The sequence below is a fragment of the Mesoplodon bidens genome (assembly GCF_964165515.1).
Source record: "Mesoplodon bidens genome assembly, chromosome: 5".
NCBI classification, from domain to species: Eukaryota; Metazoa; Chordata; class Mammalia; order Artiodactyla; family Ziphiidae; genus Mesoplodon; species Mesoplodon bidens.
Genome location: NC_138161.1, coordinates 9,593,184 through 9,736,210, shown reverse-complemented (window position 1 = coordinate 9,736,210; position 143,027 = coordinate 9,593,184). Strand labels below are relative to the sequence as shown.

General features: G+C 46.1%; 2 protein-coding genes across 9 annotated transcripts; both read left to right on the top strand.

Moving 5' to 3' along the window:
• The first annotated feature begins 11,437 nt into the window (after positions 1-11,437).
• LOC308617546 (carbonyl reductase [NADPH] 3) lies at positions 11,438-19,164 on the top strand. Its single transcript, XM_081234734.1, has 3 exons — positions 11,438-12,365; positions 14,203-14,310; positions 18,678-19,164. Exons 1-3 carry the CDS (start codon positions 12,077-12,079, stop codon positions 19,112-19,114), a joined length of 834 nt encoding a protein of 277 aa, XP_081090860.1. The 5' UTR covers positions 11,438-12,076; the 3' UTR covers positions 19,115-19,164.
• Positions 19,165-25,196: 6,032 nt separating this feature from the next.
• On the top strand, positions 25,197-132,838 carry DOP1B (DOP1 leucine zipper like protein B). 8 transcript variants are annotated; one of them, XM_081234477.1, is made up of 37 exons: positions 25,197-25,508; positions 31,397-31,554; positions 58,734-58,915; positions 59,304-59,474; positions 63,523-63,712; positions 65,692-65,790; positions 66,132-66,255; positions 68,301-68,410; positions 69,030-69,144; positions 71,737-71,857; positions 74,736-74,855; positions 77,572-77,674; positions 78,401-78,592; positions 80,871-81,555; positions 83,583-83,851; positions 88,530-88,682; positions 89,701-89,801; positions 90,488-90,678; positions 94,077-95,676; positions 96,167-96,278; positions 96,889-97,077; positions 100,003-100,125; positions 101,643-101,777; positions 106,464-106,519; positions 108,982-109,086; positions 109,184-109,250; positions 111,706-111,850; positions 116,292-116,374; positions 116,610-116,719; positions 116,843-116,989; positions 117,988-118,049; positions 118,554-118,682; positions 128,662-128,798; positions 129,837-129,892; positions 130,117-130,278; positions 131,689-131,818; positions 132,174-132,838. In XM_081234477.1, the coding sequence occupies exons 2-37, from the start codon at positions 31,417-31,419 to the stop codon at positions 132,423-132,425; spliced, it is 6,864 nt and encodes a 2,287-aa protein (XP_081090603.1). In that variant the 5' UTR covers positions 25,197-25,508; positions 31,397-31,416; the 3' UTR covers positions 132,426-132,838. The 8 variants fall into 8 exon arrangements, 7 of the variants coding, with proteins under 7 accessions (XP_081090603.1, XP_081090600.1, XP_081090601.1 ...); XM_081234474.1 differs by having other exon boundaries at positions 101,640-101,777; positions 116,289-116,374; XM_081234475.1 differs by having other exon boundaries at positions 83,580-83,851.
• Positions 132,839-143,027: the final 10,189 nt, after the last annotated feature.

The window sequence follows — 143,027 nt, the reverse complement described above, 5'->3', positions numbered from 1 at the left end:
GAGCTGTAGGCACTGTACACAGCAAATGTGGGAACAGGCTTTCTGTGAACACCCCTTATCCAGACAGACCCTCCAAAAATGTCATCAGTCTCCTCCCCAGGAGTGTCATCAGCTGGGAAGATTGACTCTCATCACAGGAGAAGACAATGGAAGTGGACACCACACCCAGAGAAACACTGTCACCAACTATCACACCTCCCATCTCGTCTCCTAAGGGCCCCTTCATCTTTCCTAAAAACCATTTACTCTGCCCTAAGAGGCCTATATCCATCTCCCCTTTCCTTATAAGATGGTATTGAATTCTGAATTCTTACTCATTTTTCCCTAAGTATCTCCCGTGTATACATGAGGTAGACATGTTAATAAACTTCTGTTTGTTCTTCTCCTATGGATCTTTTATTACAAGGGTATCAGCTAAGAACTCAGAAGAGTGGAAGGGAAATTATTTTTCCTCCCTGACAGACTCATGCCTGAACAAAGCTTTTCTAATACAGGTATTTTCTGGGAATTCCCTGGTGGTCTAGTGGTTAGGACTCCGTGCTTTCACTGCAGTGGGCCCGGGTTCGATCCCCGGTCAGGGAACTAAAATCCCCGCATGCTGTGCAGTTCAGCAAAAAAAAAAAAAAAAAAAAAAAAATGTTTAACAGAAGTATTTTCTCCATAAGACACATCAAAGCCTCTTGTACTTAGGGGACACTAGACAGCGCTTCAGCTCTGTGCTTGGGCCATTTCAAAGAGCAAAATCAACAACAAAAAGGCAAAAAATATGGCACTAACTAAACCACAATAAGGACACTTATTTAAAGGACGGGAGAAGAAGCAAGAAGGCAGAATGTTTTTTTTTTTTTTTTTTTTTTTTTTTTTGCGGTAGGCGGGCCTCTCACTGTTGTGGCCTCTCCCCTTGCAGAGCACAGGCTCCGGACGCGCAGGCTCAGCAGCCATGGCTCACGGGCCCAGCCGCTCCGCGGCATGTGGGATCTTCCCAGACCGGGGCACGAACCCGTGTCCCCTGCATCGGCAGGCGGACTCTCAACCACTGCGCCACCAGGGAAGCCCAGGCAGAATGTTTTTTGACCTCAGCTGGGAACCTGAATGTTGGCCGACTCATATTTCGACCACTCTGCGCATGTCTGCAGATGACTGTGACAGTACCTTGAGGATGGATTGGACAAATTCACAAACAGGAATCCACGAGTAGTAAGGACCAACTACACAGGCAATTCTTGATCAAGATGACTATTTTTTTATAAAGCAGAAACTAATTAAAAAAATAAATAAATAAACTTAAAAAAATAAAAAAAATAAAAAAAAAAAAGATGACTATTTTTTTAAGGCTTTCTTCTTTTTTTTTTTTTTTCCTTAATTGAGGTGTAGTTGATTTACAATGTTGTGTTAGCTTCAGGTGTATAGCAAAGTGATTCAGTTATACATACATATACATTTATATTTTTCAGATTCTTTTCCCTTATAGGTTACAAAATACAAAATTAGGTTACAAATATAGGTTACAAATTACAAATTTTGTATAGAAAATACAAAATTAGGTTACAGATATAGGTTACAAATTACAAAATATTGAGTATAGTTCCCTGCGCTATACAGCAAGTCCTTGTTGGTTATCTGTTTTACATATAGTAGTGCGTATGTTAATCCCAAACTCCTAATTTATCCCTCCCCCTTTCCTCTTTGGTAACCATACATTTGCTGTCTATGAAGATGACTTTTTTAAGATGATCTCTTCAAATTTTTTAGAGTTAGCATTGATGAGAAACTTTATTTGCTCAAGTAGGTAGTAATAAACAGGAGACTTTTTCCGCATTTCCAAAAATTGTCTGTTCTCACCATTAACCAGATTTCCCAACATTCGATCTCTTTAACTCATAGCTCAAGGGAACAATCTATCCTTTAAATCGAGTGGCTTTTGCTTTTATTCAGAGATTAGTGTTTTCTTATGGTATTGCAAATGGATTTTAAATTCCATCAGATTTTTCCATTTCAAATCAGCGCCCGCCAAACGAAAGAGAATGTGAGCCATAAATGCAAGCAGATGTAACTTTAAATTTTGTAGTAGCCACATTAAAATTTTTTTTAAATGGATGAAATTAGTGTTAACATTTTATTTAACACAACACAATCAAAATATCATCACTGCAACATGTAATGAGTATGAAAATTGGTGAGATAGTTTATAATTTTGTGTACTAAGTCTTTGAAATTTTAACATTTATGGCTCCTCTCAATTTAGACTAGTTCGATTTCAAGTGTTTGATAACCACGTGTCACCAACCGTGACTACCATACTAGACAGCGTAGTTTTATTTCAAACTAATGATGCAGTCTTTCCTCAAGCATGTGCAGATATCACACTACTAACTGTATAATTCTTCAGGATTCAGTTTATAAGAATGACTAGGGGTTGCTAGTATACAATTTCAAACTCATTTTCAAAAGTTGAATTTTTGCTTTAAATGCACAAACTTTAAAAATATACATACACAGGAACTTCCCTGGTGGCCCAGTGGTTAAGACTCTATGCTCCAATGCAGGGGGCATGGGTTAGATCCCTGGTCAGGGAACTAGATCCTGCATGCCTCAACTAAAAAGATCTTGCACGCCGCAATGGAAGATCCCATGTGCTGCAACGAAAACCCGGCATAGCCAAATAAATAAATTTTTTAATTAAAAAAAATAATATATACATACACACAAACACAAACACACACTGTAAACCAAAATCTCAGAAACAAAGACCTGATTGAAATAAACAGGCATTAATTTGGGGTTTGTTAGGACTGTAGCCAGGAGACACAGATTCAAGAAGTACTTGAACTGTAGGCCACCAGACTACAAAATAGAAGCTTATAAAGGCAAAAAAAGCAAGGCCCCAGTTACATAAGTCTGATTGGACTTGAAGGATTCTGATTGGAGCTGGAAAAAAAAATAAAGGTGTTTGTTAAACAAGGATTGGTTGGGGTCTGATACAGTTACAAAGTTGCAAGGGGAAACCTTGAGACCACAAGGTTGCAGCTAGCAGATGTATCCTTGGGTTTGGTACAGTTCAGAAAGTTTCAGTTCTCAGTGGTGCAGGGATGTATCTGAGTCCTGATTCTCAATGGCTGCCCAACCCCATTCTGTGTGCCTGAGCTATGATTACTGTGACTTCAATCTGTCATCAACACACACACGTATAAAATATATTTTCATATGGTCCATGCAGTATTCTTTAAGTTCAGATGTGCAAATGTTTTAAAAAAGACCATTGTTGACCTAATCTTTACCTAATGACTGACTTCACATTATTCTGGGAATAACTGTCAGTCTGGGGAGTCAGATGACTTTCAAGCTCATAGTAACCAGCCAAGACCGTCCCATGACACCTGCCTCCGATTCATACCCTTTGTAGTCTTCTCCCACATTAGACCAGAATTAGCCTGTGTGACCAACAGACATAGCAAAGTAATGGTATGTAACTTACGAAACTAAGTCATAAAAGACAATTTGGCTTCTGTCTTTCTCACTGACCCCTGGATCACTTGCTCTGGAAGAAGCCAGCAGCCACATCTTGAGGATGCCCAAGCAGCCTACAGAAAGGTCCACTTGGCTAAGAACTGAAGCCTCCAACCAAAGGCCATATGAGTCAATCATCTTGGAAGGGATCCTCCAGCTGCAGTCAAGCCTTTAAGGCTGCAGCCCCAGCTGACACCTTGACTGTAAACTCACGAGCCTTGAGCCAAAACTACCCAGCTAAGCCACCCCCAAATTCCTGATCTACAGAAACTGTGGGAAAACAAATGTTTCTTGATTTAAACCACTAAGTTTGAGTAATCTGCTATGCAGCAATAAGTTACTAATACACAGTTTTAATTTTAAAATTAAAATTGGTAATGGGAATCTATCTGTAAAATTCTATTTAGATATAAATTACTTAAGGTATTGAAGACTTTTACAGCTTCAGAAATTTGATCTTTCAAAAAATATATTTTAAGTCAGCAATTCCTTAGTACTTTAAAACAAATTTTTAAAATTAAGTTAAAAACAGTAAAATAAATTAAGTATAGATGAGCAAAATAGAATATTGAAATGTTTTAATTAGTTAAAATTCTGAAAATTTGACCATATTTATATTTATTTATAGTTTTTAAAAACTGATTTCTAAAGCCATAGAGTCTATAATGCCTTTATTGTATCAGTTTTACTGTGTTCAATTAATACCTTTAGAAATAAATATTTCTATGAACTAAAAGTTCAGTATAAAATCCCATCAAGAATCAGACTTGCTAAACGTGAAGTTCAAAAGCCAATGAGATACTACAACACAAACCTTGAAACATAATGTTAAGTGAAAGAAGTCGGTCACAGAAGAGTACGTACCTTATGATTCCATTCATATGAAATGTTCTGAATAGGCACGTCTACAGACAGAAATTAGGTTAGCGGTTGCCTAGGGCTCGGGGGGCATGGATGTAACTACAAATGGGTATGGGGTATCTAGGGGGTCATGAAACGGTTCTAAAATTGTGGTGATGGTTGCACAGTTCTGTGAACATATGAAGAACCAGTGTGCTTTAAATGGGTGCATTATCCAGTATGTGAATTATCTCTTAAGAAAGCTGGTTTTTTTTTTTTAAGGGAAGGTTCAAAGAACAAGAGTTGCTAAATAGCAGAGGATAAATATATCTTTTGACAGCAGCACAAAGATTCTTTCCCAAGGAATATAATGTCTCTGGAAAATGATTGCTAAACAATCTTCTCTTCTATAGGCCACTGATAACTGGATGTACCCACCACCAGCTGACACAGAGAGGAGCAGAAAGCAGTGAGACGGCTGTGAAAGAACATCAGTGTGACTACCTAGGTGCTTTCAAGTCTGCTTTCAAAAGGAGCCCCCTGGGCTTCCCTGGTGGCGCAGTGGTTGAGTGTCCGCCTGCCCATGCAGGGGACACGGGTTCGTGCCCCGGCCCGGGAAGATCCCACATGCCGCGGAGCGGCTGGGCCCACGAGCCATGGCCGCTGAGCCTGCGCGTCCAGAGCCTGTGCTCCACAATGGGAGAGGCCACAACAGTGAGAGGCCCGCGTACCGCAAAAAAACAAGAGTCCCCCAAGCTTGGCTCTACAGTATAGCAAGCCTCATCTTATAATAAAAGGGGGTGCAGTATCAAATGCTGAGAGCAGGAACTCAATAAAGATTAGCTATTATTTTTTAAAAAGCCAGGAAGGGAGAGAAGGAAAAGACAGTTAACAATCCAATCAAGTTCTCTTTAGAGACACCTAATGCCAGATAACAAAAAACAATGAAGGTATCATATATAATGTCTATGATGGTAGAAACAAGTATGACTATAAGAGCAAGTTATAGCAAAAGAAAGCCACATGTTATACATGTAGGCAAGGATCCTTACTTACGATAAACAAGTCGGGAATAAGTCATTGATTAGACTAATCGAAATGAAACAACAGAAAGTTTAAAGATTAGTAGTAGGTTGGATGATGTCCCCACAAAATTCATGTCCACCCACTACCTCAGAATGTGACTCTATATGGAAATAGGGTCTTTGCAGATGTAATTAGTTAAGATGAGGTCATACTGGGTTAGGGCAGGTCTTAAATCCAATGACTAGTGTCCTCAGAAGAAGGGGAGAGGACACACAGAGACACATAGGCAAGAAGGCCACGTGAGGATGCAGGCAGAGATGGGAGTTATGCTGCCATAGCCAAGGAACTCCACGGAGTGCTGGCAACAACCAGAAGCTGCAAGAGGCCACAAGGATTCTTTGCTAGAGCTTTGAGACAACACCTGACAACACCTTGATACAGGTCTTCTGGCCTCCGGAACTGTGAGAAAATAAATCCCTGTTGTTTAAAGCCATGCAGTTTTGGGTACTTTGCTTTATGACAGGCACGGGAAACTGATAAACATGCCATGAAGTGTAGCCACCAGGCCAGCAGAGGGCACTGTCTACCACCAATTATTACATAAACAAACGGGCCCAAAATAATTGCTGAGGTTTACAGAGAAAGCCATACAAACAGTGTTCAAATATAATTTAAACACTTGTACCTTTCCAATGATGATAAACAAATTAAAATGTATCACTTTAAATAATTTACAACCATTATCATCTTACCAGATAACCTGTGACCTTTGCAACAACTTGGCTGGGAGCTGCTTTTCAAGAACATCCTTGTCTGGCATCATTTCACACCCACAGGAGGTTATCTGTAGGATAAATTCCCCCAACAATTTCCCTTCCAGGAAGAGGTGTATATTTTAAATTTCAATAGATAGGGCTTAATTCCTCTCCAAGGAAATAATACTACATTACATACTCACTAGAAATGAACAAAAATGGCTGGTTTTCCCCAGCCTTGGCAATACTGTTCTAGAACCAGCAGTGACGTGGGCCCCAAGAACAGGGCTAAGGGCTCTTAGATCCACATTTCTCAGCGCTGGTGCTTCACCAGCCTGATGGTACTAAAGATCCCCGAACTCCCCAAAACCCTTCTCCAGCCTAGCATGGGCACAGTCGATTCCCTTTTCAGGCACGGAGCCCAGCCTTTCAGACACCACACTGAACTGGTTCATACCACATCTGCAGGGAGAATGTCTTGCTCCAAGTCAGCAATGTTTACAATAAACAGCACCCCTTTTTATGTCACTGTGAACACAGAGGCCAGAAACCAATTCCAGGATACCAAAGGGACAGACACTACGGTGGCCTCAAGAATAGCTCTCTCACCCATGCATATACACTTGACTAATGTTTGACAAGAATACTCACCAGAGAAAAGACATTCTCTTCAATACACGGTGCTAGGAAAATTCATGATTCACATGTTTAAAAAAAAATGAAACTAAACTCCTATCTTAACACCACTCACAAAAATTAAAATGAATTAAAGACTTAAATGTAAGACTAGAAAGCATAAAACTCCTAGAAGAAAACGTAGGGGAAAAGCTCCTTGACATGGTTCTTGACAATGATTTTGATGGATTTGAAACCTAGAGCACAGAGCAACAACAACAACGACAAAAAGTGGGGCTTGTTTCAAACTTAAAAGCTTCTGCAGCTTCTGCAAAATAAACCATCAACAAAATGAAAAGACAACCTACAAGGTGGAAAAAAAAATTGGAAACCATTAGCTTATAAGTGGTTAATATCCAAAAATACATAAAGAACTCATACGACTCAATAGCAAGAAACAAATAATCCAATTTTTAAATGGTCAAACTACCTGAATGGTCATTTTTCCAAAAAAGATATACGAATGACCAATGGGTACATGAACATGTGCTCAACGTCCCTGATTATCAGGAAAATGCAAATGAAAGACATGAGATATCACCTCTCTCCTGTTAGTATGTCTATTATCAAGAAGACAAGAGACAACAAATGCTGGAGAGGATGTGGAGAAGAGGGAACCCTTACAGACTATTGGTGGGGATGTAAATTGGTACAGCCACTATGGAAAAAAGTACAGAGGTTCCTTTAAAAATTAAAAATAGCACTGTCATGTGATTCAGCAATTCTACTCCTGGGTATTCATCCAAAGGAAATGAAAACATTATCTCAAAGAGATGCGTGCACTCCCATGTTCATAGCAGCATTCATTACAATAGCAAAGACATGGAAACAACCTAAGTGTCCATTAATAGATGAATGGATAAAGATGTGGTGTACATACAGTGGAAGATCATTCAGCCACAAAAAAAGAAGGAAATCCTGTTACTGTATTTGTGACAACATGGATGAACTCGGGGGCATTAGGCTAAGTGAAATAAATCAGAACAAGAAAGAAAAATACTGTAGGGTCTTGTACGTAGAATCTAAAAAAGAGAACAGATTGGTGGTTGCCAGAGGGGAAGGGAGGAATGGTGAAGAGAATCAAAAAGGTATAAAAAAAACACTGGAACCCATAACTTCTGAATAGGGCACAGAGCCGTTTAGATGGTGGGAATTTGGATATGGCAAAAGAGCCTACTTCTGCTCAGATCCACCAACCAGGTCATGAGTCAGATGGTGTCAAGCAGCTTTTTCCCTTTAATTCATTTCTCCTCAACCCTCAGGAAGGTATCAAAATTTCTTCTAAACCAGTATTTTCTTAAGATTTGTTCACCATTCAAACCCTTTGTGTGATGCCATACTGGGTACAAGTGAAGGGTGTTTTCACTCCATCCTGGAGGTAAGGAGAGAATCCTCCGTGTTAACTGTATTCGTTTCTGATTGCTGCTGTAACAAATTACCACAAATTTAATGGTTTAAGACAACACAAATTGATCAACTTACAATTCTGGAGGTTCGAAGCCCTAAAATCAAGACATCAACGGAGCTGTGTTCTTTCTGAAGGCTCCAGAGGATAACTCATTTCCTTGCTTTTTCCAGTTTCTGGAGGTTACCTGCATCCCTGGGTCCCTGGCCCCTTCCTCCATCTTCAAAGCCAGCAATGGGAGCATCTTCAAATCAGTCTCAGTCTCCTTCCCTCCCTCCCTCTCCCTGCTTTTATCTTGTATCTCCTTCTGCCTCTGACCTTCCTGCTTACCTCTAATAAGGAGATTTGGGGTTACATTGTGCCCAGCAAGATAATCCAGGGATATCTTCCCGTCTCAAGATCCTCAATTTAATCACATTTGCAAAGTCCCTTTTGCCATACAAAGGGACATCCACAGGTTCTGGGGATTAGGACTGGACATCTAGGAGCGGGGAGGGGACTGTAACCTGTGCCATTTTCGAAACTTTTCTCCTCCTTTCTCTCAAAAACCCCTAGCTCTTTTTTGAAGATTGTGTCACTTTTAACCAATTAACTCTCCTCATTATGGAACCCAATGTTCCCCAACCTTTGCTGCACATTGGAATCAGAGAGCTTTTAAATCTCCCAGCGCTTGGGTGACACCCCAGCACAATTAAATCACGATGTCTGGGGATGGAGCCAGGTATCAGCACTTTTTTCTTTTTTTGAAGATCCACAGGGCATTCTAATGTGAAAAGTTTGGGAATGACTGCTATGAGCAACAGACTTTCTCCAAGCCACCCTAAGCACCCCTTCATTGACCTGCTGCATAATTTGCAGGGCCCAGTGCAAAATGAAGATGCGGGACAAGTGTTTAAAAAAAAATCAAGAATTTCAGGACAGTAACAGCAGAGGGTGCAGACCCTGAGGCCAGCACATTGATCAGTATCTTCTTCCGTCCTCATCTCTGAGGAGGTCAGTAGCTATGTGCAAGATCCATCCAGTGTCTTGGCTTCTCAGTCCCTTGACCTCCTTCACACCAACAAGATTTCCCTGTGCCCTTCTTGTGGTTCATCTGTGCAACCTCTGAGATCTGGATCTCAAAGCATCCCACACTGACCCCCAGGACCCGGCTTGGCTCTAGTCTCCAAGCTTCGCCTCCAGGGGTGCCCTGCCCTCGGAGACCTCTGTTCCATCAACCCTACTGTGTTTCCCTTATTATGAATTTCCGACCCTCTCGTGTCCTTTCTTCTGTCCTTAGAGGCCATAGCCCTACACTACAATCCTTTCCTTGCAAACATCTTTCCCTGTGCTGTGTGAGCCTGGCAAAACACCAACCCTCCAACTTCCTCCACCAGTTGCATTAGGGACTGGACGATGCTGGGGGGAAACTGAAAGAGGCCGATTGTGCTGTCTTGACATTTATGACCACATGTCTCATATGGGCCCCCAACTCTGCTGGTCAATGCTGCCTAATTCCCTAATAAATTCACTTTCCCGTTCTGCAAGATGGCTATGCTTCTTTCCTCAAGTTTCCTAAAAGAATCCTTCTTGCTAATGACCTCAAATCACTCATCCTTCAAAGAGAAAATAGTGCCCTCAAGGAGAGCCACCCAACATCCTACAAGCAGACCCACACACGCTGATGTTTAGATGATTACTATTGTATAAAAACATGCTCTCATCTCTCTCTCTCCCAGCTTTAAAAACTCTTTTAAAAGAGTTCAAGTCATACAAAGTATGTTCTCTACTGCAACAGAATTAAGAAATCAATAACAGCAAGATATCTGGATAATTCCCAAATAGTTGGAAGCTAAAAAATATACTTCTAAATATCCTTGGTCAAAGAAGATGTCAAAAAGTAAATTAGAAGGTATTTTAAACTGATTGAAATTGCAAACACAACATATCAGTGTTTACGGGATGCCACTAACATAGTACAGGAAGGGAAATTAATAGCCCTTAATGTCTATATTAGAAAAGAAGATCTTAAATCAATGATCTCAGCTTCTATGGTTAAAAAACAAAACAAACAAACAAACAAAAACTCCACAACACAAACCAACTAGAAAACCCAAAATGAGAAAGAGGAAATAAAGATTAGAATGGAAACATAATATAACCAGAAAAAACAGAGAAACATATCAATGAAACCAAAAGCTTCTTTCTTAAGAAAATAAATAAATAAATAAATAGTTCTAACAAGAGAGATCAAGAAAAAGATACGAAAGACACAAAATACCAATATCAGGAATGAGAGAAGTGGCATCACTCTTGATATTAAAAGGATTGATAAGGGCATATAATGAACGACTTCATGTCAGAGTCAACAACTTAGGTGATATACACAAATTTTTTGAAAAACATGAATTAAGCTCACTCAAGAAGAAACAAAAAACCCGAATAGCCCTATATCTTTACAATAGAGTTCCAGGGCTTCCCGGTGGCGCAGTGGTTGAGAATCTGCCTGCCAATGCAGGGGACACGGGTTCGAGCCCTGGTCTGGGAAGATCCCACATGCCGCGGAGCAACTGGGCCCGTGAGCCACAACGACTGAGCCTGCGCATCTGGAGCCTGTGCTCCCCAACAAGAGAGGCCGTGACAGTGAGAGGCCCGTGCACCGCGATGAAGAGTGGCCCCCGCTTGCCACAACTAGAGAAAGCCCTCACACAGAAACGAAGACCCAACACAGCAATAAATAAATAAATTCATTTTAAAAAAAATAGAGTTCCAAATAATCTTTAGGAGAAAAAAGAAAATACAGGGTGAGCCCCAGCAGGTGCCCACCTTCCTGACCTCACCTGTTGACTTGATGGAGAAAGTGGAGTCAGGGTGACAGACACAGGCAGTTCAGCCAACCTGTGCTTGGGTAGAGCTGAGTCATAATGAGATCGTAGCTCTCCATAAATCTAAAAGTCACTAATCAAACACACTCAGATCAAATGCACTCAGATTACACTAAAGAAGGTGGGTGGGAGAGTTCTAATTGCTTGTCCACACCGTGACACACCTTTGGAGATGCATTTTCAGTTGAACTTTATGGACACAAATTTCACTTAGAGAAAAAAATGCATATATGCATCCTCCTTGGACAAACCTAAAATGCACACACTTAGCACCCGAAGGAGTTGAGTAAGATGAATAAAAACATTCCGGTAAGAGGCTTCACCCACAATGAGAGTTTCATAAACATTCTCTCCCACTTGGGGGCGCACACAGCTAGGATCCCACACAGCTAGGTACCCTGCCCACACCAGTAAATCTGTTCTTGGGACCTTTTTTCTCTCATTCCTCTCTTGAGTTTCTCTTAAGCAAGGAATGGGATCTATGTCCTGAGAAGCAGTTACCGTGTCGAAATAGTTTCACTGTAGTCAAGGAAAAAGCGAACATCCTCATTTTGCAGTGGATGACAGACGCACGCCCAAGAAAATTGCTCAGCACTTGTTTTTCTCCTTTTGGGGCTCTCCTACAATAGTTTCTTCAATCCAACTGCAAGGAATCTCTAGACCCTATCGACCCGTCACCGTCCCCTTTTGCTTTAGGGCAACAACGTCTCGACCCCGCAGACCACAGCTTGGCTCAAGAGGCGGGATCAAAAGAGGGCGCATCGCGGGGAGGGGGCGGACCCGGGAATGGGGCGTTACGAAACCTTCAGGAACAGACGGCCCCTCCTCGGAGGGGAGGGACCGAGGACCGGAGCCTAGTTCTCTGCAAGTCACAGCGCTGGATCCTAGAACACAGCTCTTCCTGGCTTCTCTGACTGTGGCCGGGCCTCCGCAGCGCGCTCCGCCCGTGGCCCACGGCCCGGTTCGCTCTTCATCCAACCGCCCCGCGCGCCCGGCACCCGGCCATGCCGTCCTACACCCGCGTGGCGCTGGTCACCGGGGCCAACAAGGGCATCGGCTTCGCCATCGCGCGCGACCTGTGCCGGCAGTTCCCGGGGGACGTGATGCTCACGGCGCGGGACGTGGAGCGGGGCCGGGCGGCCGTGCAGCAGCTGCAGGCCGAGGGCCTGAGCCCGCGCTTCCACCAGCTGGACATCGACGACCTGCAGAGCATCCGCGCCCTGCGCGCCTTCCTGCGCAAGGAGTACGGGGGGCTCAACGTGCTGGTCAACAACGCGGGCATCGCCTTCAAGAGTAGGTGTGGGGGGCGGGAGGTCCCCGGGCGCTCCGAGGGTGCGAGACAGTGAGCCGCATACGCCCCCTACCCGCCCACTTAAGTTATGGAAGGCAGAGCTCGCCCCTCGGGATGCACTCAGCTCTCGCCTCCCACGGCTGGTTCTCGCTTCCCACGGAGTCGCGGGAGCGGTTCGTTTAGCTCAAGACCCGCCCAGACGCCGGGCACAGTGCGCCCCGCCCGCCTACCGGCCTGTGCGGGCCCGAGCACGCCAGGGCTCGGACCCTCCCAGAACAGACAGCTGCTGAGGTTTGCAAGAGAATCGGTCTCCTGGGAGGGGACCACGCCCTGCTAAGCTCATCAGCTTTCGAATGCCAGAAACATTTTCTCTGCGAAGGGTCTCCAAACTCACTTTGGGCTTTCACTTTCCTTGAAAGGGCGCATTCATAGATACGAGGAGGCATCTGCTCGGGACAGGAAGTGGGTCTCGGGAGCACGATTAGTGCGCACGTGCACGCGCTAGTGGACTTGAGAGAGCTTTAATGGAGCTTTTTAATGGAGAGCTTTGATAGGCTCTGGCAAAAAGGAAGCGAGCGTGGTTCCCACCCCCAGGGAAGCTTTGTTTGTTATCAAACATATATAAGTGTGGTCTGAAGTAGCACCTTCCTTTGGGGCCGGGGGTCGGGGCGCGGGAGGGAGGAGATCAAGGAGACTACTTACTCTTATTATTCGAGTAAGAAAGTTATCGATCTGCCATGTGCTGTGGGTAGAAATAAACAGGCCAGCCTCACAACCTAGTGGGGAAGAGAAATCCAAGAGGCAGAGCGGATGAAAACGAAGCATTGTGAAGCGTTAAATCTTCATCCCCCTGGCCTTGGGCCCTCGGCAGCGCCCTGCACCTGCAACTCGGTCTGCGGGCTTTCTGGGAGCGCAGGCGGGGGCGGGGGCGGGGGGCGACTGACAGCCCCCGGAGCCGACGGCTGGGGCATTGGTGGATAAATACCCGGCTTCCTGGAGGACATACGGAGGAACACTGACTTCAGCTGGAAGCTCTTGCCCCCAGAGTGTGGGCTGTCGGCCAGCAGCGCCTGCCCCCTTGGACACTCGCTGGAATCGCAGAATCTCCAGCCCCGCCACCACACGTGCTGCATTATAATCTGCATTTTAACAGAATCCCCAGGGGCCTCCTATGCCCATCCAAGACTGCGAACTTTGATCACTGCTGCTCAGAGTGTGGCTCGCAGACCAGTAGCTGTGGCGTCACCTGGGAACTGGTTAGAAATGCAAATTTTGGAGCCTCACCCCGGACCTTCAGGATCCCAAACTCTGGGGGCGGGGCCCAGAATGCTGTGTTCTAACAGGCCCCGCAGTTGCTTCCCACACACGCTCCAAATTTGAGAACCACGGATCTCGTGGTTTAAAAATTGTTTTAAAGGTAGCTTGTTTGGGGGACTTTGGGGGACTTACCTGGTGGCGCTGTGGTTAAGAATCCACCTCCCAATGCAGGGGACACGGGTTCGAGCCCTGGTCCGGGAAGATCCCACATGCCATGGAGCAACTAAGCCCGTGCGCCACAACTATCGAGCCTGCGCTCTAGAGCCCCCCCGCCGAGCCCGTGCTCCGCAACAAAAGAAGCCGCCCCAATGAGAAGCCCGCGCACCGAACGGAAGAGTAGCCCCTGGTCTCTGCAACTAGAGAAAGCCCTCCCGCAGCAACGAAGACCCAATACAGCCAAAAATCAATAAATTTATTTTTTTAAAGTTAGCTGGTTTTGTCTTTCATTAGAGATAAGATCCACTTTGTCTTATGAATTTCAGGAGGAAATGCATGACTTTGTTTCCTTCTCTTTTTTGAAAGTTGATGATCCGACACCGTTTGACATTCAAGCTGAGATGACACTGAAGACAAACTTTTTTGCCACGAGAAATGTCTGCAGGGAATTACTGCCGATAGTGAAACCTCATGGTAAGTCCAGCTTTGTGGACTGTCAGGTTGTCTCCCCTCGGCAAGGCGACCCACCCCCTGGGGTGGTGGCCGGGGGGGCTGTCCCCCAGGAATCACCCAGGGGTGCTATTTCTCTGTAGGGGGAAAAATAGAAAAGTGCATTATTTTCTCATAGTATCTGGCCCCTCATCCGAACATTTCAGCTTTATTGAAAGATATGTATATCCCACTCCAAGTTTATGGAAGAATTAATTCCCTTTTCCTCCAGAACTTGTATGTTTGTATGCATGCAGGCATGAGTGAACTTAGGCGTGTACAGATGCATGTATGTTTAGATACCTGATTCATTTGAAGTTTATCCTTGTGTAGGAAGGAGATGGATCTAAACGTACCATTTTCATATGGCTACCCAGTTGTTCCCTCAACATTTATGAAAAGTTCATTTTCTCCCCCACCTCTAAAAAGAAAGATGTGTATGATACATGGTGATGCTCTTGGGTCCCACGTCATGAACTGAATCCTAGAAGGATAAGGTGTTTCAAGTCCCCAAAGGCCTCTTGCCTTTGAGCAACTTCAGTGAGACAGACCTTCTCAATTCCCCAAGGTGGCCGGGCCTCACCCAGTTCACCTGGAGCTTGGGGAAAGTGTCTGTTCTCTCATTACTATGAATTTTCCTCTATTCCTTTCTTCTTGCACCAACCTTTGCCAAGCTGGTTCAGAGCATCCAAAAGAAACTTTTCTTTATTAGGAAATATCTTTCCCACACTTTCAAGTATTCAATGAATAACTTTTATTACTTTTCCCACAAACATTTATTGAGCGCCTACCATAATCCAGGCATTACTCTGGTGCTGGGAATACAGTGGTGAGTATTGTGGGCATAGACAGTCCTGTCCATGGAGCACAGAGTCCAGCAGGGAAGACCACTGCTGACAAACAACCCTAGCTGTGTAAATTACAACTGGGCTGGGAGGTGGGGAGAGAAGCCTTGCTTCCCTGAGGATTTTCTTTCCCAAGAAATCAACTGTGATTCTTAGGAAGAAGAACTCTGTGATTCTTACTAGAAACATGCTTTTCTTAATTTAACATTTTGAAGAAAGATCATCTCCAGTGCAAAAATATTTAAATTTATAAAGATGCATGGTAAGGGTTCCACCTGTCTGCCCCTCCCCATTCTCCACAGGTGATTCTTGTTACTGGTTTCTTAGTGGGATGGGATCATAGAAAGCTCACAGGTAGAGTTTCAGGTACTGGCTCAAAGAAGCATTGGGTCCAGGGGCATGGAGTTGGTGAGTGTCCAGGGTCAAGGGGATGGAATTTTTAAATGCAAATCTAGGCAAAAATAAATGTATATATATATATAATATATATATATATTATATGTATATTATACATATATATTATATATATATATTTGCTTCCCTTTATACAAAAAAAAGGACATTAAGTATAACGTTTGCCACCTTGCTTACTATATCTGGGGCCCTTATTCTTTTTTACAGCTGCATAGTATTCCATTGTAGCTGTGTCTTTTACCAAGTATCATGAAATCTTCTTCCTATGGATTTTAGAATCATAGAATTTGAAAGCTGCAAAGTATTGAAAAAAACTTACATTTTAAAGTACATTTATGGTATCTGTCTACACCTTCACTTTATAGAGAAGGAAACTGAGCCCCAGAGAAGTGAATACATCCAGGTAGTAATAGAGCTGGAAACAGTATCCCAGTTTCCTAACTTCACCCCTCAATCAAACCAGGATAATTAGTTCTAGTTAGGGAAGGATTATAGCGCCAAATGATTGTGAACCAACCATTTTGAAAGGTAAGTGAAGTCTTTGGGGAGGGTGGGGCTCAGGGACCAACCCAGTGCTGGTGAGTCACTGTCTTTAACCAGTTTTCTGTTACAGTAATTCCCAAAGCGGGAATCTTTGGTTTGCAACACACTGAGAACAGTGGTGACTTTTCAATAAACGTCACCCTGGAGGGCAAAACGCTGAGCATCACTGCCCCTTGGTTTGTAGGGAGTCACTTTGTCCACATTCAAAGCTGATTTAAAATCCACTCTTTATTTAGCTTTATAATATCACTTTAAAGAAAGTTATCCCGCTTGCTTATTGGTTCAAGATTGAGTGAATAGGTTAAGCAACTGTTAAGCCACTAGGGGGAGCTACTTGCCCACTCTTGCCGGAACGCGGTAGGGGTTATTTCCGGACCGGGGAGCCACCTGGACCTCAGCAAAGAGTGGTGGTGATGGTGTGGGCTGAGCCCTTTTCAGGGCTGATTGGGCTCATTTAGCTGTTGCAACTGTCACCCCTTGGCCTCTCCCCCGGGGGTGTGCCTTCAGATCAAAGAGGACGCCTCTTCCTCTTAGGAAGTTTTTTATTTCCATCGAAGGCATAGAGTAGCTCCTGTAATTTGTTTTTTCTTTTCTTTCCTCCCTTCCCGTTTGAATTTAATTCCTTGTAGCAGCCAAGCGTTTGAGTACAAAGCTGCTTAGCAAGCAATGAAGAGCATAACTTCAGCAAAGCAGAATTCCTGGCCAAAACATTGAAGTGAATCTAATCATAAAAAAAAAAAAAAAATCATGCCAATCCAAACTGGGGGAAATACTATAAAATAATGGCTTAGAGTCTTTAAAAAGATCACTGTCAACTGCTCTAGTCTAAATAGACTAAAGAGATAGGACAACTAAATGCAATCCATTTATCCCTCCAGGGTCCATGCAATCCATTGGACCCAGGATAAAAACAAACAAAAAACCTATAAAGGAGGATTATTGAGACAATTAGGGACGTTTGAATATGGACTATAGTTTAGATAATAGTATTGTACCATGATTAACGTGATCCCATTTGCGGTTACGGAAGGGAATGCCCTTCTGTATACTACAGTGTTTTAAGGTGAAGGTTTATGGTATCTGTCTACAATTAAGAGAAAGAGAATGCAAATGTGGCAAAATGTTAACAATTGGTGAACTCAGCTGAAGGGTATATATATGGGTGTTTATTAAACCATTCTTGCAACTTCTCTGTAGGTTGCAAAGTTTTTCAAAGTTAAAAGTTGGGAAAGAAATATGTTATTACCAGAGACAGACAGAGAGAAGGAAGGGAGGAAAGAATACACTGAAGAGTCTTGGGTCCCTGCGGGCTATGTGAGATGCTTATGTACAAAGACAGAGTGCGCGCATCTCCGTATGGGGCTGGGCCCCCAAGAATCTCCCAGCATGTACACACCCCACCAACAAATGTGTACCTGTGGTGAAGGCCACTCAGAAAATGAAATAAAATCCAGTTATCCTGTCGGATGCAAAGAATATGGATTCAGGATAATATGTGAGAAAAGAACCCCCCAAATTTGGTGCTTTTTGATGTTTGATAAAGTGTGTAAATTCACACGTTCACTGGTTTGGGGATTTCTATCAATGCTTCAAATTATTTTCTAGGTTTTGGCCTTCATATTTTATTTTATGGACAGATCTGTCTCATCAGTAGCTGTGAATCATTGCTAATATGAATATTAACTCACTAATTATATTTAATTATTTGTTAACTATGGGCTAAAAAAAGCAATGAAAATCAAAACTGGGATGGAGAATCAACCCATTCCACATGTGAAAGTATCCACCATTAAGGATAGACAAGGGTCATTGGCAAGGGATTGCTTAAACCTGATTTTGGCACTCAGGGGTACAGAGGTGGCCCCAGGACCCTAGGAAATAATCTAAGGGTGAGGGTGCTGTCCCCTGGAAAACAAGTGCACAAGTACCTGGAAATGTGTGTGTGTGTGTAGGAGGGTGTGTTTTATAAAACTACCTGGTGATTCTACTACAGACCTACCTTCTGCTCACCTAATGAGTCACTGCTCTTTAGCCCCTGATAATGACAGAAATGTGTTCTTCCTTTTGGGAGAACAAGGGACAAAAAGTTCAAACCCACTGGTGCATTCCTGAGGCATTTTTGAATGCCTTTGGAGGTTTTTTTTCAATGCCTTCTAGAATTTTTTTTTTTTTAAGGGCTTCAAATGCTTGGCTTTTTATTTATTTATTTATTAGATTTTTTTTTTTTTTTTTTTTTTTTGCGGTACGCGGGCCTCTCACTGTTGTGGCCTCTCCCGTTGCGGAGCACGGGCTCCAGACGCGCAGGCTCAGCGGCCATGGCTCACGGGCCCAGCCGCTCCGCGGCATGTGGGATCTTTGCGGACCGGGGCACGAACCCGTGTCCCCTGCGTCAGCAGGCGGACTCTCAACCACTGCGCCACCAGGGAAGCCCTAGAATCATTTTTTAAATCAGCAAGTACACCTGCCCCATGACTCAATCATGTTTGTCAGTAGTCAACCAACGATTGTTTATTTGTGACATGCTTCTATATTTTTCTTATTCTGTTTCAGGCAGAGTGGTGAATGTCAGTAGTTTACAGGGTTGCAAAGCCCTTGAAAATTGCAGTGAAGATCTGCAGGAGAAGTTCCGATGTAAGACACTCACAGAGGAAGACCTGGTGGAGCTCATGAAAAAGTTCGTGGATGACACAAAAAATGAGGTGCATGAGAGGGAGGGCTGGCCCAACTCTGCGTATGGGGTGTCCAAACTGGGGGTCACGGTCTTATCGAGAATCCTGGCCCAGCGTCTGGATGAGAAGAGACAAGCGGACAGGATTCTGCTGAACGCATGCTGCCCCGGGTGGGTGAAGACGGACATGGTGGGGGCTCTCGGCTCCAGGACCGTGGAGGAGGGGGCTGAGACTCCCGTCTACTTGGCCCTCCTGCCTCCAGATGCCACCGAGCCTCACGGGCAGCTAGTCCGGGACAAAGTCGTCCAAAACTGGTGAATGTCTGCTTGGGCACTTGGGGCTTAATAAATGTTTGGGAAATGAATGAATTCTGGTGTTGTAGTCCGATTCTGTTTCTGTCCTTGCGGGGCGCCGATGAGAAAGTATCTAGTTCTGGGACTTCCCTGGTGGTGCAGTGGTTAACAATCTGCCTGCCAATGCAGGGGACACGGGTTCGAGCCCTGGTCCGGGAAGATCCCACATGCCGCGGAGCAACTAAGCCCCTGCGCCACAACTACTGAAGCCCGCACACCTAGAGCCCGTGCTCTGCAACGAGAAGCCACCGCAATGAGAAGCCCGTGCAACGCAACGAAGTGTAGCCCCTGCTCGCCGCAACTAGAGAAAGCGCGCACACAGCAACGAAGACCCAACGCAGCCAAAAATAAATAAATAAATTTATTTTAAAAAAAAAAAAGGAAAGTGTCTAGTTCTGGAATGGAGCTGAGCAATTTTGCTCTGCCCAAGCTCTAGCCTGAGAGGGAGATGCACATAGTCCAGTGGTTCTCAAATATTAGAGGGTAGCCAAATCACTTGGAGGGTGTGTTTAAACATTGCCTGGAATTGGGGCCCAAGAGTGGGCATTTCTATCAAGTTCCCAGGTGCTGCTTGTATTGGGATGGCACTTAGAGAACCACTAGCCTCCTGAGAGGTCCCAGGGCTGCAGAGCGGGTCCCATCCACGTTCCAGGTGTCCCTTGCTGTTTCCAGGTTGTCGACTCTATAAGGATGGTGATTTACCCTGTTTCCTTAGTTCTGCAACCCTGCTTTATATCTCTTTCTGTTTTCCTACATTTGACTACATTGAACTTGGTTCTTACACTTATGAAGTTGTGTGGCTTGAGGCACTCGGGAGGAATGTCCTTATTTTGTTGGGTTAAGGTTTCTTCCGTAATAGGTTTTCCGTTTGGGTTTTGCATCCTGTGTTCTTCCCAGAACGTTTGCAAGGTTGCCCTACCACTCTTCATCTAGTTCATGCCTGGGCAACTTTGTCCAGACCATCTCTTTGCTCCGACACATGCAGGTATTTTCTCCTTAACCTATTCTGCTCCCCTGTAAGGTACAGCCCAGGGTGGTTCTTCAGATGCCCCTCCCTGGGCCCCTTTTGCGGTCTCTCTGACAACAGGCAACTCCACTGCTTTCAAATGAGATTGGTTTTGCAACCAGCCTCCTGCGTCCTGGTTATACCCTGCAGAAAAAAGACCTGGCGACCAAAGGATCTTACGAAAGACAAGAAATATACTTGCAAGGAAAGTTCGCTAGGGAGTCAAGACTTCAGAAGGAATGGGTAGCCAAACAACAAAAATGCAACAGGTGCACGATGCACAAAATACAAAGGAAAGAAACCACAGATTTACCAAGTTGTGATGGGCTGTTCACAGTGGGAAACAGCAATTTTGTCACTCGATTATGACCACAAGGGTCACGTCGTATCTCCTGACAACAGCACTGCAGAAATAAGGGGTAATGGTGTTTTTCATTTGGAGATCAGTGAAGTATGGAAGTGCTGAAGGTTTCACTTATTTGGGGGACCAGGACTACACAAGTGACGCTAGTATTTCTGGTCTATAACAGGGTGCATATTATTACCCTCAACTCTCTGACTTGCGATGGCAGCCTTGCAAAGTGCCTCTTCAGCTCTCACAACCCTCACATCATTTTTCCATCCACTTAGGGTACAGGGAAGTCTGAACCCCACCCAGACTGCACCTCACTTCCTCTAGCCATCTCCATATTGCCTGATTAAATCCCGCACGCTCTTATATTCGTCTCAGACCATAGCTCCTAAGACATTTTAATGACTTCTTGCCTGGTTCTACAAACATCTTAATGGCTTTCTATAAGTTTCCTGAATACCTTTCATACTCTGGACTTCTGCAGCCAGGCTCCAGACTCCTGTCAATGACGGGCAGAAGCCCGGGGACCGTGGAGCTCTTTCAGGCTCTGCCTGGTGGCGTCACAGACAGGAAATGTATGAGTCAACAGGCCAATTCCTTTGATCTCTTCTCCCTTTTTTGTCTCTAGCCGTATCCCACCTTGACATTTTTTGGATCAGCATGTAGCCCACTGAGAAGACCCCTAATTGTAAACTGCTGATCAGAATGGAATTTCTCATTTTTATGGAAAGGTCACTGGGGGCTCTTATTCGATGGTCTGCCCAGCACCCTCTTCCCAAGAATTATCTCCTGGACCCATCCCCCACTGCTCTTTCCCCATGTTTGCGGCTGCAGCAGCTGCAAGATGACTCTGTCCTGTTAGCCTCTGTTGACTGCTCCAGCTGTAGACCCTTCCTCTGAAGAGCAGGGCCAGCTGGACTGAATCAGGGGACACTCAGAGCTGCTACTGTGAGTGGCCATGCCCCACCCCACGTGGTCTAAGGAGGAAGCCGGGCATAGCCAGAGAAGGAGGAAATTGACTCTCAGGAAAAGCAGCTACATGGGGCTTCCCTGGTGGTGCAGTGGTTGTGAGTCCGCCTGCCGATGCAGGGGACACGGGTTCGTGTCCCGGTCCGGGAAGATCCCACATGCCACGAAGCGGCTGGGCTCGTGAGCCATGGACGCTGAGCCTGCGCGTCTGGAGCCTGTGCTCCACAACGGGAGAGGCCACAGCAGTGAGAGGCCCGCATACCGCGAAAAGAAAAGAAAAGCAGCTACAGAGTGGCCCAAAGAGAGATGGCCCCCCTCCTCACAGTGGCATCCATTCCCCAGCTTCAGACCATCCTTGAGATCCTAGGTTCTAAGAGATGCTCTAGGAAACTCTTCTATCCTTTAAAGAAGTTTCCCTTTTCCTTAAGCTGGTTTGAAGTGACTTACTGTAGCTTGCAACCAAAAGGAATCTAACTAACAGAAGTGCATGAAAACGTTTCATAGTATGCTGTAAAGGCAAAAATATCATGAAGTGAGAACCCATGGCGTGCTAGTCCATATGTCACGCTTAATACTTTCCTGACATTGTTTTACATAATTCTCACAACAGTCCTTTGAGGTAGGTATTAATGTCATTTTTTCAAGTGAGGAAATAAAGGCTTGGAGAGGCTGATTAACTTACTCAAGATCACGCAGCTAAGAGCCAAGAGTCAGAATTGGATCCAGGACTGTCTGACAGAAAAATTCCTTGGTGCCTAGCACTTGGTACATCCAGCTTCACTATTACCAGTCTAAAGACCACAGGCAACTCCCTTGGTGTAAAAATTAAGGAAGATGATACATTGAATCTAAGGGATTTGTAAGCCATATGGTTATTAGATCCCCAAACCAGCCTCTGTGTGAACTTTTCCATAAAGTAGATACATGAAATACGGTTTTAAAGTGGCATATTTTATTATTTATTTATTTGGCCGTGCCACACGGCATGTGGGATCTTAGTTCCCCAACCAGGGATCGAACCTGCACCCTCTGCAGTGGAAGTGTGGAGTCCTAACTACTGGACTGCCAGGGAATTCCCTAAAGTGGCACATTTTTTTTTTTTTTTTTCTTTTTGCGGTATGCGGGCCTCTCACTGTTGTGGCCTCTCCCGTTGCGGAGCACAGGCTCCGGACGCGCAGGCCCAGCGGCCATGGCTCACGGGCCCAGCCGCTCCGCGGCATATGGGATCCTCCCAGACCGGGGCACGAACCCGTATCCCCTGCATCGGCAGGCGGACTCTCAACCACTGCGCCACCAGGGAGGCCCTAAAGTGGCACATTTTAAATGGATTATCTCATACGTGTTTTTAGGCACCAAATGGTGCCAGAGATCCCATCTACATCAGCTTCTCTGTGATATACTTTTCTAGGTTGACACCCGTGTGGGAAACCCAAATACAGCATCAGCTTTAGACCTGGTCTGTAAACTTTGCCCTCGCCTACTGAACTGTAACAGGATTGTGACAGCCCAAGAGCCCAAACAGTGATACAGTGGAGATAAGGCAGGTGATAATGACGATCCTGACAAAGGTTTACTCCTTACTGCAAGTCAACCACAAAGTGGGAACAGCATCAACTACAGAACTATGCAAGATTTCTACACAGATGGGTGGAGAAGAGACGGGCTTGGAGGGTCACCAGTATCTGCACATGGAAACTCAGAATGAGTCTCCCTGGGCCAATCTTCCTAATAGGTGGGCCAGCCTGACCCATTTCCTCTGATTTACAGTTCTTTCTTCACTCTCAAAAGGGGTGAAATTCTGATTTAAATTAAATCTGAAGTGCCCTAATTTGTTTATTATTATGCAAGGAACCTATGCTATTTACATGTCTTAAACAGATGAACACAGCTCAGTACATCAAGGGTGACAAGACAGCTTGACCCAAGTAAACAGATCCTTGTAAGAATAAACTTTTAAATCTTAGTGCTGTACATTTACATATGATCCTGATTATAAATGGAGTTCTTTTAAGGGTTTACACTACCCTTATTTGTCAAAGTTAATTTATATTAACCTCCCACACACCTGGCATTCTTCAGAGCTAGGTGACCTAACTATAAGGCAAGTGTATTATTTTATATAAATGCACTAGGACAAAGTTGTACATGGTGGTTTTGGCACAGACAAACTGATTCTCTCTCCTTAATGGTGGGTATAAGCAGTTCTTTTATCTCTGTTAGTTCAATGCCATGTGCAGTGTGGCTAGGATTTGAGAAACCTAAAAAAAAGAAAAGAAACACCTGTTTGTCAACTTTGTTTTTGTAAAAATGGCGTTTATCGCATCTTCATTAGGAAACCACTTTTCATGAAATTAATTCTTTGTCTTGCAAATGCTCAATCCTTTAGTTTTCTTCTGTTTTTACTTTAAGACCATTCCTAGAATTGACCATTAGAGGATTTACATCTGGGACACTTGGTATATGCCAATTGGGTGGAGGTGGAATAAGAATCAGAAGCCTGGCTGGTGAGAGGTCCAGCATCCCAAACTATTAAAACATTCCTGATGTTTGGGGGGAGGTGATAGATCCCCTCGGGAATCTGATACAAACTCTATACTCTTTCTCCAGAAACATACATAAACACAAAATATTCTACACAATTTCAGCGTGTTCATGGACTCCCCACTCCCATCCCCCCAAACTTTCATGGATGGCCTAGCATTTATGAGCCCCAAACTAGGTCTGAAAATTCCCAGGGGACAGTGAGGGGTTAAATTGTTAGAGGCTTCCATAGAAAGCACAACCTCAATCAACAACAGGTGGCACTGCTTTGGTTGGCTGGGAGCCTGAGCTGCTGCAATCAGGATGCTCAGGTGAAATCTGCCTGAGTCCCGTCATCAGGTGCTTCTTGCTCTGCAGCTGTCAGGCCAGGTTGGGTGCGTCTGGACTGTCCAGGTCCGAAGGCTCCTGAGGATGACAGGAGGGGGTTAGAGTTTATCTGGAAACATGAATGCTCTTTAGACTTGATGTGAGGTCTCCTTTCTGAGCCAGAGCCCACATTAAGAAGCTCATTCAGGGAATTATCCACCTCACCTTCTCAGATGCCAAGGGTCGGAAAAGTGCAGCCTGTGGGGCCGGCGCACCTTACCAGGGTCCCCAAACCTCCAGCAGCCCGAACGTGTACAGAAGGGTTCATTTCGCTTCCTCCCCGAGAGTTTGGGTGTAGTCCCGATGGCCAAGTGCCATGGAGCCCACCTTTCTCGGGTCCATCGGTTCTCCTTGTCTTTAACTCCAAACCTCTCCTTGGGCCAGCTGATTCACTGACCGACGTCCCCTTCCATTTGGGTGTGTCGGGGGAAGGCCCAGATGAGAGGCGGAGCCAAACCTATCCCCAACCTGTGCTATGCCTCCCCAGAAGCAGACCCGCGGCGAGGGCGGGAGCTAGTTGTTCTCGCTGAGAGCGACGCCCACCGCCGGGAAGCTGCGGGAGACTTGAGGTGGGAGCCTTGCGCTCTGGAGTCCGCGTTCAGGACCCGCCCCCGCGCGCTGAGGACCCGCCCCCGGGACCCACCCCGCCAGCCGAGGTACCGCCTCCTGGTCCCGCCCCGCAAGCCAAGGGCCCGTCTTCCGGGCCCTGCACCGAGCGTCGAGGACACTCCCCGGCCTCTGCCCCACTCACCGAGGGCTCTCCCTTAGCCCCGCCCCCCACGCGCCGAGGGCCCGCCTCTCCGCCCTGCCTCGTCCCGTCCGCATAGAAGCCCCTCCTTCGGCCACGCCCCTATACGCCAAGGGCCCGCCTCCCGGCCCAGCCCTTCTAGGCTCCGCCCCACGCACAGAGGGTCCGCCCTTGTCCCCGCCCCCAAGCGTCTAAGATCCGCCCCCCGGCCCGCCCAGTGTCCTGGAGCCGCGGCCGCTGTGGCTCGGGCGCTGCGCGTCCTCCGCCGTCCTGGCTCCCGGCCGCGCCGCAGCTGCCGATCGTTTAACCCTTCGCGTCCAGCTCGGCTCCTCCGCGCCTCCCGTGGGCGCGCCCGCCGAGAAAGGCCGCCGCCGCCGGTAAGTCGGACCGGCGCCTTCGGCCGCCAGGCGAAGCCGAGGTAACCGGGGCGTCTCCTCTTGGGGGTCCGCGAGCGGCGGGTGCGTCCTCCCCGGGTGCACAGGGTTCGGGCGGCGCCTTGGAGGCGGGCCCGGTGTGCAGGTGGCTCCCCCGAGCTCGGCCGGGGCCCGCCGGCGTTCACTGCTGCAGTGCGGGGGCGGCCCTAGCGAGGCCTCTAGTGGGCGTGGGCTCCGGCCCCGGCCCCCCAAGGGGCAGCCCGGGAGGCTGAGCGGGGTCCCCTCCCAGTTCCCCCGGCTCCCTGCAGCGAAGGAAGAGCGGCCGGGCCCGGCGCGGCCTCTCGTCCAGCAGGTGGAGGTCAGGTGGGTCACGGCCCGGCCGCCCCTCACCGCGGCCGGCGGATGCCGAAGCCGCGGCTTTGTTTGCTCGCGGTCCTGGTCGGGGAGCAGGGCTAGGGATCGAGACCTTTATAAGATGAAGGCTTTCCTGTTAAGGGAAGACCCCCCCAAGTCTTCCCGACTGTCCGCAGGAGAAGGGATCCCAGCCGCAGTGCGCGCTCAGCCGCCTGGCCCCTCCGTCTTGCAGGATTGCCAGCTGCTGCCTTCCTGGATGGTCTTTTACCAACTCAGTGCCGCTGCTTATGGAGTCTGTTACCCTCAGGTGTTTCCCTAACCTGGGACAGCTGTCCTACACTTGGGAGAATCTTTGCAGGATATTTTGGTAAGGCAGTGGAGGCGCTCCTCTCCCCCCAGAGCCTTCTCCCATTATGTGTCTTACATTTTTGCCACCTCAATTTAATTACCACTCTGAAAGACCCGATTCAAAATCATGTGCCCTACAGTTGATTAAACCACTTGCAGATGAGTGTTTCTGTGCTGTGATTAAGGATCATTATCTACTGATAAGTGTTCTGGCTCATGGAAGGGTGACTCTGACACTTTTCACTCACCTATGTTTTCATCTAACTCAGAAACGGTCCTTCGTGTAAACATCTTTAATACTAACTTCTTTTGGATCTAGACAGTTGATTTTTCACTCAAACTTGTTTTCCCTAAGAAATTAAGAATGGTTAAGGTGAGAGATTCCCAGCTGACATTTTCCATTTTCTGGAGGATTCGTCTGGTCTGATACACTTGTTTATACGACTACTCCTTTGGGTGTAATTGTTAGGAGGCTGTAGAACTCTATCAGTCTTACTGAGCTATTGAGTCTCTCACAGAAAAGGTATCCAGAGTAGATTGCAAAATCATTGTCAAAAGAGCTCTATAAGGGCTGCACTATTAATTTTACCTGTAGCTTAATGTAGTCGAGGCTCTGTGGCACCTGGCTGGCCTGAGCTGGAGTCCTAATTCCACCAGTTGCTTGCTATGTGACCCCAGCAATTTTCTGGAGGGCCTGATTCCCAGTATCCTCATCTGGAGGCTGATAATACCCATCTCTTAGGACTCTTGTGTGTTGCATGAGAGAAATACATGCAGAAATGATAGATTTGCCAAGCCCCCCCCCCAGAAGACTCGCTTACTATCATAGTATCAAGTGCCCCATATTTTGAAATAAAAGAGCTTGCATATTTCCAAACTTCTCACCAGTGCTGTTAGTTACGTTGAATAGTACTTTCTTCTTATAACCAACCATAACATTGAACTGCTCCAGTTACCTGCTCTTACCTGGCTGACGCCTTCCTAACCATGAGCAGTGGTACCCCTTTGCCACCTCCCCTCCTAAACACATGTTATCGCTGACCAGGCTCTCTTCCTGCTAACAAGCTCCCACACCTGTGGACTTTGAGGACGTCTCTGCTGGTGGCTGGGCTTCCTCTGCACTTCTTGCCAGCATCACTCTGTTACATCAGCCCACCCTCCGTCACTGTGCCACATTAAATTGAAATTACGTGTTTAGGTATTTCCTCTTTTATTAGGCTCTGAACTGTGAGAGTAGAACCCTGCCTTGTTCATGTTTCTTTCTCCAGTGCATAGACACCTAATACAGTGAGCAGCCTGCATGGAGTATTGCAGTGGTTCAGAGACACAGGATTTCAGACCTGTACATTTCCTGGAATTAAAAAAAAACAACAAAAACTTATGGACTGTTGGGATGTACTAAAGTCTTATCTCTTTACTTGGCAAAACAAACTACACCTCTCATTACCATCCTTGATATTTTCAAAAAGTATGAAGGCTATTATTTCAGAAAAAGGGACAGGCCTTTCCAAGAATGAGCAGGCAGTCTTACTGTGTGCCTATGCATAGCACAGTATATTTTTGCAGAGAGGCCCAGCATGTGCAAAGGCTCTGTGGTAGAATGAGTTGTCTTAGGACAAGCAGAGTGCCTTGAGGAGAGTCAGGTGGAGCCCTGTAGGCCACAGAGTGGGGTGGGGGGAGTGTGGACTTACTGTAGGCTAAATGGGAAGAGTTTAAACATGGTGGGGAAGTGCTTTATGTTTTAAGAGGACTTGGAGTGCTGTGTGAAAGTACACTGGAGAGGGGCAAGAGTGAAGGAGAACCCTTAGGAAGCTTCTGCAGGTTTGCAGGAGAAAGGTGGCTTGCACAGTGGAGAGTCCACGGGTATTTTGGAAGAAGAGCCAACAGGACTTGGGTTGAGTGTGACAGGTGAAGAGAAGGAAGAGTCCAGGACGATGCTGAAGTTCCCATAGATGGCGGGGCCACTTTCTGAGGAAAAGAAGACGAGAAGGAGCAGGTTGAGCAGATAGAATCAAGAGTAGAGGGTTTTTTAACACGAAAGCAACTTAAATGTCCATTGACAGATGAATGTATAAAGAAGATATGGTGTATATGCACGCAATGGAATATTACGCAGCCATAGAAAAGAATGAAATAATGCCATCTTTAGCAACGTGGATGGACCTAGAGATTATCATACTAAGTGAAGTAAGTCAGAAAGAGACAAATACTATATGATATCACTTCTATGTGGAACCTAAAGTATGACACAAATGAACGTATCTACGAAACAGAAACAGACTCACAGACATAGAGAACAGACTTGTGGTTGCCAAGGAGGAGGGGAGGTAGGGGAGGGATGGGGTGGGAGTTTGGGATTAGCAGATGCAAACTATTATATATAGAATGGATAAACAATAAGGTCCTACTGTATAACACAGGGAACTATATTCCATATCCTGTAATAAACTATATTAGAAAAGAAAAAACAAAGAGGGTTTTTCAAAAACAGTGTTATTGAGGTATAATTTACAGACCATAAAATTCATTCATTGAAATATACTGTTCAGTGAGTTTTAGTAAATTTACAGAGGTGTGCAGACATCACCATAATCCAATTTTAGCACATTTCCATTACCCCCCAAAAGAACCCTTGTGCCCATTTGCAGATACTCCCCTGTTCGTACTCCCCACCCTAGGCAACCACTATCTAATCTACTTGCATCTCTACAGATTAGCCTGTTCTGGGCATTTCATATAGATGGAATCATACAGTATGTGGCCTTTTATGACTGGCTTCTTCCACTAAGCTTGCATTTTCCAGGTTCATCCACCCTGTCACATGTTTCAGGACTGTTCCTTCTCATCGCTGAATAGCGTGCCATCGTGTGGCTAGACCACGTTTTGTTGATGGACACTCGAGTGTCTAGTTTGGGATGCACCTGGTTTGAGACACGCGTGCCATATCCGGGTGGAGAAGTCAAGGAAACATTTGCATGAATTTGGGCCTTGGAGGGGGAGGTCCGGGAGGTTATAAATCTGTGGGTCATGAGCATGAAGGTGGTATTTGTTAGTTAAAGGAATGGAGAGATTATTGAGGGGAGAGAGAGAGAGAGAAGGCCCCAGCTTGGTGCCTGGGAATGCCAGCATTTGGCAGTCGTGTAGAGGAGGATGGGCCTGCCGAGAAGGTACAGCAGAGATGTCGGTGGGCCAGAGGAGTGTGGGCAGACAGGAGGCTGTTTGGAGAAGGAGGAATTGGCCTGCTGCACAGTCCTCCTGAGAGGTGAATGAGGAAACAGGGTCCACTGACGTTGGCAACTGGAAAGTTGTGTTGGCCTTAAGAAGACCGCAATGGGCCCAGAGCAATCGAATGTGAAGTAGAAGATATCATGGGAGTCTTACAGCCTCACTGTGGCCAGTAAATGAAAGATTGAGGCTTAAACATCATGTTGTCCCTGCAGTTCAGTTTCTTCCGTCTGTGATATCTGGCTTTTTATTTGACGGACTACATGCAGCTTGGTGAGCCAACTAACGCCAACTCAGGGGATTTAATCATGTCACCATTGCTCCGTATTTCTCCTTTCAGACCACGTACTAGTGAGATAGTACTTAGGTTCATAAATCAAACAGGATCGTGTTTGGTTGTGAGTACCAGAAAACTTGATTGAGCGGCGGCTTAAACAAATTAGCTCTTATGTGCAGAAAACAGTAAGTCCAGGGGCAGAGTGTCCAGGGTTGGTATGGCACCTTCTTAAAGCCATCTGGGGCCTCAACTGCTCTGTCCTTCCACTTATGCAGGGAAGTCATGCCTTAAAGATGGCTCTTTCCTCGTGGTTGCAAGATGTGGCTTCAGCTCCAACATCAAACCTTTGTTTCAGGCAGAAAGAAGGGGAAAGGTGGAGGACAACAGGCCAGAAGAGTCCCCCACCAGCAGCTTCTATTTGTCCAGCACTGTCATATGGCCACCTAGCTGTAAGGGAGGCTGGGAACTATAGTGCCGCCCTGAGCAAAATGAGGGTTCTCCTAGTGTGGAAAAGGGGGCAAGGAATTTGGTGTGGGTGCCTGCCACACTTTAAATAGATCTTAATCAGATGAAGACTAAAGAAGGGAGGCAAGTGGAAACCCTAAGGCATCACTTTTGAGAAAACATTGGAGTATGGAGCTTGGCGACAAGTCAAGGGAACGATTCGACATTTCCACGCCTTGTGGAGTGCTTTTCAGAGCTGTAACTTGTTTGAATAGACTGATGGCTTGACCTTCCTTTTTTTTTTTTTGAAATGAAGGAGTAAAAACAAAACTTAAGCATGTATTTCTATACGTTATAATGTATAAATGGTGGATGTTTTCAAAAAGGCAAATCTGCAGCATCTCATGTTGTTTCCTTTTGTCACACTGGGGATGAGAAGAAAAGAAAATGGTTGCTGTTGGCATCGGGCTCGGGTCGTCGATGTCTCAGGCTTTGCAGTAGCTGCAGTGATTCATATATAACGAATGCATCTAGCCACAGAAAAAAAAAAAAAAAAGAAAGAATCCATCAAAGAATATACAAGGGCCAGAATAAAATGATGACTGCTTGGGCCCTGGTGTGACACACCTCCGTGCAGACTGCTCACCCAGGGGCATAGAGCTGTCGGGGGCCTGGCAGATAATTGGCACTTAGTAAATGAACAGACACGCAGTGGGTTTCTGACACCACTGCTGTCAGACGCTTCACCCTTAGGTCCTTTTTTTCCTCCTGGTTTTCTTGTAGAATATTTCCAATCCTCTCTCCGAGTCTAGTTGTAGAGGATTGGATTGCTAAACCAACTGTTCAGTTGAGACCATAGATCTGCTTCTCCTTAGGTTTTGTAAATGCCCTATGCTGGGGGCGATCGCCTGCGTTGAGAATTACCCGTCAGCAACAACATGCAGTTAGCCACTTTGTGACTTTGCTCCCAGAATTCCTTTTGTCCACTGAGTGGAACCCTAGCCTTTTACTTCTTTCTGCTCTGTCCATTTGTCTCCCTCAGAGTCCAGGAGGGCCGGAACCGTTTATCTTTTATCTACCATTGTGCCTGGCTCAGCAGCCTTGCTAAATATTTGAGTTGGATCGCCCAGCACGTTTGTGCGTAGGAACGTTTGTGGCCGTGTGTCCTCTGGGACTCTGGGCTGGGAAAGCTTTTCATCCTCAAAGAGCTGCCTCATTTGTTTATTCACTGATTCCCTCTTAGATACCTTCTCTGCTGTGAGAATGGATCCAGAAGAGCAGGAGCTATCGAATGATTACAGATACAGAAATTACTCTTCTGTGATCGAAAAGGCTTTAAGAAATTTTGAGTCCTCCAGCGAATGGGCGGATCTCATATCCTCACTGGGCAAGCTCAACAAGGTATGCGGGGCAGGGAGTGTTTGGATTGCAGGGAGGTGGGGACACAGCTGTCCTTTTATTATTTCAAGGACTTGTCTTTTTAATATTACACTACACGCTGATTACAGCCATTAGATAAGAAGAAACACCCATAATTCTGTCACGCAGAGTTACCCACTATTTACCTATTGGTGTACGTACCTCCCCTTTCAGCCCTTTTTGTCTGAGCATAGACGTGTAGTGTGGATATAGTCAATAGAACAGCTGAACAGTCTGTTTTCTCAACAATATTTAGGTCTGAACAAGAGAAATTGATAAATTATCCAGTGATTCAAAGATGAATTGTCCTTCGTGTACTGCTTAGGATTTTTATGGCTTTTTCTTCTCCAGTCTACTCTTTTCACCATTTTACTGCAGACTGGTAACTCCTAGAAGAATAAAGGATGAAATAATTACGGAAATCTGCCCAGAAATTGTGCATGTGTTTGGACAAGGGAAAAGGGGTTGCGTCTGAGAAAACCAAAACTGTTCGCCTGGGGGCTTGAGCTCGTGTTCTGTGTATGGGGACCATTGTATTGTTCCATCCTGCCCAGAAGGAGGGTGACACAGTGATGCCCAAACACTCAGGTAACCACTGTGACCTGTAGGAAGAAGATAGCTGGGCTCGAAGAGGCTGTGCCTGGCTCCGTTACTGTCTGGCCAGGGCTCCTGGCTGTGATACCTGACTTTGGAGCCCGAGTGCCATATGGGAGCTGGGAGATGCCCAGCCTAGTCTGGGAGGTCCCCATTCCCCAGGTAACACACACCAGGCGACTCTGACAAACCTCGCTAAAGAGAAAGAATTTGTCCGTTTACCTCTTCAAGGGACCAGGGTAGGGGGAGTGAGAATGTGAGCAGCCTGACCACGGGGGCAGCGCCTGGGCAGCCGTCCAGCACCAACTGCCTGCAAGCAGCTATCAGCACCCACAGATGGCAGAGAGGAGATAGGCAGTTATTACAGGCAGTGGCCGGGAAACTGTACGGTCTCTGCAAAGTGTATTTACAACATGTGAACATCGCGGCTGGTGCTGGCTGGGGTGGAGACGTGTAATAAAACAGCAAATAAGAGCTTGAGAGTGCTTTGGCTGTAGAGCTCTGACTCAGGACTTTTTCTAGCTGAAGATAACATTCACTGTCTTAAACGAGGGTGGGTTGCCTTTTCAGGGGAAAGCGAGAAGCCCTGGAATGGGACTTGGACAGATTCGGGTTCTTCTAGATGTTTCTCTGTTTCAGTACTTGACTCTCCTGGAATCTGAAAACAACGTACTTGGGCTTCCCTGGTGGCGCAGTGGTTGAGAGTGCGCCTGCCGATGCAGGGGACACGGGTTCGTGCCCCAGTCCGGGAAGATCCCACATGCCGCGGAGCGGCTGGGCCCGTGAGCCATGGCCGCTGAGCCTGCGCGTCCGGAGCCTTTGCTCCGCAATGGGTGAAGCCACAGCAGTGAGAGGCCTGCGTACCTCAAAAAAAAAAAAAAAAAAGTTAAAACAACGTACTTTTGGGGAGAGGGGGGTGTGTTCATTATTTTTTTGTTGAGTTAAAATTCATGTAACATAAAATTTACTGTTCAGCCATTTTAAAGTGTACGGTTAAATGGCTTTTAGTACAATCATGATGTTGTGCAGCCATCACCACTATCTAGTTCTAGGACATGTTCACCACCCCAAAGGAAACCCTCTCCGTTACTCCGCTTCCCCTGTCCCTGTCCACCACTAATCTACTTCCTGTGTCTATGAGTATTTCATACAAAAGGACTGGCACAATAATGTGATATTTTGTGTTGGGCTTCTTTCACTTAGCATGTTTCCAAGGTTCATGCACGTTGTAGTGTGCATCAGTACTTCATTGCTTTTTATGGCTGAATAATGTTCCATCGTATGAAGAGACCACATTTTCTTTATCCATTCATCTGTTGGGTTTCTACCTGTTGGCTCTTGTGAATAGTACTGTATGGATATTCATATACAAGTTTTTGTTTGAACACTATTTTCATTTCTTTCGGGTCTATACCTAGGAGTAGAATTAGTCAGTCATGTGGTCATTCTATATTCAACTTATTGAGGAACCACCAAACTGTTTTCCTCAGTGACTGCCCCATTTTACATGCCCACCAGCAATGTATGAAGGCTCCAATTTCTTCTCAATCTCAGTAACACTTATTTTCAGGTTTTTTGTTTTTTTGTGTGTGGTACGCAGGCCTCTCACTGTTGTGGCCTCTCCCGTTGCGGAGCACAGGCTCCGGACGCACAGGCTCAGTGGCCATGGCTCATGGGCCCAGCCGCTCCGCGGCATGTGGGATCTTCCCGGACCGGGGCATGAACTCGTATCCCCTGCATCGGCAGGCGGACTCTCAACCACTGTGCCACCAGGGAAGCCCTCAGGGATTTTTTTGATGATAGCTATCCTAGTGGGTATGAAGTGGTATTTTGTGGTTTTGACTTGCATTTCCCTAATGACTAAAATTTTGAGTATCATTTCATTTGCTTATTGGCCATTTGTATAACTTCCTTGGAGAAATTCCTATTCAAGTAGTATGTCCATTTTTTAACTATGCTATTTGTCTTTTTGTTGTGATTTGTAAGAGTTCCTTATATCAGTACATTCTGGGTACTGGTCCTTTACTGGATATATGATTTGCAGATATTTTTTTTCCCATTCTTTAGGCAGTCTTTTCACTTTTTTGATAGTGTCTTTTGATGCACAAAATTTTTTAATTTTTGATGAAGTCCAATTTTTCCATTTTTTCTTCTGTTGCTTGTACTTTTGGTGAATATCTAAGAAACCATTGCCAAATCTAAGATCATGGAGATTTACCCCTGTGTTTTCTTCTAAGAGTTTTATAGTTTTAATTCTTACATTTAGGTCTTTGATTCATTTTAATTTGTGTTTTTGTGTTTTGCCTCTGTTTTTTTGTTTTTCATAGATGAATATCAACTATGTAGTAAGGATAAAATTAACTCATAGTACACATGCAATTCAAACATGTAAAATTAAACAATCTACCGTTGGGAAATGCAAACAACATGTGCCAAAACTTCTAAAAAATACATGATAAACACAATAACCATATTATTGTATATAACCAGAGATATTAGATACCTCTGGGATGGAAGGGGGGTGGGTTTGGGGCATGTGCATGCATTCTGATGTTCTGGAAACATTTTTTTTCTTTAAATTTAATTTTTTATTTTATATTAGAGTATAGTTGATTTACAATGTTGCATTAGTTTCAGGTGTATAGCAAAGTGATTCAGTTATACATATACATATATCCATTCTTTTTTAGATTCTTTTCCCATATAGGTTATTTCAGATTATTGAGTAGAGTTCCCTGTGCTATACAGTAGATCCTTGTTGATTATCTATTTTATATATAGTAGTGTGTATATGTTAATCCCAAACTCCTGATTTATCCCTCCCCCCATCTTTCCCCTTTGGTAACCATCAGTTTGTTTTTGAAGTCTGAGTCTGTTTCTGTTGTGTAATTAAGTTCATTTGTATCATTTTTTTTAAGATTCCACATATAAGTGATATCATATGATATTTGTCTTTGTCTGACTTACTTCATTAGTATGATAATCTCTAGGTCCATCCGTGTTGCTGCAAATGGTATTACTTCATTCTTTTTTACAGCTGATATTCCATTGTATATACGTACCACATTTTCTTTATCCATTCCTTTGTTATTGGACATTTAGGTTGCTTCCATTGTCTTGGCTCTTGTAGATAGTGCTTCAGTGAACATTTCGGTGCATGTATCTTTTCTTTTCTTTTTTTTTCTGGCCATGCTGTATGTCATGCAGGATCTTAGTTCCCTGACCAGGGATCAAACCCGTGCCCCCTGCATTGGTGAGAACAGTCTTAACCACTAGACCTCCAGGGAAGTCCCCCACCCCCGTCTTTTGCATGTGTCTTTTCGAATTATGGTTTTCTCTGGATATATGCCCAAGAGTGGGATTGCTGGGTCATATGGTATTTCTATTTTTAGTTTTTTAAGGAACCTCCATACTGTTCTCCATAGTGGCTGTATCAATTTACATTCCCACCAACAGCACAAGAGGGTTTCCTTTGCTCCACACCCTGTCCAGCATTTATTGTTTGTAGACTTTTTGATGATGGCCATTCTGACTGAGTTAATTTTTGTACATGGTGTGAGGTGGGGATCCAACTTCATTCTTTTGTGTGTGGAAGTCCAGTTGTTTTGCATGTGCAAAGCCATCTGTTGGAGAGACTGTTCTTTTGAAGGGTCTTGGAATCCCAATTAACTCTAGAGAGATGGATTTAATTCTGGACTTTCATTTTTTTTCCATTGATTTATATGTTTATCCTTATGCCAATACCACACCTTTTGATTATTGTAGCTTTGTAGTACATTTTGAAGTGGGGAAGCAAGAGTCCTTCAACTTTGTTGTTCTTTTTCAGAATTGTTCTGGATTCCTTGAAATTCCATATGAATTTTAGGATCAGCTTGTCAATTTCTGCAAAAAAGCCACGTGGGATTTTGATAGGGATTGCATTGATTCTGTAGATCACTTTGGGGAGTATTGCTGTATTAACAGTATTGTCTTCTAATCCATGAATACAGAATGTCTTTCCATTTATTTAGGAACACGTATATTTTGAGGTAGGTAAAATTATAAACTTGGAAAGTGCAGTTCTTTTGCATTGAGGTATTCTGTGAAACAGGCTTTGTTTCAGTGTACCTGAAAAACTTTCAGAAATGTTTAATCATTTTAACCCAACCCAGGTTATTAAGTACAGTTGAATCTTTCTTTAAGGAGCTTTGAAAGCATTAGCCATTCATTCTTTCAGTGGCCATCTGAGTGCCTAAAATGTGCCAGTAGGTGCCAGGGTGCAGCAGAGGGCAAAATTGACAAGACTGTGCCCTCACTCTGGTGGGGATGGGGGAAGCTGGATGATAAAATAGACGCGTTGTTAGGTGGTGATGAGTGCTGTGGGAACCGTGAAGAAGGGAGGGGAGGGTGAGGGTTGCTGAGACGATGCCGTTTGACCAGGCACAGAGGCTCCGGTGTGTCTGAGGCCAGGGAGGTTGCCACAGAGCAGGTGAGGGATGGGGAGAGTGTAGGAAACGAGGCTGCAGAGGAAAGGGGTGGGGAGGACGTCTGATCTTGTCGGTCCTTTAAAGCTGGAGTCTGACAGTGGCCCCTGAGCTGGGGGCGGCTGCCCGGCAGAGTGCCACAACTTGGCTTCCCTTTTAGGTGCTAGAACCATTTCCAGCTGCTCTACTGGGTGGGGCCGGGCAGAAGCTGGGAGACCATTTAGGAGCTGTTGTAACGTAGATGGGCCAGCAGGGACGTGTTTGGATTCTGAATGTACTGTGAAGGTGTTGCTAACAGGCTTTGTTCGCGGAGCCGATGTGGGATATAAGGGGAAAAGAGGAGTCCAGTACGACTTGCAGGTTTCTGCAAGGTTTTTGGCTTGAGAAGCTGAAAGGATGTGATAGGGAGGCTGGGCAGGGAGACCAGGGGCTCCTGTTGGAAGGTGTTAGTTGTGTTTGTTTTTTTTCTTGCTGTACGCGGGCCTCTCACCGCTGTGGCCTCTCCCGTTGCGGAGCACAGGCTCCGGACGCGCAGACTCAGCGGCCATGGCTCACGGGCCCAGCCGCTCCGCGGCATGTGGGATCTTCCCGGACCGGGGCACGAACCCGTGTCCCCTGCATCGGCAGGCGGACTCTCAACCACTGCGCCACCAGGGAAGCCCGAAGGTGTTAGTTTGAGCGTCTGGAAGATGTTCCAGTGTGACGTCCGTGGGCTGTGAGATACGAGTTGTATTGGATAAGAGTTTGAAAAAGACAACTTTTTGTTGTCAGCCAGTTCCGTGTAACCCCGCTCCTGTGTCCTCTTTGCTCCAGCTTCCTGTCCTCTGCTGCAGTGATTAGGTAATGCGGGTGAGCAGCCCCCTTGATGAAGTTGCAAGATGTCGGTGGGATGAGGGTGACACCGTCGTCTGTCGCTCCCCCAGCCTTGCCGAGGACAGCTGCCATCCATAGAGAGCGCACTGTGTGCTGAGGGCCTGGTGTGCATCCGTGTATAGACTTACAGCACGTCTTGAGGTTGGACCCAGACTAAGCAACTTGTGCAAGATCATAGGCGGCAAATAGCAGAGGGAGGACCCAGACCCTGTCTGCCGGCCTCCAACACTGTGCTCTGGAGCAGGGCCCCCAGCTATCTTCATGTCAGTATCTGTGGCTCACGTAAGGGGTCAGGGATGCCCCTCTTTGCTTTCTTCATTAGCCAAACGAGGCAGATCCGATTATTAGCCCCATTTTACTGGTGTAGTTAACTAACTTGCCCCATGTCGTATGGCTGCTCAGTGGTTGTTAGGGGTTGAACTGTGTCCTCCAAAATAGACCTGTCCTAACCCCCAGTATCTCAGAGTGTGGCCTTATTTGGAGATCTGATCTTTACAGAGCCAGTCAAGTTAAGACGAGGTCATTATCCAGTATGATTGTATCCTTATAAAAGGGGGAAGTTTGGACACAGACACAGACATGCAGAGAGGGGAGACGCCATGAGAGAATGAAGGCAGAGATCCGGGTGATGCAATTAAAAGCCAAGGAATGCCAAGATTGTCAGCAAACTGCCAGAGACTAGAAGAGCAGCCTGGAGCAGATTGTCCCTCACAGCCTCGGAAGGAACTGGCCCTGCCGACACCTTGACCTCAGACTCCTGGCCTCCATTTCTGTTGTTGTAGGCCTCCCTGCGGGTGGTGCTTTGTTACAGAAACCCTAGCAAACTGATACAGTGGTAGAACCACTGTATACTGAACACTTAGGTGCTTGGGACCCAGCACTGAATACACGGTTCCTGCTCTCATGGAACATCAGGCTTTGCTGGTAGCAGACAGATAGCAAATAAATACGTGCCGTTGGGTGCTGAATGCTAAGAAGAGAAGTTAAGGAGGAGAGCTGGTAGCGAGGAAGGAGGATGGGATGCTCGCTCAGACAGAGGCGGCTCTCCGATAATGTGACATTTGAGATTTGAGCAGAGGCCTGGATGCATCGAGCTAGCTGGTGGGGAGGCCATCTGGAACACGGGCCTGAGTCCAAGGTCCAGCAGGGGGCGGGCATAGCTGGAGAGGAGAGGTGATAGGGGATGGGGGAGGAGAGGTAGCCAGGGCAGGTCACCGGGCTTCGCCCTGCGATGGAGGGACGCCACTGAGCTTCCAGGAAGGCTTTGAGCAAGGTGACCCATCGCTGCCTTTCTCAGTAGAGGAATCCCTCTGGCTAATGCATGGGGAATGAGCCTGATCACGGGAGCCTGTGGGTGGGAGTGGGCAGCCTCAGCACCCAGATCAGAGTTACCGGACGTGGAGGGTTTGGGAAGGTGCTGGAGAGAGCGAGCCTTGATCAGCTTAGCGATCACTTACTTCTGGGAGACTCGCGACTTCTGCATTCAAGGGTACCTGATAGGAGTTGATGTGAATAAAAAATTTTCTTAAGGCTTTTGTGATGCTTAGACTTCTTGGACTCTTGTGTGGACACAGAAATTCAGTGAGTGAATTAGTCACGAATTAGTAAAAAATGCCAGCAGAAACAGTAATTTTTGCTTCATTGTTTATCTGAGACTTCAAGCTGTCACCTTTCACTGATCATTTTTAGATAAATTTTAATCAAGTGCATTTGAGCCCTATGAACCCAACCACTGTACCAAGCCCGGGGTAGAACTTTGATTATAGAAATGAAGGATAGTTTATTTAAACTCTGTACATTTAAAAAACCTTAGCACTAAAGCTTCTTTTTAAAAAAAAATCATAATGGTTCTGAATGAACCACGTTTTCTGGGGGGTTTTTTGCTGCTTTTATTCAATATCCCACTATTTCACAAAATGGCCAGATAGCAGGTGACATGAGTAGCAAGGGAAATAGGTCTTAGGTATTGTTTGTTTGTTTGTTTTTTGCGGTACGTGGGCCTCTCACTGTTGTGGCCTCTCCTGCTGTGGAGCACAGGCTCCGGATGCGCAGGCTCAGCAGCCATGGCTCACGGGCCCAGCCGCTCCGTGGCATGTGGGATCTTCCCAGACCGGGGCACGAACCCGTGTCCCCTGCATCGGCAGGCGGACTCTCAACCACTGCGCCACCAGGGAAGCCCTAGGTATTGTTAAGTGTTTCGTCTTCTAAAGTCTTAACGCTTAACGACAAGCACCTGCTTTTTAAAGCAGAGCCTCCTTGTTGTGGCATGATGGGAAGAAGGTGGCCGGAGCTTGGAGACCAGGTGAACTGTTCTGGCTCTTTACAGATCAGCTCCAAGACTCGTCTACCTAAAAACTTGATGAGTCTCACCTGGATCCTGATGTTTACCTGAGCCCTGCTAACTGCTTCTCTGTTAAATAGCATTAGTTCCGTTAAAGCCTCTTTAGTTTGGGGTCTTTGTTAGTTTGCTAGGGCTGCCATAACAAAATACTACAGACTGGGTGGCTGCAAGACCAGAAATGGATTTCCTCAAAGGTCTGGGGGCCGGAAGTCCAAGATCAAGGTGTCGGCAGGTTTGGTTTCCTCTGAGGCCTCTCTCCTTGGCTTGCCGACGGCTGCTTGTCACCGTGTCCTCTTCTCCTTGTGTGTCTGTGTCCTAATCTCTTCTTAGAAGGCCACCACTCAGTCGTATTGGACACCACCTATATGACCTCATTTTACCTTGGTCGCCTCTTTAAGGACCCTGCCTCCAAATACATCCACATTCTGAGGTACCAGGGGTCAGGGTTTCAACCTACGAATTTTGGGGACACAGTTCAGCCCATAACAGGGTATGATAACGAACTGCAATTTGTCCCTCACATATCAACTGTTTAAAAAAGTTCATTTCTGGTGGAACCCTGGTTGCTTTTCGTCACGTGCCTCATGGAGCGTTATTTATTTAATCTTTTTTTACTGCCCTGGAGCACTGTGGAAACTTCAGCTCTTGTGTGTGTAGTCATACAGGATGTGCCCGGAACTTCCGAGTCCCTCAGGGCAGCCTTCGGGACTGCCTCAGTCCACTGGGGCTGCTGTAACCATACCACAGCCTGGGGGGCTTATCAACAACAGACATTTATTTCTCACTGTTCTGGAGGCTGAAGTCAAGGTCAAGGTGTAGGCAGATTCAGTGTCTGGTAAGGGCCCTCTTCCTCGTTCACAGTTGGCTGTCATCGGTTGTGTCCTCATGTGGTGGAAGCGGCGGGGATCCCACTCTCGAGGGGTCCACCCTCATGACCTAATCACCTCCCAAAGGCCCCACCTCCTAAGACCATCACACTGGGGGACACAGACATTTAGACCATGACCCTGATGACTTGTGCCCCACCTGACTGCACCTCAGCAGCTCTGTACCAGCTTCTTTGTGGGGCTCTTTGTGGGGTGGTGTCTTTTAGGGGAGTTCAGCCCTCCAGGTTGGGCTTCCCCGTCTGTCTCCCTGTGAGGACCCTTGCAGCCCTCCTCCCACTGAGACGCAGTCAAAATTGCTACCCCGTGATCCCTGCTGGCTCAGACTCTGCTTAGCAAGTGAGCTGGAGTCAGGCCATGAGCCCCTCTCAGCCCACGTGATGCCTGCTTCCATCTTGTCGACTGACTTTTGGGGCCCCATCTGGTGGAGAAATGGTGTCTCAGTTTAGGGCATTTATTTTAGTCATTTTCCAGCAACCTATGCTGCTGTCTGGGGTGGTGACCTTGAGGGTAGAAGGTGTCAGATAAATGGGGTGTCAGGGTCATATTGGAAAGACATGGGCCTAAATGCCTTCTGAGAAGAGACCAAACTTAAAGGATGTTGTTGGCACTATCGACTTCTTTCACTTGTCAATAAAGTAGATCCTGTACCTCTGCAGGAGAGCGGTGAGCACGAGGCCCATGTGTTTGTGGCAGTGTTCTGGTTTCCTTGGCACTGGGACTGGAGAGCTGCAGCTAATGGAACTCCCACCCCTAATGCGTGAAAGCTGCCCCGTCCTGTGCCACTGTTCTATCTTCCTTCTGTTGGTGGGTGATGCCCTAGGTGGCATCATTGCTTCTTACCCTACCCCGGGTTCTCCAGAAGGAGCTGAGAACTGGCAAGCGCTTTGCTGTTCAGTGTTGAGAGAACGGCCTCACCGTGAGCCACTCAAACACCATAAGGCCGACAGGGTCCTTCTGGAAAAGAGCATTTCTTTTTGCTGAAGGGAGTCTGATAGGCTTCCAGTAATTGATAGCTACGATAGTCTATTTATTTTGCATCTGAGCCAAGGATTTTTTTTTTTTTTTTTTTGCTGGTCTTCCTTTCAGATCTGCTGGAGGGATGGAAATAGTCCAGATTTGGACAGGTGAATTAGTCTTCCAGTAATCTTATGACAAAAGCTCATCTAAAAAAAAAAAGCTCATCTAGCAGAAGTGAGTTTATGGATAAGGAAAAGGGCTGTGGTTTCCTTGCATGTTATAAATACTATCAAAAAAGCTAAGGGCTTCCCTGGTGGCGCAGTGGTGGATAGTCCGCCTGCCAATGCAGGGGACACGGGTTCGTGCCCCGGTCCGGGAAGATCCCACATGCCGCGGAGCGGCTGGGCCCGTGAGCCATGGCCGCTGAGCCTGCGCGTCCGGAGCCTGTGCCCTGTGATGGGAGAGGCCACAACAGTGAGAGGCCCGCGTACCACAAAAAAAAAAAAAAAGCTAAGAAACCAGAAATATCATGTCAGGGCTGAACTGTGTTGTTCCCCGCAATCCCCGCCTCAGCCACCAAATGCATACGTCAGAGCACCCCCTAGTGTGACCGTATCTGGAGATAGGGTTTTCAGGAGGTAAGGTTAAATGAAGTCATAAGCGTGAGGCCCTAATCCAGTAGGACTGTGGGCTTAGAAGAGCGAGCTCTCCCCTCCACAGCAGGACACAGCGAGAAGGCACCATCTACAAACCAGGAGGAGAACTGAGTCAGTCGGTACCTTGATCTGGGACTTCCAGTCTCCAGGATGGTGAGAAATACATTTCTGTTGTTTAAACCACCCAACCTGTGGTATTTTGTTACGGCAAACTAATACAGAAGGAAATAAGTTTAAGCTGGGCTATTTTTCAAAAAGGACGACTGATTGAACATGAACACCAATATACAAGCTTGCATCTGAGCAGGCATTCCCATTTATTTATCTTTTTAAATGGTCTTCTCTGTTTTCCCTTTTTTTTTTTTTTTTACAATTTTGTTGTACAATAAACTACACGTATATAGAGTGTATAATGGATGAGTTCTGATGTGTGGATATCCCTATGAAACCATCACCATATAAGATAATGAGCATGTATCCGTCACCCCCAGAGGCTTCTTCCTGGCCTTTTGTGGTCCCTCCTCCCTCCCTCCCCTCTCTCCCCCATCCCCAGGCAACTGCTGATCTGCTTTCTATCACCATCGACTAGTTTGCATTTTCTAAAATTTTATATAAACAGACTCATACTCATATACCCTTTTTTTTTTTTCCTGGTCTGCCTTCTTTCGCTCAGCCAAGCTATTCTGAGAGTCATCCAAGTCCTATGTATTGATAGTTTTTGCCTTTTTACTACTGAGTAGGGTTTTATGGATATACACCATTTATTTATCCATTTGCCTGTTAATGGACACGAATTGCTTCCAGTAGGTATATATTTAACTTTAAAAAACTGCCAAATTGGGCTTCCCTGGTGGCGCAGTGGTTGAGGGTCCGCCTGCCGATGCAGGGGACATGGGTTCGTGCCCCGGTCCGGGAAGATCCCACATGCCGCGGAGTGGCTGGGCCCGTGAGCCATGGCCGCTGAGCCTGTGCGTCTGGAGCCTGTGCTCCGCAGCGGGAGAGGCCACAACAGTGAGAGGACTGCGTACTGAAAAAAAAAAAACCTGCCAAATTGTTTTCCAAAGTGTCATTTTACACCAGCAGTTACGAGAACTCCAGTTCTTCCATATTCTTGCCAACACTTGGTATGGGCGGTCTTTTTTTTTAAATTGAAGTATAGTTGATTTCCAATATTTTATTAGTTTCAGGTGTACAGCATAGTGATTCAGTATTTTTACAGATTATACTCCATTAAAAGTTATTACAGGATAATGGCTTTAATTCCCTGAACTGTACAATATATCCTTGTTGCTTATCTATTTTATACATAATAGTTTGTATCTCTTAATCCCATACCCCTAATTTGCCCCTCACCCCTTTCCTCTTCCCTTTGGTAACCACTAGTTTGTTTTCTATATCTGTGAGTCTGTTTCTGTTTTAGGTATACATTCATTTGTATTTTGTTTAGATTCCACATATAAGTGATATCACAACACTTGTCTTTCTCTCTGTCTGACTTATCTCACTAAGAATAATATTTTCTAGGTCCATCCACATTGCTGCAAATGGCAGAATTTCATTCCTTTTTATGGTTGAGTAATATTCCATTGTGTGTATATATGTGTATATATCATTGTGTGCATGTGTGTGTATATATATATACACACACACACCACATCTTCTGTATCCATTCGTCTGTTGATGGGCATTTAGGTTGCTTCCATGTCTTGGCTATTGTAGACAGTGCTGCTGTGAACATTGGGGTGCATGTATCTTTTCAAATTAGTGTTTTCATTTTATCTAGCTATATACTCAGGAGTAGAATTGCTGGATCATATTGTAACTCTCTTTTTAGTTTTAGTTTAGGGACCTCCACACTGTTTTCCATAGTGGCTGCACCAACTTACATTCCCACCAACAATGTATGAGGGTTCCCTTTTCTCCACATCCTCGCTAGCATTTATTTGTAAACTTTTTGATGATAGCCACTCTAACAGGTATGAGGTGATACCCCATTGTGGTTTTGATTTGAATTTCTCTAATAATTAGCCATGTTGAGCATCTTTTCGTATGCCTGTTAGCCATCTGTATGTTTTCTTTGGAAAAATGTCTGTTGAGGTCTTCTGCCTGTTTTTTTGATTGGGTTGTTTGTGGGTTTGTTTTTTGTTTTTTGGTTTTTTTTGATATTGAGTTGTCTGAGCTCTTTGTATATTTTGGATATTAACCTCTTGTCAGTGATATCATTTCCAAATATTTTCTCCCATTCTGTAGGTTGTCTTTTTGTTTTGTTGATGGTTTCCTTTGCTGTACAAAAGCTTTTAAGTTTAATTACATCCCACTTGTTTATTTTTGCTTTTATTTCTTTTGCCTTAAGAGGCAGATCCAGAAAAATATTGGTATGATTTATGGCAGAGTGTTCTGCCTATGTTCTCTTCTAAGAGTTTTACAGTTTCAGGTCTTTACATTTAATCCATTTTGGTCTTTAATCCATTTTGAGTTTATTTTTTTATATAGTGTGAGGTACTATTCTAATCTCATTGTTTTACATGTGGCTGTCCAGTTTTCCCAGCAGCACTTATTGAAGATACTGTCTTTTCTCCATTGTATAGTCTTGCCTTCTTTGTCATAGATTAATTGACCATAGGTGTGTGGGTCTATTTCTTGGCCCTTTATTCTGTTCCATTGATCTGTGTGTCTGTTTTTGTGCCAGTACTATGCTGCTTTGATTACTGTACCTTTGTAGTATAGTCTGAAGTCTGGGAGGGTGATTCCTCTAGCTTTGTTCTTTTTTTCTCAGGATTGCTCTGGCAATTCAGGGTCTTTGTGGTTCCATATGAATTTTAGGATTATTTGTTCTAGTTCTGTGAAAAATGTCCTGGGTAACTTGATAGGGATCACATTCAATCTGTAGATTGCTTTGGGTAGTATGGCCATTTTCACAATATTAATTCTTCCAATCCAAGAGCACGTGGGTTCGATCCCTGGTCAGAGAACTAGATCCCATATGCATGCCACAACTAGGAGATCCTGCGTGCCGCAACTAAAGATTCTGTATGCTGCAACGAAGATCTGGCCCAGCTGAAATAAATGAATATTTAAAAAAAGAAAAAGAAAAAAGAAAGTTCATGATCATTGTAAATTTTTTTTTTTTTAATTATTTTTTGGCTGCATTGGGTCTTCGTTGCCGCGCATGGGCTTTCTAGTTGTGGTGAGCGGGGGCTACTCTTCGTTGCTGTGCACAGGCTTCACATTGCGGTGGCTTCTTTTTTTTGCAGAGCATGGGTTCTAGGCATGCAGGCTTCAGTAGTTGTGGCACGTGGGCTCAGTAGTTGTGGCTCGCGGGCCACAGAGTGCAGGCTCAGTAGTTGTGGCACACAGGACTTCATTGCTCCATGGCATGTGGGATCTTCCCGGACCAGGGCTCGAACCTGTGTCCCCTGCATTGGCAGGTGGATTCTTAACCACTGCACCATCAGGGAAGCCCTGTAAATTTGTTCTAATCCTATGGAAATACAGCACAAAGAGAGCTCTGAGAATCTGCACTGTTTCTTTGTATGTAATAGCAAAAAAAATTGGAAATGACCACCCCCAGTAGGGGAGTGGCAGTAGGATAAGATGACACAATAGCGTCCAACTGTAATTACTAACACGAAAGGTGCTCACAGTAAAGTAAGGGGGCAAAGAAAGACAAGTCAAACCGTTCATGTATAGTGGTGTTGTGTGTGTGTGTGTTTGTGTGTGTGCGTGTGTGTGTATGTGTTTATGTAAAAGAAGAAAGGAGTGAAGGGGGATTGTATAGGAGTGGACAAGACCTAGAAGCCCTTTGTTGTTGGCCTAGTTTACTTCCAGTTTTTCATAACTCTAAAGGAGGCTCTCATGAGCATCTTTCTGCCTGTGGCGGTTTTTGTAAGGTGTGTCTCCTGTGGTGGAGCTGCTATGTCAGTGAACGCAGAGTTAAATCCCTGGACACAGAGCTTTATTTTGCTCCACTAATCAAATTGTCTGCACGGTGTCAGAGCCACGCCTTTCTGCTGCTGTGTTTACGTCTTTATCTGGCAGGAACATGCTCTCCACCCCAGCCTAACCACTCTTCTATTCCATTTTCTACCATTCCCAGGCGGTCTTCTTCCAGATGAACTTCAGAATCATTTGCAAAGTTTTTAAAAACTCTTATGGGCGTTGGTTGGTATTAGGTAACAGTTATTGTACATTTCAGGGAAAAGCGACATCTTCACACAGTTGGGCTCTCCTCCCACAGGGAAATGTGGTGGTCTCTTCATTGATTAAAAAGCATTCACTGGGCTTCCCTGGTGGCGCAGTGGTTGAGAGTCCGCCTGCCGATGCAGCGGACACGGGTTCGTGCCCCAGTCCAGGAGGATCCCACATGCCGCGGAGCGGCTGGGCCCATGAGCCATGGTCGCTGAGCCTCGCGTCTGGAGCCTGTGCTCCACAACGGGAGAGGCCAAAACAGTGAGAGGCCCGCGTACCGCAAAAAAAAAAAAAAAAGCATTCACTTAGGTTCCTAAGCATTGAATTGTTCTTGTGTAAGTCCTTCTTATGTCTTAAATATATTAGAATTTATACATGTATTTCTGCTGTTATCAGTGGGGTTATTTTCTACTATATGTTTTAACTGGTTGTTGCCACATAGGGAACTATCAATTTATAGAATTTGGAAACCAGCCAACCTAGTGAATTTATTTCTAAGTTTTTTCAGCTAATTGTGTTGAGTTCTTTGGGTAGACAGGTGTACATATCATCAACCAGCCCTGAGTTTGTGTTTTTTCCCAGTGTTTTGTTAGCATTTTCTGGAAGAAGGTTAAATAATAATGATACTATCAGTGTATCAGTAACAGTAACGTTAGCTGCTGTAACAAAGAAGTCCAAAAATTCAGTGCCACCATAAGACTGAAGTTTCTCGCTCGTGAATCAGTTCTGCATGCTGGTCCGGATTGGGCAGCTTTCTTCCATATGGTCATTCCAGAGACTCAAGCCAGGGACTCTGCCATCTTTAACACGTGCCTTCCAGAGTTGCTCTGTTCACTGCCACTCTGTCCTACAGTGCTTAGACCTTAATGGCACATGTTACTTCCACTCATATCTTCAAGGGAGAAAAATATCGGCTGGTCCAGCAGCCCTGGCCCAGCTGTACCCTTTAGCACAGGAGGGGACTTGATTTAGGTGGGCGGTCCCCATCCCTGCTCCTGCCTGGCATGCACTAATCTTAATGGGAGTGCCTCAGCCCTGCAGATCCATCGTACTGCTTGTCTCATCAGGGATAAGCTTGTTCCTTATTTACTAACCTTAATAACTTCTTATCTTTATATGACAAGAAATATATGTCGTTTCACGACCTCATCCGTTTGTAAGGTATTAATTGTGTTTTTCCCAAGCAGCACAGTTCTGCCTTCCATTTTACTCATGTGCTTTTGGTGATTGTTACCTGGCTTAAGCCAGATTCTCCCAATGCCTGAGATGTGTCTTGGAAGTAAATTTGTTGGAAGGTGTGCTGATTCAGATGTTGTGGGGTGAAGGAAGGAACACTGAGCTTGGGGGCGGAGCATCAGGGTTCATGGTCAGACTCACCACTTCTCAGCTTGGGGCAGATGTGCTGGTTGCCACCCACTCACCTCCTCTTCCTTCTTGTCAAAAGAACCCAGGTATGTTTAGGGGTCGGGTGGTAGCCCCCATCTTCCCGCCCCAGTGGTGAATATTATTGTTTGAGGACTTAATCACATGACCTTCTCTGACCATGAGATGTGGCCGGCCGGCTTCTGGAAAGGAGTTCCTCTAATACAGAGAGACAAAAAGGGAACAAACTTTTTTTTTTTTTTTTTTACTCCTCTCTGTAGTCATGTGAGAATTTAATGCCAGATATGTGACAGATATCAGAGGTTATGGCAGGAAAAGACTGAAGATAAGTCAGTTCACTGCTGGGAGCATATAAGCATGAAAAGGTTTGGGTTCTTTTAGGACGTCGTTGAGCCCTTGCATTAAGCAAATGCAGAAGTAGGCTCCTCTAGACCGGGGTTTCTCAGCCTTGGCACTGTTGACTGTCTCCGATGGGGCTGGGGTGCTGTCCTGTGCGTTGTAGGGTGTTTATCAGCATCCTGGTCTCTGTCCCCCAGATGCCAGGAGCACCCCGTCTCCCCTTCTGTGACAGCCAGAAATGTCTCCAGACATGGCCAAGTGTCCCTTGGGGGGAAAATTACCCCATTTTGAGAACCACTGGTTTGGACTTTTGGCTGTGAGGTGGTAGATTTCTTCACTGAGACTTGTATAGTCAGATACCCTATTCTTTTTTTTTTTTTGTGGTACGTGGGCCTCTCACTGTTGCAGCCTCTCCCATTGCAGAGCACAGGCTCCAGACACGCAGGCTCAGCGGCCATGGCTCACAGGCCCAGCCACTCCACGGCATGTGGAATCTTCCCAGACCGGGGCACGAACCCGTGTCCCCTGCATCGGCAGGCGGACTCTCAACCACTGTGCCACCAGGGAAGCCCAGATATCCTATTCTTTACATCCAAAAGCTTCCTAACTGATCTGCAACCTTGGACCATCCTTAACCCATGGGGAGCCTGTTTCCTCTGCGAGCTGATGCAGGCACACTTGTTTCTTGACAATAGAGGGGTGTGTGTGCCCTTAAAAATGCACAGTGTCCTGTGCTGACCTGTGCCCTTGCTGTTGGCATTCCTCTGGTTCTCGCTGGAATCAGGCTTTTCGGGAGTAGCTGCCGATGACTTCCTGTCTCCCCATCTGCACAGGTTTCCTCCTAAGTACAGAACTTCCTCATGTTTCTGCGGATATCGTGTTCTTCCAGCACTTGCTTTATGCCAGCCACATGTCTGCCTGTCAGTTCTGCGTGTCCCGGGCAGTTTTACAACTGCTGGAGTTTGGAGAGGAGAGGCAGCGTTGGGCTTGAGGTGATCTGGAGAGAGTAAGCCAGGCTCTCAGGCCTCGGTCACCGTTCCTGGGCGTGTTGGTGGTGGTCCCCCCACCCAGAGCTGGTTCTTTCACTGTGGCCTGCTTCTGTGCACAGAGCTCATCTCAGGGACGGGGCAGCCGAGGGAAAGCACCGAGGAACGGGACCGCGGGTGGGATTCAGGTCAGATCTGAACGGGCGGCGCCTCATGGGAGAGGTGTGATCTCCGCCTCCCAACTTGAGACTGAATTACATTCCTTGCCGCTGTGCCCGCACGTGCTCTACCGCCAGTCCTGGTGCCTTCCAGTGTCCGAGGACCCTGTGGGCTGGCGGAACCCAAGCACCCGGGGAGGACGCATCCCAGGCTCTGAGCAGCCATTCTGAAGCCCTTCTGCTCCGGCAGTGAGGATCGGGAGATGCCACTGGGACTTTTAGTCCCAACATTTAGTCTCATTTGTGCATGCCGGTTCTGTTCTCCCAGGTGTGAATCTGAAAGAATATCGAGTTCTACCAGTAAAACTTTTGGGACTGAAGCCTGTTTGGAATTTTAATGAGACTCTCTACCCAAAATGTTCTTTCTTCCCTTCTGGCTCTTAACAAGTTGGTTATTAGGCTTTTGGTTTGTTTGTTAAATATGTTATTTGTATGTGGATTAAAATAAGTTCAAAAAGCAGAAGAATAACGTATTTCCAGACATTTTGTCATCTAGTATCTGAATGGTATGCTTACTTTTATTCATGTATCTATTGTATAGACTGTGGTTATAAATCCTTAATTATTTCAGTATTCACTGCATCGTGTGTGTCTCAGGGTTGAGACTGTACCCTGAAGGGCATGTTTGCCCCACGTGTTCATTTTCCTTTCCTGTGGTTTCCCTCCCTCGCCCTCCCAAGCTGCTGCGGCGGCTCGGTCACTGCCATTTCAGGGAAGGCCCGATGTTCTCCGGCGTGGCCTACTTTAATATGGAAGTCCTGGCCAGTTGGTTATTGCTCAGTGTCTGTTCTGTTTTTATTCTGTCTGAAGGGTGGAATTGCTGTTGCGGTCCTCTGGCAAGTATTAAATGAGTGTTCAAGCTTGTGCCAACTGGCCAGTCTTATTCACTGTTCAGCTTTGTTTTTGTGGCATGAAATGAACATCCTTATAAAGATGACTGACTTCCAGAAGGAAGGCATGCCAGTACTTTACCATTTGCTTGATGAGAGCCATGCTGTTAAATTGGCTTCCTTACGTCCTTTATAGACAAGCATCAGGCATTCTGAGGTCAGTGCTATCACTGGGAGAGCAGGTCTGGGCTATCTCTTCTGGGAACTTTTATCTATCTATCTATCTATCTATAATTTTTATTGGATTATAGTTGATTTACAATGTTGTGTTCATTTCTGCTGTACAGCAAAGTGAATCCGTTATACATATACATATATCCACTCTTTTTTATATTCTGTTCCCATATAGGTCATTACGGAGTGTTGAGTAGAGTCCCCTGTGCTATAAGTAGGTCTTTATTAGTTGTCTATTTTATATATAGTAGTGTGTATATGTTCTCTTCTGGGGACTTTTAAAGGAAACATTTAAAAGTTCATTTTAAAGGCTAGAGCATTTTAAAATATAATTTAACTCCCCTCACCCATATTGTTAAATTACCCTAAAGTTTTTTAAATTGTGATAAAATACATATAACATAAAGTTTATCATCTTAACCATTTTTAAGTGTATTAAGTTACTTTTTGAGTCCTCGGGCTACCCTTTTGGAATTTTTAATCATGTTTTTTTACATAGAACCGTTCTAAATCATGCCGAGAGTCCTGGAGAATATCAGACTATCAGACTGTATAATGTCAGAGTAAAACAAAGTGAAACGTAGACATTGCCTTGGGTGGAGTGAAGTGAGACACTTCCTGGTCTCTATTAGTAGAGCTCAGATGTGGTTCAAACTTTTTTTTTTCAAACTTACATTTTGCATGTTTTTTTTCACTTTTTTTTTTTTTTGGCGGTACGCGGGCCTCTCACTGTTGTGGCCTCTCCCGTTGCGGACCACAGGCTCCGGATGCGCAGGCTCAGCGGCCATGGCTCACGGGCCCAGCCGCTCCGCGGCATGTGCAATCCTCCCGGACCGGGGCACGAACCCGTGTCCCCTGCATCGGCAGGTGGACTCTCAACCACTGCTCCACCAGGGAAGCCCCTACATTTTGTATTTTATTACTTTGTTCTAAGGTCAGTCTGCTAAGCCTATGAATACAATGAGGTTAAAAATATTGTAATTATATCTTAAAGAATACTTTTAAAATAGTATAGTGCCTGGGTGAAATAAATAAGGAAGTTTAATTTCCTGTCTAATCATATTTTTCCTTTCTGGTTAGCACGTAAAAAAGTAATTTTGAAAGCATGGCTATGTTTTCCTTGCCAATTCATCTGTTTCCCTGAGATATTTATTCTACAGTTGTAGAAGAACCTTTCTCTCTCTCTTTTTTTTTAAGTATACGTCCTTTTCATTTAGAGTTAAAACAAACAAACAAACAAAAACATATATATATAGGCATATATAGCTATATATATATATATATATATATATATAATATTAAGCTTACTGGCCGGTCACTTTGGGTTTCTGTTTTCCTGAAAAACACAACCCAAACAATGAAGCTTCCCAGAAATATTCCCTGAGCTTTTCTCGCTGGAGAAGGCTCTTGCCAAAGCGAATGCCCAGATGGAGGCTGGAGAGAGGAAGGCAAAGTCAGGGTCGCCTTCCCTGACCTGAACCGGGTCCAGTCATGGCAGCTCTTGAACAGCTGGGAGGGGCATGAGGAGGGAATCAGGCATTTTCAACCCCTAAAGGGTGCGACTCAGTTCAAGGGGGCTATTTTGCCAATTAAGGGTTAAAAACTCTCACTCAGGACAGGCTGGACCAAGTCCCTGTGTCCCTTCAGGATTGTTAAAAGGAGGCCCTTTGTTCTCTGGTCGGGAAACAGTTTTCAGTTTAGTCCAAGGTGTGGACGTCGCTCGGGAATTCATGTTCCTTGCAGCTCAAGGCCAGTCCGGCAAAAGCAGTTGGGGGAACACAGCATTCATTTTTTTTCTTCTTTTTTGGTGGTAAAATATACACAACATATATTCAACTGTTTTAGCTATTTTTGAGTGTACGGTTCAGTGGCATGCAGCGTGTTACATTGTTGTGCAGCCATCACCGCCATTCATCTCCAGAACTTTTGCATCTTCCCGAGCTGTAAACTCACTCCCCATTTCCCCCTCCCCCAGCCCCTGGTCACACTGCTTTCTGTCTCTATGGTTTGACTACTCTAGGGACCTCATGTAAGTGGAATCATACAGTATCTGTCTTTTTGTGTCTGGCTTATTTCACTTAGCACAGTGCCTTCAGGGTTCATCCAGGTTGTGGCACGTGTCAGAATTTCCTTCCTTTTTAAGGCTGGATAATATTCCTTTGTGCATATAGACCACATTTTGTTTATCCATTCATCCATGATGGGCACTCGGGTGGTTTCCACTATTTGCCTATTGTAAATAATGCTGCAGTGAACATGGGTGTGCAAATATCTGTTTGAGCCCCTGCTTTCAGTTCTTTTGGGTGTGTGCCCAGAAGTGGGATTGCTGGATCAAATGGGAATTTGGTAAACAAAGCAAATGTTTAACATTTAGGGGCGTGCTGCAGTTGCACCATTTGACATTCCCACCAGCAGTGTACAGTGCTCAGTTTTGAAACGTCCCAGGACAGGGCTGCTCTGAGTAGAATGTCTTCTTTTTCAAAAGCAGTGGCAGCTGAGGGCATCAGGCTTGATCCCACCTCCCAGAGAGGACCCAGCAGAACCCCTCCAGGTTCCTACTGAGAAGTGTCTTTGGGAGCCTGAAGTGGGCTGGCAGCGCTGGCCAGGCACTTCACTCGTGCCCAGGCCTGATGGCTTGGGCGCTGGCGTTGACAGCCCACAGGTTAGAAGAGCTTCTGAATCAAGGGTGTCTGCCCTAAGAAAGCCACCGGGCTGAACCAGCACGCGGAGCTTTGACTATGTAGCAGCCAGATGGGGAATGAATCATTATATCTAACGATCTCATTCTCTTTTAAGTTTGCCCTGAAAACATGGAGCTGTTTCCCCCATGGCTGTGCGTTAGTCCTCAGTGAGACAGAGGAAAAGTCTCACGTAGGTAGAATTTGAGATGCTACTTAGTACTACTCAGGTAGAAGGTGTCTTTGAGTGGGACCCACACCCACTTCCTGTGTAAATTAAGTCACACTGGGGCAGGCGGCACCCTGTCTAGGGGAAGCCTTTGTTTCCAAGGGTGCTTCCAATCTACTACATGGAAAACCTTTTCACCCGGCAATTCTGATCTCCAATCTTACCACATTTTTTTTTTAAGATTTGTTTTTTGATGCGGACCATTTGTAAAGTATTGAATTTGTTACAGCATTCCTTCTGTTCTGTGTTTTGGTGGTGTGGTTTTTTTTCTTTGTTTTTTTTGGCCACGAGGCATGTGGGATCTTAGCTCCCCAACCAGGGATCGACACCCCCTGCACTTGAAGGCGAAGGTTTTTTTTTGTTTTTTTGGGTTTTTTTGCGGTACTCAGGCCTCTCACTGCTGTGGCCTCTCCTGTTGCGGAGCACAGGCTCCGGACGCGCAGGCTCAGCGGCCATGGATCACGGGCCTAGCCGCTCCGCGGCACATGGGATCCTCCTGGACCAGGGCACAAACCCACGTCCCCTGCATCGGCAGGCAGACTCTCAACCACTGCGCCACCAGGGAAGCCTTGGAAGGCGAAGTTTTAACCACTGGACCACCAGGGAAGTCCCTCCGGTCTTACCACTTGCAAAACGTTTCTTTAGAGTTTTCTCATTAAATATCCTTTAAGAAATAATATTTTCTTTCCTTTTTAATCTTAAATATTAATGACTATTTACCTTTTCCTTTGTTGCCTTAAAAAGAAATTTCAGATTCCCCCACTCCACCTCTTATTATATGCAGATTTTCTCCTTGTCTTCAGTGTCTCTTGGAATTCTCATCTTTTGGGTCCACAGTTGATTTCGTCTCCAAATATACAACAGTTTGAGTTTTTCTTTTCGAATACAATGTATTCCTCAAACTTTCTTGTTAACACATCTAACTAGTGTCCTTGTTTGCTTCTGTGACAGTAAAGGATATTATTTGTAAATGATTGGATTTCTGTCAGTTCCTTTAAAATGCAATGCATTTTGTCTCCATCTTTAAATCTGGTACTTAACAGTCAGCTTGTCATTATAATAAGAGGAGATGCTTGTTGATTGCTTGCTTTTTTGTCAGGCCCTGAGCTAATTTCCTTAAGTGTGGTATCTCATGATGCTTGAAACTTTGTTAAGCACCATTATCCCTGTGAAACCGCAGCCCAGAAAGGTTAAGGGATTTACCCAACAGATGATGGAACTGGAATTCCAGGCTCTGACCCCCAAGCTCACAAGCTTAAACCAGGCGTTATAATAGCCTCAGTCTTATTTGTTTGTTTAACCTTCGTGTTGAAGCACATATTAAGTGCCAGGCTCTGTGGGAAGTGTGTTAACAAAATCACTATGACCCAGGCAGTATTTTAGCCCCATTATTCATGATGAGAATGGTACAGAGGGGAATCAGTGTCATAGCTGCTCCAAGGAGCAGCCTTGCAGATCCTGTCCGGCCAAATCCTGACTGTAGGTTGGATGAAACCAGTTCATGATCTCTGGGTATCTCTGCTCTACCCCTGAACCTGTGTGCTTTGATCTAACTTACCAATCTGATGGGTGAAAAGTATGGCATTTCATAGTAGTTTCTTTGTTTTGTTTTGTTTTGTTTTGTTTTTGGTACGCGGGCTTCTCACTGCTGTGGCCTCTCCCGTTGCGGAGCACAGGCTCCAGACGCGCAGGCTCAGCGGCCATGGCTCACGGGCCCAGCCGCTCCGCGGCATGTGGGATCCTCCCGGACCGGGGCACGAACCCACGTCCCCTGCATCGGCAGGCGGACTCTCAACCACTGCGCCACCAGGGAAGCCCCTTTGTTTTGTTTTAAATTTTTAATTTTATTTATTTTTGGCTGCATTGGGTCTTCGTTGCTGTGCGCGGGCTTTCTCTAGTTGTGGCGAGCGGGGGCTACTCTTCATTGCGGCGCGCGGGCTTCTCACTGCGGTGGCTTCTCTTGTTGCAGAGCACGGGCTCTAGCTGCATGGGCTTCAGTAGTTGTGGCACACAGGCTCTGTAGTTATGGCACATGGGCTTAGTTGCTCTGCAGCATGTGGAATCTTCCTAGACCAGGGCTCGAACCCGTGTCCCCTGCATTGGCAGGCAGATCCTTAACCACTGTGCCACCAGAGAAGTCCCTCGTAGTAGTTTTAATTTGCATCTTTTAAATCAGGAAGGACGAGCATCTTCTCATTTTTCTAAGTATTATCTGGTTATATCCTTTGTTCTTCTCTGCATTTTCAAATCAGACAGCTTCCTTCATCTTCAGTGTACCTTTCCCTCAAGAGGCACTGACTCCCCAACTCAGATATGCTGTGTTGCTTGGATTAACATGGGCAGCGGGCTTCCCTGGTGGCGCAGTGGTTGAGAGTCCGCCTGCCGATGCAGGGGACACGGGTTCGTGCCCCGGTCCGGGAAGATCCCACATGCCGTGGAGCGGCTGGGCCCGTGAGCCATGGTCACTGAGCCTGCGCGTCCGGAGCCTGTGTTCCGCAGCGGGAGAGGCCACAACAGTGAGAAGCCCGCGTACCGCAAAAAAAAAAAAAAAAAAAAAAAAAAAACATGGGCAACATACAATGAACAATCCATTCCACATGTCCTGGTCATGCCCTCAGTTTTTGGTTGTGTTTCTTTTTCTAATTAAATTAAATGGGGTAACAAATTTAAATGAGAAAGAAATAGCAACCGCCTTGTTCATTTGAAATGAATGGTTGTGGTTCCTTGTAATTCCATTTATATGGGAAGAAGTGTATTCGTCAGAATAGGAAAGGTTATGCCATGGTAACAAACAGTCCCCAAGCTCAGTGATTTTTATAGTATTGTTGAGTCCTGCCTCAGTGGGTCAGCGGGTGGTTTCTGCTCTCATAGTTTCTCAGGGACCCAAGCTGGGAGGGGCTCCAGTTCAACCTGTGTCTCCGTGATCTTAGAGGCCAGGAAAGAAAACCCACTGGGCTTTGAGTTGGCTTCTAAAGCCTGTACCAGAAGTGACACATCATTCCACTCCTCTCACTGGCCAGAGTAAGTCATGGTGACACGCCTACATTCAAAAGGGCAGAGAAATGGGATCCTGCTGCTGTACAGCCCGAGTGAGCCAAACACTTTTGGATCCCAGATGACCACCTTAGGAGCTACAGCCCATCTTTTGCACCTCAGTTAGCAAAAGTCCTTAGACTATGCTGAGCAAAAGTGAGATTGTGACTTCAAAAGCAAGAGCTCTGCCTGACAAACATAACAGGTGAGCACAGAGCTTAGTTCTCCTCCTCCGAGATCATGGAGAAAGCCCACAGCTGCAGTATCGGTAAGCCAGTGAGTCACAGACATGGTTCCCTAAAAGCTGTGTCTTCAGGACTGGCCAGCTGATACTTTTTGAAACTGGGTGATGGGTACTTTGCTGTTCTCCCTGCTTTTCTATATGTTTGAAAATGTCCATAATAAAACGCACTGTTTCCTGTGCATTTCCCACAGTCGTTTCCTCTCTTCCTCGACACCTCAGTTCTTACCCACTGTTACAGCATGTGTTTCCAGGTCACCTCCTCAATTTTTCTTTTTGACACGAGCACATTAAAAAATTATTTTGTTGGCTTGCCCTTTGTTTTAAGCTCTCAGACTCTTACAAATAATAGTTTAAGGTATTTCTTGACGACCTCTAGGTATAGCTAGTTTTTTAGTTGTAGTTTTATTGAATTTGAGAGTTCCATTAGACCACATACTTCTGATGGAAAATATTATTTTGCTTCTTTTCCCTTTATCTCCTACATAACCTCATTATGTAGGATCCCATTTCTCTGCCCGTTTGAACATAGGCGTGACACTGTGACTTACTCTGGCCAGTGAGATGAATGGAATAATGTGTCACTTCCGGCACAGGCTTTAGAAGCCAACTCAAAGCCCAGTGGGTTTTCTTTCCCGGCCTCTGAGATCACAGAGACCCCTCCATGAGCTGAAACCCCTCCTAGCCTGGGTCCCTGAGAAGTTACAGAGAGCAGCGTATGTTTTAGAAGTGGGATCATTTTCTTCACTTCTAGGAAGAAAGCTGTCATGGCCCTAAGACCACATGGTCCGGGGGCAGCGGTTCTGACACACGTCCTGTGACCGTCTTGCGGGATGCCTGCCTTGTAGGAGGCAGGTGCAGAAGGCTGAGAACAGCAGAGGAAGGAGATCTTGGGTGCGGGCCCCAGGAGCTCACCAGCGAGCTCAGCCCAGAAGCACGTGGCCATTAGCACAGCACGCGAGTCGGTGACATGCGTACTTGGAACCGGGCGGAGCACAAATAAACGTGTTCCCCGCCTAGAGTTGGGGACCATTCTGCCTCGTTGAGCTGGGTGCACAGCTGAGTCTCCCATGGGGAAAATATTCAGGCAGAGCCCGCACGAGGCAGGCAGGAGCCACAGGTGGACCTGTGCTCTTAGGAAGCTTGAAGCTGAAGCATTAATACATGGAGCAGGTGAATGGGGCAGGACTTGCACCGTAGAGGCCTTTGAGCAGCTTTTTAAGAAGTGTGGACTTTACCCTGTCGGCTTTCAGTAAATATTTGTGAGTTGTATGGATTGTTTCACTGTAATGACGGCCACTCGGTATAGAAGATTGAGTCATGAGGACCCACCCAGTGCTCTGCGTGTGGTCACTCGATGCCACGAAGGACGGCGTTGACCTACTCCCGACAGGGGGTTGCCCTGTTAGCAAGAAATCCGCCGACCGTGTTTCTCAGATGCGGCCAATGCCCAGGGATGCTTTAGCGCAGCCCAGGCCTGTGTCCTGCTGGAGGAGGCCCAGCTCAGGGGGACTGTCATTCCATGCCAACAGGGATCTGACTTCCTTCTGGGGAACTGAATGGTGAGGACGCAGGAGTCATGGCCTGTACGTGTGTCCCAGACACTCAGGGCCACCTGGCTGTGCAGCCAGGCTGGGATAATGATGGGGAAATCCAGGGCTTCCGTGGCATACAAACGAGGGTTTTCTTGGGGACGGGAGGTCTGTGTTCTGCTTAGTCTCACGTGTAGACTAGAGGCTTCCGCAGACAGAAGCACACGGCTCCATCAGAAACTGGCCTGACAGGAACAGAGTCCCTTTGAAGGGATGCAGCGTTTCCCTTCAGTGCTGGGGGCTTCCCGGCCCCGTGGCCCTGATGCTGGCTCGTGGCCCCCCCTCCCCAAGCCCTCCCGCGCGGTCCCTCTGTCCTGTCATGTCCCACCTCTTACAGCCACACCGGGGCCTGCTGGTGTCTTCCTGGCCTCGGCACATGTCCTCTCCACAGTCAGTGTCACTGCTTTCTTCCTTATGTGCTTTTCCTCTTGTTTTCCAGGCTCTCCAGAGTAACCTGAAGTATTCCTTGCTGCCGAGACGGCTCATTATCAGCAAGAGATTAGCTCAGTGCCTGCATCCTGCTTTGCCCAGCGGCGTGCACTTAAAAGCCCTAGAAACCTATGAAATTATCTTTAAAATTGTGGGGACCAAATGGCTGGCCAAGGATTTGTTCCTATACAGGTATGATAGCATCCCCACCGTTTTACTTTTTTATTACCCAAGTAGTCCATGTTTCAGTTCACAAGATGAGAAAATGAGAAACAAAAAAATACAGAGGGGTGTGTCAGGTCACCATAACGCCATCACAGAGGGAACCAGGGCTCACCTTCTGGAGAATGTCCTCCCTGACTTTTCTCTAAGTCGGAGTGTAACGTGCAAACTGCCTGTCACCTGCTCTGGGCCAACAGTTGATTGTGACTGTCTCCTGACAAGCGAGCATCTCTATCACCAGTGTAGATGGCTGGCTGGCTGGCTGGCTGCTTTTGAAAACCCCCTTGGGCTGGCCAGTCGCTTGGAGCTTCTGAGCAGGTGTCTCATTTTCCCTCCTCTCCCTTTTTCTGTCCCGAAGCTATGGGTTGTTCCCTCTTCTGGCACATGCAGCCATGTCGGTGAGGCCCGTGCTGCTTGGCCTGTACGAGAAGTACTTTCTTCCGCTGCAGAAGCTGCTCCTGCCAAGCCTCCAGGCCTTCATCATCGGCCTGCTGCCCGGCCTGGAGGACGGCTCGGAGATCTACGACAGGTGGGTCTTATCCAGAGCTGACGGCTGTGCCCATCCAGGTGGGCCGCCCATGTGGTTTGCATTTTATTTCACTGCTGTATAAGAAACAGGGACAGTGGGACTTCCCTGGTGGCGCACTGGTTAAGAATCTGCCTGCCAATGCAGGGGACACGGGTTCGAACCCTGGTCTGGGAATATCCCACATGCCGTGGAGGAGCTAAGCCCATGTGCCACAACTACTGAGCCTGCGCTCTAGAGGCCATGAGCCACAACTACTGAAGCCCGCGCACCTAGAGCCGTGTTCCACAACAAGAGAAGCCACTGCAATGAGAAGCCCGTGCACCACAATGAAGAGTAGCCCCCGCTCGCCACAACTAGAGAAAAGCCTGTACGCAGCAACGAAGACCCAACGCAGCCAAAAATAAATAAATAAATAAATAATTTTTAAAAAGAAACGGGGACAGAAGTGCAGAGACCCGTGAAGCAGGGCGGGTTGATGTTGACATTTCTGTGGTGGTCTCTGCCTGACGAAATACCGTGTGTGCCTGGGAATTACCTCACTTCCGGGTGAGGGTCAGAAGGTAAGAAAGTTTCCTGGAGTCGCAGTCAGTGGGCAGCAGAGATGGGATTCTACTCCCCATATGTCACATTCTGAAGTCCTCCCTCCTGTTATACGAGGCTGCTTCCAAATGAAAAAGCAAGGCCACGTTTCATTCATGGATAAGCTCAAAAAGGGGTGAGGCTAAGCAGAATAGCTTTTTTTTTTTTTTTTGCGGTACGCAGCCCTCTCACTGTTGTGGCCTCTCCCGTTGTGGAGCACAGGCTCCGGACGCGCAGGCTCAGCGGCCATGGCTCACGGGCCCAGCTGCTCCGCGGCATGTGGGATCTTCCCGGACCGGGCCACGAACCCGTGTCCCCTGCATCGGCAGGCGGACTCTCAACCACTGCACCACCAGGGAAGCCCAGCAGAATAGCTTTTGACAAGTTTCAGAAGCACCTTGGAGAAATTTATCAAACTTATATGCATAAAAGTTCGTGCGGTGGTGTGTGTTTGTTTTGGTCATTACTTAGGAACAGGAGAGAGGAGAGAGGCTGTATCCATTCAGATTGCGTATACAGAGTGTCCTGTTTTTCTGGAGAATCATAATGTAAGAACTCACTTCCAGTGTATTAACTACTCTGGGTGATGCTGCAGTGATTAACTTCTGTTCATAGGACCCATTTTCAGAGCCCACGTGCAGCCTGACTGGGAGGTTTAGAAACCTGTGTGCTTGCAAAAGTTTCCATTTGATTACACAAGAAACTGCTCGAATTTTCTCCATGCCAGAGGCCCCAGCCGTGCCACCTTGGCCTATTTTGTGTCGGCAGTGACTGGAGGGTGCAGGCAGTGGAATCTCACAGTCAGTCCAAAGTCCACTCAAGTGCTCCCCTCAAGGAAACCAGATAATCAGAATGGCTTGTGGGACAGTCGCTGGTGACCAAGGGTGCATTAAAGTCACAAGCATCTGTGCTGGGATTGGATGTGCATTTGACCGTTTGGAGCTTTCACACAGAGCGGGTGGTGGCCATTCACTTCCCAGTGGGGAATCCACCTCGGCGGTGCACTGAGTCACTAGCATCCACTTCCCTAGGAGGCAGGGTCTGTCTCGTTGCTGTTTTAAACCTCGCACCATACCCTGAGAGTCTGGGTAGGTGTGTGCATAAGGGAACAGTCAGGGTCATGTGGGATCCACAAGAGGACCTTTACCAGACTGTTTCTTGACTCCTAGTTGCAGGCTCTTTCTAGAGTTCTGATCCATTCACGTTTTCCTAACAGATGTGTGTATGTAAATGCTTTTTCCCCACCATCTGAAGATGAATACATCAGCTCCCAAAGTGTATTGGTTTTTTTAATCTGTAAGAGTGAATCACACCAGGAGCATGTCAGGAGTTGGGGGTGTTGTCATGTGTTCTCCTAGTTGATAAACAGATGTTCATTTGAACAGTCGCTAAAGTTGCTTAACACGGGTGTCTTCTCCCAACATTGTGATTTCTTGATGTTGAACCAAGAGCTGAGCGAAGCTGCCTGAACCACTGAGTAGAGGCAGGTGTGACAGAAAGCCAAGCCCAGCGACTGCAGCCCTCAGAGGTAGGAGGGACTGGCCTTCCGAGGTGGAGGCTGGTCTAGGGTTGTGTGGTCTCAGAGCACAGCAGTCAGGTGACCGCACTTATCCGTGTCAGTTGGAGAGAGTTCAGCAACGATTCTTCCCCAGCGTGCATAGGAATTGAGTCAGACACCCCCGACCCCAGCAAATACTCTGCAGAGACAGGAAGGGGTGTCTGGGGGGGCGGGGCGGCGTGATGTCCAAGGCGGTAGAAAAGGCTAAGGAGTGAGTGAGTCAGTTTGGGGCTGGTGAGGACGGGTGACTCAGGGGTCTTGTGGAGGCGGGGACAGTTCCTGGTCTGTTCTTGTCAGTGAACCATAAGGGAATGGAAATTTTGGCCAGTGTTAGGACTCGTTACTCACCCTGGCTTTCTAATAACCCTTTGATGTCTGCAGATCACTCCTGGCCAGAATTCCTTTTTTAAAGTGCCTGAGAAGTAGCCACATAGTTTGCTGTGTTTTGCTGTACGGAGAAAACAGGATTAGTGGTGTTGGGGGCGGGAGAATACTCCACTCCTGTTCTGAGAAGATGGAGGAGAGGCGGAGGTTTTCAGTGGTTGGAAAGCAGGCAAAACCCAGCTCCCCAGAGATGTCCCTTTAAATCAGTGGCTCTCAGCCCGGGGTGCTTTCTGTCCCCCAGGAGACACTTGGCAATATCTGGGGACACTTCTGGTTGTTACACCTGGGGCGGGGAGGGTGCTACTGGCATCTAGTAGGCATTTTTTGTATGAAATGTTTTAATATACATGGAAGTGATTATTAAAAAGTAAGCTGAAGACAGTTTGGCTTATAGTAAAGGGAAAGAGTGGCATTCCTCTGACAGTTGTTTCAAATGCCAGCTGTGTGTCAGATGCTTGTCTGGGCATTGGGGGGCGTCAGCCAGCAGAGCAGACTTAGTGGTGACGGTGGCTATGTGGCCTCAGCATCAGCTGTTCTCCTGTGCTGAGTTTTTGCCCAAAGACTCTTAGGTATTTTCACAACATTTGCATCCCTTTTCCTTACCATAGCTGAGAGCTGAAATGCACAGAGGTTTCACTTCTGTGCAAGTGAAATCCCTTTGTGGGAGTTTGCCTCCGCTGTTGTATTGATAGATGCTATCACCCGGCCTGCAAGCTTTGTGTTCGCAGTCGGCGGGAAGGTGCCCCGTCAGCTGCAGGTGCACCCCGAGCGGAGAAGGGCCAGGCCTCGGTCAGTGTCAGTGGAAAAACAAGCCCGCACCCACTGATGCTGCTGCTTCTCTTAGAGGACGGCCGAGAAATCGCTGACGTCGTGTCATGGGAGACCTGGATAAAGATAAAGAGGCGAATAAATGCTGGTCGTCCGCAGGAGGGCTTCCTGGAGTGGGAGCCAGTGTATGGAGGTGCTGTGGGCAGAGTGATGGGAACTCGGCTCCAGACCTTCTGGAATGTACCGTGCGGCAGGAGGCCCAGGGGAATGTTGTCCCCAGTGTTTCTAAAATCCGGTGTCACTGGGCACATTTTTGGCTGTGCTCAGGTCGGGGGTGTCTTTATCATTATTTAGGTCTTCAATCAGTCACATTAGCCTTTGTTTTTTTTTTTTAATGACTCCTCCTACTTTTATACAGAGTGGCTGATCTGCTCATCCACTTTGGGCAGTGGAACCTGTAAGCACCATGTAAGCACCACGGCATCCACAGCACGGCCGGAGACGGAGACCGATCTCTGCCACAGGGTGACACAAACGGTCAGATGCTGCCTCTTGGCCAAGAAGCCGCACCCCTCGGTGACATGTTTGTTTCAGCAAATTCCGTTTCAGTGACAGCCAGCAGGTGGACAGACACAGAGGGGCGAGAGATGGCAGCATCTCAAAATGAGGAGGAAGTTGGTGCTTCCCGGCCAGGGAGAGAGAGCAGCGCCCGTGAGAGCCCGCGGGATGCGCCCTCATTCTGTGATCTCCCGCCCACAGGACGGACGCGCTGCTCCTGAGGCTGTCCCTGGTGGTCGGCAGGGAGGTCTTCTACGCCGCCCTCTGGGGGAGCGTCCTGGCGAGCCCGTCCATCCGCCTGCCCGCCTCGCTCTTTGTGGTGGGCCACATCAGCCGGGGCTCGCCCGGCAGGGAGCAGAAGTACATGCTGGGGACCGACTACCAGCTCACGGTGGGTGCCGTGCTCCCGGCGGCGTGGCGGGCTGGCTCCCCGGCGCAGGTGTCACCAGGGCCACGGGGTGGGGCGAGGGGCGGGGCGAGGGGCGGGGCGGGGCTGAGCAGCGGGAAGCAGAGGCGCTCTGAGGTTGGGCAGGCGAGGAGGCAGCGTCCCTGCGTAAGCCGCGATGGCGGCGTTGGCTTCGAGCACCTGCGTCCCGTTTGTGTATTCATGCGAGGAGGGCCCTCCGGGAGGCCCCGCAGCTTCCACGTTACGGCTGGCCGTCGACGGCTCTCCGCGGAGCCTGGCTGGGGTCCGCTGTTGAGCCACAGACAACCTCGTTTTCTTCCCCTGCCCCTGTCACACCGCCCACTGCCCGCACAGTAGGCTCGCTCCAGCTCCGGCCGTCATCCCCGCCGCCCTCCTCTCCTCTGGCTGCTCTCACACCTAGGCTGTCCGTGCCCAGGCCCCTCTTCCCTGCCAGCGACCTGCCTTCTCATGACCTTGAAGGATGGGAACTTCCCAGATCTTTGTCTCTTTTCCCCAAACTTCCCATTTGTTGAATGGCCTGCAGTCTGTCGCCACCTAGTGGTGGACCCAAGGCTTTGAAGTTAAAATGTTCAAAAACTGAATCCGTCATTGACAAAGTTGCACCGATAACTTACCCCTCTGAGTCCGTTCCTCTTTGCAAAGTGGGAATAATAGAGCTTCCTCACGGGGCTCTCTGAGGAAAAGGGTGATGAAAAGGACCTCTGCTTAGGGCAGAGGAGACCCTCAGTAGTCACGTTCCCTTCTTCCCTGCCCTGTCAGTACCACTTTGTTTCTTTCTCCGTATTCACTGCCCTGCCGCGGCTTCTTAGGTCTCGTTCCTGGACCATCATGTAATTTTCTAACCGGTTTCTCCCCATCCAGTCCTTTTTCGGTTGCTAAGAGATTCACTTTGCTAAAACATAGCTTTGCTCAGATCTGTACTGTGCTTGCAAAATACCTGTTTCCTGCAGGTAAAATCCATCCTCAAGAGTATTCTAACAGTCTGTTCGCAGCTCACCAGATGCCTCACTCTCCACTTCAGGCCCATTACACTCCCAGAGCTGGCTGCCTGGCCTGGCCTGGCCTGGCACGTCTGTGATGCTGTCTTTGCTCCAGCCAGCCCCTCGTCCTGCACTCACTGCCTGTCCCTCCTCTCCCCCATCTCAGCGTATCTCCTGCCTGTATTACAAAAAACTCAGCTCACCCCCAAAGCTTCACTGTTCTCCCCAGTTGAAAGATCTCTCCCTTTCTTCTTCCCAGTTCTAATAGATTTTTTTTTTTTTTTTGCGGTACGTGGGCCTCTCACAGTTGTGGCCTCTCCTGTTGCGGAGCACAGGCTCCGGACGCGCAGGCTCAGAGGCCATGGCTCACGGGCCCAGCCGCTCCGCGGCATGTGGGATCCTCCCAGACCGGGGCACGAACCCGTGTCCCCTGCATCGGCAAGTAGACTCTCAACCACTGCGCCACCAGGGAAGCCCATCTCATAGCTTTTTGTTACCACTTGTCATATGGCTCTTGTCTATTATGCAGCTGTATTACATCTATCTATGCTCAGAAAAGACACCCAAAATGTCTACTTAATTGGTTTGGAATCCATTTGACTGACTGTCTTTGGAGTTTTAGTGTAGCTGAAAGTTCCTATTGGAACCTAAATGTATTCGTTTCTGGGATTATAGAATTTGAGGTCTTAGAATCTGACGATCTGGTCCAAACCCCTCCATCTCTGAGATGGAACAGTGAGGGCTGCAGCTGAAGGTGTTCCCGATGTCACACAGCCCCCCTGGCGTCTGGAGCTACAACCAAGTTTCCCGTATTTAGATCTTATTATTCTGTTCACGATATAACACGGTGGTTTCAAGATTCCCAGGAAGAGTTATTTTCATTTTTATGACTAGAAAGAGTAGCCTCCAAATGATGTCCAGTGTCTTGGGCATGAAACGATCGTGGCTTTTCGTCTTTTGTAGGTAAAGTCCTTATGTGCATCCCTGCTGGACTCAAACGTGCTGGTGCAAAGAAATAATCTGGAGATTGTCCTGTTCTTCTTCCCATTTTATACCTGTCTGGTAAGCCGTTTGTGTTTTTGAGGGGAGTCGCTGGTCTTTCCTGAGGCCGTGGGGCAGACGGGAGAGGTCCGAGCCGTCTCTCCTGGAGGGGAGGGCGCCACTCAGTGACCGCTCGCTTTCAGCCATTCAGGGTCCTCGGTCATTTCTGTGAGGGTGGTGTTTCCATAGCGAAAATTGAATAGCCTCTTTCCCTGGTCAGCGTGTGAAAAACCCACCCCTTTTGAGAACCGCCTCTTTAAGATAAAGCTTTTGTAGACTGGTAAGGAGGGGTCACATGTCGGAAAGCCAGCGATTTACTATGTCATCTCCTTGCAGTATAGTTCTCTCTTTCCTCCTCATAGGATTGCAACGAGAGAGCCATCCCCCTGCTCAGATCCGACATGGTGCGCATCCTCTCGGCCGCCACCCAGACCCTCCTGAGAAGAGATATGTCTCTGAACAGAAGGCTTTACGCGTGGTTACTAGGTACTGAGTAATTCGCGGGAGTTGAAAAGTCAGAGCTAAGGTGAAACCTTTGAGTGCTGATGTTTGGAATAAAGTCGCAATCTTGTTGATACATTTCTGAATCACAAAGTGTGGAAAGATAACACGGTGACTGAATTGGCACTGGTCAGCTGAGTTCCGCTGCCTACCCCACAGCTTTGGTTATTTTGCAGCTGTTACATAAAAAAAAACGGAAGTAATGGGATTTTTAAAATGTTAACCGAATTCCGTTTTAAGAACCTTGAAAGACCACACAATGATGGTTGCTAAGCCTTATTCAGGAAGGAGTTGCATGGGATAAGGCTGTGTGTGAGAAACCCAGAAACATGGAATATATGTAAAAGAAAGTTTTGTCTGGATGGGAACGTTTGTGGCATTGACACGTTTGGGCAGATACTTGGATGACTTTGGAAGAGCATGAGAACCCTGGTTCATGTTTCTGTGAGCATGTGTTCTTGTGAACAGACTGCAGACCTGTAGGAAAAGAGCCGTTGACTGTTGGTTGGATGGAAGGCTTCAGGGGGACAAGTCCAGGAAATCACAGGGCCTAAAATTCCCAAGTCCGTGTACCTAAGAGAAGGTGGTTTACAGAGCGATTGTGAAAAAACTCCGTAGTTTTTTTTTTTAGAAAGACTTTATTATTTTATTTATTTTTATTTATTTTATTTTTTTTTTGCGGTATGCGGGCCTCTCACTGTTGTGGCCTCTCCCGTTGCGGAGCACAGGCTCCGAGAAAGACTTTATTTTTTTAGTCCAGTTTTAGGGTCACAGCAAAACTAAGAGGAAGGTCTAGAGAGTTCCCATCTCCCCCATCCTCCCCGCCAAGCACGGCCTACCCTGTCACCGGCATCACCCACTGGAGTGGCACGTTTATTACAGTCGAGGAACCTACACTGATACCTTATCGTCACCCACAGTCGGCTGTTTACACAAGGGTTCACACTTGGTGCTGTGCATTCTGCGGGTTTAGACAAAGGTATGATGACATGCATCTACCGTTATAGTGTCACACAGTATTTTCCTGCCCTAAAAATCATCTGCTTCTCAGCTTTTTTTTTTTCAACCCTCATAGATCTTCTCATACCAATGTCAGAAAGTCCTCTTAACCTTTTCTTCCCCTAGTTGTAAAACTTCCAGAAGTCATAGCACAGAAGCTTATGAAGGATTTCCAGAACGATATTTACATGCTCTTTGAGCATTTTTGTTAAAAGGATGATTTTGTTAAATGCACGGCTGCCTTCCAGTGGGTCTCGGCACACTGTATGTAGACAGGACCCTGGACTCAAGTTCAGTACCGGCTCTGACTTGCTTAGCCGCGACCCCAGGAGTCCAGACTCTCTGCTTAGAAAGATGCTGTTCCTTGCCCTGAGGACCTTAGAGACGTAACCAAGGCTCAAAACGAGGACATATAGTTGAGAATACCTTGATTTTTACATAATGCCATACAAATAAATACTGGTTTTTAATAATAATACTCATTCCATTAGATCCTTGTAATCATACTTGTCAAAGACAATCAGGATGAATTCTTGGGGTAAACTAAATTGATGCCCGTTGAGATGGGGTTCTGCCTGTCTGATCCCTGGCCCACCACTGTCAGAAGAAAATAGGTCTCAGTTTTGCTGGATCTGATTTTGGTTTTCTGTTGGAGGAATTCTATTTTTAAAAATGTCAAAGCAAAAACAAACAAACAAAAAACCAATAGGGGCTTCCCTGGTGGCGCAGTGGTTGAGAGTCCGCCTGCCGATGCAGGGGACACGGGTTCGTGCCCCGGTCCGGGAAGATCCCACATGCCATGGAGCGGCTGGGCCCGTGAGCCACGGCCGCTGAGCCTGCGTGTCCGGAGCCTATGCTCCGCAACGGGAGAGGCCACAGCAGTGAGAGGCCCGCGTACTGCAAAAACAAACAAACAGAAAACAAACAAAAGCAAAAACAAAAAAAATGTCAAAGCATGAGACCTTTGCACAATAAGATGTACTTTAAATGTATAGTTTTCTTTACAGCTCATGGTGCTTGTTCTTTTATAGGTTCAGATATTAAAGGAAATACCATTGTGCCAGAATCGGAAATCTCAAATTCTTATGAAGACCAGTCGTCGTATTTTTTTGAGAAATATTCCAAGGATCTTTTAGTTGAGGTAAAGGAGCATTTCTGGAAAGTAGATCCCAATTAGGGCATTCTTGACCATGGTTCTTCAGTGGAGTTCCTTGTGGGACCTCAGAAGTAGACAGGGGGCCTGTTCCTTAGTACACGGTTGGGAAAATCTCGTGTATGGTTGTCCCTTAGAATCTGCAGGAGATTGATTCCAGCACCCCCCTACCCCACCCCACCCCCATGGATACCAAAATCAACAGATGCTCAAGTCCCTCATATTTATAACTTGGCCTAGTATTTGCATATAACCTATACTCATCCTCATACCTTAACCCGTCTCTAGATTACTTATGATACCATCTCTAGATTACTTACGATGTAAATGCTTTGTAAATAGTTGTAGAATACAGTGTAAATGCTATAGAAGTAGTTGCCAGTGCACGACAAATTCAAGTTTTGCTTTTGGGAACTCTCTGGAATTTCTTTTCCAGAATATTTTCAATCTGCAGAACCCACGATATGGACCAGGGCCTACTGTAGTCGCCTCGTGCTGCATGACTGCTTTTAGGTCTATCCCAGAGCATTTAACAACTAGAACAACCAATAAAGTCTTACTGTACTTTATATAATACCCTAATATGTGGCTTTAAAAAAAAAAATAGGGTCTGGCCGAGATACTGCACCAGAAGTTCCCTGACGCTGACGTAGAGGATCGCCACCACATGTACCTGAAGCCTTTCCGCATCCTTATCAGTCTGCTTGACAAGCCAGAAATAGGTAACATTAGATGAGCTTTACCATCATACACCATTAAAACTCCGGTGAGATACAATCAACGTGTTATTTAGAATACACGTTAATCTTGGAAGTTCAGAATCTTGAAGTAGTTTAGTCATGCTGTGTGCTTCAGTTTTCACCATCCGGGCACCACTTAAAAGTTTTGCACAATTACTTTGTGCAAATACCTTTGAGCTGTTGTGCTCGTGTGCGTGCGTGCCTACAGGGCATGTACAGTACTGACCTTGTGAGAACGTTTCTTCAATCAAATCATTTCTTCAACTGAGCCGTGATTGTATTCTCAAGCAAATAGGGGACGCTTCTCCATCTTCCTGCCTTGTGACCCTGGGCAAGCCCCTTCTGCTGTTTGGGCCTCACTGTTTTCCTCTGACAAATGAAGGGGTTTGAACTAGACTCTGGTTCCAAAAGCGTTGCCCCTTATATACGGTGGTCCTCTGGGCACCCATTGAGGAACGTGACCTACCTTCTCTCCCTTCCTTTAAAAAAAAGAAACTGGGGCTCCCCTGGTGGCGCAGTGGTTGAGAGTCCGCCTGCCGATGCAGGGGACACGGGTTCGTGCCCTGGTCTGGGAAGATCCCACATGCTGCGGAGCGGCTGGGCCCGTGAGCCGTGGCCGCTGGGCCTGCGCGTCCGGAGCCTGTGCTCCACAACGGGAGAGGCCACAGCAGTGAGAGGCCCGTGTACCGGAAAAAAGAAACTGCCCCAGTATCCATTCACTGCAAGATCTCAACATCTCATCCCTTGAACACGATAACAGGGAAGGAAACCCCCTTCTCCGTGGGATTCATCCCTGATGGCATCATCTGAGTGCTCAGGACTTGCCCACTGTCCGGGCGCCATTTGCAGAGAACGAGAGCTGAGGGTGTTCGTTAAGTTCCTCCTCCCTCTGGCCTCAGGATGGGGACCCTTTGTTTATGCATTCAGAGATGGGCGTGGGGCATCTGTGCAACAGGGAAGGTGCTAGGCTCTAGGTGTACAAAGGGAAACAAGGGCTTCTGGTCAAGGGAGACGGAAGGGAGACTGAGGTCCTGGTGTGTTTTCACTGTTGTTAATAATGTGACATTTTTTTGAGCAGTTATTTTGTGCATCATTAATACCCATCTCCTTGCATACTTCTGTACCGCCAACAACCCTGGGGTAGATTTTCTTACTATACACATTCTACAGAGGGAGAGACTAAGGTTGAGCAAGGCTAAGTCATTTGCCAGGGGCCACCCAGGAACTGGGACTCAAACTCTGAAGTCTGTTTGACTCCAGAGCCTGAGCCCTCTTTGTCAGGACTCTGATGCTTCCCTGATGGCACTCGGATGGCCCATCCCCGAGATGTTACTCACGTAACACCAATGAACTTGGGTACCAGGACAGGTGCAGCTTTGGCTGTTCTTGACCAAAGTCAAAGCACAAAGCTTTTGTGCCTCCAAGCTCCGCCCTTGGAGATGGGTGTTTCATGTCAAGGCCTTGACGTGAGCCAAGTAAAGCATTGAGCTAGCTTGGGCTCCAGGTCATATTTTCTGGAGGGGGGGTGAATGGCCGGCTTTTGCCCCATCCCAGCAAATTCGTCCTATCTGATAATTTAGTTTTCCCAGGAAAGACACACTTGAAGGGCAAAGGAGTGGATTGATCATGTAGACTAGAAGGCATAGGAGGGTCATAGGTCAGTCTTATGTGTGCTTTGGCTACCAAGCTTTAGCCACTTCCTCACTTCTTCCCCTTGAATCTTGACCACAAGCTTTCCTTCACTAGTAAAAAGCATTTGGCAGTGTTACCTTATAGATAAAATACACCTGGGACTTATCGTGAAAAAGAGACCTTTTGTCGTTGGAAGCGTAAGAGGTTAGATTATGTGCTGATTCCTTGTTTGACGGAGCTTTTGTTTTCTCTGAATCATCCTGTGTTCATTCCTCTGAACACATGAGTGGGAAGTCACGCCCTCCCATCAGGCCTGCTGGTTGATGTTTGTGGAGCAGAAGTGTCCAGCCGCCTTCCAACTGCCTGTCTGGCAGGGTCCAGTTCTTTTGTGCCATCTGAGGCTTTTCTGGGTTGGTGTTATTTCTTTGGTGTCGTTCTAGCTCATCAGTGAAAGAATTCAGAGTAGGAAGTTGCCCTACTCTGTTGGTGCTTCTGTGCAGTGACGACCTCTGGCCAGGCAGTTTCTGCACACCTAAAACATTTAGCCCACTCCCCACCTCCTTCGAGAATCCTCCTGGGGGCATCTGGGCCTCAGTCCTCTTGTCCCCTTGTAATCAGGACGGCCTCCCTGATTGCATACCTGGTTCTGTGGCTATTGTGAGGATTAAATAAGTTAATAGTTTTAGAATGCTTAGAACAGTGGCCAGCACACAGTAAGCTCTACAAAAATGTTGGCTGTTTTCACAGCTGTTATTCCTCCAGCTAACAGTGTCATTGTCACAACTAAAGTTTCCATACATTTAAGGCTATATAAATTATCTATGTGTTAGATAGAGTTACTCTCAATACGCTTTATGCATTTGTCACTGGTTTACAATGGATTTTTTAAAAAACATTTTGATTATTAATTTATTTATCTGGACATTTTCTTTTCAATTGCAGGGCCTCAAGTCGTTGAGCATTTGTTTCTCGAAGTCATCCGGGCCTTTTATTCTTACTGCAGAGATGCTCTCGGCTCTGATCTTAAACTGAGCTACACTCAGAGTGGAAATTCACTGATAAGGTACTGGTGGGGCTTCCAACTTCACTCTTCCTCCCTCCCGAATGCCATGATTTTTTTTCTCTGTTTACCATAAATTGTGAAGTGCTCAAGAAAGTTGGGATGCAGAGGGTCAGGCCACGCCTTAAAATAACCTGTGCTCTTAATCCATATGAATCGACTCTTCCCTATTGAATATTGTGATGATTAAAAGGAGTTTGATCTTGTCTCTGCCCCACACTGGGAAGTACCAACCGTATTTACTGATCAAGTGTGAAAAGTTGCTCAACAAAGGCAACTGGGCCTGGTGTACAAGTGGTGAGTGACGGGGGAGGGCCGGCGGGAGGTCAGGTCAGGAAGTGGGGCGAGTGGGTGTGAGTCTTCAGGAGACCCGTCAGAAGGGCGGGTAGCAGGGAGCAAGGCGAGGGCACCCCAGGGGCATGAAGGTGCTCTAGGGCCCTGGAGGCGGGGTGAGTGGGGTTTGGGAGACAGCGGACGTGGCGATAACTTAAAGCGTGTCGTTAGCCATCAGCTCTGTGTTTTGTTCCGTCTTTGTACTTTCTAAGGTAGTACAACCTTTTCCTTTTTACTTTACTCTTAATATAATTTCCTTCTCCCTGACTCGGCATTGGGTGTATTAAAATTTTAAATCGATTAGAAGATTTTTCTGATTTATTAATTGTACGTATACCAAGAGTCTTTAGTGTTTGCTTTTTTCTCGCAGAATGAGACTAGTTTATTGTTTTCCTGATAGGAAAGTAATACATGTTCATGGTAGAGTATACCAATATTTGAAGGCATCAAGGGAAAAGATATTATCCATAATCCCACTGTCCTTCAGAGAAAAACATAAAACATTTGTATTTCTTTTCAGATTTTCAGTGCATAAGTACACAGGTGCCTATCGTTTATTTTTAAGGTGGAGTTACAGTACCGGTTTAGTTGCCTGTTTGTTTTTTTTGATGCAAGTTGTGAATGGCTCTACACTCTTCTCCTGTGGAGGACAGTGGTTGCCTTTAAGTCCTCGGTAAGGAGTTACACTTATTGAAGAAATCCTGACTGATTGACCAGTCTCTTATTGATTGACTTTCGGGCGGTTTCCACTTTTTCAATATTTTAAAATTGATCTCGGAGAAGCAGCAGCAGTGAGTGGTGGCTTGAAGCAAGATCTCAGTTCCCTGCCCAGGAATTGAACCTGGGCAGCCTGGATGAAAACCAGGAATCCTAGCCGCTAGACCAGCAAGGGCAAGAGACTAGACTCCAGTTTTCCCTGGCTCTTGCCAGGTGCAAAAAGCAGGTGCAAAGTTTACTATTAGAGGCACAGCACGACAGGTGGGAGAGCACACAGAGAACCCGATTATTTAAGTTTCTTTTTCCACACCTGACCTGCCCTAGGACCCTCCCCGATATGTGTGTGCAGCTTTTTTCCAGGACGGATTCCAGCCCAGAGGCCCATGGCGGGGGCCTTGGCATCACCTATTGTGGGGTGGCGCCCCCTCCTTTCTGACCCCCAAGGAGCCTCTCTGCGCACACGCCATGTCTCCCTTGCCCCAAGGATGGGAAATATGTGACCTCTCCATCTTTTACTCGGACAGGGTTTAGCCCCTCTCTGTTCCTGCCATGACTGTTATCTTAAAGTGTCCTCAGGAGACAAAGCCTGGCTATTTACTCTGTTTCTGTTGTTATTTCTCTTTCAAAGTGCAAACAGGAGGCTGGATGTAAATGCCTAACCTGGAGCCCATCTATCTCCTGTCTCAGGAAATACAAACAGGAGGCTAGTTGTAAGTGTCCATCCTGAAGCCCACCTTTTTCCTGCCCCAAGAAATGTAAACAGGAGGCCAGTTGTAAATGCCTAGCCCGGAGCCCATCTATCTCCTGCCTCAAAATGGCATTGTCACGATATCCTTATGCCTACATCTTTTTTTTTTTTTTTTTCCTGGCCGAGCTGTGCAGCATGAGGGGTCTTTGTTCCCCGACCAGGGATTGAACCCATGCCCCCTGCATTGGAAGTGCAGTGTCTTAACACTGGACCACCAAGGAAGTCCCCCTTTGCCTACATTTTTGTGTACCTCTACAAGGATTTCTGTAGGATAAATCCCTAGAATAAATTTCCTGAGTCATAGAAGATGTGCATTTAAATGTTAGCCAAATTTCCCTCCCAAATGGCTGTACTATGTTATTCCACCAATAGCGTATGTAATTACCTATGGTTGGACTAAAACTGGTTTTCCATATAACATTCTTTTTTACAATAGCTCTTTTTTCTTTAATTTATTTTTATTTATGTATTTATTTATTTGTTTTTGGCTGTGTTGGGTCTTTGTTGGTGCGTGCGGGCTTTCTCTAGTTGCCACGAGCAAGGGCTACTCTTGCGTTGCAGTGCGTGGGCTTCTCATTGCGGTGGCTTCTCTTGTTGCGGAGCACGGGCTCTAGGTGCACGGGCTTCAGTAGTTGTGACTTGTGGGCTCTAGAGCGCAGGCTTAGTAGTTGTGGCGCACGGGCTCAGTAGTTGTGGCTTGCAGGCTCTAGAGCGCAGGCTCAGTAGTTGTGGCGCACGGGCTTAGTTGCTCTTCGACATGTGGGATCTTCCCGGACCAGGGCTCGAACCCGTGTCCCCTGCATTGGCAGGCGGATTCTTAACCACTGTGCCACCAGGGAAGTCCTACAATAGCTCTTAAGCTTACTTCTGAGGGAATGGATCAGTATAAATACTGTTTAGGATGGCACGATGCATTCTATTCCCTATATAAGAACAGTAATACTTTTTATCTCTGACCGAGTTTGTCAGTCTCTCTAGAAATAAGTTGTAAATGGTACAATGAATTCGTTTTTCAAACATGGCATTCCCGTAATACAGGGTTTTTTTATAGATATATTTATAAATATCCCTCTTCCTTTACAGTACAATAAAAGAAAACAGAAATGCCTCTGAGATTGTTAAAACAGTGAATTTGCTCATCACATCCCTGAGCACAGACTTCCTATGGGATTACATGACAAGGTGCTTTGAGGACTGTTTTAGGTAAGCCTCCAGTTCAGGGCTTGTGAACATGTGGGAAGGAATTGAGGGTGTCATGGTCTCGTAGCTGCTTATTGTGGTCAGATTATACTTAACTCGCTAACGCTGGGTCGTCTCTGCTGAGTACACGGTTGAATTCACTTAAAATCCTAACAGAACTAAAAACAGTGCCATTGAGAAGGTTCACATGATACTGAAGCTTCCTTATTAAAATCGAACTTCAGAAACTCGTCTGTGCATTTTCTGGTTAGGTCGATCTAATCGCCTTCCTTTGCATGGTGCCCTTGGAGCCCTAATCTATTCAAGAAGCTTAGTTTTGTGGTCCTGGGACTGGAAAGTGTTTTTTTTGTTGTTGTTTTTTTTTTTTGAGGTACGCGGGCCTCTCACTGTCGTGGCCTCTCCCGTTGCGGAGCACAGGCTCCGGACACGCAGGCTCAGTAGCCATGGCTCACGGGCCCAGCAGCACCGCGGCATGTGGGATCTTCCCGGACCGAGGCACGAACCCGTGTCCCCTGCATCGGCAGGCAGACTCTCAACCACTGCGCCACCAGGGAAGCCCAGAAAGAGTGTTTTTGAAATCATCAGTCATCTTAATTTCTTATTGAAATTAGTGTGAAACTGTTCAGATGAAAGCATTCATGTTCTAAGCTACTATAATCAGCTTTCCCGTCACTTTCAATCTGGTGAATTGCGCCACCTCCAAATGGCTGGCAGTGGCGTGCTCAGGACAGCACACTTTCCTGTGGAGTCCTTTCCCGTGTGATTTTCGCTGTGAAGGAGGACTGATGTAATCTCTCAAACCCCATTTTGTCCCGTGAGTCATGCTGTGAAACTTCGTTCTTGTCACGTCCTTTGGAATGCTCTGTGTTCTCACAATGTCTTCAGTACCTGCAACTGTAATCAAAGCATAACTTATTAACGTTTGCCGCGGGCCATCCCCTGGACACCCGCAGGAGAAGCAGGCCCATCCATCATATAAGAAAGCCGGAGCTCAGAGATGTGAAGTACCTTGTGTGACATTGCACAGCAGAACATCAGCAGCTGAGATTAGAACCAGGCGTGCCCGACGTCCCAGCTGCTCCTGCCATGCCCTTTGCCTCGTCTGGTGCCAGGCCCCAGCAGGCATTCAAACCTGTGATGAGTAAATTAATTGTAATCGGATCCACGGCAGACAGCAAGGCCGTGTTATACTGAGGCTAGGGTGTATTTTGGTCAGCTTAGTTCCATTTCAGATTTACGAGGAGTGCTTTCTTTAAAAAAATAAATAAATGAATAACTATGAAACAGTCCAATGTAAGAAAGGATGGGACATGACGTCAGACACACATGCACCCATTGCTGAAATTATAGACCACACTTGATCGTTGTTTTTCTTTTTTTTTTTTTTTTTTTGCGGTACACGGGCCTCACTGTTGTGGCCTCTCCCGTTGTGGAGCACAGGCTCCGGACGCACAGGCTCAGCGGCCATGGCTCACGGGCCCAGCCACTCCGTGGCATGTGGGATCTTCCCGGACCGGGGCACGAACCCACGTCCCCTACATCAGCAGGCAGACTCTCAACCACTGCGCCACCAGGGAAGCCCCACATCTTTTTTTTTTTAAAGGAATAAAATGTTGCTACCCAGATAGAGCTAACTCCCCACCTTCCCAGCCCTTTTTCCTCCTTTCATCCCAGCTTTCATCACTGTTCTGAAATTCATGTCTGTCCTGTGATATCTGTGTTTTTATAACGTGTATCCAGAAACGATATAGTCTGTTTTGTCTGTTCAAATTTTATATAAATACTACCAAGTTGTTTATAACCTTTTGCAGTGTGTTGTTTTGGGGGGTGGGGTGTGGTCCACAGCCCTTTGATTTATATACACCTAGTTCATTCATCTTAGGTATAGTAGTCCTGTGTGTGAATAAACCAGTTTCAGTCTTTTCATTGTTGCAAATAGTACTCCGGTGACCGTGTTGGTCCTGTCTCTTTACACACAGACGCATGGGTCTCTTTAGAGCAGGCACCCAGCAGCAGAATCTCCCAGATGTAATGGATACAGTTCTTCAGTCCCTTACCAAGATAAATGTCAAGATAACTAAGCTATAATTTACAATGAAGAAAATTAACTCAGGTTGAATTGTACTGTGATTGCTAGATGAATCCAAAATTACTGTTTTGGGAACTAGTATATTGACTTTTTAACTTACGTATCCAGTTGCCTACTTATTGAAAAGGAAGAGTTGAGCTTGAGAATAAGATAAGCCCAGTGGAGTTACTCTTCTCTGTGGGAGCTGAGACATTCTAAGCAGCTCGTGGGGAGATGAGCTCCTGGTGACATGGAGGGAGCTGTCTCTGGTTGCTCTGACAACTGTCCTGCGTTCTGTCACCAGGCTCTTCCCCCGGGAACATGCCTTTGGTTTGGGGCTGGGGGCCTGGAATTGTTGCTGTTGATAGCTCCAGATCTGCTGGGTAGGGAATCCCACGTGGGCATGGACCACGCTCACCTGATCTGAGGAAGTTCAAGTCAGAGTGAACCTGTTTTGGAGACAAGCAGATTCAAGACTTATTGACACTTGTCTATATGTTAGATAGTTTTTGGCACCAAAGCTTCATTATTAGAACTGCAGAAGCTGTCTTTCATTATGGTTGGAATAGAATAAGCAACTTTATTGGAAATCATAGGAAACGCTTGAAATTATTATAAGAGAGTTGTTTTTCTTTCCTGTGACTCACACAGACCCGCAAAGCAGAGTCTCGCTGCCGGGAGACGCGTCGGCCCCCCACCGACAGTCTCGGAGTTCTGCTCCCTCCTCGTGTTCCTCCTCGACGTGATCCCCCTGGTACGTCCTTTGCTCTAAGGAGATGGCCCAGTGCTGGCTGTTATTTACATCCTGATTCGTGTTGTTGGCCTTTTTATGAACCTAAACTTACTGAAGAAGTAGTTTTACCTAAATACATAGCACTGTGTTCATGTGTGTTTCAGCATGGAAGATGTAGTTGGATGTTGTCTCTTTTAGGTCCTTTTAATATAAGGGGTTATAACTGTTGAGCCAGTTGTAAGTGGGCTGAGCTGAAGTTATGAAAACCAGATGATGAGCTGAGTGTCACCCATCCTAAATAACAACAGTTATTTAGGAGTGAGAGTTAATGTATGTCCTTTTTTAAATTTTTTATTTATTTATTTGGCCGCGTTGCGCGGCACGCGGGATCTTCGCTCCCCGACCAGGGATGGAACCTGTGCCCCCTGCAGTGGAAGCACAGAGTCTTAACCACTGGCTTGCCAGGGAAGTCCCAGAGAGTAAATGCATTTCTTAGTTAAAGTCACACCCTTGGCTCATTTTCTCAAAGGAAATTGATTTCTTTAATATAGAAATAAATGTGGCGATTATTTTCTGCTAGAAAGAGGAAAGCCACCTGAAAGAGGAAGAACGTCCATTGATTTATTTAGATCAGAAAGATATTATTTTGTTTTCTGATTTGGGAATTAATGTGAAACAAACTTATGCTGTAAAAAAAATTTGAATTTTCTACTGGTTACACATTAAACCCGTGTCTCTGTTTCACAGGAACTTTACTCCGAGGTGCAAACCCAGTACCTCCCTCAGGTGCTTGGCTGCCTGGTGCAGCTTCTGGCCAAGGAAATGGAGGCGCTAAGCCTAACTGAACTCACGCACGCACTGAAGACATGTTTCAAAGTGCTCAGCAAGGTCCAGATGCCGCCTTCCTACCTGGACACGGAGCCTGCAAGTGGAAGCTTGGTACGTGCTGGGAGGAGCCGAAGTGGTTCTCTGGGCTGAAGGAACCTTGTACCTTCCCGTGTAGGGCTAAAGACTAGAAGATATATCGTTAATATCTAAAACACGCTTCTAAAGTCCTCACACACTTCATAAAAACTTTTAGTGTAGGAGCAACCCCCGGTCATTTCACCCTCTGCCCTGCTACTTCCTGCTGAAGCCCATCACTAAGCTAATGGTTAGACATAGCTCACCGTCCAGACCTTTCTGTGTGTATGTTTGTATACGTGTAATTTTTTTTTTTTAATATAAGTGAGAGAGTAGTCCCTGGGGCTGCCGTAATAAAGTGCCACACTGGGTGACAAAATAACAGAAAGTTATTGTCTCACAGTTCTGGAGGCCAGATGTCTGAGATTAAGGTGTGAGCAGGGTGGTTCCTTGTGAGGCTGTGAGGGAGACTCCATTCCATGCATCTTGCCTGTCTTCTGGTGTTTCACTGGCGATCTTTGGTGTTCCTGGGCTTATGGACGCACCTCCCCAATCGCAGCCTTCCTCTTCACACGGCATCTTCCCTGTGCGCATATGTGTGTGTCCAAATTTCACCTTTTTATAAGGACACCAGTCATATTGGATTAGGCCCCACCCTGATGACCTCACTTACTTGATCATCTGCAAGGACCCTATTTCCAAATAAGGTCCCGTTCACAGATGCTGGAGGTTAGGAGTTCAACATCTTTTTAGGGAACGCAGTTCAACCCATAACATACATTATTCTCTGATTCACTTTGGCTTGCATCCAAACACTATTTGGAGGACATCTTTGCATATCTGTGTACACAGAGGTATCTTACTCTTTTCTCATTTCTGCATGAGAGTCTGTGGTATGGCTTTACAATTGCTTCACCTCTTCCCCTATCGAGGTTATTTTGGTTATTTCTAGTTTTTCACTGTTACAGTGCTGCAGTCAGCATCTGCGTACAACCTGTTCTCAGGGCTGCAAGTGTTTCTCAGGGATCAGTTTATAGAAATGGGTTGCAGTCAAACCCATTTCTTACCTTAGAAAGATGTTACCAAATTGTCCCCCAAAAAGACTGTAAGAGTTATGGTTCCACAAGCAGTCTGAGGCCCATGGTCTTTTTTTTTTTTTTTTTTTTTTTTGTGGTACGCGGGCCACTCACTGCTGCGGCCTCTCCTGTTGCGGAGCACAGGCTCCGGACATGCAGGCCCAGCGGCCATGGCTCATGGGCCCAGCCGCTCCGCGGCATGTGGGATCTTCCCGGACCGGGGCACAAACCCGCGTCCCCTGCATCGGCAGGCGGACTCTCAACCACTGCGCCACCAGGGAAGCCCCCTGGCCCATGGTCTTTGAATTATTTTTATTTTCTACTTTGTTTAGGGATTTGAAAATTCTGCCCTTGAAATCCATTCAGTGCAATGGCAGACAGGTGTGCAAACGGACTAAAAGAGCGAAGCATTCCTGAAAGACAGCTCTGTGTTTTGGTTAGTGCTGGGGGCAGATGCCTGCCCGATGGGGCTTGCATCTCAGTTTGCAAACTAATTACAGACTGTTGCTTCATTCTCTAAGTTAGTCTTTTTTTTTTTTTCTTTTCTCCTAGCTCTTACAGCTGTTGGAAAAAAATATCCTCAAAAGGATGTAAGATATAACGTTGAAGCATGTGTAGTGAACAAATATAAGTAACACCATGTTTCTAAAATTGCATGATACCATCTCAGTCTTCCCCAAAGAGCACAGTGGGTCAAATGCTGAAAAGTTTTCAGTTTAATGCTATATGAGCTGAGTAACAGTATGAGAGGTTGATTCATTAAAGGTTGAAGTGTCATCCTTTTGGAAAAGCCACAGAATATATATACGCATATATATGTGTGTGTGTAAAACATGTACAGGGGTAAACACTTTGTTCTAGCTGTCTCCCCTTATTTCGTTCCTTTGTGCCTTTATTTTACACTCAGCCCAGTTTCCTCATTCATATTTTTACATCTGCCAGAAGCTGTTTTTAAATAACCCTGTTGGACCCTGAAGGGCCTAAATAAATAAAGTGGCCTCAAAGCCAGCCCACCCAAAGAGCACAGGGCTTGGTCAGCCGCCTCGCTGGGCTAGCCGCCTTTCTCCTGCCCACTGCGTGCCCTCTCCATTGCATTAGACACGTGTACACAGGGAACCTCTCCGGGTAGAGAACTGTGATTTTGAAAAGCAGGGAGGATGCCTTCGTAGCCTGATTCAGTTGATGTTTGAATCCCTTGGTCTTTCGAGATACACGGTACAAACTTCCATGTTTTGCAGAGTCCAGTCAAAGGTGAAAACAGTGAAGTAATCTTAGGCACAAACGCAGTGCTTCCTGGTGATGAAGACGCTCCATTTCCTCCGCTTAAATCTGAAGACAGTGGCATCGGCCTCAGTGCTTCGTCGCCAGAGCTCTCTGAGCACCTGAGGGCTCCCAGGGTTTCTCTGGACAAAGACGACGTCTGGAAGAAGGGCGGGAGCATGCAGAGGACGTTTCTTTGCCTCCAGGAGCTAATTGCCAACTTTGCCCACAGGAACATTTTTGGAGTACCGCTGACGGCATCCGGAGAAGAAACCAAGTCGGCAGAGCCCGCAGGCCCGAGGGAGGAGGGTGGGATGCGGGGCACGGCGGGCAGCGACTCGGGGAGGAAGAGCTCGTGGGAGGCGAAGCCCCTCGGCGGGCCCCAGTTCAGGCAGATGCTCTCGGACCTGTTCACAGTGCAAGGGTCTCCATTCAAGACAAAGAGCTTGGAGACGCCCTTGCCCCTGCCCAGCAGCCCTGGCCGCAAGGGGGAGGAGGAGTGGGCCGTGGACCAGGTGGTCATCGACCCGGGGAGCTCGAGGGAGGGCTGCAGGGAGGCCTTCGCCGCGGCCTGCCACCTGCTGCTGGACTGCGCCACCTTCCCCGTGTACCTGTCCCAGGAGGAGACCGAGCGGCTCTGCGACGCACTCTTCCGGCTGCCGGGTGAGAGGGCGGACCGGCTAGAGTCCCGTGGAGGAGCCGTGGGACTCGGGCAGTGGAGGTTTAGAGACGAGCTAAAATCACAGTGGCCGAGAAGGAACCGTGTGCCACATTTGTTTCCTTCCTGGTTTTGTAGTTAGCCTGTACGGTTTGGTTTTGTCTCACCAGCTGGGAAATGGATGAGGCTGGGTCTGTATTTTAAACTAGGGGTGTCTAGCAAAGCCCGTCAAAAGTTCTGGGACTTCCCCGGCAGTCCAGTGGTTAAGACTCTGTGCTCCCACTGCAGGGGGCATGGGTTCCATCCCTGGTCGGGGAACCAAGATCCCACATGTCACGGGGCGTCGCCACAAAAGAAAGAAAAAAAAGTCTGACACTTTAAAGGTGCTTATGGTAGTCAGTAAATAGACTCTTTCGTGAGACCTGCTCTTAAAGCTTTACATATTAGTTTGCTAGGGCTGCCATAACAAAGTGTCACAAACTAAGTGGCTTAAACAATAGAAATGGATTATCTCATGGGTCTGGAGGCCAGAAGTCTGAGGTCCACGTGTTGGCAAGGCCATGCTCCCTCTGAAGGTGCTGGGAAAGGATGTGTTCAAGCCTCCTTTAGCCTCTGGTAGTTCCTGGGCTTGTGGCAGCCCAACTCTGATCTTTCCATGGTGTTCTTCCTGTGTATATGTCTGTGTTCAAATTTCCCTTCTATAAGGCACCTGTTCTATTGGATTTGGGGCCCACTCTGCTCATTTTAGTTTATTCAGTATTTATTTATTTGGCCATGCCACACAGCTTGCGGGATCTTGGCTCTTCCCCAGCCAGGGATCGAACCTGGGCCCACAGCAGTGAAAGCTCCAAGTCCTAACCACTGGACCACGAGGGAACTCCCCCTGACCTCATTTTAATTAGTTACATCTGCATGACCTTTTTCCCAAGAGGGTCACATTCTAGGGGGTTAGGACTTCAACATAAGAATTTTTTTGAGGACACAGTTCAGCCCGTAACAGGCAGCGTCTTAGCTTGGGCTGCCATAACGAACTGCCGTAGGCTGGGTGGCTTAACCAAAAGCAATTTATTTTCTCACGGCTCTGGGTCCAGAAGTTTGAGATCAGGGTGCCAGCATAGTCAGTTTCTGGTGAGAGCTCTCCACTTGGTTAGAGACTGCCACCTTCTCACCGTATGTTCACGTCCTGGGTGGGGGGCAGCGGTAGGGGGCTCTCTCTGTTGTCTCTTCTTAGAAGGGCACCAGTCGTATCCTGAAGGCCGCACACCCAGGACCTCATTTAGACCTAATCACCTCCCTAAGCCCCACCTCCAGATACCATCCCATTGGGAGTGAGGGCTTCAACGTGTTCATGTTGGGCAGACACAGCTGAGTCCATTGCAGGCAGTGAGCACTTGAAAGGAAAAGGGGATGGAGGAAAAAGTGGAAAAGAAGAAAGAGGGATTAAGTAGGTGGGAGCAGAGGGTGAAGATTTCTCCGCTTGTCATTACCTTAAACGTCCCATGCAATTTGTCTCTTGGCTCGTGAGCTGCAAATGACAGTATACTTGGAAACATGCATTTAGAATTGATAGCTTCAGTATATTTTCGGCCTCTTAAAGCTAATGGCATGTGCCCTACCACCAAGAGGGCTTTGAAAACACATTTTGAACTCTGCCCCCCCAAAAAATGTGATTTTGACTCTGTGTAAATTTCCAAAAAAAAAAAAAAAAAGTTTTTTAACTCAAATTTTACTATATTTACAAATTTTTTTAATGATATGAAAACAAACATTTTGAATCATTTCAAAGCCCTGAGACCGACCTTTGCAGAATTTGAAGAATCTGACAAGCGCATGAAACCAGACTTGGTCTCATTTGTCCTCTGGCCCTGAATGGGGACAGCGTATCCTGTCACCACCAGAAGGTTATTACACTGCTGTCCAGGTGACTTCCTGGATCTAAACGTCTTAGAGACTGGCTCCCGGGTTGGTGAGCGAGTTTCATGAGGTTTTGTCTGTCTCTCTCTGTTCTCTCTGGTTGGCTTTCTTCCAGAAGCTGGCGATTCCAGTTTTCCACCTTGGCTGAAATCCATGATGACCATTTGCTGCTGTGTGACGGACGGCTACCTCCGGGACGTGGCCATCTCCACCCTGCTCGAAGTGATAAACCACTCCCTGTCCCTAGCACTTGTCATTGAAGACAAAGTGAAACGCTATAAAAGCTCCGGACACAACCCATTTTTCAGCAAGCTGCACATGGTGACAGTTCCTCCCATTGCTCCAGGACTATTGAAAGTCATCGCAGAGAAAACAGACTTCTATCAGGTATTTCCCATCCAGAGGAGGGTAGCTGGGACCCTGGGACCCTTTTCCCAGGCTCTTTATTTGAAGTTGTCCCAGAAGTTGTAGCGGTGGTGACAAAGAATATGGTGCCTTGGGTGGCAGCCGGTGAGGGTGGCTGCAGACCTTGCCTGCCTTGTCCATCTCTCTAGCCCAGGCTCCTGGCACAGTTTCTGTCCCCGCAGCAAGGGTTCAGTAATATTTGCGTTCAGTTTTAGGCTGACCAGACTCCATGTGGCAGGATTCCTAAGTTATCTAAATATACAGAAAAAGAGACTCCGTCCTAATTTGTGAGGTTAGAGGCTTTGAGGTTATTTAGCCTCAAGGAAAACTTAGTTCGTGTCAAGTGTAAGGATGATTGTTGCTGAAGGTGGCGAGCAGGTGTTGTCCATCTTTTGGGGGACAGTAAGAAAATAAGGTAGTGTAGGGCTCATTTGATTGCAAGAAGCTGAAAGGTACTCCAGCTAGCTCATGAAAAGAAAAGTAAGGTTTATTATAAAGGTAGGGGAGCCCATGGGAGTCCAAGGGCGGGAGTGGAATGCAGCTGGGTCTCACGGGGTCTCACCTGGGAAGCTGTCAGGTCCCGAGGCTGCTTGCTCTGCACTTCTCCTTGCCAACCAGGACCTAACTTGGTTGCCACTTGACCTTCAGTCTGCCTCGGGACCCTCAGGCTTGATTCTCATAGCTAATGACAGTTGCATCACTTTCTTACAAATTCTGAACTAACTGGTCAAGGCTATTAAATAGGCAGTCCGTGGGGCACCCTTGGGTCAGGTGCCTTCTGCCGTCCAGTCGACCACAGCAGTGATGCAGGCCAGGGGGAAGTGGTCGTGTGGTATAGACAGGGACCAGCCCACTCACTGGGGCCTGTAGATGGAACACATTTCCCCTGCAGGTGGTCAGGACAGCAGATGCCCTGCAAATTCGGGGATGCTAAGGAAGAGACATTTTAGATGTTGTATGTGGGAAGGAGGTACTGGAATTAAACTGTCCTTTTAGGTCTTGACAGCCCGTCCTCTGAAAGGCTTTCGAAATGGGCTGGCTTTTCACCTATTGGAGATGAGCTCTATCAAGCAAGTCATGTAATTGAGGCCACCTCTCAGCTTTGTTTCCTTTTTTAAAAAAAACAAAAAAAACCCAGCATCACTTAGGTATAATTCATTCATTTAAAGCACACAATTCAATGGTTTTTATTATATTCCTTGTTTTCTATATGTCGTATCTTTTTTCCACCTATTTCCCTTTTACTACTTTCTTTTTCATTAAGTGAATATTTTCCAGTGTAAAATTTTAATTTCCTTGATGACTTTTTCAGTATATTTTAGGAGTTATTTTTTTTAGTGGTTACTCTAAGGTTTACCATATACATCTTATCAGAATTGACTTCACATTCATACTAAATTCCAGTGAGATATAGAAACATCCCTCTTGAATAGCTCTATTCCTCTTCCAAACGTATGGGTCACGTTTTCTTGTATCTTTGCATGTCTTATAATCTTTATTGAAGACTGGACATTTTAGGTAATATATTGTTGTAAATTTGTACTCTGGTACCTCCCTCCCACCCCACCCGTGACCTGTTGTTTTTTTGGTTTGTTTAGTGACTTGACTGTTGTAGTGATGTCTGTTTCCCCTGCAGTGTGAGGCCTTTGGCTGCTGCTCTTAGGAATGTGCAGCCAGTCTGAGATGATAGTGATCTTCGCAAGATTCTCCTTGACTGTCTGCTTTCTATTCTCATTGACTGTCTGGTCTCTATTAAGCTCTGTTGGTATCACACCCAGATGTTAATCTCCACTAGTCACTGGCTGATTGCTCTATTGTTTTCAACATGCCTTGGGGCATAAATTACTCCACAGTCTGAGCCAATGAAATTTACACTCCTCTCTCAGGTAGTTGTTTTTTTTTTTTTGCGGTGTGCATGGGCCTCTCACTGTTGTGGCCTCTCCCATTGCGGAGCACAGGCTCCGGACGCACAGGCCCAGCGGCCATGGCTCACGGGCCCAGCCGCTCCGTGGCATGTGGGATCCTCCCGGACCAGGGCACGAGCCCGTGTCCCCTGCATCGGCAGGCGGACTCCCAACCACTGCGCCACCAGGGAAGCCCTCTCTGTTGTTTTTGAAAGCACTCCTAGACTTGAACCTATACCTGTGCTCTGTTCCAAATAAACTCATTTCCCTTATAGAGAGCTATGCAACTCTCGGTTTTATGGCTTGCCTCTCCCGCTGGGCAAATTCTCTGAATACTATTGCACAGGAAGAGCTGCGACTGGGACAGTTGTCTGTTTTTCTTGGTGCGATATCCCTGCAGGGTGCTGGGCAAGGGTGCTAGCCTCGGGTCTTCTGAGTGTGCCTCTTTTCCTCTCCTAGCATGTAACTTTTCCCTTACAAGCAAACTGGAGCAAGAATGATCTGGACCGCAGTATTCTTAGCCTGCTGTGCCTGGATAGAGCCTCCATGGCAGAGGAGTAAAATGCCGGTGGCCTGTTCCTCCCAGGGAGATGCAGAAGCCTTTGACTGGGAGCTGGAAGCAGGGGGCGCCCATCTTCTTGGCCACACCCTGCGAAGCCAAGCTTGATTGAGAGGAGGATAGGGGTCATGGTTCAAGTGCCATAGACAATTGCTATTTGTACTGGAATGTTCGTAGACTTTCTTGAGTGTTTCTTCATCTCTTGAGCGCCCGTAGGATAATTTCCAGCAGCTCTAAATGGCTGGCTGTTTAATTTTTTTTTTATAATTTTCACTGGTTCTGGTGGTTTTGCTGGTAGAGGGTCCACAGTCTGTGCAGTCGAGCCCCATTTACGATGTTGGGTCCTGGCAGATCCTGGATTTAACTGCTCTTCAGCTTCTGCTCCTCATTCTCCCTGCCTCCTTCTTACCAAACTTGAGTCACAGTAAAGATCTTGAATCTGTAGAACTTGGAACCCGGAACAGTGCCAACTGTAAGCACAGTGACTGGGCAGATCTTCCCTGGTCCTGCGTACATCACACAGCTTGACATAATTACCTCGCAGGCACAGAGAAGAAAAGAAAGAATTGAGTCCATGAGTCCTTGGAAAGCTATTAATAGAGTAAAAATGGTGGCACGCAATACTTTGCTCTTGTTTGGTGTGAAGTATACTTTTATGAGTTCTTTCCAAAGCCTGGATTTTTATTTTGACTCAGATTTAGTTACATACCTGAGTATCTACTACTTGCCAAGCACGGGAGCGTACGTTACATATCATCAGGTTCTCAAGAGCTGGGTGTGGCTGGTACCTGCCCACATTGAGATGCTGGAATTAGAAGTGGTAAAGCAACCTGCACACATAGCCAGGATGTGCCCCTCGTTCTTGGATTCCAGGTGTTGGGCTGGTTCCACATCCTCTAGCCTTTTTCTCATTCCCATGGAATGGCTCACCTACCAGCTTTCCTTCTGCACACAGTGCAAATGAGGATAAGGTCAGATATCCCAGGAATACCCTGCCCTTTCTAGGTTGTAAGGCAGATTGCCAACCACGAATAAAATGTCCAGAACATAGGGATTGAGAAGGCTCAGGCAGGTGAAGGAGCACAGGTGTGTTTTTGTGATCCACATCAAGTCTCAGAAACCCTCCAAAAAAAACTTTAAACCTTCCAGGTGGAGCATCTTACGCATAAATTTGCCATAGGGACTGCAAATAAGGGGACTGCTTTACTTAGTCGAAAGTTTTGTCTCAGAAGTTTATATGTAACTTGTTAATTGGAAATCATGGTCCCTTAGATAAAAAAAAATAAATAATGCTTAGTGGCTCAAACCAGTCAGTGGTTAATTTGATCTGTGCAGAGAAGACAGTTTCGTTAAAGAGAAATCAATGAGCCAAAAGAAGTTCTTTGATCTAAGATGTACATTATAAAAAGTTATAATCTGTGAGACATCATCTTTTTCCACGACCTGGAAGAATGCCTTCAGAAATTCCCCTCCCGGAAGTGGGCACCAGCCCTCCTTTTGAGTGTCACCGTGGTTGGGTCAGGCACCCGCCGTGCTCCCTGGGGCTTGGGGAGGGGCTGCAGCCACTTGCAGACCTCATATGTTTAAGGCGCTGAGCTCAGGGCTGGGGAGATAAAGGAGTCTATGTGGGTTACAGTTTGTGCCCTGAAGGTGAGCCAGGGCATCCGCCACAGCGTTGTGCACAGAAATGGGAACAAACAAGTTTGGGGCATGAAAGCTGAACGCCAGTTTGAGCCAACCCTAGGTGGTAAGGTCCTACGGTATCTATCTCAGGACACCGACCACCGCAAATCCACCAAACTTCCTAGAGGGTGCGTCTCTGGAACCCCAGTGCTGGCATGTAGGGAGCCTTGGTGTATGCTTGTTGAAAGGATGCCTCAGCTGATAGGTTCTTGCTTCCAGATGATTCCCCTCTGAAAGTGAAGTTCTGGGCAAGAGCTGCAGTGTTCTGAGCTAGTCTCAGACGTCCAAGTTTAACCTATAACGTTGCCCTTGCCCGGATGACTCCTGAGGGATCTGTAATGTGGTTTAGGTTTGCTTCGCTTTGTGCTGCTTGGTGGTGGTGGTTCTTTGTGCATTGAGGATTCTCCCATAGCAAATGTAGGCAGAAGCCAGTACCTGGGGGCCGGGACGGGGCTGCCACCAGGAGGAAATGGGCGGGAGCTGCCTGTGTTCACACGGTCTCCCCTCCGTCCAGAGGGTGGCTCGTGTGCTTTGGAATCAGCTGAACAAGGAGACCCGGGAGCATCACATCACGTGTGTAGAGTTGTTCTACCGCCTGCACTGCCTGGCCCCGACAGCCAACGTGTGTGAGGACATCATCTGTCATGCCCTCCTGGACCCTGACAAGGTGAGGCTTTGCAGCCGACAACCTCCCTCTGACATCGGTCTGGACACCATGAGCCCAGGCAGACTTACCTATAGCCGGCCGGAGCCTTTCTGGGGCTCAGTGGACATCCTGATTAACGGGCAGGCCTATGGCACTAGTAACATTTTTTTTTTTTTTTGGCTGTGTTGGGTCTTCGCTGCTGTGCGCAGTCATTCTCTAGTTGCGGCGAGCAGGGGCCACTCCTCGCCCTGGTACACGGGCCTCTCACCACGGTGGCTTCTCTTGTTGCGGAGCATGGGCTCTAGGCACGTGGGCTCAGTAGTTGTGGCTCGCGGGCTCTAGAGCGCAGGCTCAGTATCTGTGGTGCACGTGCTTAGTTGCTCCGCGGCATGTGGGATCTTCCCGGACCAGGGCTCGAACACCTGTCCCCTGCACTGGCAGGCAGATTCTTAACCACTGTGCCACCAGGGAAGTCCGCATTAGTAACATTTTAATACATTAATAATTTCAGAACGGGAAGGCCTCCAGAAGCACGAGCCATCCCCTGTGTCATATTAAGGCTCACCAGGGAAATCTGCCCAGGCTTCCATGATGCCTGCAGGGCTTCTAGAGCTCTCAGTGAAGTAGGCAGTCAGAGAGGATGTGTCACCTTGGAAGCCCTGGCTCTGCTTTGCTGTCATGTCCTGTTCTCTAAGCCATTCAGCCTGGCACTGCCAGAGGCCATGAGAAGGCTGTGCTCTGTGTTTTCCTTCGGCCACAGGCCTAGGTGTGACCCCAGACTCGGGCTGACGCTGAGTCTGGAATACGCACTCTCCGGAAAGCACACCTGTGTTAGTGGGAGCAAGGAAGGCAAGCACCCGGGTCCTCCCTCCTCCGGGCCCCATCGGACACCAGGCACTGATGAGACTCCAGCATCTCTGCCTGGGTTGCTGCCTTTCTGCCGAGCTCTTGTTTGTTATTTAAATGGGGTTTGCTGCCCCTGAGAACAGTGTTCTGCTAAGAAATCAGATTCCTCACTCCCCTTTCTTTCCTATTCAAGGGAACGAGACTGGAAGCTCTGTTTCGATTTTCCGTCATCTGGCACCTGACGAGAGAGATCCAAGGCAGTCGAGTGACATCTCACAATCGCTCCTTTGACAGGTGAGGGGGGGACTTTTTTATAAGTTACCCTTAAAGCAAAGGGACACTTTGCAGAGGTGCCGGGTCAGTGTGTCGGGCTGGGGAGAGGGAGATGCGTGCGATGGAAAACCTGACCCCATGTTCTTGATGCAGAGTGAATGATTCCTGTGATCCCCTAAGTGAATTCCGGCCAGACGGGTGTGAATACCTGGGAGGAGTTTGCTTAGTTTGGCCTTGGAGGGAGGAGAAAGCCTCACGTGCCTCAGACTCACCTGAGGAGCTGGTAGAACCTGCCCCCCGAGAGGGGACTTGGCAGGGAGATGAAGATGGGCTAGACCTTGACTGGGGTGGCAGCCACACTGGGTGTGTGCGCCTGCGATGCCCTCCACCACATGCTGAAGACGTGAACTGTATTGTAGGTGCATTCTGTTCTACACTGGTTTTTGAAAATCCCCCACCTTATTTCCGGAGCTCTAGATGCGGGGGTCAGACACACAGCCTTAGAGAGATGCCAGCTGATTCTGATACCTCCTCCCCCCTCCATTTGGGGTGAGGCCTGGGCATCGGGATTTTAAAAGCTCCCCTCCCAGAGACTCTAGCTGCGAGCAGGGTTAACGGTCCTCATCTGCCTGGGTCAGGAAGCCCAGGCCGGGTGAAGCTCCCCGAGGGCGTCCCGGCCGCCCTGACGGTTCACATCCCCCCCACAGGTCCCTGTTCGTCGTGCTCGACAGCCTGGCCTGCACAGACGGCGCCATCGGGGCCACCGCCCAGGGCTGGCTGGTGCGGGCGCTCTCCCTCGGAGACGTGGCCCGCATCTTGGAGCCCGTGCTGTTACTCCTGCTCGAGCCCAGGACCCAGAGGGCCTCCATTCACTGCCTCAAGCAGGAGAGCTCAACGGGTGAGCACGCCGTGTGGGGGGCCAGGCCAGCTCTCTGTCCCTGGGGCAGGAAGGGGTGACCTGGACCCCAGCTGCCTGGTGCAGCAGTCAAGGCACTTAGACCTCCCTGGTGGTTTTGCCAGATTCAGAAGGTATGAAGGTACTTTGTGGGGACTTTTAAAATTTAAGAATCAGATGAACCAGCACTTAGAAATGCTAGGTAGTGGGTTTGTTGTTTTCACTGAAAAATATGACTTTTTTATATGAAAAAGGAAAATGTTAGTAACCCATGTTCCAATAAATATAGCTGATTCTTGGTTCTTTTGCTAGAGAAAGCAATTCAAGTGCATCTAAGGTAGGAGGAGAGAAAAACAGACCATCCATCCACAGGTCTCCAAGGCCAACACTTCACTTATGAAAGGAGTCTGAGGTCTGGCGTGAAGTGCAGTTTGGGTTGGCTAGGCTACCACTTCTCAGGCCTGGCACGGGAGAGTTGAGGTTGCCTCCAGGTATGAATGGTCAAGAATGTTGAAATTTGCATGTAACCTACTCAGTTGTACTTTATAAAAATTATTTCTGCTCCAGAACTGTCAAGAACAAGGTAAGTGGTTTCTTTTCTATCTTCTCTACAAGGCTCTTTTCAGCTGTTAACATATAATCAGAAATGCAGAAGAAATAGACCTTTGGGTTCTGAGAACTTTCAGAGGCACCTTTAACATAAATTTATTTATTTATTTTATTTTTTGTGGTACGCGGGCCTCTCACTGTTGTGGCCTCTCCCGTTGCGGAGCACAGGCTCTGGACGCGCAAGCTTAGCGGCCATGGCTCACGGGCCCAGCTGCTCTGCGGCATGTGGGATCCTCCCGGACCAGGGCACGAACCCGTGTCCCCTGCATCGGCAGGCGGACTCTCAATCACTGCGCCACCAGGGAAGCCCTCTTTAACATAAATTTAAAAGAATATGGGTAGGAAGAAGAAAAGAAAGGCTAAAATAAAACCGATGAGTTCATTAAATTTCAGTGATTAGTTAGTACCTAGAGCAGTTTATGATCTAACATTGCTTCCCACAATAGGTGTATTTTATGACTTCCTGCAGTTTTCTAAGTGATGGTTTTACAAGCTTTGATTAGTTTGTTTAGATCACCGGGTTGTAAGTATTCAGTGTTTGTCACAGTCTTATCTTACAGAGAAAAGCAGCCTAACACCTAAATAAGCAAAGATTCCTAAGGTGGTTTCCTTTCCTTACAAGGTTCCTTGCCTAAAACTATAACTTCTGGTTTTCCTTTAGGTGCCTTCTCAAAGAAGAGGCATTTTATTACTCCACAATTACAAGAAAGTAAAACGCAGAGAAGTATAAACTAAGCACCTTCTTAAAAGTTTGCTCTTCATTAAGGGAAGCTAGATTTTAAGCATTCCTTTGCTTTAACAAGAAAGTTTTAACTCCACGGCTCATTGGGTTTTAAAAGTCTCGTGGCACTTCCTGCTTTCCCCCTCTAATTAACGTTTAATGCTACCTTCCTAGTAAGAGAAAATGCGTTTTCTCTGCCACGTTCTCTCCCTGGAAACAACTAGAAGGGTTCTGCTTACCCTCCGTGCTACCTCTGTGAGCCTGTAGAAATCTACTTTGTAAATACTGTTGTGCACACCAGGCAGCTCCTCTATTTCTAAAATATTATTCTTCCTTCTTCCCTAACCTGGCTTAGTGTTCATGGAATAGGTTTGCTGAAAGCTGCCTATTACAAATGTTTGGCGGTACCAAAGACGTCTGGCTTTTCACTCCTTTTTTTTTTTTTTAAAGAGACCTGAGCTCTTTAAAGTGTTGCGTATTTTCTGATCTCAGAGGGACTAGTGTGCTTATTTTAAGAACTGGATTCTTAAATCAGGAAGTAAAAGCGCAAGTGAAAGTCCCTTGCGATGCCGGCTGATAGAGCGCCTTACTGTTAGTGGTTCAGTAGCTATCATTCCAGACTTTTTCGTAGCTGCATATTATAGACACTCTCCCCTAATTGGGCTTATTCTGTACAGCTAGATTCTTCAGCTTGGTCTTTTTTCTTCAATACTTAATATACTCTACACATTGCTCCATATCGTACGTGTAGAAGTATCTTTAAAAAACCCAAACAGTAGCCCTCGGCATGCCTGTGCCATGAGTTTGTTTGGTTTTTTTTACATCCTTATTGGAGTATAATTGCTTTACAATGGTGTGTTAGTTTCTGCTTTATAACAAAGTGAATCAGTTATACATATACATATGTTCCCATATCTCCTCCCTCTTGCATCTCCCTCCCTCCCACCCCCCCATCCCACCCCTCTAGGTGGTCACAAAGCACCTAGCTGATCTCCCTGTGCTACGCGGCTACTTCCCACTAGCTATCTATTTTACGTTTGGTAGTGTACATATGTCCATGCCACTCTCACTTTGTCACAGCTTACCCTTCCCCCTCCCCATATCCTCAAGTCCATTCTCTAGTAGGTCTGTGTCTTTATTCCTGTCTTACCCCTAGGTTCTTCATGACATTTTTTTTTTCTTAGATTGAGTTTTTTCAGTCCTCTTACTGTGGATGCTTTGTTTGCTTTCCAGTTTGTTTTTATTCAAGACGTTTCTGTGATACCCTTTTAGCTTTGAAGACCTTCTGCTGACATATCTGTAGGATACCTTTTTGAAAGGAAACTCCCGGGAGAAAATGATAGGCTTTTTTTTTTTAAATCACCCTTCCCCTAAACTCGGGATATTTATATTTCCTATGACAATGTAACTAAATTATCCAATTTCTTGAACATTTTAAAAGACTGTTCACTTTGCTTGTCTGCCTTCCATCTGTAATGTAATCTAGACTCTAGTGTTGTTGTTTCATGGGGGAATTATATTTTGTGGTTTTTACACTCCATTTTTTTTGTTGAGGTATAGCTGATTTACAATACTAGGTAAGTTTCACGTGCACAACATAGTTTTTAAAGGTTATAGTACATTTATAGTTATTATAACATATTGGTTATATGCCCTATGCTGCACAGTATATCCTGGTAGCTTATTTATTGTATACACAGGAGTTTGTACCTCTTAATCCCCTACCCGTGTCTCCCTCGGCCACCCTGACCCCACTGGTAACCACTAGTTTGTTCTCCATGTCTGTGAGTCTGTTTCTGTTTTGTTACATTCATTCACTTGTTTTAATTTTTAGACTCCACATATAAGCGGTAACATACAGTATTTGTGATTTTCTGTCTGATGTTTCACTAAGCATAATACCCTCCAGGTCCATCCACGTTGTTGCAAAGAATTTATCTTGTCCCTCCTCCCACAGGAGAATTTTACTAATATTGATCTTTCTGCCTGGCTTTAAGACAAAGATCACTCTAGAACCGACTTGTCATAACCGACCCTCCTGTTCTGAAGTCGTCTGTTCTGTAATTTTCAGAAGACTGGCATCGTTGGTTTAACAGGAAGCGAACCTCATTCAAAGAGGCGTGGGGCGCACCCGAGCTTCAGGAGGGTGGTGGTGAAGAGAGCGCGCCCCTGAGCCACTTCACCACCGTGGACCGCGAGGCCATCTGGGCTGAGGTGGAGAAGGAGCCCGAGGTGTACCCGCCCGGCCGCGAGCCCAGCGAGGAAGACCTTGCCTGCTGTGCGGACCCGCCGGACGGGTCGGCCTGCGACACCGCGGACGACAGCGAGCGCACCGAGTCCGCGGACACGAGCCCCACGGACAGCGAGCACACGTCGTCCTTCTCCTCCCCTTCCCACGAGCCCCAGGAGCTGCGTGGCGGCGAGCTCTGCCGCACGCCCCTCCCCGCAGCAGCCCAGGGCCCCCCGAAGCCGGCGGCCAGCCTCAAGTCCGCTGTCAAGTGGAGCCTGGCGCGCGTGGACTCGGACAAGACCCAGGCGTCGGAGTCGCTGTCCAGCGATGAGGAGGCGGACGCGGAGCTCCAGGCCCTGAGCGCGGCCCGGCTGCTGAAGCAGCAGCGGGAGAGGCAGGAGGCGATCGAGGCCCTGTTTAAGCACATCCTGCTCTACCCGCAGCCCTATGACTCACGGCGCGTGCTGTACGCCTTCTCCGTGCTAGAAGCCGTGCTCAAAACCAACCCCAAGGAGTTCATCGAGGCCGTGTCCCGGACCAGCATGGACACGAGCTCCACCGCGCACCTCAACCTCGTCTCCAACCTCCTGGCTCGCCACCAGGAGGCGCTCGTCGGCCACAGTTTCTACGGAAAGCTCCAGACCCAGTCTCCCAACGTGTGCCCTCACTCGCTGCTGCTCGAGCTGCTCACCTACCTGTGCCTGAGCTTCCTGCGCAGCTACTACCCTTGTTACCTGAGGGTCTCCCACCGAGACGTCCTCGGCAACCGGGACGTGCAGGTCAAGAGCGTCGAGGTTTTGATCAGAATGATGACGCAGCTGGTCTCGGTGGCCAAGTCAGCCGAAGGGAAGAACGTGGAGTTCATCCACAGCCTGCTGCAGAGGTGCAGAGTCCAGGAGTTCGTACTGCTCTCGCTGTCCGCGTCCATGTACACAAGCCAGAAGCGCTACGGACTGGCCGTGGCGGAGCGGGGCCGAGCCCAGCGGGAGGACAGCCTGTTCGAGGAGCATCTCATCAACCTGGGCCAGGACCAGATCTGGAGTGAGCACCCCCTGCAGATTGAGCTGCTGAAGCTGCTGCAGGTGCTCATCGTCCTGGAGCACCACCTGGGGCCGGGGCACGAGGAGGCGGAACACCAGGCGGACCTGTCCCGGGAGTGGCGGCAGACCCTGAACTTCCAGCAGGCCATCAACGCCCTGCAGTACGTGCAGCCCCACCTGCTCACCTCGCAGGGGCTGCTGGTGTCCGCCGTGGTGAGGGGCCTGCAGCCGGCCTACGGCTACGGCATGCACCCGGCCTGGGTCAGCCTGGTCACGCACTCCTTGCCATACTTCGGAAGGTCCCTGGGCTGGACGGTGACCCCCTTCCTCGTCCAGATTTGCAAAAACTTGGACGAGCTGGTCAAGCAGTATGAAAGCGAATCGGTGAAGCTTTCTATCAGGTACGGTGAACCCTTTGATGTGTTACTGTTTCTTTCATGACAGCTTTTGTCACAGACGGCTGATTTCCCCTAGAAGCCAATTGGAGGATAATTTCAACCTAATCAAAAGCCTAGTCAGCATTGTCAAAAGGGGTAAGCAGGAACTAAATGTTCGGCTCCTTTATTTTCAATTCCACATGACTACCCAGGCTAGATGAGTGTTACAGGACAAGTCAGTCTCTCTTCATTAGTTTTGCAAAACAGAAAGAAAAATGTGGATCTTCACAGACATTCTAAAACACCTGGAAAACATTTTTCCAAAACGACTGTATAAATGTAAAAACAGCACAAATGATGCCTGTCCTTTTTGTAACAGTATTTCATTATGAGAGCCCCAGTTTTTTAAGATCGTGATATCTCTGTGGTTTCCGTGTTTATGTGTACGATTAAAAACCTTTATGGCCTCATTCTTAAAGATTCTCAAAACCAGTTTCTCGTTTCTTCACCAAAGCATAACCTCCAAGAGGGAAAACATTTCTCCGGATTATCCACTCACTCTTTTGGAAGGTCTAACAACCATTAGTCATTTTTGTCTTTTGGAACAACCCAACCAAAACAAAAAGGTAAATCATTTTTTCCTGAGTTCGAGACAGTTTTCATATATTGTTTTGTTTTCATTGGGGTTACGTCTATTTCAAATAAGAAATGTATGTATGTAATACAAACATATGCAAATGTTAATGCAAATGAACACACATGCAAATAATGAAGTGTATGCAAATATACGTGCAAACGTATGTATGTAAGTAATACAAATGTGGTTTTGTTCTTGCTGGCGCTCTCTGTGGGCGACTTCAGCCCTCCACCAGTATGGGATAGAAAGTAATCTTTTTTCCGGGTACTTTTTACTTGGCCTCATGGAGTTTAAAGATGTTTCAGCTGTTGGTTGCTCTACCCTATCTGGGATTCGATTGTAGAACGCAGCTAGCGCTTTGGTTGAGTGATTGGAAGAGTTTGTAATGAGGAGCCTCAGATGCGCAGACCTCGCTCTTTGAAAGAAAATCATGGGTTTAAATGCTCAGGGAGACGTTTTACTTCCAGACCACACGTGGGACTTGCTCTGGAGAGTGCTACAGCCCAGACTTTATCCCACCAGCACCACTGTCCTCGCGGAAAGGGAGATGGTGCCACCGCAGACGCAGCCGAGTCTCACATGTTCGTTTTCGTTTTTAGACTGCTGCTGTGAGTGACCCTACCAATTTGAAAAATGCCAAGAATGCCATTCTGGAAGAGCTTCCTCGGATTGTTAACACCATGGCCCTTCTCTGGAATGTTCTCAGAAAGGAGGAGACTCAAAAGAGACCCATGGATCTCCTTGGAGCCACGAAGGGATCTTCTTCCGTTTACTTTAAAACCACCAAAGTGAGAGAGCTTCCTTTGTGTGTTTACGATTGCCTTTGTCTTGTACTGTCCCACCAAAAAGTAAAAATGTACAGGGTTATATATATAAATAATCGAACGTAATGTGCTCAGAGAAACCTACATTAGAAGTAAGTTGGAAGTAGAAATCTCCAGTTTGTTTATTAGAGTAAGCTTCCTATTCATGGAAAGAAAAGCTTTGTGAGTAGTTTTCAGTTTATGTTTTCCCCTTGGCCCTTTTTTTTTTTAAGCCAAACATAAAGTCTCTAGGGGTTCCAGGTAGGGTACCTAAAGTCCTCAACCTGTTTCTCTTAAGCATCTCTACTAAGACAGCTTAGCTCTTACGTTCTGCTTTCAGTGGTGCCTTGAACAAGTGTTGAGGTGTCTTTGAGTTTTTTATTAAAGCAGAAGCTCACAACCCAGAGCATTTCTAGTTCTGTTACCGAACCAAACTTGGGTCCACTTGCCTGCACGCAGTAAAGGCAATCTACTGACACCAGGTCATGTTAAAGGCAAGTGGGGGGTTTATTTTAAGGCACCAGACAAGAAGTGTGGGCAGCTGATGCTCAAAAAAACCTGAACTCCCCCGACGGGTTTCAGGGAAGAGTTTTTAAGGGTAAGGTGAGGGAGGGGAGTTGCAGGGTGGGTGAACAGCTCATTACAGTTCTCTGGTTGATGATGAGATAACAGGGCCGTGTCACAGGAGTTAACATCATGAATCCTCAGGCTGCAGCGGGTCTGGGGTCTACCTGTTCATGGGCATCATTCAGTTAGCTTCTTCCATTTGGTGGGGGCTTTAGTATCTGTAAAACAACTCAGGAACATGCCTCAGACACTTACCTATGTACTTCAGGGAGGAACTAAAGGTTCTGTGACTGCCATAGGGCTGATTTACTGTTTAAATTGTTACCAGTTCTCCTCGCCCCACTGCTACTTTTGTCATCATGTGTTCACATCCTTGCAGTCATTAATTCTTGAGCCAGGCTTTTGTGACTCGGGAGGCCTGGGAGACTAAAGCTTTTCTACAAACAAGAGGCAGGCAGAGGACATGGTGGAGAGGGGTCTGTCCCAGGAAAGCCCCCATAGGATCCTGCTCGGTTACAGTTCACTCTCTCTTGGTAGCATCCCGACTCAGTCTCTGGCTGCTGTGTCTGGTGGCTCAGAATTATCGGGCTGTGTCTCACTTAGCTGAGCACCCCTGGTGCCAGGTGCGGCCTCAGAGCTTACACTGGCATCTGGCAGCCCGGGCTGAGCAGAACAGATCAGGACACAGGGAGCCAGATCACCTGGATTCAGCTCCCTGCTCAGGTGCTTTGTGGGACCTTGGGCAAGTTCATTAACCTGTCTATGCTGTAGTTTCCTCAGTTGGAAACACGAAGCCAGGCATCATCCAAGCACGCTTCGTTTATTGGCACATTTAGTCCTCACCTACAAGGTGGGTACTATTATTATTCCCAGATTACAGATGAGGACATTGGGGTGTAGAGAAGAGTGAGTGCTTTGCCCTCAATTGTGCATCTGATAAGCAGTGATGCTGGGATTAGGGTGAGTAGGCAATGGAGCCCGCCCCTGACTTCTGTTTTCTGATCTTTCTGTAGTGAGTCAGGCAGTTGCACAGGTGGCCTCCAAAATGTTCTGTCGGTTCCAGAGATACCCTCCAAGGGAAATCTGTGTTTCAAGCTGCCACAGGAACCTGCTTAATTTAAGCCTAAAAATTAAGCTCTAGAAAGGTTCAGAAAATCCTCAGGCACGCAGCCTGAGCCTCGGTTTCCTCCTCTGTGAAATGAGTCTGTTATTATGAGTCTGTTATTATGAGTCTGTTATTATCAGCCTATCTATGGGCTGATGGAAGGATTCATTTTAGCGACGGCTAACATTTACTGAGCACTTAGCTTAAGCCCTCCCTGAGGGACCCAAGGCCTTGAGCTGGGGCCCCCGTGGTTTCTCTGGAGCAGAAACCGTGGCGGGAGGGAGAGGATGTCTCCATCCCATGGGCAGTTGTATCTAAGGAGATGCTAAACTAAGGCAGTGGGGACAGAGGAAGCCAAGGTAAATTCATTCATTCCACAAACATGTGCATGTCTGCTGCTGTGTACCAGGCCCTGCTTATCCACTAGTGGATAAGATAGGGCAAGTAAGTCCTTGTCTGCCTGGCAGATACAGACGTTAACCATCAATTTAAAAATAATGATGAGAAGTGCTACAGAGAAGCCGGGGCACTCTAACAGGCTGTGACCCCTGGTCAGAGGGTCGAGGAGGCCTTCCTGAGGCAGAGAGGCTGAGCTGAGACCCAGGAAGAGAGGACTTGCCTGGGTAGGGAGGTGTTAGAGGCTGTGAGACCCACAGGATCTATAGAGGAAGGAACATGGAGGTTTCAGGAATGGAGAAAAACCCAGGCGCAGCCAAAGGGAGGGGGATGAGTGACGTCCGGGGCCGTGCTGTGAGTTTATTTTTAGTTGGTTACATAACAAAGTTAGTTAAATGGTACATATTTCTGGAAATTGAAAAACATCCTTCTTCCTGATGCATATAAGCCCTTCCAGGGCTGGTTGAGACAAGTGAGGCTAGGGGCTCTCAGGATGGGAACAGTGCCGACTCCACTGCGGGGTACCACCCCTGCTTTCTCACTGTGTCTGCAAAGCCTTGGGTGGCTTCCTTCGAGCCCTGCCCTGCTCACAGCTGCTCGAAGGTGGGATTCATCACCTCCCAAGGGTCTCTTCCTGCTCGGCTCCGCTAGCCGTCTGTCCGTCCGCCTGGGCTGCCTGCCGTGCCTCTCGTCCAGTTCCTCCTCCCACGGCCTGGTGCCTGGGATGCTGAGACAAAGGCCCGCCCCGGCTCCCAGGGTTTACAGGCGCTGGTGGTGAAGCACACAGTCCACCGTAGCCCTGATTCTACTCTGCTCTAACTCTTCGTTTTTCTATTTTTTAGACCATACGACAAAAAATTTTAGACTTCTTAAACCCCTTGACAGCCCCTCTTGGAGTTCAGCTGATAGCAGCTGTTGCAGCAGTGTGGGGCAGGAAGAAAGTGAAACGCCACAGTAAGACAAAGGTAAAGCCAGAAATGAAAGCAGTAGCTAACTTACTCTGACAAAATACCAGAGAGTCATGTGTGATAAAAAGTGACGCCAGAGGCCAACACGGGAGATTGGGGCAGTGGTTCCACTGTTTTATTTATTTTTTATTCTTTTATTTTTTATAATCTTTTCTTTTCTTTCTTTCTTTATTTTTGGCTGCTTTGGGTCTTCGTTGCTGTGCGCAGGCTTTCTCTAGTTGCGGCGAGCAGGGGCTACTCTTCGTTGCCCTGCGTGGGCTTCTCACTGCAGTGGCTTCTCATGTTGCAGAGCACAGGCTCTAGGCGCGCAGGCTTCAGTAGTTGTGGCTCGCGGGCTCTAGAACTCAGGCTCAGTAGTTGTGGCGCACGGGCTCAGTTGCTCCGCGGCATGTGGGATCTTCCCAGACCAGGGCTCGAACCCGTGTCCCCTGCATCGGCAGGCGGATTCTCAACCACTGCGCCACCAGGGAAGCCCGTGATAGCTTTCTTTTTTTTAACTAATCTTTTTAAAGACTTTATCTTTTGAGGGCAGTTTTAGGTTCACAACAAAATGAGAGGAAGGTACAAGGAGTTCCCATATTCCCCTGTCCCTGCACGTGCATGCCCTGCTCCCCACAGCAGCCCCCGCCAGGGGGTTACCCTTGTCACAGTTGCTGAACCTACACTGACACGTCCATAATTTACATTCGCCTTTTTAAATTTATTAAAGTAATGCTTGTTCATGATGGTCAAGAAAATTTAAATCATCGCATTCCTGTGCCCAGACTTCAGTTTGCATTTTGTCCATTCTTTCTCCACTGACTGGTCCATCACGAGGCCCTCCAGGAGCTTGGTTCATGTGCTTCTGCAAAACCAGCACGTACTTCCCTGGTCCCCTCTGTCGACCATGCTACCTGGTACCTCCCTCAGAGGGTCTGCCCCACCCCCCGGACACTGTCTCAGGGCCCAGCGTAGGCCCCTGTTCCCTGAGGAGGTGTGAGAGGCTGGTGGCCCAGGCTACCCACCTTAGCACTTGTTGGGGCTTCCGGGCGAGAAACCTGATACTTGCAAGTGCATGTCACCACCCTACACAGACTTCTGTCATCAAAACATGCCTCCCTCACCGGGCCTTGCCTGCCACAGCCAGCTCGCAGGAACCTGATTTACCTGTTTTTCTTACTGTCCTCATACTTCGGGGGCTGTCTCGATATCAACCTGTTTCCTTCCAATTAAATGTATCTGTTTGTACAATGCTTTCTCAGCTTGAACATACCAGAGTGACTGCCCATCATCAGCTACGCGTTTTATTCCTTATTTGTATCAGATACTGATTAGGTTACTGTGATTAAATGCTAACCTCACTCTTCATTCCCGCCAATAGAGTCCATTCCCCAGTTTTCATTTAAATATTTCTTTAAAAGATTAAAAACAAATGTCTTTTCCCAGGAGCAGGTATTATAGAGTGCTTTCTGTGCGTCATTCGTATTTTTGTTTTCTCTCTGTGAGCCTTAAAGGAATGATTTTTTTCTCAGCAGATCGTCCCGGCGGCCAGCGCGTCCCAGCTGACGCTCGTGGACCTGATCTGTGCGCTGAGCACCCTGCAGACGGACACGGTGCTGCACCTGGTGAAGGAAGTGGTGAAGAGGCCGCCGCAGGTCCTGGGGGATGAGGTCAGGAGCCTGGGGACCCTCAGAGGAACGCAGTACTCTCTCTAACTCCACGTCTTATAAACTGTGTTTGGGAGGGAAACAGAGGTTACTGCAGCAACTAGGAATTCGGGGGCTGTAAAACGAAGTGTTCTTACCGGGCTCTGCAGAGATCCATGAAATGTGCTTCACGGGCTCCTGTTTTGGGGTGCAAGCCACTTGAGGTGAAGGACGGACTTCCATCCTTACATCCCACTGCAGGGTGCGCTGCCTGGTAGTGGTTCAAATCGAATAACTCTGTTAGAAAGAAGAAATGGCACGTGCCTCAAGGAACTTGCAGCCGAAAAGGCGTCAGAGTTAAACAAAGCCAGACACTAGTTAAAGGTGGAAGAGACTGATTTTATTCAGTAACTCCTGCAGCAGGGGAAAGAGTTGTGCTCAGTTCCAGTGTGTGCAGAGGTGACTGGGCAGTTTAAGCAGAGAAAGGAGAGCAGGAAGGGTGAACAAGCAGGGGCTTCAGCAAAGTCAGGGGAGGGGAGAGTTACAAGCAAGCAGGAAGGGGGTTGGCGGATGTAATTAGGCCCTCGGGGTTTGCAGACTGTGAAGTGCAGGGTAGGTTCCTGTGCTCCCTTGGAGACTGGGAAACAGGGGCCCTGTCTTCCTTGATGATGGTATTTCAGAGGGATGGCTGCCAGGTCCTTGAGAAAGACATTCCTGGGTTGTAGGAGATACATATACATCTCAAAGGGCCAGAGCAAGGATTTATAACTGTAAGCTTTTCTTAATAAATGCTCAAAGAAAGGGAGGTCAGGAGCCTATCAGGAGTTGGCTAAACACACAGCAGATTCCTTCAGAAGCCTTGAGCTTTCTTTCTTAGGCAGGCATTTTAAGGGGGTTGAGGTCATCCCCCTAGGGACATGGCCTTGAGCTGCTGGGAAACTGTTGGGACATCCCGGTTGGCACAGTGGTTAAGAATCTGCCTGCCAATACAGGGGCCACGGGTTCGAGCCCTGGTCCGGGAAGATCCCACAGGCCGTGGAGCAACTAAGCCCGTGCGCCACAACTACTGAGCCTGCGCTCTAGAGCCCGCGAGCCACAACTACTGAGCCCCCGTGCCACAACTACTGAAGCCCATGCTCTGCAACAAGAGGAGCCACCACAATGAGAAGCCTGTGCACCACAACGAAGAGTAGCCCCTGCTTGCTGCAACTAGAAAAAGCCCGCGTGCAACGAAGACCCAATGCAGCCAAAAATAAATAATAAATAAATAAATTTTTTTTTAAAAGGCTAGGAAATTATAAATACAGACGCTACAGTCTGACATAAGCATCTCAGGATTTGGACTTTCCTCAGAAACATAATTCTCAGTTTTTTCTTGCATTTTCAGTAAAATGTTTTCAGGAGGGAAGGAGAGAACGGGGAGAGGGAGGGAGAGAAATAGAAAGGGACTGTTGAGTAATGGGAGATATTTTAGAAGCTCTGGAATCTAATGATTAACCCTTTGGTTGATCAACTTTGGTCATTGATTACCTCATTCATTGATTGTTAAAAAAAATTGGAGTGAGGATATTGAGGAATTCCCCAAAACGGCTTGTGACCAAGGGCCAGATTCTTGTACCATTTCTTTTACTGTTGGAAAGCAAAAATATTATAGGAGGAAGAAAAACTATATGATTTAAAATTCAAAAAAAAGAAGAAGAAAAAGAAGAGGGCTCAGAGGAGCCTGACTGGACTAGGTCAAGGAGAGCATGTTTGTCAATGGGCGAGTTAAAAATCTGCATAATTTTTACAAAGGTACAAAGTACACGTCAGAGGACTTAACTCATCCTGGACATGCTGAGAAAGAAGAGGTTTCATCTGGCTGCAGGGAAAGCAGTGGCCTTTGAAGGGTGACGTGATTGAACCACAAAGCTCTTATAGTTTTTCTCCCCAGTTTCTAGGGGGGCACCTTTTCCTTTACGCACAATGATTTTGCAACAGAACAGACTGTGTGCCATAAGAGTTTTCTGCCTAATGAGGTGGATGGACCTAGAGTCTGTCATACAGAGTGAAGTAAGTCAGAAAGAGAAAGACAAAGACTGTATGCTGACACATATATATGGAATTTAAGAAAAAAAAATGTCATGAAGAACCTAGGGGTAAGACAGGAATAAAGACACAGACCTACTAGAGAATGGACTTGAGGATATGGAGAGGGGGAAGGGTAAGCTGTGACAAAGCGAAAGAGAGGCATGGACATATATACACTACCAAACGTAAGGTAGATAACTAGTGGGAAGCAGCCGCATAGTACAGGGAGATCAGCTAGGTGCTTTGTGACCGCCTGGAGTGGTGGGATAGGGAGGGTGGGAGGGAGACGCAAGAGGGAAGGGATATGGAAACATATGTATATGTATAACTGATTCATTATGTTATAAAGCAGAAACTAACACACCATTGTTAAGCAATTATACTCCAATAAAGATGTAAAAAAAAAAAAAAAAAGAAATCCAAAAAAAAAAAAAAAAAAGTTTTCTGCCTGAGAGATTTTTGGTTTTACCAAAGCAGACCTTTTCGTTGAAAGTGTTGGAGCTGTTTTGTTCTTAATTAATTTGATAGAAAGCAGGGATTTGTTCCAACCTTGAAATAATTGCCTTCTCTTAGGTAATTTAACATTATACAGTTAGGAACAATTCAAGAATAATTCCCTAAGTGAAAATTAAGGGAGGGGACCAAGTGATTTTGCTAAAAAATAGCTTTAATCAAACAGATATTTGTATGCCAGGGTTCATAACAGCATGAATCACAATAGCCAAAAGGTAGAAACAACCCAAGTGTCCATCAGTGGATGAATGGGTAAACAAAATGAGGTCTGTACATGCAATGGACTGACTATCATTCAGCCTTAAAAAGGAATGAAATTCTGACAGATGCTGTACCGTGGATGAACGTTGACAGCATTCTGCTAAGGGGAATAAGCCCGTCCAGAAGGACAGTATTATATGATTCCGCTTATCTGGGGTACCCAGAGTAGTCAAGTCCCTAGAGACAGAAAGAAGAATGATGGTCACTAGGGACTGCGGGGGAGGAGGGAATGGGAGTTAATGGGGACAGAGTTTCAGTTTGGGAAGATGAAGAAGTTCTGTACATGAATGGTGGTCATAGTTGCCCAACAATGTGAATACACTGGATGCCCTGTACACTTAAAAATGTTTAAAATGGTAGATTTTGTCAAGTATATTTTACCAAAATAAAAAATTTTTACAGCATATAAAAGAGATCTTCTTTTTAGATATTAAGGTCATAGCACTAGGGGTGGTGAACAAAAGCTAAACCTTGGAATCAGAGATGTGTTCAGCCATTTTCACCCCAGAGTGGAAAGCTGACCAAGGATACCTTCAGCAGTTTTGCTTCTGCCTGCCTTGGAGGAGAACTCTCCACTTGAAGCTCTTCCTCTGAAAGGCACGTGGCACAGGGTCACCCTCTGCAGAAACGTCCACACTGGGAAGGCCACTTGGGGCTTCTAACCGGTCAGTTACACTCGGGGCTCTGGTGCTCTTCCTTCATTCCACGTGTTTATTGAAAATCAAGTCTGCATCCGTAGCGGGGAGTCCTAAATAGCTGACACTGTTCCTGCCTACGGTCAGCCTGTATTCTCGTTGGGGAAAGAAGATAAGGCAGCCTACAGATTTACACTGTGAGGCCAGATCATGGAACTGGCCAAGTGATTAAGCAGTCAGATGTAAAAGGGACATGGGCAACTTCATGGCATCTGTCGGACGTCTGCCCCCAGTCTCCCAAATGCCTGGTGGTCTTATTGCCTTTTACTCTTGAATGTAAATGGTAAAGTAATGGACCCTGAAGAGAGGGAGCAGGGTGGTGGAGGCAGGCAGGGGCAGCATCAGATCCTGGGTGGATTGGCATTTATATCTCCGAGCAGGTCTAGCTGGCAGGAGATTGACCTTCCGCGCTGCCGATCAGTCCCCACGGATGGGGTTACAGCTGCAGCCGTGGGGGAGCTGGCCCTGCAACAGCTTTACACACAGAGCAGGCGCTTTTAGGTTTTGTTCCTTCATGTTACTGCAATTTCTGCAAACACCTGCAACTCCTGGGCTTAAAAAAAAAAAAAAAAAAACCTAGATGTCTGGCTGAGTGGTTTTTGGCTTTTTGAATGACAAAATTACATTTTGTGGTTAGTTTAGTTAATTGGCTCAACTTCTATAACTTCTACAAATAGCCTTTTACAAGCAAGAAGGGAAAAAATGTGTGTTTGGAAAACCTATTTCTAAGTAGTTCCAGCCATTTGGGATTCAGGGAAGTTGTCTGGGCTGTTGGAGGGAATTCCTGGAGCTAAGAATTCAAATTTGGCATTGTCTCTCAACTGTAGCTCCCGAGGGCCAACTTTGGCCACCAACTTTGTGTTTGGGGAGGTTCAGTTATAATGCCAAATCTTCCCTAAATACTTGTTAAAAGCCTGGAATGGGAAGTAGGTAAACATAAAGGGAATGACTCTGGGAGTCTGATGAGAGGGGCACTAATGATTTGGGACCTCATAGGATACATTTGTTTTTGTTTCACTTGGGGGATACTTTCTATTATTATATTTGAAAGACTCTAGCTGCAAACATTTGCTTTGTTAGGATATAGAATCTGTTTCATTTCTGTATTTGAATTCTTTTTTAGCCGTATTTCCTACCAACTTGGAGTAATTAGCTTTGCTTTAATTTTCAGAAATCGCCCCTCGTGGATGTCCCTGTGTTGCAGTTTTGTTATGCTTTCATCCAAAGGTAATGCAGCCCCTCAAAGACGTTTCTCAATAATAGATGCTATTGCAATGATTATAAATAATTCCTCTGATTGTATTTCCGTTTTTTCTTTTAATTGAAGTATCATTGATTTACAATGTTGTGTTAGTTTCAGGTATACAGCAAAATGACTCCAGTATATATATATATATATTCTTTTCAGAAACTTTTCCACTATAGGTTATTATGAGATATTGAATATAGTTCCCAGTGCTATTGTTTATTTTTTAAGATTTATTTATTTTTTAATTAATTAATTAATTTTGGCTGCGTTGGGTCTTCGTTGCTGCACGCAGGCTTTCTCTAGTTGCGGCGAGCGGGGACTACTCTTCGTTGCGGCTCGCGGGCTTCTCATTATAGTGGCTTCTCTTGTTGCGGAGCATGGGCTCAAGGCACGCGGGCTTCAGTAGTTGTGGCTCACAGGCTCAGTAGTTGTGGCTTGCAGGTCTAGAGCGCAGGCTCAGTAGTTGTGGCACACAGGGTTAGTTGCTCCGCAGCATGTGGGATCTTCCCGGACCAGGGTTCGAACCCATGTCCCGTGCATTGGCAGGCGGATTCTTAACCACTCTGCCACCAGGGAAGTCCCTTATTATTTATTTTATTTATTTTTGGCTGTGTCGGGTCTTAGTTGAGGCACATGGCATCTTTCGTTGCGGCGTGCAGGCTTTCTCTGGTTGTGACGTGCAGGTTTTCTCTCTCTAGTTGTGGTTCACAGGCTCCAGGGCGCGTGGGCTCTGTAGTTGTGGCGCGAGGGTTCCAGAGCACGTGGGCTCTGTAGTTTGCGGCACACAGGCTCTCTAGTTGAGACGTGCAAGCTCAGTAGTTGTGGCATTCGGGCTTAGTGGCCCTGCGGCATGTGGGATCTTAGTTCCCTAACCAGGGATCGAACCCACGTTCCCTGCGTTGTAAGGCGGATTCTTTACCACTGGACCACCAGGGAAGTGCCTGTTTATCTATTTAATATATAGGAGTGTGTACATTTTAATCCCAAACTCCTCGTTTATCCCTCCCTGCCCCCCCCATTGTGTTTCTTGATTACTGGAGAGGCTTAGTTCAGAAGGTATCTGAATGGAGCCCTTATTTCCTCTCGAGGCATGGGAATACCCTGATGATTTTACTTTTTCTTCCTGCAGAGATCTCATCTGACATTTTAAAGTCTGGGTGCTATAGCTTAAATCCTTACGTCAGCAAAGCTTTATGTGAGGCCTGGTAAACTTTAGAAGAACCAGTTTGCATTAAATTGATACCAAAAAAGGAGGGGGGATTTTAAGGACCTCTTTTAGAAAAAGGAGAAGGGATTATTTTTGGTGCCATCCTCAATGCTTTGCCATGTTTTCTGCTGGACGGCTTCTGCGTGGGTTTACTATGTTGAATATCCGCATGCGGGGGTCTCAGCTATAGGGGTTCCCCAGGTGTTTCTCCACGGGTAGAAAGGACGCTTTGCTGGGCCTCGTGCAGATCTTACGGCAGGTCCCGGGTGCGGCTCCCGGACCCCTCCATCGTGTGGGGTGTTCTCGGCTGCAGTAATGAGGGTGAAGGGAGTGTAGCCCCGTCTCAAGGAAGCCTCAGTATTCTCACGTATCTCAGGGGGTTCACAATGAGTCTGACCACCAGCTGCAAGCGCCCTGGCTAACAAGTTCACGTTCCGTGGTTATTCCGGCTGACTGTATCCTGAGGTGGCCGGAAGGGTCATAGTCCCAGGAGTCCCTGCATGTGGGGTTGAGGTCAGACCAGCTGTTCATCCTTCACCACAAGCATCCCTGCACTTCTTTCCTCCAGGAGGTAAAGATGAGCTGGTCCTGTCCCCTCTCGTGGTAACTAATGCCTGTTGTATCACTAGCAAGCGCCTGTCGCAGGGGCCTAAGTGATATCTGAGCCTTCCCAGCAGCTGCAGGAGCTGCGGCCTCCTTTTACAGAGGAGGCCCTGCCCAGGTCAGTCAGGAGGCAGTAAGTCAGGGACGAGGACTTGAACCTGGGGCCCTCTGGCTGCGGCCAAGCTCTGCCTTTTGTGCTGTGCAGCCTCGCTCCGTAGCCATAATCCAAGTCCTTGTTTTTCTGAGGCCTGACCTTGCCCTCTGTGACCTTCTGATGGTTGACTCTGTTTCCAGAGACGTTGGAGAGGCCGAATGGTAGAGCCAGACAGGCCCAGAGATCAGACAGTCCTCTAGTTCAAGGCTTTCACGTTATAGACGAGGAAACCAGGGGCCTCTGACCTGTCAGCAGGGTTGCAGGTCTCCAAACTCCAAGTTCTTGGCAGAATACCAAAATGTAGCTTGTGTGGATTGTAATGTAAAAAAGAGCAAACAGGTCAGGCGGATGTGCCCTCTTCCTGTGCTTTCCAACCACCCGGATCTAAAATGTGCTTATAAATAACATTTTGTTTTGACCTGTTTAGGGTTGGATATTTTTTTTCTTTCTTTCTTTCTTTCTTTTTTTTTAAATAGGCTCCCAGCAACAGCCTTGCAAGCAAACTTCCCTTCGCTGTTGGGTGTGTTAAAGGAGTCCGTGCAGTTGAATCTCGCTCCCCCTGGTTATTTTCTGCTTCTCAGGTACCGTGTCCCAGCACTCACGTCACCGTATTTTTCTTCGGGAACATGTTTTTATTTCTGCAGCATTCTTGGTCTGAAGCTGATTGTCTCTCAACAGCATGCTGAACGACTTTGTAACAAGAACTCCCAACCTGGAGAGCAAGAAGGATCAAAAGGATCTGCAGGTCTGTATGTGCAAGTCTGGCCGGCTGTCACTGTCCCAGGAGTATCACCCCCCTTTAGAGGGTCTCCCTGGAGATAGTAACCATTGGGCAGAACCAGATCTTAGATTTGCATTTGTTCCCACGTCTGATTCCCTCCGTTACTGTCTTTAGAGGACTCTGGACAATCTCCTGATGAAGGTTCTCATGTTAGACTTGACCAGGCGACCGTGCAGTTTACAAGGCACCGTCTCGCTTCTCACTGTACACAGATGTATGCGGACTTACTCTGCAGCATGACTGGAACAATAAGTCTACCTTTATGCACAGATTCCTTTCCTTAGAACCTTCCCCCGTCTTTTTAAAGCAACATAGACTCACAGGAAGTTTCAGAAACACTGAAACACAAAAGTAAGACTCACCCATAGGAGAAGGAAAATCTTCTCCTTTGAGTAGAATGCCAACTATCAACAGTACATAGAAGTAATGAAGGAGTTAGAAAAATCACTATTTTGCAACCATTATAATCCTTGAGTGAGGAGCTTTTTTTTTTTTTTTTTTTTTGCGGTACGTGGGCCTCTCACTGCTGCGGCCTCTCCCATTGCGGAGCACAGGCTCCGGACGCACAGGCTCAGCGGCCATGGCTCACGGGCCCAGCCACTCCGCGGCATGTGGGATCCTCCCGGACCAGGGCACGAACCCGTGTCCCCTGTATCGGCAGGCGGACTCTCAACCACTGCGCCACCAGGGAAGCCCCCAGTGAGGAGCTTTTTGAGTCAAAGCCTTTAAACTGCGTTGTGTAGTTTATGGCTTTGGTGACATCACTGCTAATCGTTGTGATCCCTGGTGTCTATGAAATATCTGTCCAGTTCCTGATTCTGAAGCACTAGAGTTCTACGTAAAGCGCAGTGACTCCTTTGGCTCAACCGGTAGAGAAGAAAGCATCATCCAAGGGCAAGTGCTGCAGCCCAGCCCTTGGGTAGCACCTCCTGCACTCACCCGGAAACCCTCCCCCTTCCATGGGCTGTTGCCTGCCGCGGCCCCTCCGTCTCCAGTCCATCGGCGGGACTGTGGCCACAGGCGCTACCGCAGCTGGTTCTGCTCCTGTTGGTGAGGGGGCCGGTGGGCCTCTGCTTCCGCCCCACGATATCCCAGCCTCCCTGACCCTGACTCCTTCCTGCTGTTTCCAGGCACCCCAACTTCTTTCCCATCCATTCACTGCACTTGAAATGGGAGCTCTTCTAAGTCCTCAACCCCTTTTCTTGATCTGCTTTTAAGAATTTATTGTATTGAAGTCGAGTTGATTTACAGTGTTGTGTCCATTTCTGCTGTACAGCAGAGTGACTCAGTTATACACATATATATCCTTTTTCATATTCTTTTCCATTATGCTTTATCACAGGATATTGAATATAGTTCCCTTGTTGTTTATCCATCCTGTATACATAATACTTTGCATCTGCTCATCCCCACCTCCCACTCCATCCTCCCCCCACACCCCACCCACCTTGGCAACCACAAGTCTGTTCTCTACGTCTGTGAGTCTGTTTCTATTTCATAGATAGGTTCATTTGTGTCATATTTTAGATTCCACATATAAGTGATAGCAAATGGTGTTTGTCTTTCTCTGACTTACTTCACTCAGTATGGTCATCACCAGGTCCATCCATCTATTCTTGACCTTCCTCGCCGCCATCATCCACCCCACACCTCTGCCCAGGTGCACTGCGGACAGTTCCCGCGGGTACACCCCCCTTGCCACCGGCAGGCAGATGTGCTTTTGCTTCCTGCCCGCACACAGCTGCTGGACTCATAGTGGAAGTCAGGACTGTTCAGTTCTCAGACATCAGGGATGTACAGCCCCTCTTAGCTGGCAACACTCGATGATACCCGCTCAGTGTTTCTACCTCTGTCCCAGCTACTTGACCAGATTCGTTCCTCATGGAACTCCTGATACGGATGACTCCTCACTTCACCCTTGAGTCAATTTAATTTATGCAGTTTTGTTTCTTGTATTATTCAAAGATGCATTTCTAGCAAGAATCCATGGTCCTAAAGAAACCGGAAATCTAATCTGCCAAACGCGTTGTGCCACTGTGACTTCCTATGTCTCTGTTTTACCCAAGTTGGCCAGAGAGTAGCCTGAGCCACAAGTGACTGTTGAGCCCTTGAAATGTGGCTTGTCTGAACTGAATGTGCTGTAACTGTAAACACACAGCAGATTTCAAAGACTTAACAAAGAATGCGTAACCTCGCCAATAATTTTATATTGATTATATGTTGATACTCTGTTGGATATATTGTGTTAAACATTATGAACTTGTTTCTTCTTTTAATGTAGCTCCTAGAAAACTTGGTATTACCTGCATGGTTCACAGCTGCGGCTTGCATTATATTTATATCGGATGGTGCTATTTTAAGCACTTAAGATTCTTTTCCTTAACTAACTTCCTTTCCTCTTTCTCCTGACTACTCTCAGGAAGTCACTCAAAAAATTCTAGAAGCTGTTGGGAACATTGCTGGCTCTTCCTTGGAGCAAACCAGCTGGCTGAGCAGAAACCTGGAAGTGAAGGCTCGGCCTCAGATCTCTCTAGAAGAATCTGATGATGAGGAAGATTTGCACGGTAGGTGTAGAAGCGTCAAAAAGTAATGCCCAATGCCAGCTAGTGGGTCTAGTTTTGCCTTAAAAGTAAACTGGCTTTACTTCTTACAACATACGTTGTATGTTGCACGAATCCGTGTCCCCTGCATCGGCAGGCGGACTCTCAACCACTGCGCCGCCAGGGAAACCCTGGTCTCAGTTTTATTAACACGAGCAAAAAAATTACATCTAAGTTCTCAGTCGGAACTACATAGAGCAGTGCCCGCCACAAGGTAAATGTTCAAAAACTGCTAGTTCTGTCATATTTTATGACCTCTGTCATTATTGTTAGCAGTAGTTATACCAGCAGAAACAAAGCTGAATTTGTGGTTTTGAATATACAAAGGAAGGTGTGTCAGGAAGTCTGGGCTCTTTTCTCTTGCAGGTAAACGAAACCCACTTCAGGCGTGTAGAAACACAGCAGCACAAAACTTTCTGGCTCATGTACAGGAAAAGCCCAGGCGTCAACATCTGGTTTTAGTCAGAGTGGGAGCTAGGTGTTCAGATGAAGTTCATCAAGTCTCACGCAAAGATTCCGGTTGGCTCTTCTGGGCCTGTGGCTGACCCAGAGGAGGAGAGGAAAGGCTGGTGCCCTGGAGCTCCGAGAAATGGGCTCCCACCCAAGAGGGGCTTCTCTTGCCAGGAGAAGGAAGGATGGTGTTAGACAGACAGGCCATGGTACCCCCCCTCCATTACTTCTGCCATATTTGTTTGACAGCTAGTTTTGTGGTTTACATAAGAAAATAATTATACTTTACTCTGTAATGAAGATCCTATAACTAGTATGCTATCATTTACTAATGTAAACCAACAGTTATGCTTTCTCAGGCTGCGGTTATGATTATAGTTGTGGTTCTAGGGAAAGAGAGCTCGTGCATCTCCTTGGCTCATCTGCCCTCAGTTATTTCCGATGTAGGTACTGATATAGGGATTAAACTGCTTCTCCACCACCAGTGCAGCTGAGCTGTGCTGAGTCAAGTGTCATTGGGCCTGAGTTGTGCAGTAATTAAATTTAACCTTAAGACAATACTGTAGTAAAATGATTACCTGATTTTTATTTAAAGAAAGAAAGCATAGAATTCCAAAGCTGGAGGTGATTTGGGGGCTTCTCAATAAGACTTAATTAGCAAATTATAGAGTACCAAAAGACTCTTTGGATCATACACTATATTTTGTTTCGGTCTTGAGGACAAACTAAGTATGCATACTGGCCGTCTAAATCGTGAAACAGAATGAGGCTTCCAATGATGTGTTTCTCCACTTAGAGTTCTTATGTGTGCAGTGCACGTGCAGGCTCTTTCCTGTATGTTTGCGTCTGGCATGTGCCATGCACTATGTTCTAGATGCTGGTGCTGCAGCAGGAAACAGAATGAGCAGGGGTGACACGGAAGGTGATGGTCCAAAGTAAATTAACAAAGGTATCTTTCAACTCTTCTGGAAATCCAAAGTTACTCCAAAATGAAAGTTTTTTTTTAATGGGAGTGGGGCTGGGGGCCACTTAGATGTTACAGAACATGTCCCCAAAGAAGTGTCCACTGTGCTGAGAAATACAAGATAAGGGGGCAGCCATGCAAAGATCTGGGAAGGCGCTGCCCAGAGGGGATGGCGGGTTCTTGAGGTGGGAGTGGGCCAGGCCCAAGAAACCTGAAGATCAGCTTGGCTGGAGCCTAATGCGTGGTCATGCACAAGGTCAGGGCGAGAGCAGGGGCGGAAGGTTGTCGGGCTTGATGCAGAGCACACTTAAGAGCTTGGCCATCAGCCTGCTTGCTGTGGGAAACCATGAAAGTGTTTGGAGCAGTGACAGGATCTTATCAAGTTTACAGAAAACATCAGTTTGGCTTCCGGGAGCGATATGGGCTGCAGCAACCGAGAACAGAAACTGAAAGTTCAGTTAAAAGCATTTCATGGTGCTTTGGGCAAGAGAAGATGTTGGCTTAGAGGCATAGGCTCTAAAGAAAGGTGGACTGGTGTGAGGGCAGCGTCAACAGAACTTGCTGATGGATTGGAAGTGGTAGTTTAAAGAAAAAAAAAGGCAAACAAGGATGACTTTGGGGTTTTTGTTGTTTGGTTTTTTTTTTTTTTTTTTTTTTGGCCACGTTGGGTCTTCATTGCTGCACGTGGGCTTTCTCTGGTTGTGGGCGAGCGGGGGCTACTCTTCATTGCGGTGCACAGGCTTCTCATTGCGGTGGCTTCTCCTGTTGTGGAGCACGGGCTCTGGGCACACGGGCTTCAGTAGTTGTGGCTCGCAGGCTCAGTAGTTGTGGTTCGCGGGCTCTAGAGCACAGGCTCAGTAGTTGTGGCACACGGGCTTAGTTGCTCCGTGGCATGTGGGATCTTCCCGGACCAGGGCTTGAACCCTGCGTTGGCAGGTGGATTCTTAACCACTGCACCACTGGGCAAGTCCCATGACTTTGGTTTTTGGTTTAAACAATTGATTGAGGTGGAAAAGTCTGAAGCAAGAACATTTTGGAGAGGGAGATGGAGCTTGGGTTTGCCTGTGTTACATTTGAGATGTCTGGGAAGGAATCAGAAAAGGTCAGCAGCGTAGGAAGAAAAAACAAGAGAACATGGAGTCATGGAAACTGAAAAGAGTGTGTTTGCAGAAGGAGGGTGTAGGAATGCAGCAGAAGGCTGCTGAGAAGTAGCGTGAAGTAAGGACAGAGACTCCCTGGGTTTGATGGGGGTGGGACGGCGTGACTGGATGGAGAAGAGGACAGGGGTGAGGAAGAGGAGACAGTGGGTGCTGATAACTCTTTGAAGCTTAGTCGTCAATAGGGCAGTAATGAAGTAGTACTAAGGACCAAAGAATATCTTTTATTCGGTTTGTTTTTCAATTGGAGTTAACCAAAGCATATTTGTATGGTGATGGAATAGTACAGCAGAGGGGAAGAAATTATTACCAAAGAGCGAAAGGATAGTTAGAAAGCAAAGTCTTCGACAGCCATAGGGCCAGGATTAATATCGTAAATGGAATTAGCATTCTTTGACAGGAGCCAGGAACATGTCTATCAAAACAGGAGACAAGGCAGAGAACACGGATATAAATGTGCCAGGTTAATAACGCATAGCGGCCAAACTGAGGGCGTTTCTCTTTGTTTGCATTAATTTTCTCAATGAAATATGAGATGAGGTTACCAGCTGAGGAGGGACAGGTATCGATGATTATGGAGGAAGGAGGTGAAAGAATTATGTTGGAGCCTGGGAAAGCCAGCACAGCGCTGAGGGACATGGGGGAGGGTTATCTAGTAGCATCAGGTCATTTTTGAGTTGCACAGTCATGAAGTAAAGTGAGATCTGTTTCAGAGTAGTCTGGTTTTCTCCAGAGTATTTAGCTGCATAGAACTGCATAGGCAATCATTGGGTTTAGCCAGCTTTGCATTTTTCTAGGTGAGTGCTTCAGAGGGAGAGAGAAGCAAAAAAGTTAAGGATGTTTGCAAGGTGGACGATAGACCACGGGTGTGGGTGGGGAGATAGAGAAGTGAAGACCTGGGGGGATTGACGGGTAGTTAAGGAGGTGAACTCAGCGGGTTGGAGGCTTGTGCAAGGATTCAGGAAATTGTCAGAGCAGCATTCCAGGAGTAAGTGAGCAGGAAAGGTAAGAAGTGGTCACGGTAGGGTGCTGGAAATGGAGACTTTGAAATTCATGAGGTCAAGGGTATGATGGTGACAGTGGCTGGCTGAGCTGGAACAAAATAAAAGCTTGCTGGAAAAGAAAAGACTAAGGGGCTCAGAGGCCAGGATGTGAGAGGGATCATCCAAGGGGATGTTGAAGCTCCAAAAATGGTGATGAGAATAGAAGCGGGTAGGAAGACAGTGAGTTGGTGCTGATTTATTTGATCAAAATACCCAGATTCGGGCTTCCCTGGTGGCGCAGTGGTTGAGAGTCTGCCTGCCGATGCGGGGGATGCGGGTTCGTGCCGCGGAGTGGCTGGGCCCGTGAGCCATGGCCGCTGAGCCTGTGCTTCCAGAGCCTGTGCTCCGCGGCGGGAGAGGCCACAACAGTGAGAGGCCCGTGTACCGCAAAAAAAAAAAAAAAAACCAGATTCTTAGTTGCTGAAGTTGAACATGTTAGCAGAGAAGAATACGTGACATGTACGTACGTACAGAGTCCGTGTGAAAGGCAGGAGCTCATGACTCAGGTTCATCTGATGCTTTGGGGGCATAAATGGTGACCTGTTGTCCTGATGAAAACACACATGTACGTACGTACAGAGTCAGTGTGAAAGGCAGGAGCTCATGACTCAGGTTCATCTGATGCTTTGGGGGCATAAATGGTGACCTGTTGTCCTGATGAAAACACACATGTACGTACGTACAGAGTCAGTGTGAAAGGCAGGAGCTCATGACTCAGGTTCATCTGATGCTTTGGGGGCATAAATGGTGACCTGTTGTCCTGATGAAAACACACACGCCTCTTTCAGCAGATGCTGCCGCTGCCGCTTCAGCAATGGTGTCCGCGTCTGCTCCTTCGGTGTACAGCGTGCAAGCCCTCTCCCTCCTGGCAGAGGTACATATGCATCTGGCTTGTCATCCCCCCCACAGAAGTGAGGCTTTGCGAGGGCGTTCATTCTCAGGGGCCAGGGCACACGGGCTGCACCATCCCGGGTGAGTTCATAAGCCAGTCTTGGCCTCAGGCTGCCCCGTGGAGTTTTCTTGTTAGGCTGTATATACCCCGAGGACTAAATTTTGTATTGCCGCCTGCTTTAGGAGATTTCCGTTTTCTGGCGGTCCTCTTCTTCTAGGTTCTGGCATCCCTCCTGGACATGGTTTATCGAAGTGATGAGAAGGAGAAAGCGGTGCCGTTGATCTCACGTTTGCTTTACTATGTTTTTCCTTACTTACGCAATCACAGGTAACACCACCTTCTCCATTGTACCCCACCCACGTGTGGAAAGATAGCTTATGGGAAATGTGTCCAGCGGGGTTCTTGCACTGTCTCTGACCTTGGCCCTTTCCCCTTCCCACCCCTTTTCAGTGCCTACAATGCCCCCAGCTTCCGGGCTGGCGCCCAGCTGCTGAGCTCTCTGAGCGGTTATGCCTACACGAAACGAGCCTGGAAAAAAGAAGTCCTGGAATTATTCTTGGACCCGGCCTTCTTCCAGATGGACACTTCTTGTGTGCAGTAAGAAATGCTGTCCTGATAAAAAAAATATGCCCTGGATCTTCAAGTGGAAAAGTGTTTGGATTTCTGTAATTAATTCTCATTCCTGAAATAGCAGCAGAGCTATCATCAACCCAAATCATAGGACACCACTCACAGCTTAACTGTGTATTTCTGGGAACAAAGGTGCCTTTTTTTAACCAGGAGAAGAATTTCAAGTAAGAGAGCATATTTTTCCTAAAGAGCATTGCATGGGGTTCCAGTGGTACTTGGTCTAGTACTACTTTATCTTGTAATCACAAAATGCTTGACCAGCATTAAGATGACAGGGCTCCATGGTGACACTGCGGTGTCCTTATCCCACTTCTCGGCTTACACTCCCCGAGTCCTCACTGAGACCTTGAGGCTGGCCAGGCTCTGCGCGGGCAGTGGAGATCCGTGGAATCACAGGCACAGGATGAAGTAGCTGTGCCTTTTTCTTGGAGGTCAACAGAACCCCTCATAACTCTGCACCTGGCTTGACTGAGCAGGTCTTCATTAACGGCAGGGGTAGGTGGTGGAGACTGGTCAGCTTTTTTATATGGGCTGAGGGTTTGCTCAGCCACCACCAGCGGCCATGGCTGTAATCCTGTTGCACTGCAGGGAGCCCATTGAGAACTAGTGGTATTTGTCTTCACAACCCCAGTTCCTTCCATTAACACAAGTGTATGGACGTCATCTGTGTGAACACATTTAAGGGCAACCCTTGCAAAAGCCAAGGTACCTTGACAATTTGTGTTTTCTTTTATGGTGAGCTGGGAATTATTCATTATTCCCTATGTTATTCATTCCCTATGTTAAGGTTATAAATGAAATCTTTTGCTTAACATTTCCTTATATAAAAACTATTCATCCCTTTCACTAACTTTACAGAAAGCAGTTTTTAATAGATCTTAAAGGGACATGTTCTTTTCTTGATGCTTTTAATCAGACTGTCGCCCTTTGCATGTTTAATTAATTTTGCTTTTTTTACTATCCAGTTGGAAGTCCATTATTGACCATCTTCTGACTCATGAGAAAACAATGTTTAAAGATTTAATGAGTAAGTTCTTCTGTTATGTGCACATAAGTCACACTTGAAAGGACCAATTCCTTTTGGTCACAGTCAGCTTTTACCACGTATTTCAGAGCCCAGCTCAAACCTTTTTTAGTGCCATTTCAGCCACAGAGTGTAATGTGATGTGCAGGATATGTCAAGACTACGTGAATGAGCCTTCCTATTTCCAGTCTATTGACACGAATGCCTTTAACTACCTTTTTTGCAGTTTTATCGCGGAGAAAATACTTTTGAAAGTAATGATAAGTTGACCACAATTGGTTAGGAGTACTTCCCTGTACCTCATATCCTCTTCAAATACCCCATCATTCAGTGTCATGAAAGAAATAAGAACTTTTATAAATGTAGATACCTGAGTAACAACTACATGCCCTTAATCAAGATCATGATCTTTCACCAGGGAAGATAGGAATAGTAGGAATTTCTCATCAATTACCTCTCACTGTAGTGTTCTTGCTAAATGGAACATATTTGCTCTATTTATTCCAGGCATGCAGAGCAGTTCTTTAAAACTGTTCTCAAGTTTTGAGCAGAAAGCCATGCTGCTAAAGCGCCAGGCTTTTGCTGTCTTAAGTGGAGAACTTGATCAGTACCACCTTTACCTTCCTCTGATCCAAGGTAAGAAGGCCTGCCCTCCCCCCAGCCCCCCCCCCAAAAAGAGACAGACCCAGAGTGGCCAACATGGCTGGAAACCAGAGGGGCCCAGGGCAGGTGTTGGCAGAATGGTCAGACGTTAAATGAGTACTCAGCAGAGGTGATTGTAGAAGAACTTTGGAAATATATCAGTAAATCTGAAACTTTGTTTTAAAAATCAGTTATTGGGCTTCCCTGGTGGCGCAGTGGTTGAGAGTCCGCCTGCCGATGCAGGGGACACGGGTTCGTGCCCCGGTCCGGGAAGATCCCACATGCCGTAGAGCGGCTGGGCCGGTGAGCCATGGCCGCTGAGCCTGCGCGTCCGGAGCCTGTGCTCCGCAATGGGAGAGGCCACAACAGTGAGAGGCCCGCGTACCACAAAAAAAAAAAAAAAAAAAAAAAATCAGTTATTATGGGACTTCCCTGCTGGTGCAGTGGTTAAGAATCCACCTGCCAATGCAGGGGCCACAGGTTTGAGCCCTGGTCCAGGAAGATCCCACATGCCGCGGAGCAACTAAGCCCGTGCGCCACAACTATTGAGCCTGAGTTCTGGAGCCTGTGAGCCACAACTACTGAGCCCACGTGCCACAGCTACTGAAGCCTGCGTGCCTAGAGCCCGTGCTCCACAACAAGAGAAGCCACCACAGTGAGGAGGCCGCACACCGCAATGAAGAGTAGCCCCCGCTCGCCACAACTAGAGAAAGCCTGTGCACAGCAACGAAGACCCAACTCAGCCAAAAATAACATAAATAAATAAATTTATTTTTTTTAAAAAGGCAAGAGAAAAATTTATTATAATGCTATTAGTTTTTAAATTTTTTTTTTAATTTTATTTTTTTATTTTTGGCTGTGTTGGGTCTTTGTTGCTGTGCACGCGCTTTTCTCTAGTTGCGGCGAGTGGAGGCTACTCTTCACTGTGGTGCACGGGCTTCTCATTGCGGTGGCTTCTCTTGTTGCAGAGCACGGGCCGTAGACATGGGGGCTTCAGTGGTTGTGGCTCGCGGGCTCTAGAGTGCAGGCTCAGTAGCTGTGGCGCATGGGCTTAGTTGCTCTGTGGCATGTGGGATCCTCCCAGACCAGGGCTCGAACCCATGTCCCCTGCATTGGCAGGTGGATTCTTAACCACTGCGCCACCAGGGAAGTCCTATAATGCTATTAGTTTTTATTCGGTTGTTTTTTAAAGTCTGGCAGTGCTTCTTCAGCACTGTCTCCAGCTGGATCCCTCCTGCAGTGCAGATACTAAGTGAGGCCAGTGTCAGAGCAAGATTTTGGAGAAGTACCTGATTTTTCCTTAGCGGTTTTTTCTCTTCCTCATACTCGTGGTATTCTTTGTCTGCTTCAAAAATGAATGATTGTGGGTATTATACATGGTTTTAAAGGTTTTTCCCCCTCATAAAATGTTGAGTTGGCAAAGTGAGCATTCTGTTTTAATTCATCCTCCTCCGAGATACAAAAGAACTCTCAAACAGGAATGTGTTTTCCTTAAGACACGTAGCCTAAATGGAATATAATAAAATAAACAAAAAAGCTTTCAAGAATTGTATCAAATATCATGAAGACTAGTATAACAAACAGTTTTACAGATATTAGAATTACGGTGTAAATCCTTTTGGGGGGCTCAGACTTATTAAAGTATAATTTACATACAGTTCTGGCTATACAGTTCTATGAATTTTGATAAACACATGTAGTCACGTAACCACCACTGCAATCAAGATTCAGAACATTTCCATCACCCCAGAAAGTTCACTCGTGCCCCTCAGAAGGCATCTCCTCCCCTTACCCCCTGGCCCTATCAACCACTAAATCTTCTTTCTGTTCACATAGTTTCATCTCTTCTGGAATGTCCTATAAATGTAAATGTGATTAGACAGTATACAGCCTTTGAGTCTGGCTTCTTTTGTATTTGAGAGTCATTCATTCTGTTGGATTTATCAATAGCTTATTTCTTTTTATTGCTATTTATCTATAGTATTCCATCCTGTGATTTGTTTACCAGTTCACCAGTTGAACATTCAGGTTGTTTCCACATAGAATTATGATATAAATCTCTTACTCTACCCTCTTAAAAAATGCTCTTATAAATATGTGTCGGCTCACAAAGCATGTGCTTTTCCTAAATATTTGTATTAATTCTCAGCCCATGTCCCTACATGATTAACCACTTGAAAGGTCTTAATTATTTTAGGTCAAAACATTAACAGCTTTCACGGGTATTAATTATGACAGTATTTTATATTTGCAATAATGAAAATACCATTATACTTCTACTGACATAATTTCAGCCTGTAAAGCACGTAAGGAGATGTTCATGACCTAACATCTTGAATACTTAAAATGTATAAAAGTGAATATTCAGATATTAACAAATCCTTACTTGAATTACTAACAGGAGGCTGCTTAGATCAGAGGGTGACCAGGAATGCCGTTAAAGGTGATGGCAGCCCTCCAGAGACTTTGCTCAGTGCAGAGTCAAAGCTGAACTTTGTTGCATCCTTACAGGATTTAAAGGGGAGAAAGAACAAAGGGAACCACATTTCCTCTAGTTCACAGGCGGCGTCTGTGAGGGTGCTTTATGCACCTGGCCATCAGACAGTGGTCCAAAAGGGCAGCGTGAAGTTCGCTTTCTCAGCAGGAGAGCGTGGTAGGCAGTGCATTGGACAATCCTTGCCATGCCTTCTCACTTTGGGAGAAACACCTGCGCCTTCTCTCCCCCATGTCCCATCACACACTCTCCTAAAACGTGGGGTGAGGCCCAGAGAGCCAAAGAGACACTATTAGATGCGTAGAACAGGAAGAGAACAGACAATGGCCTTTTTCAATCAGTGGTATGGAGAATCTGACTATGGCAGGGTGTAAACATCCAATTCTGAGAAATCATGGCTCGGAGAGGGAGAGAGAAGTAGAGGCAACATAATATTATATACATGCAACATATATGAAAGTCAGAATAATGCTGACTTTAAATAGGAGATAGTTTGGGGGCCCTTGGGGAAAGAGGAATTTCTCCAAATAAATACCCTCCACTTTGGATAGCTCAAGTGCTGTTTTTTTTTTTTTTTTTTTTTTAAATACTACATGTTTGAAAAAGTAGAGTGAACTTCCCTGGCGGTCCAGTGGTTAGGGCTTCGCACTTACACTGCAGGTGGCACGGGTTCGATCCTTGGCCGGGGAGCTAAGATCCCTCATGCCACACAAGGCCGCCAAAAAATAAAAAATAAAATAAAATAAAAATACCTGTTTGAGTCCTTGTTTTAAAAAAATAAGATGAAGAAGTAAACATGTTTACCCCCTTCCTTTTTTTTTTTTTTTTGCAGTACACGGGCCTCTCACTGTTGTGGGCCCTCCTGTTGCGGAGCACAGGCTCCGGACGCGCAGGCTCAGCGGCCATGACTCACGGGCCCAGCTGCTCCGCGGCATGTGGGATCTTCCCGGGCCGGGGCAAGAACCCGTGTCCCCTGCATCGGCAGGCAGACTCTCAACCACTGTGCCACCAGGGAAGCCCACCCCCTTCCATTTTTTACTAACTGACAGTTTGCCAAGCACTTGCCTCTGTATTGTCATTGTCCCCAGGACTGTTGATAGACCCAGCTTCCCTAAGGTCCTGGGGTGATGGGATTCAGAACGTTCTCTGACAGTCTTGGGACATTGACTGGCCCCATGGAGCAGTGACGCCCCAGTCAAGGGAGCGGAGGCATCCAGAAGCCCCTAAGTTGCACACCAAGGTGAATAGTTGAGACCAAATCAAAAGAGGCAGGAATGGGGAAGGCCTGGCATTTCTCCTCTGGGGTCTTCACCCCCAACTGATCACCATCAAGTAGCACTGGAAGAGGTCGATCGATGCACTCAGTGCAGAGCTGAGCAGCTTCTTACATCTTGGCTCTCGTAGTGACATAAATTTTACATTGATCTCCAAAGAAGTAAATAGGCTCAAAGCAATTATTTTTTAAACAGGAGGGACGATAAAATGCTGCTTGTCTAGGATGAAAGGAGGACAGGCTACAAAGGCCCCTGATGAGGGCATCAGAAAGGTCTAGAGGGAACAGTCTGTTCCCTCTAAGCTGATGAGTGTGGCTCATTCCAGGTCCATTGAAGTCCTTCCCATCTTTTAAGTTTTCTTCATTGTCCTTTATTAGCTCCATTTTTACATCAGGATACCTGTGCTCAGAGAGATTAACACCTGCGTAAAGTTGCGTTGCCACTAACTGGCAAAACCTGGACTGAAATCTGAGCCCTCTGGCTGCCAGCAGCAGGCTGTGTTCTTTAGTAGGTACCCTTTGAGGCAGGTGAGTTTCACAGATGGGAAATGGGCTCAGCAAGATTATGTGGCCAGCCTAAGCGAGGTTCTGCAACCTTGACAGTGGTGCAGGGATTCTGGCTCTGGGCTTTCTCTGGCTCTGCTCACCAGGACTCCATAAGCTTGTAAGGTTTATCACTCAGCTAAGAAAGGAATATTAGAGCTTCTAAAATAGATCATCTTGGCTGAAGAATAATCTCACGAATTTAGCTTTTATTTGGAGCATCAATATGAAATATGCCCCGTGTGTACAAACCACTTTTTTTTTTTAATACTTTTTATCTCGAAGTAGATTAAGACTCAAAAGAACTTACACAAATAGTACCTGGTGTTCCTGTGTACTGTTCGTCCAGCTTACCCCATGATAACATCTCACATAAGCATAGTCCCTCATCAAAACCAGGATATCGATGTGGGAATATTACCATAACTCAACTTGAGACTTTTTCAGATTTCACCAGTTTCTACAGTGCATTCTTTGTGTGTGTGTCTGTGTGTCTAGTTCTATGAACGTGTCCCACATACAAATTCTTGTAGCCAACACCACAACTAGGATTTAGAACTCTTCCCTTGCTACAGAGCGACACCCTCAAGTCACTCACTGCTTTGTATAGTCACACCCTCCACCCAGCCCTAACCCCTGGAAACTGCTGATCTGATCTCCATCACTTTAATGTTATTTAAATGGAATCATACATCATACGTATTATGTAAATGTCACCTTTTGAGATTAGCTTTTTTCATTTAGTACAGTGCTTTTGAGATCCATCCAAAGGCAAGTGGGGTATGTTCATGGGTGTATAAAGAGTTTGATCTTTTTTAATGAGTAATAATACTCCATTTTGTGGATGTACCTCAGTTCATTTATCCATTTACCTGATGGACATATGGGTTGTTCTAGTTTTTGGTTATTAGAAATAAAGCCTAGGGGCTTCCCTGGTAGCACAGTGGTTAAGAATCTGCCCGCCAATGCAGGGGACATGGGTTCGAGCCCTGGTCCAGGAAGATCCCACATGCCATGGAGCAACTAAGCCTGTGCACCACAACTACTGAGCCCACGCACCTAGAGCCTGTGCTTCACAACAACAGAAACCACCACAATGAGAGGCCCACTCACCACAATAAAGAGTAGCCCCCGCTCGCCGCAACTAGAGAAAAGCCCATGCACAGCAACAAAGACCCAGTGCAGCCAAAAATAAGATAAATGAAATAAATTAATTAAAAAAAAAAAGAAAGAAAGCCTCTGGTGATCCAGTGGTTAAGACTCTGTGCTTTCACTGCAGAGGGCCCAGGTTCAATCCCTGGTCAGGGAACTAAGATCCTGCAAGCTGGGATAAATGCACAAGGGTTTGATTACTGGGTTCTATGGTAAATGTGTGTTTAACTTTATAAGAAACTGCCAAACTGTTTTCCAGAGTGGATGTACCATTTTGCATTCCCACTTAAACAGTAATTCAAATGTCATTATCCTTTTTTTAACACTTTTATTTTTTAATATTTATTTATTTATTTGGTTGCACTGGGTCTTAGTTGTGGCAGGTGGTCTCCTTAATTGCGGCTCGCCGGCTCCTTAGTTGTGGCACATGGGCTCCTTAGTTGTGGCTTGTGAGCTCTTAGTTGCAGCATGTATGTGGTATCTAGTTCCCTGTCCCGGGATCAAACCCGGGCCCCCTGCGTTGGGAACATGGAGTCTTAACCACTGAGCCACCAGGGATGTCCCTCATTATCCTTTTGATGTCTTTAGAGATACCCCTTCTTTCATTCCTGATATTGGTAATTTGCTTTCTCTCTTTTTTGGTCAGTCTTTCTAGAGGTTTATCACTTTTCTTGTTCTTTTCGAATAACCACAATTTAATTTGATTGATTTTTTCTACATTATTTTTGTTTGTTTTGTTTCCAGTTTCATTTATTTCTGCGTTTTATTATGCCCTTTTTTGTCCTTGCTTTGGTTTTATTTTGTTCTTTTTCTGGTCTCATGAGGTAGAGGCTTGGATTATAGATTTGAGTGCTTTCTTCTTTTATAATGTAAGCATTTAGTGCTATAAATTTCCCTCTCAGCAATACTTTAACTGTATCCCACAAAATCGGATATATTGTAATTTTCATTCATTTCTTTATATTTTTTATTTCCTTTGATACTTCTTCACCCCATATCTAATTTAGAAGTTTGTTAATTTCCAAGTGTTTCTGGTTATTTTTCTGTTATTAATTTCCAGTTTGATTCCATCATGGTCAGAGAACATTCTTTGTAGGATTTAAATTTGTTGAAGTTCAGTTATATCATGGGTCGTAAAGCAGTCTTGGTGAATGTTCCACGAGCACGTAATGAGATGTATTCTGCTGGTGTTGAGTGGAGTCTTCTACAAGTGTTTATTAGATCCTGTTGGCTGAAGGTATTGCTCAGTTCTTCTATATCCTTACTGACTTTTCCTAGGAGTTCTATCAGTCATGGGATAGGAATGTTGAAGTTCAGCTACAGTTGTCAGTACTTAATCTTCTTTGAGTTCTGGCAGTTCTTTCTTCAAGTATTCTACACTTCTGTTGTTTGGTGCACAGACATTTAGGAATGTTATATCTTCTTGTTGAACTGACCTTACCGCTGTGTAATGTCCCTCTTTGACCCTGGTAGTTTCCTTTGCTCTGAAGTCTATTCTGTCCTATATTAATAGCGCCACTCCAGCTTTCTTAAAATGTTTGCATATTGTATCTTTTTCCATCCTTTTACCTTTAACCTACTTATATTGTTATATATTTTAAAGTAGTTTTATCTTTTTTTATATTTATTTATTTCATTTATTTTTGGTTGTGTTGGGTCTTCGTTGCTGCGCGGGCTTTCTCTAGTTGCGGCAAGCGGGGGCTACTCTTCGTTGCGGTGCACGGGCTTCTCACTGTGGTGGCTTCTCTTCTTGCAGAGCACGGGCTCTAAGTGTGCGGGCTTCAGTAGTTGTGGCACACAGGCTCAGTAGTTGTGGCTTGCAGGCTCTAGAGCGCAGGCTCAGTAGTTGTGGCACATGGGCTTAGTTGCTCCGTGGCATGTGGGATCTTCCTGGACCAGGGCTCGAACCCATGTCCCCTGCATTGGCAGGCGGATTCTTAACCACTGCGCCACCAGGGAAGCCATATTGTTATAGTTGAAGTGAGTTTTGTGTAAGATAGCATACAACTGGGTCATTCCTTTTATCCGTTCAACCAATCTCTTTTAATTGATGTGTCATGTCAGGATATATTATGCCATTTTATTTATTTTCTGTTTGTTCCTTGTTTTTCATTCCTTTTGTTTCCCTTTTCCAATTTTCCTGAGGTTACTTGAACATTTTTTTGGCGTTCCATTTTGATTTATTTAAAGTGTTTGGGGGTATATCTCTTTATATAGCTTTTTGCAGTGGTTGCTCTAGGGATTACAGTGAACATAGAATATACATACTTACTGTGGTCTACTAGTATCAGTATTTTACCACCATTTGCTTTTCTCTTCTCCCATGTGATATAGTTGTCTGAAATACTACATTTACATACTAGAACCATAAGAGATAGAGATACACTTTTTGCTTTCACTGTCCAACATAAATACTCAAGAGGAAAGGATATTATTTATACTCATTTATTTACCCTTTCTATTGCTCTTTAGTCATTCCTGATGTTCCATGTTTCCTACCGTTACCATTTCCTTTCTGACAGAAGAACATCATTTAGCCATTCTTTTAGTGCAAATCTGTTGGCACTGTTCTCCTTCATTGAGCCTTTTTTTTTTTCACCTTCATTCATCTTGGTTTGGTTTGGTGGTTGTTGTTTTTTTTTTCTTTCACCTTTATTCTGGAAGGATGTTTTCATTGGAAATAGAAAAATTCTGAGTTGAAGTTCTTTTCTTTCAGCACTTGAAAAATGGCAGCTTCTTTCTGACTCTATGGTTTCTAATGAGAAATCTGCTATTATTTGAATTATTCTCCCTTTTAGGTAATGTATCATTTCCCTCTGATTGCTATCAAGGTTTTTTTCTTTGTTTTTAGTTTTCAGAAGTTTGATTATGTGACTGAACATGATTTCTTTGTTTTTATCCCTTTTAGAGTTCACTCAACTTGTTTTATTTGTAGATATATGTCTTTCACCACATTTGGAAAGTTTTCAGTCATTATTTTTAAAATATTTTTCCAACCTATACTCTTTTTTCTCTTTTTCTGTGATTCCAGTGCATAAATGTTAGGTCTTTTGTTGTCCCACTGGTCTATGAGACTGTTCTTTTTTTTTTTCTGATATTTTCTCTCTCCTTTGTTCAGCTCACATAATTTCTATTGATTCTGTCTTGAATTCCCCTCTTCCTCTGTCATCTCCATTCTGCTGTTGAGCTCAGCAGTAAGTTTTTCTATCTTGGTGATTCTGTTTTTTAGTTCTAAAATTTCTATTTGACTTTTCTTTGTATCTTGTATTTTTTTGCTGACACTTTCTATTGCTTATTTGTTTCAAGTGTCCATAATTGGTTATTAGAGTATTTTTAGATAGCGGCTTTAAAATCCTTTTCCAGTAATTCCAACCTCTGTATTATCTCTGCATTGGTGTCTTTTGGGTATCTTTTCTCATTCAAGTTGAGATTTTTGGCATTCCAGGTTACATTCTTTTCGATTGCCTAAGCTGGGATAAAATAAAACATTTAAAAACCACATGGAACCCAGTTCCGGGTCATTCCTTAAGTCCCAAGGTTCCTACCCAGTCCTGCTACCTTTCCTTCACCTGTTTTCTGATAGTTGGTTTATGTATTTTTGTTCAAGGTGTTTGTTTGTTTGTTTGTTTGCAGTTAGATAAATAGGATGTATTATACTTACTCCATCTTGTCCAGAACCAAAAGCACAAACCACTCTTTAAAAATGCCAACTTGTTTGTCAAGTGCGTGATCTATGCACGATCCTTCATTTGGTCAGAGTACTTTTAAAGGCAAGAAGTAAAAACCCACTTAAGCTACCTCAAGTAAAGAGAAGTTTACTACTAATTTACTACAGCGAATCTTAAGCGGCATGACCATAGTTCAGCTATTTCCTATGGCAATTTGTCATCTTCCTAAGAAACCTTAAATTATTGGAAAAAATCACATTCTGCAAACAGTTATTTCAGTGGAGAAGTGGGGAAGACTATTAGGGACTAGAGAGTTTACCTTTTTTTCTTTTTCCTGCAGGAATTAAAGTTTTTGTCATGGTCTTCAAATCTAAACTTTACTGAATAATTCTATTTTATTCACGCACTTCACTTGCCACTCCTCACCCCCAAAATATAGTGTCATCTGCCAACCAATCTATATGATCTCATAGGTCCATCACTCGCCAAAGACTCTTCAGTTTCTGTCTCATGTTTCATATTCTTAGAAGAATAATTACATGTTCATTGATCACACACTGGATTTCTGGCTTGAGCCAGAAGTTGATGCCTTTCTACTTAGCTGCAGCAGGGGAATAAGAGGAACTTGATTCACTTCTTTAGCAAAAGCCACAAACTGCTGTGCCTCACAAAGAACAGTGCTGGGGCCAAACACGGGGCACAAAACCATTCTTCCAACACCCATCTCATGTATGAGGTTCTTGTCAAATGTCAAAGCAATTGCAATTTTATTATTCCTCTTTGTCTAGTGAGAAACTCCAAACTGCCTATTTGTGTGACATCTCTAAAATCTTCTTTCCTTAGAACGCCTGACAGACAATCTCAGAGTTGGACAGACATCCATAGTTGCTGCTCAGATGTTTCTTTTTTTCAGAGTTTTGCTGCTAAGAATATCTCCTCAACATTTGACTTCATTGTGGCCAATAATGGTCTCTGAATTGGTAAGTGCAAATATTTTACTCTTGAAAGCAAAATTGGAGCTTTTAAAAATGCTTTTTCAGGAATAATATTTCATATATATCTAACTTTATCTGCAAAATTTTCAGTCAAGTTGGTAGTGCATAGTCAGCTCTTGCCTAAATAGAGATATTTTATCCTATAATCATAGTTGCTCTCTCAACGTCAGTAATTCCAATTAATCTGTACAGTTTGATATTATTTGCTTTTTTTTTTTTTTTTTTTTGGCCGTGCCATATGGCTTTCGGGATCTTAGTTCCCCAACCAGGACATGGCAGTGAAAGTGCTGAGTTCTAACCACTGGACCACCAGGGAACTCCCTATTTGCTATTTTTTAAACTGTTTTTTTTTCCCCCAATTTTATTGAGATGTGTGACATATAGCAGTGTGTAAGTTTAAGGTGTACAACTTGATTTGACTGAAGTATATCATGAAATGATTATCACAGTAAGTTTAGTTAACATCCATGACCAGGGATTGAACCCATGCCCCCTGCATTGGAGGCACGAAGTCTTAACCACTGGACCACCAGGGAAGTTCCTTGTTTTATTTTTTTAGGTTCCACTTATAAGGGAGATCATACAGTATTTGCCTTTCTCTTCTTATTTCACTTAGTATAATGCCCCCAAGGTCCTTCCATGTTGCTGGAAATGGTAGGATTTCCCCTTTTTCATGGCTGAATAATATTCCATTGTGTATATATAAAACAATTTCCTTATCTATTTATCTGTTGATGGACATTTAGGTTGTTTCCATGTCTTGGCTACTGCAAATAATGCTGCCCATTTTTTAATTGGATTATTTGCTTATTTTTGTTACTGAGTTGTATGAGTTCTTTATATATTTTGGATATTATCCTATCAGATATTTGAGTTGCAGATTTTTTTTCCATTTCATAGGTTGTCTTTTCATTTTTTTGATTGTTTCTTTTGCTTTATTTGCTATTTTTTATGGACATATAAATTTTAAACATTAAGCTAGGTTTACTCTCAAATAGTAACTTGAATTCACATTTTTTTTAGATTCAGACATTCATACAGCTTGAAGAAGATCTGAAAGAGGACGATGAATCATTGAGGTAAGTAGTACAGCAGTCTGCACACATATATGAAGGTTAATGGACATCACCTTAAGACACAGGGCTATCTAACACTAAATACTGTTTTCCTGAAGTAGTTGTGAAGGGACCAGCTATTCTGACCATTTCTTAAAAGGAAAACCTTCTTACAGACATTGCATAGGCAAAAGGACCACAGCAGATGTGAATGAATTTATAACAAGAGTTTCTTTGCAAATTTACAGAAACAGCAACAAAATCAACAGAATAAAAGTTTCAGTCTCTGATGGAAATGAGCCCTCGATGGGGGAGATCCCCCAGAGTGAACTTATCCTATATTTATCAGCTTGCAAATTCTTGGACACAGCACTTTCTTTTCCACCTGACAAGATGCCGCTATTTCAGATGTAAGTCAGAGAAGACCACGTGTCTTCTTTGAAGCAGATGACTTTCTTTCCTCGTGAGCACTTTCACTTGCTGTTTCCTGTACAGTATATAAGACAACGCAGCATGGGTTACTAGTGGCGGAGAAACCTGCTCAGCATACCAAGTTTCACATTACTTGCAACATCTGTGGTTTGGGGAATTTGGTTCACAGTAGTGTTTATGTACGGGTTTCTCTTTCTCTCTCTCTCTGTCTCTGTGTGTGTGTGTGTGTGTGTGTGTGTGTGTGTGTTGAGGTGGGTTTTGCTATTGGGTTCTTATAAAACAGAGTCACCCCCTGGTGATCCTCACTGGGTTTGTATAATTTTTTTGTCTCTTTGTTTTTAATTAAATAAATGGAACATGCCATCTCCAATTGGCTCTGCCCTTTGTTGGCTCACATTTCCTGTAGGCTTAACACAGCTGCTCATACGTTTAATTTCATGCCTGGCCCCAGATGCCACTTCTCTCTGTCCTATTCCCCTAAAGAGTGAAATCATGTAGAAATGTTTGTGGTTAGAAACACTAAGTGAAAGAAGCCAATCTGAAATGGCTACATACTGTCTGATTCCAACTATATGATGATCTGTAAAAGGCAAGACTGTGGAGACAGTAAACAGCTGAGTGTGTGCCAGGGGGGAGGGGAGAGCAAAGCAGAGCACAGAGGATTTTTAGGGCAGTGAAACTATTTCGTATGAGTTCATCGATTGTAACAAATGTACCCTCTGGTGGGCGTGTCGGTAGTCAGGGAGGCTGTGCACGGCAGAGCAGGGCCCAGGGCAAGTGGGAAACCTCTGTACTTTCTGCTCAATTTTGGGTGAACCTAAAACTGCTCTAAAAAAGAAAGTTTTTTTTTTTTTAAGTGAGTTCCAATGTACATGAGTATGCACAGCAGCATTAATCATAATAGGCAAAAGGTAGAGAAATGTCCCTCAGTTGACAGGTGGATAAATAACATGTGGTGTGTCCATACAATGAAATATTCTACAATACAAAGAAATGTACCGACACATGCTACAGCATGGATGAACCTTGACAATATTAAGTGAAAGAAGCCAGGCACAAACAACCATGTACGATGTGATTCCATTTATATGAAATGTCCAGTATAAAAAAAATCTCTACAGACAGAAAATAGATGAGTGGTTGCCTAGATCAAAGGGGTGTAGTGGATTGAGGGGTGAGAGCTAACGGGAACAGGGATTCTATTTGGGGTTATGGAAATATCCTAAGATTGATTATGGTGATGGATGTACAATTCTGTGACTATACCAAAAGCTATTGATTTGTACACGTTAAAGCAGTGAATGTGATTTACATCTCAGTAAAACTGTTTATGACTCTTCAAGTGGGCTCCAAGGCAGCATGCCTGACCTCAGATTTTTTTCCTCCAGTTACAGGTGGGCATTTGTTCCAGAAGTGGACACAGAGGGCCCTGCCTTCCCATCGGATCTAGAGGAGAATCACCAAGAATGCAAACCCCACACTGTCAGGATTCTCGAACTTCTAAAATTAAAATATGGGGTAAATGTTTTCCTTTTTAACAGTTATATTTGGGACGGAGGGGAGAAAGACTAGGCAGTGAGTGAAGTACTTCATATGCTATTTGATTTTAATGACTTTGAACAGTTTTCGGAATGCCCCCTAACCGAGTGTTCAGACTTGGAAAGATGGTTATAAATTTCCTCTTTGTTTTAGCATTTGTATGTCACTTTCTCATCCCAGTTGCTAAGAGGTAAAGCCTCCTGGGTGACACAGTCCTGTAGAAGTAGTCTTGCCCACAGAGTTCCTCTGTAAGTCAGAGGAAGAGCCTGCAGGAGAGGTGACAGTGACCCCAGCGGGTTGGGCTCAGGGTGAAATCGTTGTGGGTTTTTTGCAGGAAATCAGCAGCTCCGATGAGCTCACCACGAAGAGCGAGTTCCCTCTTTTGCGCCAGCATTCTCTTTCCGGCATTAGGCAATTGATGCCATTCTTCAAGACTCTAAATTGCGCCTTTAAAACCCAGAATAAACTGCCTGCTGACACCCGAGGCCCTCTACTTGTGGAGTTTCCCGTCGCAGATAGCTCAAGGGTCTCGAAGCAACTGGAAGAATGTGTTGAATATGATTTTTTGGAACATCTGGAATGTTAAACTTGTAAGCCAGTACTTGTTTAATCCATTTACTGAGACTTTGAGAAAAACCAGGATATATTCAAAACAAAAAAGGAGCCAGGATAGTGCTTTTAAACAAGTCTGTCTCAATTTTGAAAGTAAATTTCAGATCATTTTTCTGGTGGCACCAAAATACACCCCCCCGAGTGCCATGTAATATTTTTAGGTCTGATTTTATGTTTCTTCCTCAATTTATGTAAAGAAATAAAATTAATATATCATCTAATGGTGGCACAAAATTTGTAATATAAAGTAAAGGATGAAGAGATTGAAGAGTTGTTCTCTTTGTTGCAGATATATGGGTCAGTGTCAATACACCTCTCTGAAAATCTTGTTGACTATTATTTTAACCTTTCTTACATATGTCCCTTTAAACATTTATTTTGGTACCACATCTTAAAATGAAAATATATTATTTTCTGAAAATACGAATTGCCCGTTACCATTGACTATTCAGCAGAGGTGTCAGCTTGAAGATATCTCATTGTATTTAACTCATGCCCATGAAAGTCACATGTTCCCACTATTCTGCTGGGTAAGAAATACGTAGTTTTCAAACGTCTGACAGCTGTAACCTTAGTTACGGTACCACAGTGTGCCTGGCCAGCACTCTCCATTTAACGTAAAGCAATCAACGTGGTCATGGAGCCTCTAATGGCTGAAACTATTGTCAGGGAAACTCACTCTTTGGACTCTTCCTTACTACCCTGTCCTTTCTGGGGTCTCTTTACCTCTCTGCAGACATTGCTGTTGATGAAAATTATCCCTTCCTCGGCACAGACTCCTCCAGGCTGGCAACGTGTCATCCCACTCTTTTCGAGCCTCTTTGTCTCATGCCAACTTCCTTATTTAGAACCCCTCTTGGTGCCCATCCTCTGCGGTGAGCACCCTCGCTCTGCGCCAGTGCGCGGGGCTTGCCTGCCAGACCTGCCTAACTCATGTCCCCTTTTCAGCCACCGGGGCGTTCCATGACCTCATTTTCCGGGCCAGACGATGCAAACTGTCCTACCTAACGCGTGCTCTCTGATCCATCCTTTCTATAGACAAGGGTGTTGGGGAACTTGACCAACATTATTGGTTAAGTTTCTCCTAACATTCTACTACGTATCAGTTTGTGAACGCTGCAGAAGCAATTTGTGTCACTAGCCCCAAGGTAGGATGTGGGGAGCACAGAACCACTTGGTTCCCTAAATAAGGGCTAAAAGTAAGAATCAAAAAGCACCACCATATATGGGTATTCATACAAATACGTGTTAAAAATTACATGGAGAGGGCTTCCCTGGTGGCGCAGTGGTTGAGAGTCCGCCTGCCGATGCAGGAGACATGGGTTCGTGCCCCGGTCCGGGAGGATCCCACATGCCGTGGAGAGGCTGGGCCCGTGAGCCATGGCCGCTGAGCCTGCGCGTCCGGAGCCTTTGCTCCGCAACGGGAGAGGCCACATCAGTGAGAGGCCCGCATACCGCAAACAAACAAACAAACAAAAAATTACATGGAGGGACTTCCCTGGCGGTCCAGCGGTTAAGACTCCTTGCTTCCACTGAAGGGATCACGGGTTTCATCCCTGGCTGGGGAACTAAGATCCCGCATGCCATGTGGCACAGCCAAAAAATAATAATAAAAAAAATAAATAATTACATGGAAACTGTGTTGTTTTTCTGTGTGTTGGGGGGTATCTTTAAAATCATTTGCAAGTTTGGTCACTGAAATGTTAAATATTGAAGTGTAGAATTGTGAATTCAATATAACTTATATGATGAGTTCCCTATAATTCAGGTTGTGAGGAGATAACCATATGCTGATTAATAGTTAACATCAAGATGGGTACATATGATCATGTATCAAAATTGACAACAAAGCGAATAGCTTATTTATATCATCAGTAGCTATTATGCCATGAAAGGTAGTTCTTGTATCTGTACCTAGATTTACAAATTTTGTTTTTTCTTTTCTTCTCTCAAATATCTAAAACAGCTTAATGGTCTCGGTCAATACCATATATAATTTAATCCTTATTTATTAATAGAAATCTTAAAAGGGATTTAATAGTACATCTCTGTGTATCATAGAACACTAGGAAAGAAGTCTTATAAGTGTGATGTATATCTAAGTCTTTTGTCAGTGTACACACCACAGTGGGTGAGGGCATAGGCTCTGAATTCAATTTGGGTTTGTTATTCAGCTTTACCCACATGCTAGGCTGGACATATACTTTGTGCTTCAGTTTTCTCATCTATAAAATAGAAATATCGACTGTAACTACCCCTCAGGGTTATAGCAACTAACCCTCTCTTTGCTCCCGCTGTGGTTTATATAGTTGTTTTTTTTCACTTGACTTTTTTTTTTTGGATCTTTTATGTCCTTTTTTTTTAACTTTTTGTTTTATATTGGAGTATAATTGATTGACAATGTTGTCTTAGTTTTAAAAGAGAAAATGGAGATTTTTTTTTTTTTAAGTATGAGGAAAAGCAAAATCAGCCGTTCTTTTTTTTCCCTTCCTACTGGAGGTGCTTCTGCACCCCACTTGGAAGACGACCGCTGTGACTCATTTCCTCTCAGAAGAAGTTAAGCTACGTGTCCAGCCCAAGGACCAAAGTGCCACTTCTCTGGGGGCAAGCAGTGTGCTGGGTCCCGCGCACTAACAAAGCAGACTTTGGAGCGCACGGAGCTACAGGAGGGTGTGGTGGGGATGTAGCCCTTATGAGCAGGTATGAATGGTCACCACTGGAGTGCTTCCCAGGGGCCAGGCGTAGTGCTGGGCGCGTCACATGGTTGATTTCCTAACCCCCTTGGGAGGTAGGGACTGTTCCTCAGTTCTCCAAAGTCAGCAGAGCCAGGAGCCGAAGCCTAGGTCTGTCTTGCTCTAGAGCACTATGTTTTCAAGCCCAGGGCTGAGAAGTTTAAACAGGAAAACCCTGCGAGGGTTGCTGCCACGTGGTGCTGGGTGGGGGACAGCTTCTGAGGCCACCCCGCCCAGCGGACTTCCTGCTGAAACAGCTCCTCCCAGGGCCTCGGCACAGAGCAGGTGGCTCCTGCCTCTCAAGGGGTGGTGAGGTGTGTTTTAAAGCAGAACAAGCCTTATTTTCCAGCATTTGTGTTATGCCCAGTTAAATTAGAAGTAGAAGTAGCTGGATTCATCAAGATGGGTGATGAAGACTGTAATTAAAAGCTTTGAACAACAACCTGGGAGACCAGACAGAATCTGGCCTTTGGAATTAAATTGAGGTAAGACAATGCCTTCTACCAGGTATCATTTGCAGTTTAGTAGGACACACAAACCCATGAACATGGACAAGTAACGCCATCAAAGAAGAGTCCACCCATTCTACACTAAGGGGCAACTGGACGTTGTGAGAATCACTACGTAGTATCTTACCATGCTTAACATGTTTTGTTAAGTTGTATAGTCATCATTCCATAAGCTGAATTCCATCATCTTCAATCGGACTTTGTGCTGTCTCTGAAGTTGAGTGAAGAGACCCCCTTCAACCTTTTTTCAGGATGGTTATGAGGAGCCGGCAGTTGGAAATCTGTCAGTTGTGGTTAGAATCCAGCAAAGCAACTTTACTTAACAGGGGTCCTCTCTCTGGTGTGTGCACAGAATCATCCAGAGAGCTTGCTAACTTGCAGAAGGCTTAGCCTCTGCCCCAGAAAGTCTGAATCAGTAAATGGGGTGACATTCGGGAATCTACTTGTGTAATAAGTTATCTTCGATGCCAGTGCTTTCTGCACCACTCTTGGAGAAACACTAGTTTGCAGAGCCATGAGTTCACAGAGATGATGGCTTGGGTGGAAATGAGGAAACCCGCAAGGCGGAGGCTTGTCTGCTTACTTCTCATCCTATACAGGTAGCTCTTTCCAAGTGGTTCTGCGTCTAAATCAATAAGCCTACCTTTAAGCCAAGGCGGAAATGGACTTTAAAATTGGATCTAAGAAGAGAGCATGGCAGTTCCTCAAAGAGTTTAAAATATAATTACCCTATGATCCAGCAATTCTGCTAAAAACGGAAAGCAGGGTCACAAAGAGATATTTGCACACCCATGTTCGTGTCAGCATTATCCACAATAGCCAAGAGGTGGAAATAACCTGAATGTACATCAATGGATACATGTATGTGGTGTAGACATATGGTGGAACATTATTCAGCCTTAAAAAGGAATGAAGCGCTTCCCTGGTGGCGCAGTGGTTGAGAGTCCGCCTGCCGATGCAGGGGACGCGGGTTCATGCCCCTGTCTGAGAGGATCCCACATGCCATGGAGCGTCTGGGCCCGTGAGCCATGGCCGCTGAGCCTGTGCATCCAGAGCCTGTGCTCCGCAACGGGAGAGGCCACAGCAGTGAGAGGCCCGCGTACCGCAAAAAAAAAAAAAAAAAAAAAAAAGGAATGAAATTCGGACACGTGTACAACATGGATAAACCTTGAGGACATGATGCTAAGCGAAAGAGATCAGTCACAAAAGGACAAATATGATTCCACTTGCATGAGGTGCCTGAATAATCAAATTCATAGAAACAGGAAATAGAATGGTGGTGGCCAGGGGCTGGGGGAGAAAGGACTGATCAGTTAGTGTTTAATGGGTACAGAATTTCAGTTTGGGATGAGGAGAAAGTTCTGGAGGTGGATGGTGGTGACGGTTGCACAACAATGTGAATGTAATTAATGTCACTGAATTGTACACTCAAGGGTTAAAATGATAAATTTTATGTTTTGTATATAATACCTCAATAAAATTTTAAAACAAACCCCAAAAATACTGTGAATTTAAAGTGAAGGTAGGGGAAACAGCCAGGGCTCCCCCTTATCTGGTGAACAAGCGTCTGTGCCATCCTGAGTTTTCCCCCCAGAGTCAACCAGAAGCAGATAGGAGGTAGAATACTAAGGAGAAACTCGCCCTTCAGTGTTTCAGGTTTAGAAAAAGAAATTGCTTGGGCTTCCCTGGTGGCTCAGTGGTTGCAAGTCCGCCGGCCGATGCAGGGGACGCGGGTTCATGCCCCGGTCTGGGAGGATCCCTCATGCCATGGAGCGTCTGGGCCCGTGAGCCATGGCTGCTGAGCCTGCGTGTCCGGAGCCTGTGCTCCGCAACAGAAGAGGCCACAACAGTGAGAGGCCCACGTACCGCAAAAGAAAAAGAAAAAAAAAAAAGAAAAAGAAGTTGCTTAATATTTTACCCTAAATTGAAATTGTAATTATGACTCTTGGGGCCTGATGGGGTTTTCTATCCTCCTGAAGGCCTCAGCTACCTCTCCTGTCTCCTCCAACCACTCAGGGTTTCTCATCTCCTGCATTTCTTTTTTTTTTAATATAAATTTATTTATTTATTTATTTATTTATTTTTGGCTGCTTTGGGTCTTCGTTGCTGCATGCAGGCTTTCTCTAGTTGCGGCGAGTCGGGGCTACTCTTTGTGGCGGTGCGTGGGCTTCTCATTGCAGTGGCTTCTCTTGTTGCAGAGCACGAGCTCTAGGCACACAGGCTCCAGTAGCTGTGGCACGCAGGCTCTGTAGTTGTGGCTCACGGGCTCTAGAGCGAAGGCTCAGTAGTTGTGGCGCACGGGCTTAGTTGCTCCGCGGCATGTGGGATCTTCCCGGACCAGGGCTCAAACCCGTGTTCCCTACATTGGCAGGCGGATTCTTAACTACTGCGCCACCAGGGAAGTCCCTCTCCTGCGTTTCTTACATATGTTGTTTCATCCACTTGATACTATTTTCTCCTTCTCTTTCACCTGGCGAAGTCCTACTCAAGTCGTTTGTTGGTTTATTTAACAAATATATGGGAGCCCGTCTTCGAGATCCAAACTCCCTGGCCTTGCTTCTTGCTACACCTCACAGCGAGGCACCTTCCCAGTGTGGCCCCATGAAAGCACTGAATAACGTAGTAGCCATCACTGGTCCAAGGTAAGCGCCCTGTTGTGGAAAAGACAGAGCCTGTATCTTCAGTTCCTTCGGTGTCTGGCATCGACGAGCAGCCAGCAAATAGCTAAATGAAAAACATAAATGTTGATTTATCTGCCCAAGGTGGTGCTGGAAGGAAGAAGAAAGGGGAGTAAAACAAAGTTTGAATGAATGGATTTGTAGGACGAGGCAGTGTGGGCTCAGGGAACAGTGGGTTTTCTGCCCCAATCTTGGCCTCTCCGTCACGCTAAGAATCCCCTCCCTGAGACTCATGTGGTTTCCCTGACCACCACTTGGGACACGTGAGGTGTTCTGCTTGGCGTGCTTTTCCCACTCTGTCCTGCTGCTCCCAGCACTGCCTGATTACATAGTCAGCCCAACCCATCTGAAGCATCTCTGTGAGAACCAGCCATTCTGTCTTCACGTGGCTTGTCCTTAATTCTTACTGGACCCTTTGACAGCCAAACACTTCCGTACTGTATGGAGAGGGAACACTTGACTCTGTGCACTAACCATACTGCTGAGAGAGCTTTGTGTTGTGTTAAAGATACTACAGTAACTAATAAGTACTTGATTGTATATTGTCCCATGTTTTCCTTCCAATTATTTTCTGTTTGTTTCTGAATCTAAGCCAGCCTATCAATCTAAATTCCCTCAGGAAAAACACAAGTTGTTTGGGGACTTCCCTGGTGGCACAGTGGTTAAGAATCCACCTGCCAATGCAGGGGACACGGGTTCGAGCCCTGGTCCGGGAAGATTCCACATGCTGCAAAGCAACTAAGCCTGTGTGCCACAACTACTGAGCCTGCACTCTAGAGCCCACAAGCCACAGCTACTGAGCCCCACACACCACAACTACTGAAGCCCGTGCACCTAGAGCCCGTGCTCCACAACAAGAGAAGCCACTGCAATGAGAAGCCCGCACACCGCAATGAAAAGTAGTCCCTGCTCGCCGCAACTAAAGAAAGCCCACCACGTGCAGCAACGAAGACCCAATGCAGCCAAAAATAAATAAATAAATTTATTTTTAAAAAAAGACAAGTTGTTTAATATGATTGGGGGCAGGGGGTGGAGCTCGTGGCCAAATGAAGAGTATGATCGGCCTAAAGGCAAGAAAATTCAATCAGAAGTTAATATGTACACATCAGTATAGTTTTTTTGACATCTATATCTATTTATGACCAGTTATGAGATAGATGAAATCTCACTACCAATAACAACAACAATAATAAAATAGGAAAAAAAAAACTTTATAAGACCTCCTTGAAGACAACACTACCAAAGCAGAGAAGAAGACTTGGAGCTAAAGGGAAGGTATACTAGGTCCTGAAGAGGAAAATTCAACATAATAAAGTTGTAAATTTTAACTTACAGCATAAATTCTAAGTTAAAGAGTAATGAAGAGAATTAACCTCAGATCTTTATATTATAAAGCTAAAATAATTGGTACCAGTGCAGGAATGGACAAGAGGTCAATAGAACAAAATGAAAGTCTATCAATGGACCCAAACACATAGAAAAGTTTAGCATATAATAAAGGTGGTACTTCAAGCCCATAGAGGGAAAGAAAGGTGTCTTATTCCATAAATGGTGTTGGGATAACTGGGTACCCAACAGGGGGAAAATAAGTTGGATTCATATCTCACATCTTTCACCAAAATAAATTCCAAACAAATCAAAGATTGAAACCATGAAGAAACCATGAAAATGCTAGAAGAACTGAGGAAAAGATATTTATATAAGCCAACAATGGAGATGAAATTTCTTAGATGAACATAAATTCCAGAAGCCTAAGAGAAAGTTCTATAATTTTGACTATATAAATTTTCTTTTTAAAATTCTGCACAACAAAAATCATCATAAGCAAAGTAAAAGACAAATGGCAAACAGAAAAATATTTGAGACATATTACAAAGGGCTAATTTCTTCAGTACTGAAAGAACTATCAAAAGAAACAGAATAGAAAAGTGGGCAAAAGATTTAAACAGGGAGTACACACACACACACACACACACTGACACACACACACATACAACTGGCTTTTACAAGTGTAAAAAGACACACAAACTTACAATCTGAGAAAAAAAATTGCTCTGAGATATTACTCACTGACCATTTCAGGAATATCAGTGAAAGAGGGAAAACAGCCTTCCCACTTCCATTTCTACAGAATATACATTGGTACAAGCTCTGTGGAGAAAATGGGGCAATTTCTACCAAAAGTAAAAATGGATGTATTTTTGACCTCACAATTCTACTTCCAGGAATTTATCAGATATACATGCATATGTGCAAAATGACTTATATACAAGTTATTCATTGTAAATATTGATAATAGCAAAAAGTTTGGAGACAACATCAGTGTCCACCAGTAAGAGATTGACTACATGAATCGCAATACATCAATATAATGAAATGTTATGAAGCTGTAAAACAATGTGATGACGTTTTTCATGTACAACGATGGAAGGCTCTCTGAGATATATTCCACGTAAAAGTCGAGATGTGTAACTGTGTAGGATTGTGAAAGCAACCAGTTTTCACGTTGTTTTTTTTTTTTCTTTTTTTTAAATTTATTTTTATTTATTTATTTTTGGCTGCACTGGGTCTTTGTTGCTGCGCGCGATCTTTCTCTAGTTGGGCTGAGCGGGGACTACTCTTCCTTGTGGTGCGCGGGCTTCTCATTGTGGTGGCTTCTCTTGTTGTGGAGCCCGGGCTCTAGGTGTGCAGGCTTCAGTAGTTGTGGCATGCGGGCTCAGTAGTTGTGGCTCATGGGCTCTAGAGCACAGGCTCAGTAGTTGTGGCTTCGTTGCTCCATGGCATGTGGGATCTTCCTGGACCAGGGCTCGAACCCGTGTCCCCTGCATTGGCTGGCAGATTCTTAACCACTGCGCCACCAGGGAAACCCCTTCATGTTGTTTTTGATTTAGATCAATCTGTTAGAGATTTTATTTTCTTCAGATATTCTAACTCTTGTATGGAATTTTAAAATTTCTCTTTTCTTGTCTTAGTTTGGGCTGCTAAGATAAAAATACCATAGATTGGGTGGCTTAAACAACAAACTTTTATTTCTCACAGTTCTGTAATAGGGAAGTCCAAAGTCAAAGCACCCTGGGAATTCTCTGGCGGTCCAGTGGTTAGGACTCCGCCCTCTGTCTGCCGAGGGCCTGTGTTCAATCCATGGTCAGGGAACAAAGATCCCACAGCTGCACGGTGCAGCCAAAAAAAAAAAAAAGCACCTTCCTGGTTCTACCTGCTGTGTCCTAACAGAAGGGCTGAGGGATCTCTGTAAGGTCTCTTTTATAAGGACTATAATCGCATTCATGAGGTACCCACCCTCTTGACCTAATCACCCTCCCAAAGGCCCCACCTCCAAATACCATCACATTGGTGGTTAGGATGTCAACATATGAATTTTGGGGGGAGACAAACATTTAGTAAACAGCACTCCCCAAAGAAGGTAGTTTTTACCATAAAAAAATCACATCAAACTCAGCTTTGACTTTTTTTAAAAAAATAAATTTATTTATTTATTTTTGGCTGTGTTGGGTCTTCGTTTCTGTGCGAGGGCTTTCTCTAGATGCGGCGAGTGGGGACCACTCTTCATCGCGGTGCGTGGGCCTCTCACTGTCGCGGCCTCTCTTGTTGCGGAGCACAGGCTCCAGACATGCAGGCTCAGTAGTTGTGGCTCACGGGCCTAGTTGCTCTGCGGCCTGTAGGATCTTCCCAGACCAGGGCTCAAACCTATGTCCCCTGCATTGGCAGGCAGATTCTCAACCACTGCGCCACCAGGGAAGCCCAGCTTTGACATTTTTAAAGATAAAGATTTCCAAGTCAGCTTGAGTTTCTCTAACACATGCACCAGAGGTGTGCAGCAGAGCATTTACTTTCCTAAAAAAGACTCTTTTATACCAACCTGGTTTAAGTTTAGCCTGTACATGTTTGCCTCACATTTCTTCCATATGAGTAAGCCTTGAGAATGTAGAACTCCACAGTGTGCTCAATTGTGCTAAAAAAAGATTAGGAGTGGGGAGGCAAGAATTTGTATGTACAGGTAAGTGTTTGCTTGTACATGAATACACTACTGTCTATTCCTGTTGCTGTTCTAACAAATTACCACAATTTAGTGTCTTAAAAACTGCAGAAGGGGGCTTCCCTGGTGGCGTAGTGGTTAAGAATCCACCTGCCAATGCAGGGGACACGGGTTCGAGCCCTGGTCCGGGAAGATCCCACATGCCATGGAGCAACTAAGCCCATGCACCACAACTACTGAGCCTGCGCTCTATAGCCCGTGAGCCACAACTACTGAGCCCGCGTGCCACAACTATTGAAGCCCACGTACCTAGAGCCCATGCTCCACAACAAGAGAAGCCACTGCAATGAGAAACCTGCGCACCACAATGAAGAGTAGTCCCCGCTCACTGCAGCTAGAGAAAGCCCGTGCACAGCAACGAAGACGCAAAGCAGCCAAAAAATAAAAAAATAAAAAAATAAAAACCAGCAGAAATGTATTCTCTTCGAGTTTGGAGGCCAGATGTCCAAAATGAACTGAAACCAAGGTGTCTGCAGGGGCTCGTGCTCCCTGTAAATTCTAGGGGCCCTAGAAGGGAGTTTCCTTGCCTTTTCCAGCTTCTGGAGCTGCATTCCCTGCATCCTTTGGCTCATGGCCTTTCTCCACTTTCAGAACCATCCACAT

Bases quoted from the DNA above. Each gene is read 5' to 3' on its own strand.
- LOC308617546 (XM_081234734.1), top strand. From the start codon at position 12,077: ATGCCGTCCTACACCCGCGTGGCGCTGGTCACCGGGGCCAACAAGGGC. The intron at 12,366-14,202 runs GTAGGTGTGGGG...CTTTTTTGAAAG, and splicing joins CGCGGGCATCGCCTTCAAGA to TTGATGATCCGACACCGTTT. The intron at 14,311-18,677 runs GTAAGTCCAGCT...ATTCTGTTTCAG, and splicing joins GCCGATAGTGAAACCTCATG to GCAGAGTGGTGAATGTCAGT.
- DOP1B (XM_081234471.1), top strand. From the start codon at position 31,417: ATGGATCCAGAAGAGCAGGAGCTATCGAATGATTACAGATACAGAAAT. The intron at 58,916-59,303 runs GTATGATAGCAT...TCTGTCCCGAAG, and splicing joins AAGGATTTGTTCCTATACAG to CTATGGGTTGTTCCCTCTTC. The intron at 111,851-116,288 runs GTAGGTGTAGAA...CGCCTCTTTCAG, and splicing joins TGATGAGGAAGATTTGCACG to CAGATGCTGCCGCTGCCGCT.